This window comes from Oncorhynchus mykiss, chromosome 26 (assembly GCF_013265735.2).
Source record: "Oncorhynchus mykiss isolate Arlee chromosome 26, USDA_OmykA_1.1, whole genome shotgun sequence".
Classification (NCBI taxonomy): Eukaryota; Metazoa; Chordata; class Actinopteri; order Salmoniformes; family Salmonidae; genus Oncorhynchus; species Oncorhynchus mykiss.
Window position 1 is genome coordinate 34,741,099 of NC_048590.1, and position 110,642 is coordinate 34,851,740.

General features: G+C 44.0%; 3 protein-coding genes and 1 long non-coding RNA gene across 5 annotated transcripts; 3 read left to right on the forward strand and 1 right to left on the reverse strand.

Moving 5' to 3' along the window:
• The first annotated feature begins 7,143 nt into the window (after nt 1–7,143).
• On the forward strand, nt 7,144–11,084 carry cyp1a3 (cytochrome P450 1A3). The gene is given in 7 exon segments (NM_001124754.1): nt 7,144–7,255; nt 7,778–8,648; nt 8,740–8,866; nt 8,982–9,071; nt 9,267–9,390; nt 9,568–9,654; nt 9,801–11,084. Coding segments are annotated over 6 exon segments (1,569 nt in total). The 5' UTR covers nt 7,144–7,255; nt 7,778–7,808; the 3' UTR covers nt 10,102–11,084.
• Nucleotides 11,085–11,493: 409 nt separating this feature from the next.
• LOC110506702 (enhancer of mRNA-decapping protein 3) lies at nt 11,494–44,769 on the forward strand. The gene is made up of 7 exons (XM_021586516.2): nt 11,494–11,617; nt 12,064–12,238; nt 12,486–12,679; nt 21,009–21,365; nt 29,923–30,076; nt 39,975–40,192; nt 41,396–44,769. The coding sequence occupies exons 2-7, from the start codon at nt 12,075–12,077 to the stop codon at nt 41,728–41,730; spliced, it is 1,422 nt and encodes a 473-aa protein (XP_021442191.2). The 5' UTR covers nt 11,494–11,617; nt 12,064–12,074; the 3' UTR covers nt 41,731–44,769.
• LOC118944477 lies at nt 37,616–45,315 on the reverse strand. The gene is made up of 3 exons (XR_005039815.1): nt 45,227–45,315; nt 38,149–38,254; nt 37,616–37,944 (listed from the first exon to the last, which is right to left on the reverse strand). It is a non-coding gene; the product is annotated as an uncharacterized LOC118944477 (long non-coding RNA).
• Nucleotides 45,286–88,449, forward strand: LOC110506704 (tyrosine-protein kinase CSK). 2 transcript variants are annotated; one of them, XM_021586521.2, is made up of 13 exons: nt 45,286–45,493; nt 76,242–76,318; nt 78,496–78,609; nt 79,302–79,414; nt 81,886–82,105; nt 84,049–84,142; nt 84,372–84,437; nt 84,541–84,640; nt 85,245–85,335; nt 85,470–85,543; nt 85,768–85,963; nt 86,094–86,180; nt 86,418–87,648. In XM_021586521.2, exons 2-13 carry the CDS (start codon nt 76,304–76,306, stop codon nt 86,598–86,600), a joined length of 1,353 nt encoding a protein of 450 aa, XP_021442196.1. In that variant the 5' UTR covers nt 45,286–45,493; nt 76,242–76,303; the 3' UTR covers nt 86,601–87,648. The 2 variants fall into 2 exon arrangements, with proteins under 2 accessions (XP_021442196.1, XP_021442197.1); XM_021586522.2 differs by lacking the exon at nt 45,286–45,493 and adding an exon at nt 45,520–45,892 and having other exon boundaries at nt 86,418–88,449.
• Nucleotides 88,450–110,642: the final 22,193 nt, after the last annotated feature.

The window sequence follows — 110,642 nt, forward strand, 5'->3', positions numbered from 1 at the left end:
ATTAACACCTAAAGTGTAGGCCTAATACTACAAATATTAGGCATATTGAGCATTTGTGCTTCTAACATTAGTTAATCTATTTGCTTAGAAATATCCCTTTTTATTGACTATTTATACAATAAACACAATTGAAGAATGTAGGGAGATCTTTCTGTAGGCCTATTTCAATATCTTACGATATTGAATATTTAATGTCCGTTTCTTTTATGGCCAAACACTGATTGAAATATGCATTATAATGCACTGGTTTCTGTAGAGGAAATCCACATTTGAGTCTGGCCAATCTCTGCAAACTGTTCTATTTACACAACAGTAGCGTGCTTCCCAAAAAACGGTCGGTGACTGTTTTGATAAAAGGGGTGACCCGCGAGGTTGGCTGATGCCTCCCCTGCTCTCTCTGTACACAACCTCGCGACCCTTGGCACAGCCAGAGAAAACACAGTCTGCACGCAATGCTGGGTCTGTGGCACAATGATTAACCCGTAAATGTGCTGTCAATCCGCTTCGTAGCCTGCAAAACCCGCTGAGAGTTGGAGGGGGGCAGACGAGGTTAATTTGTTTCATGGCTCGTGTTGCGTGCCAAGCATATATATTTTCTTTCACTGTGTTGTTGTATGTCTGTCTTTGTACACGCGTTTCATATTTCCTTTCTTTATGATATGTCCTCTTTATTTTTTTCCCTCCCACAGTTTGAGTCAGCGTAAAAAAAAGCGCATGGCAGCTTCGTGCGTGACAGAAAGATGGATGACCGAGAGATTTCCGCACGCAACTATTGTTTTTCCCGGTGAGTATTTTGAACTTTGGCTTGCATAAGGACAGAGAGAGACCAGGACTGTTAGCTCAGTTACTAATGTGGTATTCACTCCAATCCGTGAGGGGAAGGCGATACAATATGGGGACCGGCCTCCTCCTCTCCCTGTTCCGAACCCCAGCATGCCTGTTTGTGCACTTCGAGCCGGCCGCGGGCGCGAGCGAGGCAGAATGTTGCTCAATTACAGCTTGTGTATAGTGTAAGTGATTGCGTGTTGATTTACTCAAGCCAGAGGGGGTTTGTATGAGGTCACAGTCACACATTCATGAGTAGTATCATGGCCTACATTCGTAGAAAAAAAGGTTCCAAATGGGTTCTTTGTAGATGGATAGGGTTCTACCAAGAACCTTTTACATCTGAATGAACCCTTTTTGGAAGACAAGGGTTCTTTGATGATTCTTTGGAAGGCAAGAAGTGTTCTACATAGAAATCTTCTGAATCTGTATCAGCTATTTTATTGTATTTTTTCATTATTTTAAATTGTGCCTGAACAATAATGTTTGGAGTAATGTAAACCAGTTTTTAATCTTCAACATCAGGAGTTTGAGTAATCAGCTAAGTTTTAAAAGAGAGCTGTGAGAATCATTTTAACTGTATATGGGAAGATTTATGCATGTACTGTATCTGGTATTCACTTAATCATTTTACATATACAGTACTGACATAGTTGATATCTTTGCCATGATTTCTGTTCAAATTAGTATTTTCTGTGAATTTATTGAGCAGAAAGTAGGAGAATAGAAGGGAGTATGTATAGTAGGGTACACAGAAAGTTGGCCAGTTTTACCTAGTGTTGATTTTTCAGTGTAAAATGTCTAGTGTTGATTCAGGAGTTACATTCAACACTCAGTAGTGTAAAATAACCCTGTGTTGGTATTAATAAACAGAGTTGAGTGTGATTGTCATTTTTATCTGTGTGGAGTAAAACATTCAAACACACCCATCATTATCATATTTCCCAGCATGCTCTATTGCAAGTTGATTTTCAGAATTGTTTGTTTCAATGTCTGCATTTTGGCATGCATATTGATTGGTTGATTAATCTTACGCTACACAAAGATAAATAACATACATTTTATAAACTAATCCAATCTGTTAGTATTTGTACTTACTGCACCTGTTACTGCGATGGTTGTCCTTGTTTATCCAGAGTGACTTACAGTAGTGAGTTTGTATAATTTTTTTGTACTTGTTTTTTATTTTTGGTGTTGGTCCCCATGGGAATCGAACCCACAAGTGCTCTACCAACTCAGCCACACAGCTGATTTCCCACTGATCGATGCATCGCTCCCCGCACTTAAAAATAACTACACTTTCTTCCTTCTTTGAGTTTGTGCCGTCTTGGAGGCAAACCCTCTCAGATGATCATCCCTAAAACCTAAAACATCTGCATAGTAGGAGGTGTCATTAGCTTTTTCAGGGTAACAAGTACTGCCCTAAGGGTTTACGTTACTCCATAGAATTGGTAATAACAAAAGTGGTAATACAGTAATAACATGGTAATAAAACACAGTAATAACATAGTATAAAAAGTAATAACATGTTAATAAATAAGTGTTGTGTGCTTTGGCATTGCGTGTATGAACAATGGTGATATTGTCTCTCTCTCCCCTCCTGTCTCTGTTCATGCATGTTTTATTTTGCTGAGAGTTCAAAGAAGACACTTCCAAACCTCTGGTAGCACAGACTGTTCTGTCTAGTGTTTACAGACTAGAATAAAAGACTGAGAGATGAGTGCACCAATCTGACCTGTCACCTGAGTGGTTAATTGCTCTAACTACCAGTCTGTGTACAGGGGTTAGTTGACCTCCTCCATAACATTCACAAACAACAACATGCCCTCACACACATGCAAACCCACTCACTAAAAATTCCCTCACACTCACACACACATACCTGGTTTGAAGGTGTGTGACAGGTGTTTGGTTGTTGCGTGCCAAAGAACTGAAGACTTCAGCTGCCTTTACAGTCATTACTCAGAAAGGGAGATTCTTCAAGGGAATTTCAATTTGCTGTGGGCTAAACAGTGTTTTGGTTATGATGTGAGCTCTGTAAATGGACATCATGGATGTATGTGTGTGACCCTAACTTGACTAAACAGTCTACTCTAACATTTCTTATTGATATTTGTCACGTTATTGTCCTCAATGGCTGCCCTATATACATAGACTTGGAATCACTGGCCACTTTAATAATAGAACACTAGTCACTTTAATAATGTTTACATACTGCTTTACTCATACATGTACAGGATATACTGTATTATGTTCTACTGGATTTTAGTCAATGCCACTCCGACATTGCTTGATCTAATATTTTATATATTTCTTAATTCCATTATTTTACTTTTAGATGTGTGTATTGTTGTGAATTGTTAGATACTACTGCACTGATGGAGCAAGGAACACAAGCATTTCGCTACAACCGCAATAACATAAATATGTGTATGTGACCAATACAATTTTAATTGAATTCCATGTATTTGCAACGGTGATTGTTAGATAACCGAACCTGCGTTGCAATAAGAAGTCATGCAAATTGTTGGAGGTCATTGAGCAAGTCCCTAATGATGAGCAGAGAGTGGCGTGTAAGCCATAGCCATATATGAACAGAGAAGCCTATTTCAAACGGGTGTGATCCTGATGATGTTTACGTTGAATGCTGGACTTGTATGGAATAATGTCCGTCCCATGGCCTCTCACGCTATCGTCTCCCTCTCCCATCACAAAGCTGTACGTAATGCTTAGTGTGATTATATACTTCATGTGTATGCTTAAGAAATCAGACTTTGACTGTGTCATGAGCTCCCCTTTCTCACGCGAACTGCAAGTGCAGGGACGCTGCGCTGAGGTGCACGGGCGGTGAGTGGGCGAAAGCCCAGCGACTGGCATTATCCATCATAATGAGTTTGGCAATTATACCTATCTCGGATAAAAAAATAAGCGATTTAGAGCGTCTCTCAATGTTCATATGCCTCACAGTGGAAAATGTAGTCTATTTTTTTTCAGAATTTAAATTACACGTTGGCGTCTTATCTTGTTGGAGTTACACTACACTTTCCTCAAAAGCCTGCACATTTTGGGTTGCCTACTAGTTGTAATCCAGGATTCCAGGAATGATCATCCAAATGTTTAACTAATTAGGAAACTAATGATGAGGCTCTCTAATAGCCACACATTCATACACTGAAATCTGCACTTAAATGTCTTGAGACGTCTTCAAGTTGAATTATGCTAATTATTTAAATTTAACAATAAAGTTAACCCATTGTGAATGACACAGTTAACCCCAAACCGAATGTATAACTGTCATGGCTGTTGAAAGGAGCGGACCAAGGTGCAGCGTGGTAAGCGTACATGTTCTTTAATTAAGAAAAGACGCAGAACAAAACACTACACTACACTACACTACACTACACTACACTACATTACACTACATTACATTACACTACATTACACAACAAAACAAAACAAAACAGTGAGGTTTAAGACTAAGTGCCATAAAGAAAGTCAACTTCCCACAAAGATAGGCGGGAAAAAGGCTACGTAAGAATGGTTCCCAATCAGAGACAACAATAGACAGCTGTCCCTGATTGAGAACCATACCCGGCCAAAACATAGAAATAGAAAATCATAGAAACACAAAACATAGAATTCCCACCCCAACTCACGCCTTGACAATAACACATTAGGTCTTGGAAGTTGAAATACAGGCAAGACAAAAAAATAGAGGCATATTGTCAAGTAGACAAAAGCCAATTAATATAAATCAATTTACATGATGAAAATTATGATATAGAAAACAACTTAAATAAAACAACAAAGAGATAAGCGAATGCTTAAAATATAGCCTAATTAACCATATCTGTCTTCAATAAAAACTCAAAACTCAAACTCAATAAAAACATCCATGCCTTGTCTATGGCCTATGCCTACAAACCAATAGTAAACCATTTCAGCGTGTTTATTTGTATATGGACAGGCCATTGTGTCCCGAATGATAGAGATATGCGTACATAAAAACGGTTTGGTTAAATGTCTAATTATGCATGTGGATATTAAATTAGGAATTTTGTCGAGTGAGATTTCTCAGCAACAAGTTATGTTTATCAATCAAAGCATATAGGCTAACAGCCAGGCTAATATGATGCTGGTTAACAGGAAAGTCGTATATGCATCCAAAATACGTTGTTGAAATAATATCATTTCATTCTGAGTCGATAGGCTCATTACCGCTGTTTCAGTTCATGGTCCAACTATGTTGGAAATCCCTCGTATTGCTGTGCAGAGTCGATATATATTCACTGTCAGTAGGCTATCTGGAATAGGATGTACATTTCCTATAAAAAGAGAGACTATAAGGGTAATGATGAACTCATTCACCCTTTCACCCCTGCAGTGCTGACAGAATACTCCCCCACCCCCACACCCCAGCATCCTTAACCAAGGGCTGGGGGAGGCGAGGGCTTGGCCAAAACGCTCCCACGCAACTTGGCCAATCTTTAACTTGACTGCTAACAGGTACACGCACGCGATGGCATTTGACAGTTTTTATCACGACTTGTTTCAAAACAGACCCCGCTCAGAATGGTGTGTTGTAGATGCTGAGGTCTAGAAGACTCTATTCTGGGTCTTAATACATATAACTTACATTTGAGTAAGTTCCAATTGGGATATTGATTAACACAACAGGGATCCGAAGTCAAACACCTTGGATAGCTTACACAAGCAGACAAGACAATATAGTCTCTTATCTCAATCGAATGTTTTATCCTCCATGACACACTTGATAGGTTGGCTACATTTGTTTCCTATAAGTTAATAAGACGCACACGTCTTCCCATTGTCCTTATATGCACCACCGTTATACTGTTGACAGGTTGGTTGAGTGAGATGTATCAAACTGTCAAAGATGAGTCTCTTGATTAAAAGTACTTCGGGGCTGTAAGTTGTCCCGCTTGGGATAGGCTACACCTTTGCACGCTATCGAAATCTGTTGCAATGAGTAGGCCTAAAGGAAAGATTGCCAAAGGGTTTATGACTTAATAACCAATGCGTAACAGTTTCCTGTTAATTAATTTATGGAACAAGTATTCAAAGAAGACATTTTGATGTTTGCTAATAATAACATATACAAATGAATACCACTGGAAACAGACTAGACACTGATGGTACATTTACTTTTGAAAATATTGTGGGCCCAAAGTGATTAAGCTTGTGTCCTTAAATTAGTTGTGGAAGAGTTCATGTTCAATAGATCATTGAGAATAAATATTTGGATCAGGCCCTAAAATACTGTCATCCTTATACAATGTGCTTTATATAACTGTTTTCATGAATATGTTCCATATACTTTTAAGATAAATAGTTAATAACATGATAAGGAGTGGATTAATTGCCTTTTTTCAATATGGCTTATTAGCCTACTGCCTACCATAGCTTGCAATATTAAGCCCAATACCATAACATTCATGGTAATAAATTAATAATAAAACACATATAAATATTTAGGCCTAAACAAATAAATAAAACAAAAAATACAAATATAATTACCACATCTATAACATTATAAGTAAAATGTGTAGTATGATGAATAGGTATGATAGTGATTATAGGTCTACATCTACATGGTTGTGCTTATGATTATGATGATATATTATGATTAAAAGTTAGTCTGATTGTATTATTGTATTGTTATTACACAATGACACATTTAACATGCTCTACTTCAATTGCAAATATAATCGGTGATCATTCCACAAATCAATGTATTCCTCTTACCTAACTGGCTTCTTCTGTATAGTCTGTTTTATAACTCCCTCCAACAGGCTAATGAATATCTGAAAAGAGACTCATCCAATCATTCTGATATGAACCTAAAATGCACGCATATCTAAAAATGTTTAAAATTCTAAATGTAAAAAAATAACGTCGAATAGCCTACTGAGAATGACTTGTACGAAAATTAAATATGCAGTCTATTATATTTCTCTACGGTTAGACATTCTAAAATATTTTTATAACAAACTATATGAAATTGTATGTATATATTTTTTCAATAGGGCCCATCAATGATATATCAGTGAAAGCATGCACTCTTAGAAAAAAAAATCTTACTCCTTAGACGTTTCTTTTTATAATAAAGGCAAGCTTATATTGTATATACAGTACTCATTGATGTTTCCGCTTGATATTTTATTACACCTCTCCTTCAGAGGCAGCCGCTGCTGCTGGCATGCCAAGAGAGAGCGAGAGAGGTTACGTCACTCAGACATCAGCCAATGGAGCTGAGAAGCGCTCTATAAAAGAAGTTCCCATTCTTACTTTTAAGTACAGAGAAACGGAGTTATCTTATAGCAAGAGAAAAAGCTTTGTATAAATATAACATCACCTGCAAACTTCTTCGATCTCCCTGCAAGTCGGCTCATTTGGCTCATAACGGAAGGTAATAAAAATGACTAATTCTGCATGTAATATATTTACATTTAATAAGGAACAAGGAAACATATGTTGGAATAGCAGGTGTCTTTTTGTTGTGAATGAAGTGTCGAAATAACATTTATTAATTCGTTTGCACATAATATTAGTACAGTTTTTTTCCCTTTTTTTCTCTTATATAGCAAGCTCCAACACGCATTATATACTGTTATCTTGTACCGTTTATTCTTGAGTCTTCTTTTTCGTATAATCTATTCGGAAAAAAAAATGTACGTACGTGTAGGCAATATAACAGTTTAAGGTCTTCATTATTTTTTTTTTTTTACACTATACAGCCTTTAATGTAGCCTATGTTTAATGGTACGAGACTGGTAGAGTAAGGAGGTTTGCAAAAGCGTGAAAGGTGTGAGTGCACCATGCGTAAAATTCATGCAATTTTCGAACAATGTTTTCCAGCAATGTTTATTACTCAGCTGGAGTATCTTTCTCGCTCACTATTAATCACTAAAACATCTACCTCTCTTTACAGATTGTGCAGAAGCCACAAATAAAACATACAAATGGTTCTCATGATACTACCCATTATCGGCTCAGTCTCTGCGTCTGAGGGGCTGGTGGCCATGGTAACACTATGCCTGGTGTACATGATCATGAAGTACATGCACACAGAGATCCCTGAGGGACTGAAACGGCTCCCAGGACCAAAGCCCCTTCCCATCATCGGGAATGTGCTGGAGGTGCACAATAACCCTCACCTCAGCCTGACTGCCATGAGCGAGCGCTACGGCTCAGTCTTCCAGATCCAAATAGGGATGCGGCCTGTGGTTGTTCTGAGTGGCAGTGAGACAGTCCGCCAGGCTCTTATCAAGCAAGGGGAAGACTTCGCCGGGAGGCCCGATCTATACAGCTTCAAATTCATCAACGACGGCAAGAGCTTGGCCTTCAGCACCGACAAGGCTGGGGTGTGGCGCGCCCGCCGCAAGCTAGCTATGAGCGCCCTCCGCTCTTTCGCCACCCTGGAGGGATCGACCCCAGAGTACTCCTGTGCCCTGGAGGAGCACGTCTGCAAGGAGGGAGAGTACCTGGTAAAACAGCTGACTTCCGTCATGGATGTCAGTGGCAGCTTTGACCCCTTCCGCCATATTGTTGTATCGGTGGCCAACGTCATCTGTGGAATGTGCTTCGGCCGGCGCTACAGCCATGATGACCAGGAGCTGTTGGGCTTGGTGAACATGAGTGATGAGTTTGGGCAGGTGGTGGGCAGCGGCAACCCTGCAGACTTCATTCCCATCCTTCGTTACCTGCCCAACCGCACCATGAAGAGGTTTATGGATATCAATGACCGTTTCAACACCTTTGTGCAGAAGATTGTCAGTGAGCACTATGACAGCTATGACAAGGTAAATAATACATTGCATCATGTTTCAAAAAATGTTTGATCTATTGCTGTTTGTTGTCTGTGATACTGATTGTCCATTGTTCTGTTTTCAGGACAACATCCGTGACATCACTGACTCCCTCATTGACCACTGTGAGGACAGGAAACTAGATGAGAACGCCAACGTCCAGGTGTCTGATGAGAAGATTGTGGGCATTGTCAATGATCTGTTTGGGGCAGGTGAGTTGAGTTAAAATAACGCAACAGTTATGCTGAGTCACTCCATATCATTTGAACAAATGTACATTTGTAAGATGTTTTAATTATGCAATGCGGCTTCTGTCTCCCTCTCAAGGTTTTGACACCATCAGCACAGCTTTGTCATGGGCTGTTGTGTACCTTGTAGCTTACCCAGAGATCCAGGAAAGACTGCATCAGGAACTGAGTAAGTTGAAACTTGCTAGTTTTAACAGATAGTTCTGTTCCTTAAATGAAATGAGTCATTCACAGAGAGATCCTATAAATCAGTTCTATATGTAATTATATGGAGTCATGATTCAAAATATTGTGGCTTACTGACCTGTCACTACGCATCCCATTCTTTTTTGATAACCAATGTTCTCTATTGTCCTCCCAACAGAGGAAAAGGTGGGAATGATTCGCACTCCCCGTCTCTCAGACAAAATCAACTTACCTCTGCTGGAAGCCTTCATCCTGGAGATCTTCCGGCACTCTTCCTTCCTGCCGTTCACCATCCCACACTGGTGAGTTGCACTTGCACCTGCTAAAAACACAAATGTACAATATCAGCTAAACAGACATTTACAATATCAGCCAAACACACATTTGCAATGTTAGCCAAACAGACATTTACAATATCAGTTACACATTATAGACACATATGGCATGGTCTAACTCTGGTATTGTCAATATTTTTTCAGCACAGTCAAGGATACATCGCTCAATGGCTACTTCATTCCCAAGGACACCTGTGTCTTCATCAACCAGTGGCAGGTCAACCATGACCCGTGAGTAGGATTTTCAAACTAAAACTTCTCAACTCCATTACTATGCAACTACTGTGCAACAACAGTGTTGTTACTGCAGTAATTACAGTGTTACTACACAGGTATAACATGAACCTAATGTAAAATGTTACCTTTGTGGTCTTCAGGGAGCTGTGGAAGGAGCCTTCTTCATTCAACCCTGACCGTTTCCTGAGTGCTGATGGCACAGAACTCAACAAATTGGAGGGGGAGAAGGTGCTCGTATTTGGCATGGGCAAGCGCCGCTGCATAGGTGAGGCCATCGGACGCAATGAGGTCTACCTCTTCTTGGCTATCCTGCTCCAAAGGCTGTGCTTCCAGGAGAAACCTGGGCACCCGCTGGACATGACCCCAGAGTACGGCCTCACCATGAAGCACAAGCGCTGTCAGCTGAAGGCTAGCCTGCGGCCATGGGGGCAGGAAGAGTGAGGGCCATGGTCACATTTATGATTCTCAACATCACTATAACTGATTTATAGTTAGCCCTACATACTTGATGGCATGAGGGCACATTTTCTCTCTAGGAAAGACTGGGCTTGACACCTCTCTTGATTCATAGGAGTATTAACAGTGAGGGAAAACTGAGTCAAATTGTAGACAATTTGAAATCGAAAAATTATAAAAAAAATTATAATAATAAAATTATAATCTGAAACACGGTTTGTAGATGGATTCCAAACAAGTGTTGAATTGGATAAAAGACCTTCACAAACTCATAGAGGTGATTGGTTTCTATGACCAGCATACTACAGGCCCTACTACAGTTTGTCAGGTGTTTCTTCAGGAGATATCAGGAGAGACTATAGCTGTTTAGCTGCCTTTTTGTCTACATAATTGTGTTTTACTTCTCCTCTTGTTTTGATCACAGCTCATATACTGTATCAGATCGCTTTAAAGAGGATGAATCTATAAAACATACACATAAACCCATGGTGGGGTGTTAAAGAGCATTGTTTTTAGTTCCATGTTTGTGTAGAATATTTTGCTACATTGCCTGTTCTCGTACTTTTGAGTTATTGTTCAGGTGGTCATAGATCACAGGTAGTTGAATGGATGTATCCTCCCATTTCTAAGCTAGATATTTTTTATTCCACTGAATAAATCAGTAAAATGTGGACACAACACACTGAAGCTATGTTTGTATGCCACCAACATGTGATCCTTTTTTGAAATGTGCCTAAAATGTGTATATATTGTGGTGACTTATTATGGTGGCTTTGTATGACTTTATCAGGATACTAAAATATGTATGTATTACTGACTGTGTTATAAATGTCAACATTTTATAATGTAACGAAGGACTCTTGTAAACTAAAGCCCAAACTGTACACACTATGCACTGTGTTGTTGATAGCTATCTAGGTAGCTACTGAAATAAAAGCTGAAAATGAAAGAAAATCAATTAACTTGTGCTCTTTTTTCTTGAGTGTGTTGACCTATCTCATTGGCAACCCATGCAACAATTCACAAGCTAATATACACAGGCCAACTATTAGGAGAGGACGTCGGTATTTGGCTGACCAAAGAGTAAATCTGTGACACTACTAGATAAGATAGGGTTGGATATCATCACTTACCCGTGTACAAGACTTGGACTTCTACTATAAAAACAATCAGCACACAAACTGAGCACGTTTTATGAGTAAATAAGCTATACACTTGCCATTGGTGCAATGATTTAAAACAACCTTTGTTGGTATTATAAATAATGCCTTAATTGTTTATAATAATTGCATTTACCTTAATACACCTTTGCAGCAACATGTGCCCTCATTGGTGCCCTCATTGGTGCCCCCCTCCCGCAAAACAATCAATGAACGCTGGTGGGGAAAGCTAAGGAAGTGACGTTGTGAACAGGAAACAACACTGATTCTTCGAGTTCAGAAAGTTTTGTTAGCAAACTAGCAAATTCATCACAAAAAAACTCATCATACACAAAAACAAGGTATACTCTTTTCAATTTTAGTAGCTACCTATTTAGTTAGTTAGCGTTAGCTAGCCATCTTCTCGAATGGAACAGCTAGCCAATTACGTTATTTGGTTAGTTAGCTAGATACCGATTTAACACAGTGATAGCTAACTAGGGTATTTGACAGCTACATTGCCAGTTTGTTTCCTACCTAGCTAGCTAGCTAACGATGTAATTGCCAGAGTAAGTAAGTGATGAGTGAGTAGCCAGTTTACGTTAGATAGCTAACGTTAGTAGTAATCTACAAAAGTCGGTGGTTACCCCCTGCTGTTAGCCCATTGTATAGCTAATGTAACTGGTATGGAACTCATATTTTAGACCTGTAACCATGTCCTTAGACTGTGTTCCACCATTAATGTCTCATTGGTCAGAAAGCTATAATGTATTTGTGAAGTTGTTGTCTGTCTTCCATATATGCCTAGATCCAGAGAGAATGGCTGCAGACTGGCTGGGAAGTCTGGTGTCAATAAACTGTGGACCAACCTTGGGCATGTACCAGGGAGAAGTGTCATCTGTGGACCAGACTAGTCAGACCATCTCTCTCAGACAACCTTTCCACAATGGGGTCAGGTGCCCTGTCCCTGAGGTCACCTTCAGGTAAGGCTTTCACATGGTGAAGTACAGAAAGATTAGCCTGCGTCACAGATTTCAGGAAATAATTTGCGGTGACAATGACATAGGAGTTGGCATTTGGCAAGACGGCACAAACAGATCTGAGACTCAGGCTACAGACATACTAGTTACATTCTGTGCATTGATCTAGTTATTTCACAAAGACATAGGGGCCTACTTATTTGTTTTAAGCAATCTGCTGTTAACATGTCAATGTTTACATTCTGTGCAGTGCTATGGACATCAGAGAGCTCAAGTTCCTGGATATCCAAACACAAAGTGGTGTCAGCAGAGCCAGTGCTGGACAGGGGATCTTGTCTGATTCAGGCGTCATATCTTCAGGGCAGAGTGGTCAGAATAGCAGAGGTGGTTACCCTGCCAACAACACCCATTGCACCACCGCTCCTATTACCATTTTACGCAAAGGTGAGATGAGAGGACTAGTTTGGGAGTTGTATTTTTCAAACTGGTTGCAAGGCCCTGACGCAACATCCCCTCAGCTAACAACAATTGGGCTGGGGGACTTTTTATACACTGGTAGTGGAACACCACCTTCTATCAGCAGTTCTCCAGAAGCCACAAAGAGTGCTGTCTGACTGAGTGCATTTGAATAGGCCACATGCTTCAGACCCCTTGACTTTTTCCACATTTTGTTACGTTACAGCATTATAAAATGGATATAAAAAACATCTACACACAATACCACATACTGGAAAAGCAATAACAGGTTTTTAGAAATGTTTGCAAATGTATTAAATATCAGAAATACCTTATTTAAGTATTCAGACCCTTTGCTATGAGACTCAATTGAGCTTTGGTGCATCCTGTTTCCATAGGACCCCCCCCCCCCAGTCTAAACTGAGCAATCGGGGGAGAAGGGCCTTGGCAGGGAGGTAACCAAGAACCCAATGGTGACTCTGATAGAGCTCCAGAGTTCCTCTGTGAGGAAGGACACCCCATCAATCAGCACTCCACCAATCAGGCCTTTATGGTAGAGTGGCCAGACGGAAGCCACTCCTCAGTAAAAGGCACATGACAGCCCGCTTGGAGTTTGCCAAAAGGCACCTAAAGGATTCTCAGACCATAAGAAACAAGACTCTCTGGCCTGAAGAAACCAAGACTGAACTCTGGCCCGAATGCCAAGCGTCACGTCTAGAGGAAACCTGGCACCATCTCACGGTGAAGCATGGTGGTGGCAGCATCATGCTGTGGGGATGTTTTTCAGCGGCAGGGACTGGGAGGCAAAGATGAACAGAGTAAAGTACAGAGAGATCCTTGAAGAAAACCTGCTCCAGAGCACTCAGGACCTCAGACTGGGGTGAAGGTTCACCTTCCAACAGGACAATGACCCTAAGCACACAGCCAAGACAACGCTGGAGTGGCTTTGGGACAAGTCTCTGAATGTCCTTGAGTGGCCCAGCCAGAGCCTGGACTCTGAACCCTATTAAACATCTCTGGAGAAACCTTAAAATAGCTGTGTAGCAAAACTCCCCATCCAACCTGACAGCTTGAGAGGATCTGAAGAGAAGAATGGAAGAAACTCCCCAAATACAGGTGTGCCAAGCTTGCAGCGTCATACCTAAGAAGACTTGAGGCTGTAATCGCTGCCAAAGGTGCTTCAAAAAAGTACTGAGTAAAGGATCTGAATACTTCTGTAAATGGTATATTTCTGTATGAAATAAACGTTCACGTGATGGGAGAAGGGCACAACGGCCACTGGCTGCAAAGGCATGGATTTTTTAGGGTGCATTACAGCCACAAAGGGGATGCCGCTGTGAAATTTGGGGCGCTGTCAAGTGCTTGTCAAATTGTGAATGAGAGACAAATGAAGTGTACAGCCTGAGAAAAAACAAAGGAGAGCTCATGCCTGTCAAGCAACTTTTTTTCAAGTCATCATTAGTCGCATCGTGCAGCCTTACAATGTATTAAAAATCAAAACATATAGCCCAACGTTTGTAGAACAACTAAAGTTACATTAATAACTCTAAATTAAGCATATAGGAGTAGCTATTTCTTTGTTAACCGCTCAACACAGAATAGCCGCACGTGCGCACGCACTCAAATCATTTGGAGAAAATATTTATATTTTATTCAGCTATGTTCAATTGTATTCTTCATACTATAAAATAATGGCACAGAATTCTAAGCAAATCTTGTTGCTAAATTAACGAGTGTAGACTACAGCTATTTGGCATATCCAGATCAGGGCCTAACATAAGGACAACTCAGAGTATGCGTTTCTGTTCTTCTGAAATAGACAACTTTTTCTTCATATCATGTTTCTTTAGACCTGTTTAAAATAAATAATAGATTTATTGTGAAGGTGTAGGCTATATTACATGGATTTATGAGGCTTTTTAAAGTGTATATGTTCCAAAGGTCTGCAGCAGTGGCTTGTAGGCTCTGTGTGGAAGCCAGGAGATGCTAAATGTGTTTATGTTAATTAACGGTCAATTACCGTGAGACCGACCAGTTATTTGTTTGACAATCACCTGCTGATTAAATTTCGTGACCACCACGGTCCTAGTAATGTAACAAAATGTGGAAAAAGTCAAGGGGTCTGAATACTTTCTGAATGCACTATATATTGCACCAGACTCTTACACCATTTATTTAACCTTTTTATTTAACCATCACACTCAATGACTACATACATTTTTATCTCTGCCTCTGTTGCTTATGTGTGCTAGATGTAGGCTAATACATTTGACCTGCACTATATTTAGCCACTTCATGTGTTTACTCATTGAATTTGGTGCCAACTGTAACAGTTAATCCCATTTAGAAAGTACACTCAGCACATTATCACATTGGGAACGAGGCTATTTCTCAATTATGACATGTTTACATAAGACAGTTTAAGCACAGCCATGAACGTATTTCCCGCTATCTGACTGTGATTATAGAGCAGAAAGTTCTCATTGTTGATCTTTTTCCTTATTCAGTGACAGGAGGAAATGTGAAACTACAAGTATCAGTGTCACATGTAAATCCACTCCCTAATCTCTAGGATCTGCACAGCTTGTCAGCAGTCATTGAAGCCGAGCAAACACATTGCTTCACCTGGCATTTTTTTCTCTTTTTGATTATAGTAACATTTATGCACTTGTCTTTTCTGAGAGACACCTAGGCTCTGTGGGTAGGAAGGGAAAGGTTACACTGTTTTACCTGACCGGCACATTCATACATTTACAGCCTTGGTTTCTTTTGTTTGGTCCCTGCTCTGTTATTTCTGTTGATCAGACACAGAATTCCCTGCAGTGTATTGGGCACAGATGTTTTAGTAAATTATGAACCTCGATGTACTATGAGAATACTTTTCTGTCATTTCTGCCAGGAACAATAACCACAACCCATAATCAAATCAAATTTTATTAACAATATAACAGGTGTAGGTAGACCTTACAGTGAAATGATTACTTATGAGCCCTTAACCAACAATGCAGTTAAAAAATATACGGATAAGAAATAAAGTAACAAGTAATTAAAGAGAAGCAGTAAAATAACAATAGCGAGACCATATATAGGGGGGTACCGGTACAGAGTCAATGCGCGGGGGCACCGGTTAGTTGAGGTAATATGTACATGTAGGTAGAGTTATTAAAGTGACTATGCATACATGATAACAGAGAGTAACAATGGTGTGGGGGGGGGGGGGGGGGGGGGGGAAATGCGAATAATCTGGGTTGCCATTTGGTTAGATGTTCAGGAGTTTTATGGCTTGGGGGTAGAAGCTGTTGAGAAGCCTCTTAGACCTAGACTTGGCTCTCCGCTACCGCTTGCTGTGCGGTAGCAGAGAGAACAGTTTATGACTAGGGTGGCTGGAGTCTTTTTAGTGCCTTCCTTTGACACCGCCTGGTATAGAGGTCTTGGGTGGCAGGAAGCTTGGCCCCAGTGATGTACTAGGCCGTTCGCACTACCCTCTGTAGTACCTTGCGGTCGGATGCCGAGCAGTTGCCATACCAGGCAGTGATGCGACCCGTCAGGATGATCTCGAAGGTGCCTCTGTAGAATCTTTTGAGGATCTGAGGACCCATGCCAAATCTTTTTAGTCTCTTGAGGGGAATAGGTTTTGTCGTGCCCTCTTTACGACTGTCTTGGTGTGCTTGGACCATGTATGTTTGTTAGTGATGTGGACGCCAAGGAACTTGAAGCTCTCAACCTGCTCCACTGCAGCCCCGTCGATGAGAATGGGGGCGTGCTCGGTCCTCTTTTTCCTTTAGTCCACAATCATCTCCTTTGTCTTGATCACGTTGAGGGAGAGGGTGTTGTCCTGGCACCACACGGCCAGGTCTCTGACCTCCTCCCCATAGGCTGTCTCTTTGGTGTTGTGTCATCAGCAAACTTAAAGATGGTGATGGAGTCGTGCTTGGCCGTGCAGTCATGAGTGAACAGGGAGTGCAGGAGTGGTCTGAGCACGCACTCCTGAAGGGCCCCTGTGTTGAGGATCAGCATGGCGGATGTGTTGTTACCAACCCTTACCACCTGGGGGCGGCCCATCAGGAAGTCTAGGATCCAGTTGCGGAGGGAGGTGTTTAGTCCCAGGGTCCTTAGCTTATTGGTGAGCTTTGAGGGCACTATGGTATTGAACACTGAGCTGTAGTCAATGAATAGCATTCTCACATAATGTTCAATTTGTCCAGGTGGGAAAGGGCAGTGTGAAGTGCAATTGAGATTGCATCATCTGTGGATCTGTTGGGGAACTATGGAAATTGGAGTGGATCTAGCATAATGGTGTTGATATGAGGGGGTCGGTAGTCATTTAGGCAGGTTACCTTAGTGTTCCTGGGCACAGGCACTATCGTGGTCTGCTTAAAACATGTTGGTTTTACAGACTTGGACAGGGAGAGGTTGAAAATGTCATTGAAGACACTTGCCAGTTGGTCAGCACATGCTCACCGTACAAGTCCTGGTAATCCGTCTGGCCTTGCGGCTTTGTGAATGTTGACCTGTTTAGAGGTCTTACTCACATCAGCTGCGGAAGGCATGATCACACAGTCTTCCGGAACAGCTGGTTCTCGCATGCATGTTTCAGTGTTATTTGCTTGGAAGCGAGCATAGAGGTGGTTTAGCTTGTCTGGTAGGCTTGCGTCACTGGGCAGCTCTCGGCTGTGCTTCCCTTTTGTAGTCTGTAATGGTTTACAAGCCCTGCCACATCCGACGAGCGTCAGAGCCGGTGTGGTACGATTCAGTCTTAGTTCTGTAATGACGCTTTTCCTGTTTGATGGTTCGTCGGAGGGCATAGCGGGATTTCTTATAAGCTTTCGGGTTGGAGTCTGCTCCTTGAAAGCGGCAGATCTAGCCTTTAGCTCAGTGGGGATGTTCCATGGCTTCTGGTTGGGGTATGTACTACGGTCACTGAGGGGACGATGTCATAGACACACTTATTGATGAAGCCAATGACTGATGTGGTGTACTCCTCAATGCCATCGGAGGAATCCCAGAACATATTCCAGTCTGTGCTAGCAGAACAGTCCTGTAGCTTAGCATCTGCTTCATCTGACCACTTTCTTATTGATCTAGTCACTGGTGCTTCCTGTTTTAATTTTTTGCTTGTAAGCAGGAATCAGGAGGATAGAATTATGGTCAGAGTTGCCAAATGGAGGGCGAGGGAGAGCTTTGTGTTATTTCCTGTGTGTGGAGTAAAGGTGGTCTAGAGTTGTTTTTTTTGTTTTGTTTTTTTCCCCTCTGGTTGCACATTTAACATGCTGATAGAAATTTGGTAAAACGGATTTAAGTTTCCCTGCATTAAAGTCCCCGGCTACTAGGATCGCCGCCTCTGGGTGAGCGCTTTCTTGTTTGCTTATGGCGGAATACAGCTCCTTCAATGCTGTATTAATGCCAGCCTCAGTCTGTGGTGGTATGTAAACAGCTACGAAAAATACAGATGAAAACTCTAGGTAGATAGTGTAGTCTACAGATTATCATGAGATGCTCTACCTCAGGTGAGCAATAGCTCGAGACTTCCTTAGATATCGTGCACCAGCTGTTATTTACAAAAATACATAGTCCGCCGCTCCTTGTCTTACCAGATGCCACTGTTTTGTCCTGCCGGTAGAGTTTATAACCAGCCAGCTGTATGTTGAATGTATCGTCGTCGTTCAGCCACGACTCCGTTGAGCATAAGATATTACAGTTTTAAATGTCCCGTTGGTAGTTTAATCTTCCGCGTTGGTCATCGATTTTATTCTACAAAGATTGCATGTTTGCTAACAGAATGGAAGGAAGTGGGGGTTTATTTGATTGCCTACGAATTTTCAGGAGGCAGCCCGCCCTCTGGCCACTTTGTCTCAGCCACCTCTTCACACAAATCACGGGTATTTGGGCTTGTTCCCGAGAAAGCAGAAAATCATTCGCATCGGGCTCCCCAGACTCGTTAAAGGAAAAAAAGGATTCTGGTGAGTAATCGCAGTCCTGATGTCCAGAAATTATTTTCGGTCACAAGAGACGGTAGTGGCAACATTATGTACAAAATAAGTGAAAAAATAAGTTATAAACGAACAACAAACACAATTGGTTGGGGACACGTAAAACGTCAGCCTTCTTCTCCGGCTCCATTGTTACATAAAACAGCGACCATTTTAAAATAACTATTAAGTAGCTATCTGCTTAATCAGTCTAGTTTATTTCTGTCTGTCTGGTGAACCGGTGTCCTTTCCTCTAGTCTATGGTTTCACTAGGTTACTGTTAACAAGCCTGTGCGTGGAAGCATCCTGGCACTGTTTGCAATGCTGTGACTTCCCCAGATTCCCATAGCGTGCAAAAGGCTTGTACCAAAGTTCCTCTTTACAATACGTGTGTGACTAAGATCAATAAACATTCCCCCCTCGCTGTGTCTGCTCCTAAAGAGGTTATGCAAGGCCTGGCTTACGTGCCCTTCTGTTCTCAGTCTCCTCACCCTCCCTCTCTCCTGCTCAGCACAGGACCCCCCCCACAGGAAGCCATGTTGTTCCAGTGGCAGTGCGCTTGGAAGGGGCCAGGCCATATCAATTGTGGAAGCACTGTTTACCTTTTGGATTTTTTATTTTAATCTCCAGATTCTTGGGCCAACAGCCAAGGGAGCTAATGCACAAATTGCATGAGCCTGAAGTTCTGAGTGGCAGGGGCTGGGCTGACCCTTTCACATCAATGCCATGCCCCAAACCAGCCCCTTAGCAGGGGGCCATAGAAAGAAAGGGAGGTGGGGTTACGAACTACTTATTCAAGAACATGGGCTGTACAAATGACTTGTAATTATCTGACAGTATTTATGGGAGATTTAGGATGGGAATGTAGGAATTAAATGAATTATGCATAGTCCTCTGCAAATCGAGTGGATTATCTTGGATCCAAACAGACCTTGATAAATTAAGAGGGTAATTGGGGGGAAAAAATTGCTTTAAAAAAATAAAATCCATATATACATGTTATCAGTCCTTTGTTTTTTCCCGTGCCCCTGGTACATACCATTAAGTGTACAGTAAAGCTCTTCCTTCCTGTTCTTGATTGGACTGACACACACACACACACACACACACACACACACACACACACACACACACACACACACACACACACACAGAGGGAGTTGTTGCGGGTGACTGACATGGTTTTCCTTCTGTCAGTCTTACCTTGCATGTGAAGACATTTCTCTCCACACAACACAGCAACATGTTGACAAGCCTCACACGCTGTCACAGCACGCTGTCATTCACTTCAGTTTTGCGCCTGTGTGTTTATCTCACCGGTGTCATCGTGATTCATTTTTCTGTACGAGTATTGGCCAACATTTGCTTGTAACATGTGTAACTTTAGTATGTGTCATGTTTAATCATTGTTTGAAATGTAGTTCACCGTGTAGTTTCAGTCAATTCTTTTTCACATGGCTCAAGTTCATGTTTTGTTCAAATATCTCAGCTCTCCTTGAACCTAAGATTCTTACACCTCTCCACATTTTCACATCAATTCTATCAGACACTAGTACTAACTTGGTGTTCATTATTCTCTGCTTGACTTGGAGCATTGCCCAGTGCATTCAGGCATCTGATTCACTGAGATTTACAATAAACCTGTAGGTAATTATACTCTGTGTGGTCTCATTGTAAAATGTTTGACTATGTTGAAAAGCCAATGCACACATATGAACAGATTTTTTTTTTTAAGCAGTCCCTCACTCCCCTCCATTGTCGAAAATACATTGATATAGTAGCAGGTCTCAGATCAGTCGGTGTGATCGGGTGACAATGCCATTGTGACAACAGTAGTGTGTACGTGACTTGACTGAGAGTCTTGGTGTGTATCTTGCGTGAGAGCCTAAAGTACCTAGCTGTCAGTGTGACACTTGCGTGCGGCTGTGCCTCTCTCGCTCTAGGTTAGCGTGAGACCTCATCACAGTTAGGGTTGAACACCCGGTTTTTCCAGTTATTTTTTTTTCAGTTGGTTCTTTTTGATTTGTTAGTGCGCCATGCATGTATCTAAACATTGTGTGTTGAGGATTGTGTGTTGGTAGAAAACTACTAGCCTGTATTATTAATGTGCTATTGATGTTGCTTGTTATATAACTGTAGCTCCTGTTACAGCCATAGGATAAGATCAGTATTGAGGACACATTAGAGAGCAGACTGGAGTCCTGACAGAGATTAATGGACTCCAGTCTGAAATATTACCCTCTTAACTGGGATTAATGTGCACCATAATTTCTAGTCAGGCTATAGGCATATTGTAAAAATAATGTGTAGTTAATCATCCTCCTAATGTCTTGATTCATATTCTTCAGGTCCTCCAGCATCATCTAGTAACCGAGGGCCAAACCAGGCCACGCCGAAGAAGAACGGAGTGAAGAACGGTGGAGGGCAGATGAGGCTCAGGGACGACGAGTGTTTTGGTGCTGACATGGACGAGGGTCTGGACACAGACTTTGACTTTGAGGCAAACCTGGCACTGTTCGACAAGGCAGCCGTGTTCTCGCAGATTGATGGCACAGATTACAATGGGGCACGTTCCCGTGGTACGCCCGGTGGCGAACGCGGTACACCCACACGTTACCGTCACGACGAGAACATCCTGGAGGTCAAACCAGTCGTCTACCGGCAGATCACGGTCCCACAGCACGGGGGCAAAGAGTACTGCACTGGTAAGAGAGAGAGAACACAACACATTGGCTCCATTCACATTCACCATGGGAGAGAGAGAGAGAGAGCGCACCCTCCTCCATTCACATATATATCACACATCCACATCTAGAAACCTGCTGCCCTGAGGGTTAGACAGATAGAACACTCTCCATTCACATCTGTCATCACACATTCACTTCCAGAGGCCTGTCTGCCAGTGCCCTTAGGCCCTGAGTGTCTCTCACCCCAGCCGCTGGATCTATTGAGGCTACAGTAGACCCATGGGTTTGGCTAAGCGAGCCAGACTAGTGGAGAGACAGGACATTGTGTACAGTTCTAAAATAGGCCCTTAAACTAACATGCAAGAAGAAAAATGCCCCAGTAATTGGACGCAACCGTGAGGAATTACAACGGTGTCGGTATTCTCAGTGAAGCCCATCGGGCTGGAGATGTGATGGGGGAGAGATATAGGTTCCGGTCACAGCCCAGCCCATGTGCAGCGTGCGGTGAAGAGGCTGAGCCTCTCCCTCTCAGTAATCACTGCTGGCTTCTCCCTAAGGAGTGACACACCCACCGTGCACACACACCTAATGAGCTAGTCTTCTCTGTCCATACAGATACTATAATGTTTTTCGTGTAGCTCAGAGATGGGAAAACCACTGTAGATTGGTGACCCATTCAACCAAAGAATCGGGATTTACCATTAAAAATATATATATTGTGTCCCTCTGTAAAATTAAAAGAATTGATGACCGACACAAGTTCTACCCTCAGGATGTTTTCTGTTGCATGCGTGTCTTGCGGACCGGTGATGATGAGTGTCGTGTTTCCTTTGGAAACTAGTTGAATTCCCCCTCCATGTCAGTGACTTTAGACAGAAATAGTGTAAGTTCTCAGAGTGACCGTGTGGGTCTAATGTAGGCCTACCTCTTGTGCTTCTGTGATGCAACACTGAAACTCTTTGTTGGGTGTGGGTTTGACTGTCTCCTATAGGCCAGAAAGGGCCTCCCACTTCCGCAACGTGCTGGGCTGGCTGGGATCCTACTCTGGTTGCTCTTTTGATTGTGGCAGCAGGTGACTTTTGAGCTCACTGCCCCACCACACCATGCAGTCCCAGTCCATCTCTGGGAAGAGGAGCTGCTCTTCCACACCTCAACAACACTCTTTATAAGTGTGTTATATAATTGGTTTCATACAGGAGATAAGTGAATGGCACACTATGCTAGGCCCCTGGCCTGGATTCCAAGGTGTGACAAGAAGAGCAACACCTATCACTCTGGCTCTGCTGGACCAATCACTACGCTGTAAGGATAGGGGATCAGTACCAGTCAAATCTGGTTTCTGGTGTTGGCATAAAGTGGTATAGGTCTTAGTGGAACACACGCTCACACACACACTCACACACATGCTTGCGCTCTCCTTAGGGAAAAGAGGATAGCGATGCCAATACCATCGCTATTAGTCATATAATGCATTTTGTGCCCCCATGGAGATAGGAGTGTTTTGCTTCTATTACCAGCTGACTAAATACTCCCAGACGAAGATATTACACTGATACACCTCGCTGGATAGCTTAATCCACCACATGACTCACTACATGCATGTGAGCCCTGGCCTCAAATAGCCCGCTACACTACAGTACATACTGTGCCGACATACAGGTATGTGCAAAGTGCAGCAGTTCTTAGAAAGGGTTATGACGTTGGCACTTTTTTCTAAGAAGCCTAACATGGCCGCCAGCCAGCGTTATCATGGCGACAGCAGTGCGGTGACTATGAAGACAACAATGCGGGCCAGGTGGCCATTAAAAGCCTTGCCCCTGGTGCTGAGAACTGGGAGCTGAATGTGGACGCTTTTCTCTTTTTACCGAACTGGCTGGGCAGGTCTGCTACCTCTGCCTCTTTCTGCCTGAATGCTGTCATGCTAAGCCCCATCCTCTGTACCTTGTAATTATCAGACCGCTCTGAGCTTTACATAAACAGCACCTCTCATAGTCACACACAGGTTACCACTCAAATGGCACCCTATTCCCTATATAATGCTCTACTTTTGCTAAGGGCCCATAGGGAATAGGGTGCCATTTGGGATGCAACCACACTACATGTGGAACAAACCCTTACCCTACTCCAGGCTGCTTTCACCTGAATCCATTCCTATCCACTGTAAACATTTAAATCAACAACATGAGACAACAGAAAAGGGGTTAGGAAAACAAATGTTTGGCGTTGGGATAACATATTGTCTGTCTGCACATAGACATGTATGTGGTGCATCATTGGCCTTATTATTCAGTTTCGGTGGAAAAGGCATAGGTCTACTCTCCTTTGCTAATTCCTATGCGTGTTAAACCACTCCTCATCAACACGTTGGCACCTTAATTGGGGTGGACGGGTACATGGTAATGGCTGGAATGGAATAAATGGAAAGGTATCAACAACATCAAACACATTCAGTTTGCTCCGTTCCAACCATTATTATGAACCTTCCTCCCCTCAGCAGCCACCACTGCAACACATGTACTCAAATCTCTTCACTGTAAACACAGTAAAGCCACAGAACAAATCACTGCCCTGCAAACTACCTTTGAATTAGAGAGTGACAGGAGAGCGAGCTGAGGACGAGTATGTTATTCACAACTATTGATTCCCCTGGTCCGGTGGCATGAGAGCAAATGAAACTTTATATTTCAATTTTTGTACCTTTTTTCTCCCTAATTTCAATTTTGTCTCATCGCTACAGAGCGCGATGAGCCATGTAAAGCCCCCCGGCCAAACCCTCCCCTAACCCGGACGATGCTGGGCCAATTGTGTGCCGCCCTGTGGGACTCCCGGTTGTGACACAACCTGGAATGCAGTGCCTTAGACTGCTGCGCCACTCAGGAGGCCCTCAAATGGAACTTCCTAATCAATTGACCTGCATTAATCTTAGTTATGAGGGCCGAGGTTTTGGAGGGTCTGGAATGTTAGAGGCTCGCAGCCCCTTGGTACTGCAGCAGTAACAGGCTTGTAGTCTGGAGGAGCCTTGTGAAACCTCACTCCTTGTTCTCTCTCTCTCTTTCTCCCCCCCCCTCACCTTCCTCTCTCAGCACCAGCCCTAATCACCCATGGCCCGCTTCCACCCTGCGTGTGTGTATTGATTTCAGCTTCAATGTTCTCGTTGTCATGCTTGAAGAATTGCTTCCAGGTCAGTTTATTTTACTGCGGCTGTGCGCTCCTGGCTACCCGGTTTAGCATTGCGTGTAGTGGAGTGTGAGAGAGAGAGTACACCGGATCAGGGTGGGGTGCTCTAGCAGGGGAATTCCTTACAAACACATCTAGCTGGGGGGATGGTCAAAAGGCAATTAGATCATAGTGCAACTCCCACCTCTCTCTCTCCTTTTCCCTCTCCTCAGTGGCAGGTTGCATGACAAGGAGCAGTTAACTTTGCTGTGTGCTTTTCTCTCACATGATTGTCCGAGGAACGGTGCAGCAGAGTAGACTGGGTTTCTCCCACCCCACTGTAGTATATTACCTGTCTTTGGATTGGAACAGTGGGAGGGATGTGGAGATACGAACAGGAAAGAGATAAGGTTCATTTCACCCAGGCACGACATCCGTCTATCTGCTGTTTGCAGGTGTGTGTTTGCATGTCACACTGCGTGTGTTATGCCCTGAGTGATATGCCTGTGTGTTTCTGATAGCTGCATACGTGCCTGCATGCACACAATACATGAGGAGCGAGGCCACGCTGAGCACTCAATAGCCAGGCCAACGCTTACCTGCTTCACTATCAAAGGGATATTGAGCCGTGCAGCCCCTTTAGCCAGTCTTTGTTCCTCTCTAGACTAATGTGCCATGGGCTATAGGTAGAGATTAGCACAGGGCTCTTTAAAGGGCTCCTCCGTGAGCAGCTACCAGAATAATGACATGGTTGTGGCAGTACCTAAGAACCATGTTCCCTGGGCTGGTCTTTCCTAGATATCCTCTACTGTTGTTGAGACACAGACCTGACCAGAGTAGTAGAAATATAGATAGATATCTATATAAACACACACACACACACACCACACACACACACACAGTGTATTCGGAAAGTATTCAAACCCCTCGACTTTTTCCACATTTTGTTACATTACAGCCTTATTCTAAAATTGATTAAATATTGTTTTTCCTCAATCTACACACAATACACCACAATGACAAAGCAAAAACATGTTTTTAGAAATGTTTGCTAATTTACAAAAAAATTGAAATAATACATTTGCATAAGTATTCAGACCCTTTACGCAGTACTTTGTTGAAGCACCTTTGGCAGCGATTACAGCGTTGAGTCTTCTAGTCTTCTTGACTAGTCTCCTGCTGCTGAAAAACATCTGCACAGCATGATGCTGCCACCACCATGCTTCACTGTAGGGATGATGCCAGGTTTCCTCCAGACGTGACGCTTCGCATTCAGGCCAAAGAGTTGTTGGTCATCGGGTTGTTGGTCACCTCCCTGACCAAGGGCCTTCTCCCCCAATTGGTCAGTTTGGCCAGGTGGCCAGCTCTAGGAAGAGTCTTGGTTTTTCCAAACTTCTTCCATTTAAGAATGATGGAGGCCACTGTGTTCTTGGGGACCTTCAATGCCGGAGACATTTTTTGGTACCTTTCCCCAGATCTGTGCCTCGACACAATCCTGTCTCAGGGCTCTACAGACAATTCCTTTGACCTCATGACTTGGTTTTTGCTCTGACATGCACTGTCAACTGTGGGGCTTTATATAGACAGTGTGTGTGCCTTTCCGAATCATGTCCAATCAATTGAATTTTCCGTAGGTGGACTCCAATCAAGTTGTAGAAACATCTCAAGGATGATCAATGGAAACAGGATACACCTGTACCAATCAAAAGTTTACCTACTGATTCCAGGGTTTTTCTTTATTTTTACTATTTTCTACATTGTAGAATAATAGTGAAGACATAAACTATGAAATAACACACATGGAATAATGTAGTAACCAATAAAGTGTTAAACAAATCAAAATATATTTTATATTTAAGATTCTTCAAAGTAGCCACCTTTTACCTTGATGACAGCTTTGCACACTCTTGTCATTCTCTCAACCAGTTTCATGAGGTAGTCACCTGGAATGCATTTTTTATTTTTCAATTTAACCTTTATTTAACTAGGCAAGTCAGTTAAGAACAAATTCTTATTTACAATGATGGCTTACCCTGGCCAAACCCGGACGACGCTGGGCCAGTTGTGCACCGCTCTATGGGACTCCCAATCACGGCCGGATGTGATACAGCCTGGATTCGAACTAGGGTGTTTGTAGTGACGCCTCAAGCACTGAGATGCAGTGCCTAAGACAGTTGTGCCACTCGGGAACCCAATTAACAAGTGTGCCTTGTTAATTTGTGGAATTTCTTTCCTTCTTAATGCGTTTGAGCCAATCGGTTGTGTTGTGACAAGGTAGGGCTGTATACAGAAGATAGCCCTATTTGGTAAAAGACCAATTCCATATTATGGCAAGAACAGCTCAAATAAGCAAAGAGAAACGACAGTCCATCATTACTTTAAGACATGAAGGTCAGTCAATCTGGAACATTTCAAAAACTTTGATAGTTTCTTCAAGTGCAGTCGCAAAAACCATCAAGCGCTATGATGAAACTGGCTCTCATGAGGACCGCCACAAGAAAGGAAGACCCAGAGTTTCCTCTGCTGCAGAGGATAAGTTCATTAGAGATAACAGCCTCAGAAATTGCAGCCCAAATAAATGCTTCACAGAGTTCAAGTAACAGACACATCTTAACATCAACTGTTCAGAGGAGACCGAGTGAATCAGGCGATCATGGTCAAATTGCTGCGAAGAAACCACTACTAAAGGACACCAATAATAAGAAGACTTGCTTAGGCCAAGAAACAAGAGCAATGGACATTATACTGGTCGATATCTGTCCTTTTTGAGATTTTTGGTTCCAATTGCCGTGTCTTTGTGAGATGCAGAGTAGGTGAACGGATGATCTCCGCATGTGTGGTTCCCACCGGGAAGAAGAGTATTCAAGGAAAAGCAGCCAACAAGTACTCAGCCTACGTGGGAACTCCAAGACTGTTGGAAAATCATTCCAGTCGACTACCTCATGAAGCTGGTTGAGAGAATGCCAATTGTGTGCAAAGGTGTCATCAAGGCAAAGGGTGGCTACTTTGAAGAATCTAACATCCTAAAATATATTTTGATTTGTTTAACACTTTTTTTGTTTACTACATGCTTCCACTTGTGTTATTTCATAGTTTTGATACCTTCACTATTATTCTACAATGTAGAAAATAGTAAAAATTAGTGTGTGTGTGTGTACACACAGTTGAAGTCGGAAGTTTACATACACTTAGGTTGGAGTCATTAAAACTCGTTTTTCAACTACTCCACAAATTTCTTGTTAACAAACTATAGTTTTGGCAAGTCGGTTAGGACATCTACTTTGCATAACACAAGTCATTTTTCCAAAAATGGTTTACAGACAGATTATTTCACTTATAATTCACTGTATCACAATTCCAGTTGGCCAGAAGTTTACACACACAAAGTTGACTGTGCCTTTAAACAGCTTGGACGATTCCAGAAAATTATGTCATGGCTTTAGAAGCTTCTGATAGGCTAATTGACATCATTTGAGTCCATTGGAGGTGTACCTGTGGATGTATTTCAAGGCCTAACTTCAAACTCAGGGCCTCTTTGCTTGACATCATGGGAAAATCAAAAGAAATCAGCCAAGACCTCAAAAAAATTGTAGACCTCCACAAGTCTGTTTCATCCTTGGGAGCAATTTCCAAACACCTGAAGGTACCACGTTCTTCTGTACAAACAATAGTACGCAAGTATAAACACCATGGGACCACACCGCTCAAGAAGGAGACGCATTCTGTCTCCTAGAGATGAACGTACTTTGGTGCAAAAAGTGCAAATCAATCCCAGAACAACAGCAAAGGACCTTGTGAAGATGCTGGAGGAAACGGGTACAAAAGTATCTATATCCACAGTAAAAACAAGTCCTGTATCGACATAACATGAAAGGCCTCTCAGCAAGGAAGAAGCCAGTGCTCCAAAACCGACATAAAAATGCCAGACTACGGTTTGCAACTGCACATGGGGACAAAGATCATACCTTTTGGAGAAATGTCCTCTGGTCTGATGATACAAAAATAGAACTGTTTGGCAATAATGACCAACGTTATGTTTGGAGGAGAAAGGGGGTGGCTTGCAAGCCGAAGAAGATAGATGGCATCATGAGGGAAAATTATGTGGATATATTGAAGCAACATCTCAAGACATCAGTCAGGAAGTTAAAGCTTGGTCGCAAATGGGTCTTCCAAATGGACAATGACCCCCAAGCATACTTCCAAAGTTGTGGCAAAGTGGTTTAAGGACAACAAAGCCCTGACCTCAATCCTATAGAACATTTGTGGGCAGAAAAAGGCCTACAAACCTGACTCAGTTACACCAGCTCTGTCTGGAGGAATGGGCCAAAATTCACCCAACTTATTGTGGGAAGCTTGTGAAAGGCTACCCAAAACATTTGACCCAAGTTAAACTATTTATAGGCAATGCTACCAAATACTAATTGAGTGTATGTAAACTTCTAACCCACTGGGAATGTGATGAAAGAAATAAAAGCTGAAATAAGTCATTCTCTCTAGTATTATTCTGACATTTCAAATTCTTAAAATTAAGTGGTGATCCGAACTGACCTAAGATAGGGAATTTTTACTCTAAGGTGTATGTAAACTTCCGACTTCAACTGTGTGGGTACATATCATTTGTGTGTGTGTGTGTGTGTAGTCTTGGAACTGAGTTTTCACTCAAGTCAAACTCTCCCACACACGCTAGCCATCATCATTGCACACAGGTGTACCAACGAGTACACCTTAACCACCTGTTTTCAAGTTTCCCCTTTGTCATGGTACCTTTATGTTTTGGGTGAGTCCTCTGAGGTGTGGCGGTAATGTGTGTGGGCCTGGGGGGCTGCTGCTGGTGTCTTTCTCAGCCAAAAGCTCTGGTTATGGGGATGCTGAGGGATCTCAGCAGGGATGAGCTGGAGCGTGTGAACCCAGCCCCTCCAGAAGGCTGTGGTGGATAGCTAGGAGAGGCAGCTCAGTTTGCATCCTCATGTTTGTCATATTTTGAAAAAAGGCTGCCAATCTGTTTGTTGTTGTGTCGGACAACAGTGACAAATGAGGGGAAGAAAGGAATCCTTCCTCCCTCTGTGATGGGAAAGAGGTCAGGTCAAGGGAACTGGCTCCTCACGTGAGGGGATGTGCTGCTTTTACATAAACTCCTACTCCTTGAAGATGTCCTGTGTGTGTGTGTGTGTCCTCATCGTGAAAGTTCATGTTGTTGGTGAATTAGGCCTTGTAGTTCCTTTTGATAATGTCTAGTCACACTGATTATGAGGATTCTACAGTTCTATTTTTAGTACCATTTCCATATATTTTGGGGGAAAATCTGGAACTTTTTAAAAACTTCGTCTCTTCTCATAGCTACATATATTATAATCTGGCACAATAACAACTAATACATGTTTATTTTACCATCTTGTTTCTCTCGCTCCTCTGACTGTAGACTCTGGCCTGGTTGTCCCCAGTGTGTCCTATGATCTTCACAAGTGTCTTCTGGCCTCAGCGGAGCGGCATGGCCTGTCTCTGGACCGGAGGCTAGAGATGACTGGTGTGTGTGCCAGCCAGATGGCCCTCACTCTACTGGGGGGCCCCAACCGGTGAGTGGCTGGGTGGGCTCCCTCTACGGTGGTGACATCACATCACATGCAACAGGCTTCATTGATATCAGAGTTGTATTCAATAGGCACAAAACTAAAGAAAATGGTTTGAAATGGGGAGGTACTACAATATCTGAACTTGCCCAATAAGAAATGTTAGTTTTTGCTTTCAGTTCCAAGACATTTTGCTACGGTGTGCCCTAATGAACATGACCCAGGTTTATACAAACATGCCTTTGTCCTCCTATTTAAAAAAAAAAATATATATATATACAGTGCCTTGCGAAAGTATTCGGCCCCCTTGAACTTTGCGACCTTTTGCCACATTTCAGGCTTCAAACAAAGATATAAAACTGTATTTTTTTGTGAAGAATCAACAACAAGTGGGACAATCATGAAGTGGAACGACATTTATTGGATATTTCAAACTTTTTTAACAAATCAAAAACTGAAAAATTGGGCGTGCAAAATTATTCAGCCCCTTTACTTTCAGTGCAGCAAACTCTCTCCAGAAGTTCAGTGAGGATCTCTGAATGATCCAATGTTGACCTAAATGACTAATGATGATAAATACAATCCACCTGTGTGTAATCAAGACTCCGTATAAATGCACCTGCACTGTGATAGTCTCAGAGGTCCGTTAAAAGCGCAGAGAGCATCATGAAGAACAAGGAACACACCAGGCAGGTCCGAGATACTGTTGTGAAGAAGTTTAAAGCCGGATTTGGATACAAAAAGATTTCCCAAGCTTTAAACATCCCAAGGAGCACTGTGCAAGCGATAATATTGAAATGGAAGGACTATCAGACCACTGCAAATCTACCAAGACCTGGCCGTCCCTCTAAACTTTCAGCTCATACAAGGAGAAGACTGATCAGAGATGCAGCCAAGAGGCCCATGATCACTCTGGATGAACTGCAGAGATCTACAGCTGAGGTGGGAGACTCTGTCCATAGGACAACAATCAGTTGTATATTGCACAAATCTGGCCTTTATGGAAGAGTGGCAAGATGAAAGCCATTTCTTAAAGATATCCATAAAAAGTGTTGTTTAAAGTTTGCCACAAGCCACCTGGGAGACACACCAAACATGTGGAAGAAGGTGCTCTGGTCAGATGAAACCAAAATTGAACTTTTTGGCAACAATGCAAAACGTTATGTTTGGCGTAAAAGCAACACAGCTGAACACACCATCCCCACTGTCAAACATGGTGGTGGCAGCATCATGGTTTGGGCCTGCTTTTCTTCAGCAGGGACAGGGAAGATGGTTAAAATTGATGGGAAGATGGATGGAGCCATATACAGGACCATTCTGGAAGAAAACCTGATGGAGTCTGCAAAAGACCTGAGACTGGGACGGAGATGTGTCTTCCAACAAGACAATGATCCAAAACATAAAGCAAAATCTACATTGGAATGGTTCAAAAATAAACATATCCAGGTGTTAGAATGGCCAAGTCAAAGTCCAGACCTGAATCCAATCGAGAATCTGTGGAAAGAACTGAAAACTGCTGTTCACAAATGCTCTCCATCCAACCTCACTGAGCTCGAGCTGTTTTGCAAGGAGGAATGGGAAAAATGTCAGTCTCTCGATGTGCAAAACTGATAGAGACATACCCCAAGCGACTTACAGCTGTAATCGCAGCAAAAGGTGGCGCTACAAAGTATTAACTTAAGGGGACTGAATAATTTTGCACGCCCAATTTTTCAGTTTTTGATATGTTAAAAAAGTTTGAAATATCCAATAAATGTCGTTCCACTTCATGATTGTGTCCCACTTGTTGTTGATTCTTCACAAAAAAATACAGTTTTATATCTTTATGTTTGAAGCCTGAAATGTGGCAAAAGGTCGCAAAGTTCAAGGGGACCGAATACTTTCGCAAGGCACTGTATGTTTCTTGTATTGTTGCCGTGGTGATAAAATGTAGTGAGGTGTATTAAACAGGCAAATAACCTTGGGGTGCTCCCTGTAAAACACTGATCAATGAAACTCTGGATGTATTGGCCTATTAGAGGTTTTGAAGCCACCGGTCGGACATATTGGTAGTCCTCAGAAGAAGCAGTCCTCCATAGGAATGAATGGAATTATGTCTTTTGGGAACGGGCAGAAAGCCAAATAATGCTTAGATTTTTTTTTATGTTCAAAAGCTTGAATAAGTAGCTACTGGTTATCCAATGTGATGCAACCGTAACAATATTGCACCTTTAGCTTTAGCTGAGAACCCCTCTATTCGTTGATTTTAATTTTACTGTCTGGTTGGATTTTGTGCTGCTCTTAATGAGGGACTTGTTTCCGCCTGTGAGGAGGTGTTGCTACAGTTCAGGGATATTCTAACGGGTAGTGGTATGATGGCTAGCTAGCTGAGCCCTTGTCCACACTTGGCTAGCAGAGATACCTAGCTTACAGACCTGAGGGACAAACAACCTGACCCAGCAGCAGCTGCTACTCCATCTAAGCCAAAGAAACTGAGAACTTTGGAGAGCTGACAGGAGAAAAGGGAAAACGATAGAGCCCGGGCCAAAACTAGAGTAAACCTCGGATTTGCGTTCACACAGTGGAGAGAACAATGAGAGTTGAAGGGATTCAAAACTGACAGTTTCCATTTTTTCAACTGAAAAGGTAAGGCATTGTTAGGTAGATAATAATCTTTCTAGATATAAAGTGAAATGATGGTTTTGATATTTAGTTATAAATATGTATGCAAGTGTTTATTTTGGATTACTTATTTTGATTGTTGTTTTCAAGCCACGCATCCAATAGTTTGTAAACTCAGCAAAAAAAGAAACATCACTTTTTCAGGACCCTGTCTTTCAAAGATAATTCGTAAAAATCCAAATAACTTAACAGATTTTCATTGTATAGATCTCTAGGGGCGCTATTTCATTTTTGGATAAAAAACGTTCCCGTTTTAAGCGCGATATTTTGTCACGAAAAGATGCTCGACTATGCATATTCTTGACAGTTTTGGAAAGAAAACACTCTGAAGTTTCAGAATCTGCAAAGATTTTGTCTGTAAGTGCCCCAGAACTCATTCTACAGGCGAAACCAAGATGATGCATCACCCAGGAATTAGCAGAATTTCTGAAGCTCTGTTTTCCATTCTCTCCTTATATGGCTGTGATTGCGCAACGAATGAGCCTACACTTTCTGTCGTTCGCCCAAGGTCTTAGCAGCATTGTGACGTATTTGTAGGCATATCATTGGAAGATTGACCATAAGAGACTACATTTTCCAAGTGTCCGCCTGGTGTCCTGCGTCGAATTCGGTGCGCAATTGCCAGCTGCTTCTACTTTACCATTTGATTCAGGGGAGAAAGCATGTGTCCAAGAACGATGTATCAATGAAGAGATATGTGAAAAACACCTTGATGATTGATTCTAAACAACGTTTGCCATGTTTTCAGTCGATATTATGGAGTTAATTTGGAAAAAAGTTCGCGTTTTGAGGACTGAATTTTCGGGTTTTTTTTGGTAGCCAAATGTGATGTATAAAACGGAGCTATTTCTAATACACAAAGAATCTTTTTGGAAAAACTGAGCATCTGCTATCCAACTGAGAGTATCCTCATTGAAAACATCAGAAGTTCTTCAAAGGTAAATGATTTTATTTGAAGGCTTTTATGTTTTTGTTGAAATGTTGCGTGCTGGATGCTAACGCTAATGCTAACGCTAAATCCTTTGTTTGCTAGCTACTGTTACACAAATTATTGTTTTCCTATGGTTGAGAAGCATATTTTGAAAATCTGAGATGACAGTTTTGTTTACAAAAGGCTAAGCTTGCGAGATGGCATATTTATTTCATTTCATTTGCGATTTTCATGAATAGTTAACGTTGCGTTATGGTAATGAGCTTGAGGCTGTAGTCACGATACCGGATCCGGGTTTGGGAGATCAGAGAGGTTAAACACTGTTTCCCATGCTTGTTCAATGAACCATAAACAATTAATGAACATGCGTCTGCGGAACGGTCGTTAAGACACTAACAGACGGAAGGCAATTAAGGTCCTTAGGACACTAAAGAGCCTTTCTACTGAAAAACACCAAAAGAAAGATACCCAGGGTCCCCGCTCATCTGCGTGAACGTACTTTAGGCATGCTGCAAGGAGGCATAAGGACTGCAGATGTGGCCAGGGTAATAAATTGCAATGTCCATACTGTGAGACGCATAAGACAGCGCTACAGGGAGACAGGACGGACAGCTGATCGTCCTCGCAGTTGCAGACCACGTGTAACACCTGCACAGGATCGGTACATCCGAACATCGCACCTGCGGGACAGGTACAGAATGGCAACAAAAACCTGCCCGAGTTACACCAGGAATGCACAATTCCTCCATCAGTGCTCAGACTGTCCGCAATAGGTTGAGAGAGGCTGGACTGAGGGTTTGTAGGCCTGTTGTAAGGCAGGTCCTCACCAGATATCACCGGCAACAACGTCGCCTATGGGCACAAACCCCCCATCGCTGGACCATACAGGACTGGCAAAAAGTGCTCTTCACTGACGAGTCACGGTTTTGTCTCACCAGGGGTGATGGTCGGATTCACGTTTATCGTCAAAGGAATGAGCTTTACACCGAGGCCTGTACTCTGGAGCGGGATCGATTTGGAGGTGGAGGGTCCGTCATGGTCTGGGGTGGTGTGTCACAGCATCATTGTCATTGCAGGCAATGTCAATGCTGTGCATTACAGGGAAGACATCCTCCCCCCTCATGTGGTACCGTTCCTGCAGGCTCATCCTGACATGACCCTCCAGCATGACAATGCCACCAGCCATACTGCTTGTTCTGTGCATGATATCCTGCAAGACAGGAATGTCAGTATTCTGCCATGGCCAGTGAAGAGCCCGGATCTCAATCCCATTGAGCAAGTCTGGGACCTGTTGGATCGGAGGGTCAGGGCTAGGGCCATTCCCTCCAGAAATGTCCGGGAACTTGCAGGTGCCTTGGTGGAAGAGTGGGGTAACATCTCACAGCAAGATCTGGCAAATCTGGTGTAGTCTATGAAGAGGAGATATGCACTGCAGTACTTAATGCAGCTGGTGACCACACCAGATACTTACTTTTGATTTTGCCCCCCCTTTTTTGTTCAGGGACACATTATTTAATTTCTGTTAGTCACACGACTGTGGAACTTGTTCAGTTTATGTTTCAGTTGTTGAATCTTGTTATGTTCATACAAATATTTAGTTTGCTGAAGATAAGCGCAGTTGACAGTGAGATGACGTTACTTTGTTTATTAGCTTTTGCAGCTTATTAGCTGACTTTGACATTGTTATTTTTTTTCATTTGAATATAACATTTAGCTTCACTAGTTAGTCCTAACTAGCTACCTAATTTATGTGTGTAACGTTGCTTGACCTTGTTATATTTCTGTGGTCTGAAAGTCACGCTGTGATATTAGCTAGCTAGCTATTTCACACACTACTTTACTGGCACGGAGTAGCCATGATCATAATTTTAATTTCAGATACACAAAATGAGACACAATGCAATGGTTTGTTTGATCGGAAGGGTCTAGTTTTAGAACCTGTCATTTCATTGGCTGGATTTTCCAAGATTCATTGACGAAACGGTGTCAACTTCACGTCTCTTCTTCTTGATCTGAATGCCCTGTCTTTAGTCAGCTGTTGTACAACACCACATTCTAAAACTAGCTAGTTGTCTCCTGTTGGCTGTTGTATCTGAACTGGACTTCATTGCTTGACGTCAAAGCTCTTGAAAATATCTTTAAACCTGAAATATTATTTTTCAGTCATGAAAGGAATAAATTGCCATCAACACCAAGCAAGCCTGTTTCCAGCCCCATCATCGTTGAGTATTGAAGCAGAATCAGATCGGTAAGCACAGACTTGAGCTAAATATTTTTGACCATGTTGTCTGTTCCATCATGTTGTTTCCCCTAGCTAGCTAAGAACAATAAGTAGCATCTTTTAATGCTATGCAGCTATCTAGCTAAGCTGTTTAGGAAAATGAACTGCACAGGATTTACTTTCATTATTGATGACATTCTAGCCCAACCTTATCCTACTGCATAGAGATGTTACTATGTTCTTCCCCGTTGGAGCTGTCTGGCTGAGATGTAAACAGACAGCCCAAAACATATACATGCATTGAGTGTATGACTGTAACATGACATTACATGAAATGACTGGAAACATTAAGTCCTTATTCTGTCTAATAGCCTACTTCTCCCATGAATGTATTTACTCTGAATATCTAAGACCTGATGGTTATCAAAGGCAATTCTTTCATAGTTGTCAAATGGTAAAATTGTATTCCAAATTGGAATTGATGGGGAATGTTTTATTTGATGTCTGTCTAGGTCAGGGATGGGCAACTCCAGTCCTCTGGGGCTTGATTGGTGACACACTTTTGCCCCAATAGGTTACGGGACTCATCCGATGGCATTGAGGAGTTTACCACATCAGTCACCGGCTTCATTAAGTGCATTGATGATGTCGTCCCCACAGTGACTGTACGTACATATCCCAGCTAGAAGCCATGGATTACAGGCAACATCTGCATCCGTACTGAGCTAAAGGCTAGAGCTGCCGCTTTCCAGGAGTTGTACACTAACCCGGAAGTTTATAAGAAATCTCTCTACGCCCTCTGGCGAATCATCAAACAGGCAAATTGTCAATACAGGACTAAGATCGAATCCTGCTACACTGGCTCTGACGCTCCTTGGATGTGGCAGGGCTTGCAAAACAGATCTGCGTTCTTACAAACAAGAATGCATATATTTTAAGCAGGAAGCAGGAGAATGGAGTTATGGCCTGATTTGCCTAAGGGAGGCCATTGTATGCGGAGTAAAGGTGATCTAGAATTTTGTTGCACTCTACAGTTCTGCACTGATGGTAATGAAAATCTATAAGACAAAATACTCACCAAATATTATTCTCTTTCAGCTAAAGGAGATTACAATAAGTCTTGAAGGTTGAGTGTCTACGCATTGAAAACTGCACAGGACTACACCTACATCCTTGAACTTCAGGGAGCAGTGTTGAGAACACTAGGTTCTCAATTGTGGATACCAAGGGGAATGATACTGAGATCAAATGAGCCAAGACTCCCTGAAGTGCCACCACCAACAACGGATGACCTGCTACAACTTTGAGGAGACGTTTACCTGCAACACATGATGCAGTTAGCACAGCTTTGAGCGTGGAAGGACCTGAGCTATCCATTTAGTCAGACTTGTGTGAAAACCTACAGAGTACTCAGAAATGTTGTTCAAAGAGTTGGGACTACAACCAAACATATATAAATCATATAAATAAGGGATGTTAGTGTGGGCAACAATAAACTTGTGTGAGAAACAACATTTGTGCATTCTTTATCTTGCAAATTGGTGTCATTATTGTATTTTTGGGATGGTTTTAGAATTATTTCCTTAACTGTTCTGTTTTCCTGGATATCTATGCTCTTGTCGGTTTTCACTTCAAATTAGCAGACCCACAGGTGGGTAGATATCCAGAAAGATGGCTGGACCACAGTGGTGTAAATACAGTACAAAACAAGTTGGTCTGATTACACAGATCAGGTCAATTAAAGTTTAATTAGGGAAATGAACAAAAATACAAGGTAGTATCTTTAAACTTCTTGAAATAACAAAGACACTGTGTCATGAAAACCTTCTGATAAAGTACTGAACTGATGTCACCCAGACCAAGGACAAGATAAAAAATGACTTCTAAAAATGTCACCAAATTGAGTATTTTTCTTAATTGGCATCCAAATGAAGAATAAAGTACAGTGTTGTCATGTCATGGAAAGTGTTCAACTGTTATGTAAACATACTTGGTAATAAATAACTGAAATAGTGCAGTTGTTGAATGGCAGCAGTTTTGTTGTACGGTGCAGGAGTCTCCCTGCAATTCAGGCAGTTGCACCAGTGAGATTATCCGCGTTGTGGAATGTCTGGAGATCCTAGGATAGCTCTCCGGTACTCCATGATATCAAAAATATTTCCAGTTAGACTGGAAGCATGAACTTAATTACAGCGTGCAGCCAAATGTTGTGTGATATGTTGTGAAACAGGTGAACAGTACCACAGGTGAACGATTTTTACTAACCTTCATCTCAGCCAGCCTCTCCTTGCAGTCGGGCAGATCTTTTCAAATTCTTTCTGCAGCCCTGCCTGTGCCCTTGGACAGGCTACGGCTCTTCAAAACTGGAATCCTACAGAAAAGAAACATGTACACAACACTATTAGGATTGTATTGTAATGTTCACGACATTGTGCTTTTTTATGAATAACCAATATTGATTTTCATGCAGAAGGGTCGAGTATCACACTTCTGCAATCACTGCATCTTCATATGTAGCAATAGCTCTCGAGAATCAAGGGGCCATCCCAATAATGTTATTAGGTCGCTAGTATAGGAGTCCGAAGGGCAATGGAATTAATGCATACAAAGTCAAGATTATTTTACATGAATGCAGGTCTATGAAGTCAAAAACATTTTACAGTTATTTTTGTAAGTTAACTTGCTAGCTATCATCAGATTGCTATTTAACATTGTACCAGGCAGGGACATTCACGGTAACTATTCTCAACCTGCTAGCTACCTTGACATTGCTAACATTAGCTGCCTTTCTGGCTGAAACAACGAGAATATTTTTTATTCTAATATAAAAATGAGGATTATAGACGGCGTATAAAAAGCCCCCTAGGGGGCCCAGGAGAGAGTTTGGGAAACCCTGCACTAGATAACACAGGAGGTTGGTGGCACCTTAATTGGGGAGAACGGGCTCGTGGTAACGACTGGAGCAGAATCAGTGGAATGGTATCCAATACATCAATCACATGGTTTCCAGGTCTTTGATGCCAGTCCAGTTTCTCCTTTCCCAGTCATTATTATGAGCCGTTCTCTCCTCAGCAGCCTCCACTGCTTGATAACACCGCCACAGCGGATGTTGATGCCAAGTCATCCCATCTGTGACTACCGATGAGTACTGGGGTTTCTGGGAAATCGGGTTAAAATCTTGAAAGAATACAGCATTCTTGCCAGAAGGGTCTCCAAAAACATCTGTACACACAGTTGCACAGTAAAGATTTAAGTATATATTTTTTTGTAGTGGGGACAATAACATTATTACTTTGTAAAAATTCTACTTTACAGAAATGTTTATATATATTATTTTTTGTGTGGTTTTGTTTAGCTCACAAAATATAATAAAAAAATAATAGAATAAACATTGTAAAAACAAATGTAGCCATTAAGAAATGATTAACATTTTTTACAATGGTGGGGGAGCACCAAAATGGAAGCGTGGCTTCAAAACAGTGCCCCCCCCCCCCGTTCGTCATCTAGTGTATCTAAAAATTCATTCTCACTGTTAAGTCAAGAATGTCTGACAGGCTGTGAATCTTCCATTTCCCCACTGCTTTAGGCTTTTTTCTTTGTGCGTGTGAAGGAGTCAATGCAAACGCCATATTTATGATGAATAGACAGTAGCTTTAGCAATTAATCATGACAGCTAATACTTTGCATGGAAAGGTGTAGCAGCCTATTGAAAGCGTGAGGTGTTTATGGACACAATGCTCCACTGATCTTGATTACAATGACTGCAGATAAAGGCTTCCTCTGGTGTTTATGCTGTAGTTGAAGAGTTGTGTTTTTATAAGAAAAGGAAACCCTTGCACAACAACCAGTTTATTACCCATGCACGCCTGAGGTGATGATAATGCTCCTTTTGTTTGCAGTGTGTGGAAACTGCAGATCATGATGTTCAGATCAGTCATGATTGTATTCTGCACAATTAATTATCTCAATGAAGACAAAGTTTGTCTAATCCACCAGAAATCGCATCTCCCAGGCCTTGGCTTGTACTATTTGTATTGATAAGAAATCAAAATAAGACAACAAAATCACATTTGTCTCTTGGATGTCCCCAGGCTGACACCTAAGAATAATCACCAGTGTCCCACGGTGGCCCTGCTGTGTGGCCCCCATGTCCAGGGGGCCCAGGGCATCAGCTGTGGACGGCACCTGGCCAACCACGAGGTGGAGGTCATCCTCTTCCTTCCCAACTTTGTCAAGATGCAGGAGTCCATCACCAATGAGCTCTCTCTCTACAGCAAGACCAGCGGCAAGCAGGTGGCCAGCATCAAAGGTACCGACTTATCCTGACTAACAGATTTGTTCTCTGTTCACAGATATTATCAGCTTTTTAAATCATTAGATGTGATGAGACTGTAAATGGAAAGGTAAATGAACTGTAGATAGTGAAGATGGTAAATCCACTTCCTTGTGTTTTTTTTGTTCGCATGAGCTGAATAAAAAGTCCATTGTTTTCTAATCTAGAGTAGACACTTCCCTCTGTTATATACTGAACAAAAAATATAAACACAACATGCAATAATTTAATAGATTTTACTGTTTATATAAGTAAATAAGTTAATTGAAATAAATTCATTAGGCCCTAATCTATGGATTTCACATGACTGGTCCAGAGCATCCCAAACATGGGTGACCTGTCTGACTGTGCAGGCCATGAAAGAACTGGGACATTTTCAGATTCCAGGAAGTGTGTACAGATCCTTGGGACATGGAACATGCTGAAACATGGTGATGGAGGCGGATGAATAGCACAACAATGGGACTCGTCACGGTAACTCCAATTGCCATCGATAAAATGCTGTGTTTGTTGTCCGCAGCTTATACCTGCCCATATCATAACCCCACCGCCACCATGAGGCACTCTGTTCACGACGTTGACGTCAGCAAACCACTCGTCCACACACCAAATTCTCCCAAAAACATTTGAGGCAGTTTATGGTAGAGAGATTAACATTACATTCTCTGTTAACAGCTCTGGTGGACATTCCTGCAGTCAGCATGCCAATTGCACGTTCCCTCAACTTGACATCTGTGGCATTGTGTTGTGTGACAACACTGCACATTTTAGAGTGGCCTTTTGTCCCCAGCACAAGGTCTAGCTGAGTAATGATCATGCTGTTTAATCAGCTTCTTGAGATGCCACACCTGTCAGGTGGATGGATTTTCTTGGCAAAGGAGAAATGCTCACAAACAGGGATGTAAACAAATGTGTACCCAAAATGTGAGATAAATACGCTTTTGCGTAATGAACATTTCTGGGATCTTTTATTTCAGCTCATGAAACATGGGACCAACACTTTACATGTTGCATTTATATTTCCGTTCATTATAGTTAGACACAAGGCGAAATTAGCTAGACACTGTGAAATCTGTGTTGCTTGTCTGCTTTTAACAGCGGTACACTGAAACAATGTTGCCCTCTGCTGGAGAAGCTTTCAGTTCAAACCCTGATCTCTGTCCCTCTCTCTCCTCCCAGACCTGCCGGTCAGCCCGGTGGACCTGGTCATCAACTGTCTGGACTGCCATGAGAACGGCTTCCTAAGGGATCAGGCCTGGTACCTGGCGGCTGCGGACTGGGCCAACCAAAACAGGGCTCCAGTACTCAGCATTGACCCTCCAGTGAGTGGCCAGAAGCAGGCCGTGGAGGCCAAGTGGACCCTGTCTTTGGGCCTGCCCCTGCCTATAGATGGTGGGGAGGCTAGGGTCTACCTGTGTGACATCGGGGTGCCCAAGCAGGTGTTCCAGGAAGTGGGCATCAACTACCATTCGCCCTTCGGCTGCAAATTCGTTATTCCTTTACACTCTGCATAGCAGGACCTGCTACAACCTATCAGCCCTGGTTGTGAACAGGATTGTGTTGTCATTCTAGTGAAATACAGAAGGCCTTCTTAGAGGGTGATGTGTACAGTTACTGAATAAAGGTTATGGGGGAATTTCAGAATGTGCACTTAATTGTATTGCTGGTTGGTATATGTTTTTCCTTTGCTCCCGGGAGTATATCGTGGGCCACGGGAGAATGGTAAAGCTCCAAGAGGAGGGCTTCCTGATAAGGGCTATGTGTGTGTATTGCCCTCCTCTAATAGCCAGTCTGAGTATGTTATGTTTACAGAGAGCTGACTAACCACTAGGAGTCAGTCTCTATCTATAACCCCTGACCCTGACCATGTGACCAGCCCTGGGCCTGAGACATACTTCCTGTTTCCTACTGTAGATTGTGTGGACTGGAGACCACAGGACCTGGCTGACCCAGTGCCCCACAGCAGAGCTCAATCTCTCTCGCCTCTCTGGGAAAAGCACTATGATCTGAATTGGAGGTTTTGCTTGAAATGCCATATTCTCACTAAATTCAATTGGTGTGCTTTTCTTAAATGGCACTTTTTGGTCAACATCGATTGTAGCGATATTGAATTGAAATGTGTAATTTAGCTAGCACTAGTATCAACTCGAAACACACTAATTTGTTTGTCCGCTTTTCTCTATCTAAGAAAATGTTTTAAGAATTGGTCTGTTTTTGAATATATGGAAAAAGTTTTGGATTTGTTTGAGTGCATATATTTTCTAAGCTGAATCTGGGCTATATTTTTAACAACACTGCAATGAAAGATGTAAAGTGGTGCTCAACACTTTTGTTTCAGTGTATTTGTGTTATCAAACAAACAAATAGTTTCTCCATCTTTTACACTTCTCATATGAAATCATATCTGTTTGACACCTGTCAGATAAGGCCACATACAGTCTTATAATAGTTTACACAGGTATGCATATGTATCTGTTAAGTAGCTATACACAGTAGACAGGTACACAGGCTCTACCTCTGCTGCCGTGACTGTCTTCTTGCTTCAGGTTTTGTAAACATGTCATTTGCCAAGCAGTACCATTTAGTTTACACTGAGTATTACAGCATTTGTCAAGAAACAAAACATTTAAGTTACTTTTCCTAGTAGTAGCCATTGTACCATTTTTAATTCACGTTCAGATAGGCTTGGGTTTGGGTTTATTTCATTTGTGTTGGCAATAGGCCATTTCAATTCTGAACACAAGCGTTAGATGTGTAGCTAAACAGAGGGGCCACAGCGGATTTTACATTCGCTTGAGCCAGACTTGGATTTGTGTGAGACGTTCGGTGGTTGTGTAAACAGATCTGTGATTGCAGACCTGTTTGGTCACGTACTGGCCAGGATGTCTGAATTATGTTTGCAAACAATTAGCAATTTTTGCAAACACTCGGTGCATCTTAGTATGGAGTGCAGACCAACTGTTTTAGGGAGCTTTTGTGAATGGGTTAGATTTAGGTTTGGCTATGTTTCTCCATGGGCATTGAGGCTGACTGCTTTCTTAAACTGTATTATACACTTTTTTATTCTAAATACAATTATTGGTGTGTTTTCACATGTTTACTTTCATGAGTAGTGGATGAGGATTGTTCTGAATTGATCGGGTTACAACTTTGCAAACATTCATATGCAACCATTCATATGACTATGTCTTGCCTGTGTATCTGCTACATTTCCAAACGACTAAATCAGACTATTGTTAATAGTGCATACAATACATGTAATATAGTGAATCAATGGCATCTGTTGCCAATTGTGTTCTAGCTGGTAGGACTCTGAGTTTTCATTTGTTTTTGTTTGTCTCTGGTAATGTTGCTCAATAATGCTGTGTTGCTCAACAATGTTGCGCAATGAGCTTTCTCACTTATTACAAGTGTATGTAGCCTATTTTGTATGCCATCTCACTTGCAGTATCTGTAGTTGGCACCGCAGTATCGACATAACATGTTATGATGTGAGAATAGAACAAAAAAATATATATTTATAAAGCATCCAAATCACTTATTTTAGACTAGTTGTTGGGCTTCTTGAGGCTGCTGCTGTTGTCAGCTTTGAGAGGAATGCCATCAGATGGCCTGTTCCTGCATGCGATGCCAGAGAGTTATGGATGCTGAGGTGTGAAGTCTTACAGGAGATTTTGTGTCACCTAAAAGTGCTACTTTCAGAAATATTTCCCAGGGAAATGATGGTCTTGTATTGTGACACTCCAGCCCAGACAGATATATTTTCAAGTGATTTATGGTCATATTGTCACAAAAGATTTGCCAGAAAACAGGCCATGTTTTCACACGGCCAGTTAGTCATATTCTTAAGGACTCACAGTAATTGTTTTTGGGAAGTGTCCTCTTGGTAGCTAGCAATGGGATAGTGGCTGATCTCATGATGTCGGAACTAAACCATTTTTGTTTGATCAAGTCATTACAGATCTAATATTTTTTTTAAACATTTTGTTTAATTAAGTTTATTTTTTAAGGAATTGGTGTGTAAACTGGAATAATAAACGTTATCCTTTATCATAAAGGAATTTCAGCAAGGCAGATGAAGCATGTGACACAAGTATTTGTAACTGTGTATGCAGGTCTGGTCCAAGTTGACACTGTTCTGCATACTGAGATCAAGCTTGAGAATTCTTGACTGCACAGGAAATATTACATTTTTTAAAGGGCCTCAATTTTTCAAAACACTTCCATTTCAAATGCTGTTAACCTGTTTGTTGTAAAAAAAAATAAAAAAAGACCACTTCATCCATTTTTATATATAAAATACAGGGAGGTAGAATGTGCCACATGCACTACTTTTGTAGGAATTGAATCTTGAGAGCACATTTGATTTATTTAATTTGTGTTATAGCTAACCCACAGACCACAGCTACAATGTTGTTTTGGGTGGAAAAACGTTTGTTACAAGATCATGTGTGGGAGTGTGTATAGTCATTGTTAAGGTTCTCCAAGCCACACTTTTTATGAAGCTGCAGCAAATGTACAGTGTTTTTGTTTATTAAATAGACATGTGGTTACTCTTCATGTTTGTGTTCACATATTATTTGTATGGTGGGAGTACTGAGGATGTATTTTCACAGGTTGTCCACCAGATGGTTCTATGTAGCCACAACCTAAGGAAGCTACAAGGTAGCCTATGTGCTGTGCTGGGTGATTGAGCGATGCCAAAAGTTTGCCTCTGGGAAACCCAGCCATTTTTAATGATGCTTCGTGCTGGCAGCTTTGAGATGATAGCATGAATGCAATAGGTGGCAAAAGTCATTAGAATTGATACTGCCTTGGATAAGATCAAGCATTTCATTCAAATTGTAAAAAAAAAAAGAGAGTTACTGACATATCAGTAGTGGAGGATCATAGCATTAGGTATTCTTCTCTCTCGATATATTTTTCCTGCAAACTGCAACTTGGCCGCATTCTGTTGGATATATTATTTTTGCTTCCACATCACTGGTTTGACCACAAGGTTGTACTCACAGCTCACACGTCTTCAGTCAGCTGAAATTCCCGTGTGTGTTGCTGACAATAAATTAGCGCATGCGTACTGCTGCTGGTTGGAAGGAGGGGGAGGCCGTCCATTTCATTTACGAGGCCTGTGCGAACTCCGCATAGAGCGAGCGTCCAATTGGGATATTCTTCTTTTTACTTCAGACAAACTGGATGCTCGCAATAACATACAGCATCTTCATGGCCTGCCGCGTTAAGTTGTAAAGACATCTGGTCAACATAAAGCGATATCTTACGGTGAGTTGTTGTACACTCAAGCAGTGTCTCTAGCGCTGTGCTGCAATACCATCTCAGCCCGGAAAGCTTCCCAATAATTTGAAAGAACATTTCAAATTAGGCGGTTTTGTATTTTTGTAATTAGTTTCTTACAGCCGTTATAACTACATCTATTAGCTTAATATAATTCCAAGTGGTTTTTAACGGCTCCACCCATTTAACCGGTGCTATTAGCTAGCTACATTAGCGACCTCCGCGGTCCTTCGATCAGTCGCATTGACTGACTGGTGCCGGGACGAGAAGGGTCAGCCAATTAATTGATGGAACCAACGGGTTATTTGACGGGGAGTTTGTCTGAGTTTTCTGTGTTGTTGTGGCCGCTGATATCTCAGCAATAACGACAAGCAAGACAGGAAGTGGGTATGTTACTGTCCGCAAGGCAGTGTTACTGCATGCCTGAATTATACTGAGCTGTGCACGAACCCAGGTGATTAATCTAGTTACACTGTTGTGGGTGACTATGGTTCTGTGTTCCGTACTAATATCTGTCAATTTGAGATGTGTTAATTGTTGTCATTTAGGATGTTGTGGTAATCAATCCTCTATCTACACATGTTTTGTAACATTGTTGTCCCTAAATGTTGCAATGTAACCACATGTTATCGCGTGCTGTGGCATGTCTGTACGAAACTATGTAGCCTCAACTCATTGTTGTGCCACACTTCGCTACAACCTTGTCTAAGTCATTATGAGCCGTAGCGATAATCGGAATCTATAGGATTTGATTAGTTCCAGATGTTTTGATTATCTTCGTGCCATTAGATAGGCTTACATGCCATTGAAAGTATAATATTGTGACAGAGCACCATAATCTCGTTGTACTTGGCATGATGTGCTTTCAGTTACATTTTTAAAGAAACAGGCGTCAAAAGCCTATAATGAATGCAGTGTGAAGTATTTGGGTTACTTTTTAGGGGTCATGGGCGGTCACATGAACAATTTGGGCATCAGAGGAGTAATTAACAAAATCACTTCTCTGCCTAACAAATGTCCCATCTTCACTATCTGGTTATTAAGTGCGAAGTGTAATGTAGCAGATACTGTAGCTTTGGGTTTTCCATTAGAGAAAAATCAGTTATCAAGATGGTGGGAGGATATAATCCTGGCATTCATTATCCTCCAAGGTATTTGGAAACCAGACTGCAACATGTTTGGGAATCTGTATGTTGTCTGAGCTGGGCCTTCTGCTGCCTTGTTGGGGTGTCCACCTGGTGCATGGAGGCTGAGGGAGTGTTTGCATCCCAATTAAGTGTGCTCTTGTGCTCTCTGCTCCTCAAGGTAAGTGAACAAGTGTGCACTTAGGGCATAAGGATAGGCTGTAGAATTGGTATGCAGAGAGATGAGGACAGCTTTGTCTTCACTCAATCTGTAAAGGCAAGCAGGCCAACTACTGATACCCTGATGAAGGCAGTTGTCGAAAGGCACTATTTAAAAAGTTTGCTTGCAAACTTCCATTGTGCTACCCAGAGTTGCAGAATAGATAACGTCATGAAAATGACGTGCACGCTTCCATGAGGCAGAAGTCAGCGTGTTGTGATTATGGATGGCCAGATTGCTTGCTAGAATGACAAGAAATGACCATATGGGAATTGTAACTGGCTCATTTCATCTTATTGATCCCATGTCTTTGTTTTGTGGTGTTTTAACTGATTTTATGTTATGATGGCTGAAATTCTCTAGCTAGTTAACCAACAACTGCAGCAATGCATTTGAGACAACTGCTCATTGTGTCATTATTTTATAAACATTGGACACAAAATATACACATTGTCTACAATCTAAGCCAACCCTGTCGGTTTGGCTCCATAGTTGAGCTTGCCTCGGGTTTTGTTCCTAAACAACCAACCAGTCTTTGCTCCAGTGTTCATGCATGCACCTTAGTTTGATAGTGAGATAGGGACAGACCCCATCTACTGAGGCAGACCATGCAGGTACGGAATACATCGACCACACTAACCACCTTCCTCTGCTCTTTGTCAATAGCTCACTCTGCAGTATTGATTGACTGACGGTAGATTGCATTAGCCACTGCTGAAGAAGACTAGAGGTGTCAGCTGAAGCTAATTTCTGCTCTCCCTTGTCTCTATGAAGTATTTAGTGTCTCAGAGCTCAGCTTACACACAGCAGGAAGGGAGGTAATGGCTGCTGCTCTGTATTCTGTACACTCTCTCATTAGACATCTTTTTCTTTTTACCCCTTTTTCTCCCCAATTGTTAGTAGCTACTATCTTGTCTCATCGCTACAACTCCCGTACGGGCTCGGGAGAGACCACCATAAGTGTACTACAATGCACTTTAATTATTTTCACACTGCAATCAGTGTGCAGCTTTCAAAGAGCCTGGCCTTGTAGCCATTCAGCTTCATATTATTCTGTCATTAAAACAACCCTGGCACTGTGGTCTCTATGTAACATGGGTGAAGAGGTGGCAGAGAGCCATATTAGCCCTGCTCTCTTTTCTCCCTCTGGTGCTCCTATGTCTCCTTCTCTCTATTCAGCAGCTGTGGAAGGAAGGAGCAGTGTTGGGGTCCACAGGGAGGGCGAGACCCCTCCGGCCCTGCCTACCGCCCAGCAGAATGGGGGCATTGTGGTGGTGGTCTGAGGCACAAACACAGTGGGCTAGCATCTCCATCTGGGCAGCGGCTGGCAAGGCAGGCTGCTCCTTGAGAGGGGCATGGATCTCCTGCTACTGGGCCTGCTGGACAGCCACAGGGACCTTCACACTTCTAAGGAGAGCACAGCTGCTGGCCTGACACACACACACTGAGACCCAGTGAGACACTCACTCCCTGCTGAGAAACATTTTACACCAATCTGACCCAAAACCCAGATTAGAATAACTGCATAAGGTGTTATTTGTGTAATTGAGTGTTTGCGTTGGTGTGTAAAAGCACACATCTGCTTTACTTCTATAAAAGGTCCTACACAGATTTTGGTAGAATGTGGTTGTCGTTTTAAGACACTCACAAGTTTTACTGACTAAGAATAACATTCACACCACTACTTTCAGTAACTGTTGCCTTCCCAGGTCAACCGTAGTGTGTGTATGTCACCGAGAAAGGGTGACATGGTGAGGGTAGTTAACTTGACAAGCCGACAGCAGCGCTACCTGCCATATCTGAGACCTGCTGCAACCCAAACTTTTTTTTTTTATCTCAGTAATCTCTCAACAGGGAGTGATGATTTAAAGACAGCACTGAGAGACATTCCACAGCTCAATATAGTTGACAGATTTATAGGAGAGGTGATCCAAGTTTAGTCACTGAATGCCATCTATCCCTTGATGCCTTTCTCTCCTCTGTTTCCAACATGTTTTAAGACGCAAACCTGTTTTTAGAGAACCATTGCGACCTATTGTGTGAACTGTCAGGTGGCCACAGTTAATTATTCAAATGTTGGGCTTTGGAAGGCATCAGTAAGGGTTTTGTTTGTGGGAGCTGATTTGAATTAATGAGCAAAAGATAAATGTTGAGCCGATGGGAACGTAAGGTCACTTCCTCCTCCAGACGGAGCCATGCAGAAGGGCTCACATTAAGACACTGTTGTTATATACTGGGCTGGCTGTGGCTGACTAACCTGACTGACTGGCTATTGAACTGATGAGGATGATGGCTGACCCTTGTTTGGCATCATGGACTCTGATCGTGGCATTTGATCTGGGAGCGGGCATATCATAGAAATGTTATCAGTAGCTAGGCATAGCCTGTACCTCAGCCATATTGAGTGTTTTGTCAAATTGCTCTGGTCTGGGGGGGCTTTGCCTGTTTTAGACTTTCTATTTCTGTTGGGGATGTGGTATTAATAAGTGACCCTCATTGTCTTGTCCACACAGGGCTGAGGTTGTTCTGGCCCTGTGGTCACCAAGCTAGCAGGAAGTGTTGTGAAGTCACTGCAGGGAAGAGATGTATGCTGCTTGCCTGTCCTGTATTTTAGCCTGGGGTTTCCCCTGCTTTCCCCGCACTTCCCTAGGAGCAGCTCTATGGTAGATGTGTAACTTTGGATTTTAGGATCCCTCAATGAAAGGGAGAGAATATGATGTTGGTGGTTATGTAACTGATGGGTAGACTCATATAGCCTAACTATACTGTTGTTGTTGACAGACTGGCCTGTTTGTTTGGAACACGGGATAAGTCCTTGATGATACGTCTGTCTCAGTGGGGAAGCCACCTCTTACTTTCATCTGCTGTTTTATGGATTTCGGGCCAACTTGAATAAGCTAACTTCAAATAAAAACCAGCATCAAAAACAGTGGCATTCTCAACAATGGATCAGTAGACGCTTATAAAAGTCTACTTCACACCATCTTTGAGCTCTTTGATAATAATGCAGGTTACAGGCTAGGTTTACTTCCTGAAAGCAGATAGGCATATTTGTCCTGATGATTTCAATAAGGATTTTATCAGCTTACAAGTCACCTCTGAACTTGATGTAGCACATTTGACTCAACAGCAGTCCAATCATGCCAAAGGCAGCCCTCATCCAAGGGCTAGCTGGCCAATCAGGATGAACCAAGACAAGAGCTCAAACATGAGAGAACATTTTCTAGGAAAACAAGGAGAACTTTCATCAGCTATTGATTAATACAAAAGGAGGACCATTGCTCTGGTAGTCTGAGCATGCTTAGTGATGTGCTTGTCTGCAGTCTACCTTTCAGATGACTCTGCTATGGTGCCTTTACTAAGAAAAGCAGCACTAGTTTAATTCTCTCAAAGCTCTCTTCAGTCCTTGACTGGGGTACTGTGTGTCAACTAGCAGTGTCATTAACACTATAGTTACTATTTGCAGTAATTGTTACTACTTCAAACGCAATTCCTGGAACGTCTTCAATTTTGAGTATGCTAATTTGGTTTCCTGTGTCTAAGAAAAATAGCTTCAGGAAATGAGTCGACTGTCAGACACTGCTCTTGTAGTGGTTTACGTCTGGTATTAGACAGGCCACCTAGCTGGGGTGGAGAGCTGATGTCCAGTCTGAACAGTGCTGCTCTGATATTTACACACACACACACACACAGCATTCTGCTGACAGGCTGCCTAGCTGCTGCATCTCTCCAGGCTTTTGCGTTACTATATCAGGGTCAGCTTTGGGGAAAATAAACCCCTGCCGTCGCCTGTTTCTCCTCAAACAACTCCTCTGAGCCTCTGGGAAATGTTATAATGTGCCAGACAGTCATTCTGCGTGTTCTGACCCTGGTAGATGTTGATTGGTTTGTTTTACAGCATTAACCTCATTGGGGTGAGGCAGGGACTTAGGTAGAGTTAGGGTAAATGTTAAGCTCAGACACACCTGTAGGATTGTCAAACGTTTGCCTGCCGACAGTACTTAGCATCTCTCAACAGAGTGTCGGCGGTCAATCCCTTTTTTTGTGTTGTCGTGTCTTTGACTATGCCGGATTAAGTGATATGACATGCCATTCTATAAAATTATTTATCCGTAATTAATATTACCTGATTGAGCTAATCATGTAAATGTAATTAACTAAAGAGTCAGGCACCACAAAATAATATTTAGAGCTGTTATCTTTCGAATAAACTCTTAAAGACCTAGTAATATTTTACATCAATAGCAGTCAATATTAATCGTCATAATTCGGTCTCATCTGAAAGTTGTAAATTCTTGGTTATCTGCATGAACCCTGGCTAACAATTTGTATCAGCAATACAAAATTGGGTTTATTTATTTACTAAATGCCTAACTAATCACACAGAATTACACATAATTAAATCATAACTTGATTACGTCAAAGGAAAACGTCCCTAGCAGGCGGAACAGATATGACAGCTTGTTACACAAAAGAAAAGGGACTGGGTTTGAGTGAAAGAGCGGGAAGACTGAGGAACAAAGGGAAGAAGCTGTGCTGTTGTAAATATAGTATCTTATGCATTCTAAATTACTGCCCATTTGGAAAAGGAAAATGCAATATTTACTCTGAGCTGCACTTCGGTAGGTTGGTGGTAGATGGGAGACCGTGTTGCCCAACCGAGTCCTGTGTCCTTTGAAGAATGTCTCTGGTTGTCAATTGGTTACGTTGTAGTAACATTGTTGGGTGATTGACGGGATACTTTGTCTCTTCCTTCCTAACCCTCGTTTTCAGCGGCTGTTGCTAACTCAATGGCTAGGAGGTATCACTTCTGTCATGAATAAGAGTTCAAAGTTCATACCATTCGCAACCAAAGCTAACACTGATGTTGGCTTCGTTCTGTAGTTATTATCTGAACCATTCTGACATAGGACCGTCGTCCTCGGAACAGGAGGTTATATTGTTGTCAAGGGCTTATATAGGAAGGGAGAGGAGGGCGTGTTTTATAGCCCATGTCCCTTCACAGGGGCGGGCCACTGATGGGGCTCTGCTCAATCTTATGAAAACCCAAATCTCACATTTTAGAAGCTAAAATCATATTTCATCCCATCACAAATAATTTCATATTCAAACATTTAAATTGAACAAAAATTCCATGTGAATCCGATAACTCTGATGTGTAGACTTTCCACTGTAGAGTTTGTCATCTTATTGATGAGAATGTCTCCGATGACAACTGAACTGACATCATATTCATTAAGTACCACCGCATATGTTCAATTGGTCTGATTAACAGAATATAGTTCATTTCCCCCCCACCTTCTGATGTTCCCAGAATCTCTGTTAACCAAGGGTTTTGCAAATGTAACCTCCGTAGGGAAGAGTGAGGAAAAAGGGGGGAAGAGGTATTTGACTGTCATAAACCTACCCCCCCCCCCCCCCCCCCCCCAGGCCAACGTCATGACAGTGTTCACACAGCAAAGACCTTGGAATTCATCAGCCACTCGGCCTTAAAATATTCCAAACCAGAAGGTTGCAGTAGCATTGTTTGGCAATGAATATCTGTGCTTATGGTCTAGATTCCAAGCTCTGCGCTAATGCTGCTTTTTTTTTTGTAAAAATCCCTTGTTGATACTAGCCACATGGCCACAGCTAGATAACTACCTAGCAAGATGATGATGATGATGAAACAATTTCATTCACTCTCCATAATCCCATACTGCAGTGCCAGCCCATAGCCAAATGTTTTGCACAGCACATCAGTGCAGTGTCCTTAGCTAGTTAACACGGGCAGCTGTTTAATGGAAACGAGCTAATACATTGTGATTTAATTACATCAATACTAAACTCAACAAAAAAAGAAGCGACCCTGTCTTTCAAAGATAATTCGTAAAAATCCAAATAACAAATCTTCATTGTAAGGGGTTTAAACACTGTTTCTCATGCTTGTTCAATGAACCATAAACAATTAATGAACATGCATCCATGGAATGGTCGTTAAGACACTAACAGTTTACAGACGGTAGGAAATTAAGGTCACAGTTAGGCATTTTTAGTGTCCTAAATTTTCATTTCTACTGACTCTGAAAAGCACCAAAAGAGATGCCCAGGGTCCCTGCTCATCTGTGTGAATGTGCCTTAGGCATGCTGCAAGGAGGCATGGGGACTGCAGATGTGGCCAGGGCAATAAATTGCAATGTCTGTACTGTGAGACGCCTGAGACAGGACGGACAGCTGATTGTCCTCGCAGTGGCAGACCACGTGTAACAACACCTGCACAGGATCGGTATATCCGAACATCACACCTGGGGGACAGGTACAGGATGGCAACAACAACTGCCCGAGTTACACCAGGAACGCACAATCCCTTCATCAGTGCTCAGACTGTCCGCAATAGGCTGAGAGGCTGGATTGAGGGCTTGTAGGCCTGTTGTAAGGCAGGTCCTCACCAGACATCACCGGCAACAGGGTTGCCTATGGGCACAAACCCACCATCACTGGACCAGACAGGACTGGCAAAAAGTGCTCTTCACTGACGAGTCGCGGTTTTGTCTCACCAGGGGTGATGGTCGGATTTGCGTTTATCGTGGAAGGAATGAGCGTTACACCGAGGGCTGTACTCTGGCACTGGATCAATTTGGAGGTGTAGCGTCCGTTATGGTCTGGGGCGGTGTGTCACAGCATCATCGGACTGAGCTTGTTGTCATTGCAGGCAATCTCAATGCTGTGTGTTGCAGGGAAGACATCCTCCTCTCTCATGTGGTACCCTTCCTGAAGGCTTATCCCGACATGACACTCCAGCGTGACCCTGATTTCCTGCAAGACAGGAATGTCAGTGTTCTGTCATGGCCAGCGACGAGCCCGGATCTCAATCCCATTGAGCACGTCTGGGACATCCGGAAACTAGCAGGTACCTTGGTGGAAGAGGGGGGTAACATCTCACAGCAAGAACTGGCTGATATGGTGTTAAGTTTGCTGAAAATAAACGCAGAGGACGTTACTTTTTTTGCTGAGGTTAGCTGAAGTGGTTAGCTAGCTTGGAGGAAGTTGGTAGTGTTTTGTTCATTGCGTCTGTGGACTTAGCTAGCTACCATCCTATGGCCTACATTGTATATGAAGTGTGACTGTCTCATCTGTAGACGTATGGAAAAATATATTTTTAAGTTGGATTTTTACCCTAGACCCACTTCAATTTGCTTACTTCCCCAATAGGTCCACACACAATGCAATCGCCATCACACTGCCCTATCCCATCTGGATGAGGAATACCTATGTAAGAATGCTGTTCATTGACTACAGCTCAGCATTCAACACCATAGTACCCTCCAAACTCGTCATTAAGCTTGAGATCCTGGGTCTTGACCCCGCCCTGTGCAACTGGATCCTGGACTTCCTAACGGGCCGTCCCAAGGTGGTGAAGGTAAGAAACAACATCTCCGCTCCGCTGATCTTCCACACTGGGGCCCTACAAAAGCGTGCCTTCTCAGCCCCCTCCTGTACTCCCTGTTTACCCACGACTGCATGGCCATGCACGCCTCCAACTCAATCACCAAGGTTGCAGATGACACTGCAGTGGTAGTCTTAATTACCAACAACGACAAGACAACCTAGTGAGGGGTTGAGGTGAGGGCTCGCAGTGTGGTGTCAGCAAAACAAAAGAGATCATGGACTTCAGGAAACTGCAAAGGGAGCATCCCCTATACACATTGGCGGGACAGTAGTGGAAAAGGTGGAACGTTTTTTAAGTTCCCTCGGTGTACACGTTACTGACAAACTGAAATGGTCCACCCACACAGACCCGTGTGGTGAAGGCACAACGGCGCCTCTTCAGCCCCCTGAGGTTTAACAAATTTGGCTTGTCATCGAAAACCCTCACTAACTTTTACAGGTGCACAATCGAGAGCATCCTGTCGGGCTGTATCACCGCCTGGTACGGCAACTGCACCGCCCACAACCGCAGGGCTCTCCAGAGGGTGGTGAGGTCTGCACAATGCATCACCGGGGGCAAACTACTTGCCCTCCAGGATAGCTACAACGCCCAATGTCACAGGAAAGCAAGAAAGATCATCAAGGACAATAACCACCCGAGCCACTGCCTATGCACCCTGCTATCATCCAGAAGGCGAGGTCAGTACAGGTGTATCAAAGCTGGGACAGAGAGAAGCTCTTTTTCAATCTATCTCAAGGCCACCAGATTGTTCAACAGCCATCTCTAGTACAGAGAGGCGGCTGCCTACTTTCAGACTTGATATCATTGGCCACTTTTTAATAAATGGAACACTAGTCACTTTAACACCACTTTTAAGAATGTTTAAATATCTCACATCTCGTATGTGTATACTGCATCTTACACTATCAATTGCATCATAGCCGCACTCACTACCTCATCCATATATTTATATATTCTTATCCCATTCCTTTACTAGATTGTGTGTATTAGGTTTTGTTGTGGAATTGTTGATATTACATGTTAGTTACTGCTGCACTGTCGGATCTAGAAGCATAAGCATTTCGCTACACTCACAGTAACATCTAAGAATTTGTTCTTAACTCACTTGCATAGATAAAGGTTAAATTAAAAAATCTGCCAACCATGTGTATGTGATTTGTATTTCATTTAACTGCAGTGCAATGCTTTGTCTTGAGCTGTCATGCATTGCAAAGCACATAGCTAACAGTCTAGCTATGGTTCCATTGTAGACATGGAAATGCCAATGGCCTGTAATTATGTTAAGTCTGGACCAGTGTTTGTGCATGAGGTTATCTTCACCCACAGTATGTGAGACTATTGTACAGTCATAAACAACCTGTTGTCCTTGTCTCTATGCTCTCTGTTCCACAGGGCTGCCTGCAACTGCTGCCTCTGCAAACATTTGCAGGTTACTTTGCAGAAATCCTCTCTAAGCATCTCTCACGAGGCTTATGATCTCAGATTTTCACACACACCTTCTCTGATGGCCTCTTTTTATGCAGGTCAGACAAAAACAGGCCTCTCAGTGAAGCACACACTCCATTTCTCAGCCTGGGGAATCTCATGTAGCCTATCCCTCTTCTCCTAATGGGATCAATTCTGCCTGCCACTCAAGTCACTTTAATACAGTCAGTGGGTGTAGGATAAGATGGCTTTCATTTTACCACCTTTGGGCATGTTTTAAGTTTTCTCCAACCCTACCTGTCTTCATCCCCTTGAGCATTGAGACATCTGCTTGCTTTTTCCCCCTAATATTGTTAAATGTGTTAATTTTGGTTGCTTGACATTCAAATGAAGACTTGTCCACACATTGCTTGGTGTCTTGGCACATCTGTGTGAGGAGACTGCATGCAGCCCCGTGTGGTATTATGTTATTGAGAAAAGGATTCTTTATATCAGTAATGATGAATGGTTTGCTTCTGAGATGAGCTCTTCACAGCTCTGCTCATACAAAGTCGGTATTAAGAAAATAACTGAATACCAACGCATATGATGCTCGCGTGCCTGTTCTGGTATATCTTTGTGTGCATCTTTCTGGCTGTGTGACAGTATGTTGCGTGTGATCTGACTTGATGTGGGCTGGGTGAATCTAGGCCATATGTAGAGACTAGAGGAGATATAACACACTTCAGCACACTGTCCTGACCTGGAGCTCAAGGACTTGCAGTCTTGCACTCACTAAACCCTAATGTCTGCACCATATGACCACTTTCATTTCCCTATCAAGAATGCATTGCCTTAATTACAATGAAGCATGTTTGTTTATTCTGATTTTAATTTGTTGAATATCTTTATTGACATTCTTTGTCTCACAAAGATTTATATTAGATGTATTGTAGCCTACCACAATTTCCTTTTATCTGATCAAGAGCCTAGTCTGTCTTTTTAAAGAAGATATATGAGGAAGATAATTTAATTCCACTCAGTGTGAGCGTGCATGTGGGTCTCTGTCGAGGGAGCTAATGGAAGTCTGTTTAGGGATTCATTATTCGCAGTGCTGGCTGGTGTACAGTAGGGTCCGATGGCCGCGTGGTGTGGCTCCATTGTTCATGTTTAGTGTCTGAGTGAAACAACTCTCACGGGACCAGTACAGAAAATGTATGCACTCTCTACTAGAGGTTGACTGATTATGATTTTTCAACGCCGATACCGATTTATTGGAGGACCATTTAAAAGCCGATATCGATTATTATTTATTTATTTATTTTTATTTTTTTGTAATAATGACAATTACAACAATACTGAATGAACACTTATTTTAACTTAATATAATACATCAATACATTCAATTTAGCCTCAAATAAATAATGAAACATGTTCAATTTGGTTTAAATAATACAAAAACAACGTGTTGGAGAAGAAAGTAAAAGTGCAATATGTGCTATGTAAGAAAGCAAACGTTTCAGTTCCTTGCTCAGAACTTGAGAACATATGAAAGCTGGTGGTTCCTTTTAACATGAGTCTTCAATATTCCCAGGTAAGAAGTTTTAGGTTGTAGTTATTATAGGACTATTTCCCTCTATACCATTTTGTATTTCATTAACCTTGGATGTTCTTATAGGCGCTTTAGTATTGCCAGTGTAACAGTTTCCGTTCATCTCCTCGCTCCTCCCTGGGCTCGAACCAGGAACACAACACAGTCTGTCAGTTGGAGATGAGTGATTTATGTTGTTGTACCAGGACCCTGCTCTGCTAAACCCTCTCATTGCTGTGTGTGATGAGGCTCTTTGTCACCTATTACGCTGGCTTCTCCTGTAGACGGAGTGGGGAGCTGTGCAGTGCAATGAGGCACATTGACTGAGGCAGGCAGACTGCTGCAGTGTCTTAAACACGCAGAGAAGCAGTCTATTTGGCTGCTAGTGCCGATACCCTGCTGTCCGGACCGAGCGCAGTAATTTCTATCTCACTCGCTTTCACACTGTCTCAGCCTCCCAAATCCCCTTTCATGGCTCAAGCTCCTTCTGCCTCGATTTGTCTATGTTCAAGGAACTCCGTCACCCACTCCTCTCCTTAGCGTGCATTCCTCCCCTCCCCTCGGCCTCCATGCTGCTTGACAACTAGGGGTTCCAGCCCCCACCCCCTCCAACTGTGTGCCCACCTTCCCCAGAATAATTTCCTTTGTAGCATCTCTGACAGTCTGTGGGTGGAGAGAATCCCCTCATGTACGCGCACACACCTAATGTATGAAATTATGAAAAGGAATGCAGTCTCACTTTGCCTGGATATGCAGAGGCTATAAATAGAATGAGATTAGCAAATTGCCTGCATGTGCTGAGATTGAGACAACAGCTAAGAGAGCTGCTCTGGCTCTGCGGCTGCTCTGCAACTGCTCTGGCTCTGCGGCTGCTCTGGCTCTGCGGCTGCTCTGCGACTGCTCTGGCTCTGCGGCTGCTCTGGCTGCTAACACAATAGACGGTCGCACTCTCTCTCTCTCTCTCTCTCGTCTGCAGCTTCTGAAGGGAAGGGGTTTCTTGCTGCCTTCACCTTTATGACGTGCTGTCAAAATAGGCTACACATTCACTCAGATCAACCCCCTCCATTTCTTCTGCATGACATACTGTACTGAACTCAAGTGCATACTGCTGCCTACCTATCATTCCTGTGAGACTTTCTGACACTCTCACTCCACACCATGTTTTTCTACAAATGGAATAGAGGATGGGGAATTTATTAGTGATGGGGGGGATGGGGGGGGGGGGGGGTTGATATACAGCTGCTTATCACAATATTATTTTGGATGATATTTTGATACTTTGATGCCGTGTGTGTAGCCTAGGCTAAATAAATAATGCAAAAAAAATATTTTATTTGCAAGGTAGAGCTAGTCGGCTGTACCTCAGCCAAAACTCCGGTATGTTGAATCCTATGGCTTGTTCTCCATAATATTTTAAAATGGGGAATCAACATGTTTTCAGCACTTGTATTTCCATGACCGATCAAAACCTTGTCTCATGCAGTCTCTTGTTTCTCTGCAGCAGTGAGCAATATGTTTGGAACATCATATCGCACTATTGAATTGCAATACATATAGAATCGTAATACATATCACATCAGCACCTAAGTATCATGATAATATTGTGAGTTCCATGGCAATTCCCAGCCTTAGAATTTATGGTGTTATATTGGTGGTACTAAATGCCCAGTGCAGTCATAAACATGCTTTTGCTGTATTATATAGTTGGAAGTTTACATAAACTGAGTTTAAAATGTATTTGGCTAAAGTGTTTCACAATTCAGGACATTTAATCCTAGTTCCTTGTCTTAGGTCAGTTAGGATCACCACTTTATTTTGAGAACGTGAAATGTCAGAATAATAGTAGAGAATGTTTTATTTTTTTCAGCACATTCCCAGTGGGTCAGAAGTTTACACGCACTCAATTAGTATTTGGTAGCATTGCCTTTAAATTGTTTAACTTCGGTCAAATGTTTCGGGTTACCTTCCATAAGTTGGGTGAGTTTTGACTATTCCTCCTGATGGTTCCTTCAGCTGGTGTAACTGAGTCAGGTTTGTAGGCCTCCTTGCTCGCACACACTTTCAGGTCTGCCCACAAATTCTCTATAGGATTGAGGTCAGGGCTTTGTGATGGCCACTCCAATACCTTGACTTTGTCGTCCTCAAGACATTTTGCCACAACTTTGGAAGTATGCTTGGGGTCATTGTCCATTTGGAAGACCAACTTGCGACCAAGCTTTAACTTGATGTCTTGAGATGTTGCTTCAATACATCCGCATAATTTTCCCTCATGATGCCATCTATTTTGTGAAGTGCACCAGTCCCTCCTGCAACAAAGCACCACCGCCAGGCTGACAGTGCTCTTCGGCTTGCAAGCCTCCCTCTCTTTCCTCCGAACATAATGATGGTCATTATGGCCAATCGGTTCAATGTTTGTTTCATCAGACATTTCTCAAAAGTACGATCTTTATCCTTACGTGCAGTTGCAGACCGTGGTCTGGCTTTTTTATGGCGGTTTTGGAGCAGTGGCTTCTTCCTTGCTGAGTGGCCTTTCAGGTTATGTGGATATAGATACTTTTGTACCTGTTTCCTCCATCTTCATAAGGTCCTTTGCTGTTCTGGGATTGATTTTTGCACCAAAGTACGTTAATCTCTAGGAGACAGAACGTGTCTCCTTCCTGAGCGGTATGACGGCTGCGTGGTCCGATGGGGTTTATACTTGCGTACTATTGTTTGTACAGATGAAATTGCTCCCAAGAATGAACCAGACTTGTGAAGGTCTACTATTATTATTATTATTATTATTATTATTATTTTTTTTTTTTTTTTTTTTTTTTAATTCTGAAGTCTTGGCTGATTTTCTTTTGATTTTCCCATGATGTCAAGCAAAGAGGCACTGAGTTTGAAGGTAGGTCTTGAAATACATCCACAGGTACACCTCCAACAGACTAATTGACATCATTTGAGTCAATCAGAAGCTTCTATAGTATGACATTTTCTGGATTTTTTCAAGCTGTTTAAAGGCCCAGTCAACTTAGTGTATGTAAACTTCTGACCCACTGGAATTGTGACAATGAATTATAAGTGAAATAATCTGTCTGTAAACAATTGTTGGAAAAATGACTTGTCATGCACAAAGTAGATGTCCGAACCAACTTGCCAAAACTACAGTTTAACAAGAAATGTTTGGAGTGGTTGAAAAACAAGTTTTAATGACTCCAACCTAAGTGTATGTAAACTTCCGAATTCAACTGTATCTACTGTATTTCCACACTGAGGTTGGAGTAATACTAAAATGGTGAATGTCCTTTTTAGTGTAAGAGCTGTTTGGAAATACCGCCTACATGTCTGTCGGTTTTGATGGGATGGAGTTTTGGCCTGCCTGGTGACATCACCAGGTGACATCACCAGGCAGGCCAAAACTCCATCCCATCAAAACCGACAGACATGTAGGCGGTATATCCAAACAGCTCTTACACTAAGTTAATAGAGCAGTAAGAAAGCATTCCAAACCTCTCTGCCAGTAACAGCTAGTTTTGTTTTTCCCTCCCCACTCAGAATACTCCCGACAGTTCTAGCAAAATCTTGCTTGAGAAATTGTTTGTTTTCAAACACAATGGTCAAAAATAATCACAGTAAGGTATTTAATTGTTACCCAGAAATGATTTTGATATGGAGATAAAAATGGCTGCTCTGGGCCTTTTAATACAACTACAGTGCCTTAGGCCTTTAATACAACTACAGTACCTTAGGCCTAGGCTATATGCTGAGTAGGTCTCACGCTCAGATGGCCACAAGAAAAGCATCAGCCCTCTTGTACTGTCTCAACCTTCAATCTGTTGGGTAATAGTAGTATGGTGTAGGTCTAGTGGTGAGTATCTGTATGGGTTTGGAATACATGGCCCATCAGTACTCTAGGCTTCGACGAGGTCAGGCCAGGCTGACAGTTGAGCTGAAGACTGAAGTGGTCCGGTCAGGACCTTGGCAGTTTGAACACAAGTTCTCTCTCCTGCCTCTCTACCTCTCCTCTCACATGTAGTCAGCCTGTTGTTCATCTGTCTATCCCCCTGAAACTAAGAGTAGGAGAACAAGATAAACAACATATGGGTCCAGCCGTTTCAGTGGGACTGTGAAGAACGGACCATGTCTAAAAACAGAGAATTGAGTGATGGAAAGGTGGCGTGCAGCAGATGGCAGAGCCAAACGTGCTCTGTTTAATGAGGTGGAGGGGAGCACTACGAAGGGATGCCCACATACCTCCCTCTGTCTTTCTATTTTGTCTCTTTTCCTGAAGGTCCCTCGCTCGCTCTCTACCATATTTTCCTCTGTATTTTCCTTTCTCTCCCTCAGATGGATTTCTCCTCCCATAGCTGCTCCACATGACTCTAGAACAGAGGAATTCAGATCTAGGCTGATCATTTCATTCTCTTCTCGTTGTTGCGCTTGTTCCACTTTTAGCTTTCTGTATTCCCCACAATCAAAGGCTTGTGTATTCTATGTGTATACTAAAACTAACCCAGTTGTAAGTATAGTGTGTCCCTTGTGGTGCCTTTATGTAGACGTTGGCAAACACCTACCCTGAGGAAGCTTGCCAGCATTTAAAACAGTATTTTGCTAGAGAAATTGCCATGTGAGATATTTGGAGTCACCTGTGTCTGTCTTCTATGTGCTAGGGGTGCTGACCTGGTCCTGTCGTGGAAGTCAAATAAAATTTTATTTATCACATACACATGGTTAGCAGATGTTAATGCGAGTGTAGCGAAACGCTTGTGCCATGTTACTCATGAGCTCACGTTGTGCCATTTGTCTGTTCTCTCTATGCTACTTGGGCAGTGGGACACAGGGTTAGGGCAGACACAGATGAAAAGAACAGAAGGGCTTATTAGACTCTGGGAGCGAGGCTGCTTTATCTCAGGGCACATCGTGTTTCACTGCGCTAACACTAATTGTAGCCCACTTCCTGGTTCCTGCTACTAGGGACACTAGGAGGGAGGCAGCAGACAACACCGTGACAGCCAGGCCTGTGCTTTGTCTGACTGGAGCAGTTTAGCACCCTGATACTGTCTGTCAGTGCCCTGCTTTAGAACCGCCAACACTCATAACAGAGCACAATGCCTCAAACTTTCACTGTGCACTCTGCTCTGCAAGGGAGGGTCCATGTTCAGTTCTCCTCACTCAGTTAGGCTGAGGCTAGTAGAAAGTAGATGCTGTGAGGACACTAGTCACAACACTGGACTCACTGTGCTTCTCACCATAGGATTGTTTACACTATGCTTCTGTGCAGAGACTAATGACATCTCACTTGTGATATCCATACTCTGTGCAATGACAATGTTTTTTAGTTGACCTATATTGTGATTTTGGTGTGGTTAGGCTAATCAATAGTGTAAAGAATTTTTCACATTCAAAACTTAACTATTGAGTGATCTGTTGTGGACAGTTATGCACTTGTTGTCTCGTCAACATCGGACCACTCCACTGAACTGTGAATGTGTGTACTGTAGAGTGAGCTGTTGCTCTGTATTTGCATAGTCAGGAGGTCACATTTCCATATTTCTCCCCATATCTTTCTTTGCTGCCAGTAAACTCTACCCTTTTACCTTTTTTTTTCTCCGCGTTTTGTCCAGTGATCCGAATGCTTAAGGCGCATGCACTAATAAGTCCAGATGAAAAGTTTGAATTTTTTAAGTACAATAAAAGTTATAGAAACATGCCAAACGATGTTTAAAATCAATCCTCTGGTTGTTTATGTCATAAATAATCTATTTCAACTGGACAAAAGCTTTGTCAATAGGAAAGGAGAAACAAAGGCGTGTTCCCGATCAGGCGCATGGCTGATGAATGGAAATTTCCACTGGCCACTGATTGAAAGTGCTGTATCTCCCTCCATTTTTCAGAGTAAAAGCCTGAAACAATGCCTGAAACAATGCCTGAAGACTGGCCACATGTAGAGAAAGCCACAGAGCTTGTGAACTGGGTCCTAAGTCTTTGTATGGTGGATAGGCTTTCAATAGAAAATCAGCCTTTCAAAATAATAGTACTTCCGGGTTGGCTTTTCCTCGGGTTTTCACCTGCCATATCAGTTCGTTATAATCACAGACATTATTTTAACAGTTTTGGAAACTTTAGTGTTTTCTATCCAAATCCACTACTTATATACATATCCTATCTTCTGGGCCTGAGTAGCAGGCAGTTTAATTTGGGCCTGCTTTTCATCCAAAATTCTGAATGCTGCCCCCTACCCTAGTCAAGTTAACATCTTGTCCATCCAATCAAAGTATGAGGTTATGAATCTAGTACAGCTATAGCTTATGCTTGCAATCTAGCACTGTAGTGTATCAATTCTGGTGAGTAGTTGACTCAAAGATGATAGTTGAACAGTTTTGAACAAATTAATTTCTTCAAATTAAGGAGAAGAGGCAGGGAGAGGGAGTGCTAGCTATATATTTCTTAGTTTACCTTTGATTTACCAACTATTGCAGTTTAATTAAATCAAGTCAAAAACCTGATTCTGAGAGGAATGCTATTTATGTTTGCTAGATGGCCAAGGCTATCCAACACGGCAACTCTTCCAAGTGAAGCCAAGGTGAGCTTTTGGTTTTATTGCCACCGGGGCCTGCCGGTGTAACTGCTTGTTGTACATTGTACTGTGTGATTGTCCACTTGGATTTGACTGTGGGATTACTAACAGTTAAGTTCTATTTGGTTGACTATAACGTTAATATGTTTACAACTAGGGCTGGGATGATACAAGTATTTAGATATCATTAGTATTGTGGCAAGGAAACTAAGTGGATTTAAATTATTTTGGAAAACATTGTCATCCAGAGTCATTTTCCAACTATCGCACACAATTTAACATACAGCAGGTTTTTAAAGGACCAAAAGGTTAGGGGTGTATTCATTCTGCCAATTCTGTTGCAAACATTTCTTAAATAGAAGCAAACTGAATGAAACTGGGAGGGACCTACCTGAATTTGTCCAATGGAAAGTGATTTTGTTTTCATTTCAACTGTTTTGACTGAGCGTTCAAGGCGGTATTGAACGTGTCACTGTCTCACCTTGATTACTACAATTTTGTCTCTTGACCTGTGCACCTATGTTATAAACTTTCATTTGTAGGCTATGTTGTAGCAACCTCGTGATGGGTAAAAGGTACATTTTAGAGTATCATTTAGTAGCCTAAACCTATCGACGTTATGTTGATATGGAATACGAAGGACAGTCGGCCAATATGCTTTAATATAAATAAGGCCATGCTCAGTAAAAACAAATGTTCCTCCCTAATCTTGAACGGCACCGACCGCCACTGCCAGACACTCAGGTCATGTAAAGTAGTTGAGTTCTGAAATGTGAACTCTGTACACCATCCATTTCTACCTGGAGCAACCTGTCATGTATATGCTGTTGAGAAACATTAGCTTACTACACAGAATAGAGTTTTCACAATTTTATTTTTTTAATTTTTTTTTATTTCACCTTTATTTAACCAGGTAGGTTAGTTGAGAACAAGTTCTCATTTGCAACTGCGACCTGGCCAAGATAAGGCATAGCAGTGTGAACAGACAACACAGAGTTACACATGGAGTAAACAATTAACAAGTCAATAACACAGTAGAAAAAAGGGGAGTCTATATACATTGTGTGCAAAAGGCATGAGAAGGTAGGCGAATAATTACAATTATGCAGATTAACACTGGAGTGATAAATTATCAGATGGTTATGTACAGGTAGAGATATTGGTGTGCAAAAGAGCAGAAAAATAAATAAATAAAAACAGTATGTGGATGAGGTAGGTGAAAATGGGTGGGCTATTTACCAATAAACTATGTACAGCTGCAGTGATCGGTTAGCTGCTCAGATAGCAGATGTTTGAAGTTGGTGAGGGAGATAAAAGTCTCCAACTTCAGCGATTTTTGCAATTCGTTCCAGTCACAGGCAGCAGAGAACTGGAACGAAAGGCGGCCAAATGAGGTGTTGGCTTTAGGGATGATCAGTGAGATACACCTGCTGGAGCGCGTGCTACGGATGGGTGTTGCCATCGTAACCAGTGAACTGAGATAAGGCGGAGCTTTACCTAGCATGGACTTGTAGATGACCTGGAGCCAGTGGGTCTGGCGACGAATATGTAGCGAGGGCCAGCCGACTAGAGCATACAAGTCGCAGTGGTGGGTGGTATAAGGTGCTTTAGTGACAAAACGGATGGCACTGTGATAAACTGCATCCAGTTTGCTGAGTAGAGTGTTGGAAGCAATTTTGTAGATGACATCGCCGAAGTCGAGGATCGGTAGGATAGTCAGTTTTACTAGGGTAAGTTTGGCGGCGTGAGTGAAGGAGGCTTTGTTGCGGAATAGAAAGCCGACTCTTGATTTGATTTTCGATTGGAGATGTTTGATATGGGTCTGGAAGGAGAGTTTAGAGTCTAGCCAGACTCCTAGGTACTTATAGATGTCCACATATTCAAGGTCGGAACCATCCAGGGTGGTGATGCTGGTCAGGCGTGCGGGTGCAGGCAGCGAACGGTTGAAAAGCATGCATTTGGTTTTACTAGCGTTTAAGAGCAGTTGGAGGCCACGGAAGGAGTGCTGTATGGCATTGAAGCTCGTTTTGGAGGTTAGATAGCACAGTGTCCAAGGACGGGCCGGAAGTATATAGAATGGTGTCGTCTGCGTAGAGGTGGATCAGGGAATCGCCCGCAGCATGAGAAACATCATTGATATATACAGAGAAAAGAGTCGGCCCGAGAATTGAACCCTGTGGCACCCCCATAGAGACTGCCAGAGGACCGGACAGCATGCCCTCCGATTTGACACACTGAACTCTGTCTGCAAAGTAGTTGGTGAACCAGGCAAGGCAGTCATCCGAGAAACCGAGGCTACTGAGTCTGCCGATAAGAATACGGTGATTGACAGAGTCGAAAGCCTTGGCAAGGTCTATGAAGACGGCTGCACAGTACTGTCTTTTATCGATGGCGGTTATGATATCGTTTAGTACCTTGAGCGTGGCTGAGGTACACCCGTGACTGGCTCGGAAACCAGATTGCACAGCGGAGAAGGTACGGTGGGATTGGAGATGGTCAGTGTTTGTTGACTTGGCTTTCGAAGACCTTAGATAGGCAGGGCAGGATGGATATAGGTCTGTAGCAGTTTGGGTCCAGGGTGTCACCCCCTTTGAAGAGGGGGATGACTGCGGCAGCTTTCCAATCCTTGGGGATCTCAGACGATATGAAAGAGAGGTTGAACAGGCTGGTAATAGGGGTTGCGACAATGGCGGCTGATAGTTTCAGGAATAGAGGGTCCAGATTGTCAAGCCCAGCTGATTTGTACGGGTCCAGGTTTTGCAGCTCTTTCAGAACATCTGCTATCTGGATTTGGGTAAAGGAGAACCTGGAGAGGCTTGGGCGAGTAGCTGCGGGGGGGGGGGGGGGGGGGGGGGGGGGGGGGGGGGGGGCTGTTGGCCGAGGTTGGAGTAGCCAGGCGGAAGGCATGGCCAGCCGTTGAGAAATGCTTGTTGAAGTTTTCGATAATCATGGATTTATCGGTGGTGACCGTGTTACCTAGCCTCAGTGCAGTGGGCAGCTGGGAGGAGGTGCTCTTGTTCTCCATGGACTTCACAGTGTCCCAGAACTTTTTGGAGTTGGAGCTACAGGATGCAAACTTCTGCCTGAAGAAGTTGGCTTTGGCTTTCCTGACTGACTGTGTGTATTGGTTCCTGACTTCCCTGAACAGTTGCATATCGCGGGGACTATTCGATGTTATTGCAGTCCGCCACAGGATGTTTTTGTGCTGGTCGAGGGCAGTCAGGTCTGGAGTGAACCAGGGGCTATATCTGTTCTTAGTTCTGCATTTTTTGAACGGAGCATGCTTATCTAAAATGGTGAGGAAGTTACTTTTAAAGAAAGACCAGGCATCCTCAACTGACGGGATGAGGTCAATGTCCTTCCAGGATACCCGGGCCAGGTTGATTAGAAAGGCCTGCTCACAGAAGTGTTTTAGGGAGCGTTTGACAGTGATGAGGGGTGGTCGTTTGACTGCGGCTCCGTAGCGGATACAGGCAATGAGGCAGTGATCGCTGAGATCCTGGTTGAAGACAGCGGAGGTGTATTTGGAGGGCCAGTTGGTCAGGATGACGTCTATGAGGGTGCCCTTGTTTACAGAGTTAGGGTTGTACCTGGTGGGTTCCTTGATGATTTGAGTGAGATTGAGGGCATCTAGCTTAGATTGTAGGACTGTCGGGGTGTTAAGCATATCCCAGTTTAGGTCACCTAACAGAACAAACTCTGAAGATAGATGGGGGGCGATCAATTCACAAATGGTGTCCAGGGCACAGCTGGGAGCTGAGGGGGGTCGGTAGCAGGCGGCAACAGTGAGAGACTTATTTCTGGAGAGAGTAATTTTCAAAATTAGTAGTTCGAACTGTTTGGGTATGGACCTGGAAAGTATGACATTACTTTGCAGGCTATCTCTGCAGTAGACTGCAACTCCTCCCCCTTTGGCAGTTCTATCTTGACGGAAGATGTTATAGTTGGGTATGGAAATCTCAGAATTGTTGGTGGCCTTCCTGAGCCAGGATTCAGACACGGCAAGGACATCAGGGTTAGCAGAGTGTGCTAGAGCAGTGAGTAAGACAAACTTAGGGAGGAGGCTTATGATGTTGACATGCATGAAACCAAGGCTTTTTCGATCACAGAAGTCAACAAATGAGGGTGCCTGGGGACATGCAGGGCCTGGGTTTACCTCCACATCACCCGCGGAACAGAGAAGGAGTAGTATGAGGGTGCGGCTGAAGGCTATCAAAACTGGTCGCCTAGGGCGTTGGGGACAGAGAATAAGAGGAGCAGGTTTCTGGGCATGGTAGAATATATTCAGGGCATAATGCGCAAACAGGGGTATGGTGGGGTGCGGGTACAGCGGAGGTAAGCCCAGGCACTGGGTGATGATGAGAGAGGTTGTATCTCTGGACATGCTGGTTGTAATGGGTGAGGTCACCGCATGTGTGGGGGGTGGGACAAAGGAGGTATCAGGGGTATAAAGAGTGGAGCTAGGGGCTCCATTGTAAACTAAAACAATGATAACTAACCTGCACAACAGTATACAAGGCATATTGACATTTGAGAGACATACAGCGAGGCATACAGTAATCACAGGTGTTGAATTGGGAGAGCTAGCTAAAACAGTAGGTGAGACAACAGCTAATCAGCTAGCACAACAACAGCAGGTAGAATGGCAATTGACTAGGCAGAGGGGGGCTCGGATTAACTACACACAGAGCCTGAGTGCGGCTGGGGCCGACAGATAAAACATAAACAAGCAGAATGGATTACCGTGATTAATGGACAGTCCAGCATGCATCAGCTATGTAGCCAAGTGATCAGTGTCCAAGGGGCAGCGGTGGATGGGGCAGGGAAGCTGGACTGGCGAGTGTTATCCAGGTTAGAAAACTAACAATGACTAAATAGCTTGTAGCCAGTTAGCTGGTTAGCTTCTGGAGGTTCTTGAGTGTGTTCTAAAAATTAAAAATAATAGCGGTTCCATATCACATTGGGTGAGGCAGGTTACCGGAAGGTATAAACAAATTAAAAATCGAAAAGGGATAGAAAGTAAATATGGGTTCAGTGAGTGTTTGGGACGCGGCGATTCAGACGGTTAGCAGGCCTGTGCTAACAAGCTAACAGTTAGTAGGTGCTAAACACGGTAGCAGTTAGCGGACCGGGCTAAACAAGCTAGCAGTTAGCAGGCCGAATTTGCAAGCAAAGAGATAGCCTTTGGGGGACGTCGCGATGGGGTGAGTCTGTTTATTCCTCTTCATGCGGTGACATCGATGGACCGGTCGTGGGTCCGGATATTGTAGTCCAGGAGCACAAAATGTTCCGTTTGCGGTGGGAATCCGGGGATGATAAATAAAAATAGGTCCGTTATGCTCTGGTTAGAGTCGCGTTGTTCGAACTGGCGAGAGCTTACCGAGCTAAAGGTTGGCTGATGACCGGTTAGCTGAAGACCGCTAGCAATGTTTTGCTGACTGAATAGCTGGTAGTTAGTTGGCTAGCTTCAGTTGAGGGGTTCCAGATCCGAAGTAAATATAAATACTTTAGGAAAAATAGCTACGTTGGGTGAGGCGGGTTGCAGGAGAGTATTTAGAAGAAGTTGAGGTTCAGCAAAATGTTTTAAAAGATATGCAAAGAAAAAAAACGAAAACAAACAATATATACACAAGGGACACGACACGACAACACATCCTACTGCTACGCCATCTTGGAACCACAATGTGGTACATACGCAACACTCTGTCTCTCACTGGCATAGTTGTTACATACTGTAGGCCTAATCATGATTGTGTGGTTGTTTTTGAAAGTGAATTACTGTCCACTTCCGCCCAGCTGCAGCCATGGAGAGTTCAGCCAGCACAGGAAAACAATCTGTAGCACGCTGACTGCACAAGCAGAATGATCTCTCTCCACCTGAAGACTTCACATGAAGCTGATGCAATGCTATCCATCTGTGGAGGCTTTTCTGGCAAACATATATACCGTACCTACTTGCTTAGTGCTTGTTGACTACACAAGCATGACATGGTAGAAATAATAGATTTGCTGTGGATACTATGTCCGTGTTCATTCAACACTAGATGACTAGAGAGGAGTACTGAGAGGTTTTGGATGGATGGTTTTCCTTTCAGATAAGTGTTTTTTACACTAACTGGAGAGTGGCGTAAAGTTTTTCCAACTAGATACCTCAGCAGAGCGCTGTGCTTGTAAAATGGAGTTTGTTTATGGTTGTCTGTAGTACGCTGTCTCTTTCTCAGCAGTATTTCTTGGCTCTGTGAATGAATTGATGTAGACCTAGTGTGAATGTAGCCTAAATGGAGCACCTAATGACTGTCATTGAACTCAGCAGAGAAAGGAGAATTCTACTATATGAAGAGGTAGTTATCATGGTTTTATAGTGTGTTACATCACTCGGTGGATTTCCATGGTAGCGATATCAGCAGGGAGCCTGCGAGAGCTGAAAAGAATAGAGTGGATGAGTGAGAAAGGAGGAGATTACGCTCCGAGGTATAGAGCATTACTCACATGGCTGTGTGTGTGTGTATGCACCTTCAGTGAACTTGATTTGCTGAGTGGGCTCTAAGCAGCTCTGTCTTTGACCTCAGTACGTCAGCACTGCTGCTGGAGTTGAGCTCATTTCTCAGACGTAATCCCCCTTCCTACCTTGGTTCAGAAACCTTGCCTGGATTTCCTCACCGGCTCTGTGTAGAATCATCTCCTTTCACCAGCACTATAGGAGCCATGGATGATGGCATATGGCTGTTTCACACACATACGCTGACTGACACTGAAGTGAGGAGGATATTCAGTCCCTCTTAGAGGACGATGGAAGTAGGCTAGATTAGAGATGCGTATTTATTATTAAAAACAACAGGTTTTTGTTGTGATGCTTTCCCTTTGCACTGACTGACACTAAGAATGGCAAATAGAAAAGTGGGTGGCCACTGGGTATACCAGAGCTGCTATATTTGGCTCTGTCAGTTTGCATACAGGTCTGCAGCAGTCTGCAATTAACCAACTTCCTGCTTTAGAACAGGATGTAGAACTAGCAGTGCTGTGCTGTGAGGCCATTGATATGCTAGTGGTTGTATGGATGAGGCCAGCCAGCCCACCCAGGCCTTCTGGACATGCGTCATTTAATAGCACTAGAATTCTACAGTACATTTATGGAGTTCCGAAAGCACTGTGTTACAATCAGTATCTGGCTGGAGGGGGCTGCTGTCCACAACATTGACAGACTGGACACTACCACCACACTACCCACCATTGCGACCTGTAGGCTCTTGTTGGTTGGCCCTCGCTTCATACTTGTCGCCAAACCCACTGGCTACAGGTTATCTACAAGTCTCTGCTAGGTAAAGCCCCGCCTTATCTCAGCTCACTGGTCACCATAGCAGCACCCACTCGTGCGGGTAGCAGCACCCCCAAAGCCAATTCCTCCTTTGGTCGTCTTTCCTTCCAGTTCTCTGCTGCCCATGACTGGAACGAATTGCAAAAATCTCTGAAGCTGGAGACTCACATCTCCCTCACTAGCTTTAAGCACCAGCTGTCAGAGCATTTTACAGATCACTGCACCTGTACTTAGCCTATCTGTAAACAGCCCATCTATCTACCTACCTCATCCCCATACTGGTATTTATTTATTTATTTATTTATTTATTTATTTATTTATTTATTTATTTATTTTGCTCCTTTGCACCCCAGTATCTCTACCTGCACATTCATCTTCTGCCGATCTACCATTCCAGTGTTTAATTGCTATATTACAATACAACTCCAAGATCGCATAGCAGTTCAGACGTCTTTTGTCCTCGTCTTGTCGTGTCCTGTGTGTGTGTGTATATGTGTGTATATGTGTGTGTGTGTATATATATATATAATATACATATACATACATGCATACATGCATGCATACATACATACATACATACATACATACACACACACACACACACACACAACTTTTTTTCACATACATTTTATTTTTATTTTCCATCAACTCATCTTCAAAACACTCTCCTGCAACCCGCCTCACCAATTTATATTTATAAAAAAGTATTATTTACCTCAGATCTGTAATCCTCCAAGAAGCTAGCCAGAAACTCCAAGAAGCTAGCCAGAAACTCCAAGAAGCTAGCCAGAAACTAGCCAGGAGCTAATCCAGAAGCTAATCAGAAGCTAGTTAGCTTCTTTACTGGCAAATCGTTAGTATTCAGCTAACCACGGTTTGTGGTCATCAGCTATCCTTTAGCTCGAAAATCTATCAAATCTATTGAACACGGGCACCCTCATAGATATCATCCTAACCAACTTCCCCTCTAAATACACCTCTGCTGTCTTCAACCAAGATCTCAGCGATCACTGCCTCATTGCCTGCATCCGTAATGGGTCAGCGGTCAAACGACCTCCTCTCATCACTGTAAAACGCTCCCTGAAACACTTCAGCGAGCAGGCCTTTGTAATCGACCTGGCCGGGGTATCCTGGAAGGATATTGACCTCATCCCGTCAGTAGAGGATGCCTGGATATTTTTTTAAAATGCCTTCCTAACCATCTTAAATAAACATGCCCCATTCAAGAAATTTAGAACCAGGAACAGATATAGCCCTTGGTTCTCCCCAGACCTGACTGCCCTTAACCAACACAAAAACATCCTATGGCGTTCTGCATTAGCATCGAACAGCCCCCGTGATATGCAGCTGTTCAGGGAAGCTAGAAACCATTATACACAGGCAGTTAGAAAAGCCAAGGCTAGCTTTTTCAAGCAGAAATTTGCTTCTTGCAACACAAACTCAAAAAAGTTCTGGGACACTGTAAAGTCCATGGAGAATAAGAACACCTCCTCCCAGCTGCCCACTGCACTGAAGATAGGAAACACTGTCACCACTGATAAATCCACCATAATCGAGAATTTCAATAAGCATTTTTCTACGGCTGGCCATGCTTTCCACCTGGCTACTCCTACCCCTGTCAACAGCACTGCACCCACAACAGCAACTCGCCCAAGCCTTCCCCATTTCTCCTTCTCCCAAATCCATTCAGCTGATGTTCTGAAAGAGCTGCAAAATCTGGACCCCTACAAATCAGCCGGGCTAGACAATCTGGACCCTTTCTTTCTAAAATTATCTGCCGAAATTGTTGCCACCCCTATTACTAGCCTGTTCAACCTCTCTTTCATGTCGTCTGAGATTCCCAAAGATTGGAAAGCAGCTGCGGTCATCCCCCTCTTCAAAGGGGGGGACACTCTTGACCCAAACTACAGACCTATATCTATCCTACCATGCCTTTCTAAGGTCTTCGAAAGCCAAGTCAACAAACAGATTACCGACCATTTCGAATCTCACCATACCTTCTCTGCTATGCAATCTGGTTTCAGAGCTGGTCATGGATGCACCTCAGCCACGCTCAAGGTCCTAAACGATATCTTAATCGCCATCGATAAGAAACATTACTGTGCAGCCGTATTCATTGATCTGGCCAAGGCTTTCGACTCTGTCAATCACCACATCCTCATCGGCAGACTCGACAGCCTTGGTTTCTCAAATGATTGCCTCGCCTGGTTCACCAACTACTTCTCTGATAGAGTTCAGTGTGTCAAATCGGAGGGTCTGTTGTCCGGACCTCTGGCAGTCTCTATGGGGGTGCCACAGGGTTCAATTCTTGGACCGACTCTCTTCTCTGTATACATCAATGAGGTCGCTCTTGCTGCTGGTGAGTCTCTGATCCACCTCTACGCAGACGACACCATTCTGTATACTTCCGGCCCTTCTTTGGACACTGTGTTAACAACCCTCCAGGCAAGCTTCAATGCCATACAACTCTCCTTCCGTGGCCTCCAATTGCTCTTAAATACAAGTAAAACTAAATGCATGCTCTTCAACCGATCGCTACCTGCTCCTACCCGCCTGTCCAACATCACTACTCTGGACGGCTCTGACTTAGAATACGTGGACAACTACAAATACTTAGGTGTCTGGTTAGACTGTAAACTCTCCTTCCAGACCCATATCAAACATCTCCAATCCAAAGTTAAATCTAGAATTGGCTTCCTATTTCGCAACAAAGCATCCTTCACTCATGCTGCCAAACATACCCTTGTAAAACTGACCATCCTACCAATCCTCGACTTTGGCGATGTCATTTACAAAATAGCCTCCAATACCCTACTCAACAAATTGGATGCAGTCTATCACAGTGCAATCCCTCGCTTCATACTCGTCGCCAAACCCACTGGCTCCATGTCATCTACAAGACCGTGCTAGGTAAAGTCCCCCCTTATCTCAGCTCGCTGGTCACCACAGCATCTCCCACCTGTAGCACACGCTCCAGCAGGTATATCTCTCTAGTCACCCCCAAAACCAATTCTTTCTTTGGCCGCCTCTCTTTCCAGTTCTCTGCTGTTAATGACTGGAACGAACTACAAAAATCTCTGAAACTGGAAACACTTATCTCCCTCACTAGCTTTAAGCACCAACTGTCAGAGCAGCTCACAGATTACTGCACCTGTACATAGCCCACCTATAATTTAGCCCAAACAACTACCTCTTTCCCAACTGTATTTAATTAATTTATTTATTTTGCTCCTTTGCACCCCATTATTTTTATTTCTACTTTGCACATTCTTCCATTGCAAAACTACCATTCCAGTGTTTTACTTGCTATATTGTATTTACCTTGCCACCATGGCCTTTTTTGCCTTTACCTCCCTTCTCACCTCATTTGCATATAGACTTGTTTATACTGTATTATTGACTGTATGTTTGTTTTACTCCATGTGTAACTCTGTCGTTGTATCTGTCGAACTGCTTTGCTTTATCTTGGCCAGGTCGCAATTGTAAATGAGAACTTGTTCTCAACTAGCCTACCTGGTTAAATAAAGGTGTTCTCAACTAGCCTACCTGGTTAAATAAAGGTGTTCTCAACTTGCCTACCTGGTTAAATAAAGGTGTTCTCAACTAGCCTACCTGGTTAAATAAAGGTGTTCTCAACTAGCCTACCTGGTTAAATAAAGGTGTTCTCAACTAGCCTACCTGGTTAAATAAAGGTGTTCTCAACTAGCCTACCTGGTTAAATAAAGGTGTTCTCAACTAGCCTACCTGGTTAAATAAAGGTGTTCTCAACTAGCCTACCTGGTTAAATAAAGGTGTTCTCAACTAGCCTACCTGGTTAAATAAAGGTGTTCTCAACTAGCCTACCTGGTTAAATAAAGGTGTTCTCAACTAGCCTACCTGGTTAAATAAAGGTGTTCTCAACTTGCCTACCTGGTTAAATAAAGGTGAAACAAATAAAAAAAAACAGCAAAACAGCAGCACTATTAAAACAGGTTGACTGTAAATAGAGTCCCGGGTAACATTTTCTCTGTCTGTAGTGAAGTAGGAGGCACTGATTGCCCCCCCACCACACCAAGCCATCGGGGAAAATAGAAGTCAGCCACTTCCACTTCTCACTTCCCCCTCACTTCCTGTTCTCGGGCGGTCTGAAGTGAGAGGCGCGTTAGATGAGGTTGTGAGAGGCGCGGTAGATGAGGTTGTGAGCTACTGTACTGGCCCTAATGTGAGGAATTTACCATGCTGTGTGTGCCTTTGTCTGATGCAGCATGAACCGTATGGCCTTGTTGTGTGCCTCCAGTATTTTCTCTGCCCCCTCTTTCTCATCCTCAGGGACAGACCACCGAGACACCCTTCAGGCCAGGCATCTGCTGTGTTCTGCCTGCATACTGTAGCCTAGATCTAGCCAATACAGGTCATACTGCTCACTACTGTAGCCTAGATCCAGCCAATACAGGTCATACTGCTCATTACTGTAGCCTAGATCTAGCCAGAACAGATCATACTGCTCACTACTGTAGATCATTCAGCTCTCGCAGCACAGAGGCCTACCTGACACAGATGAGCTGAGATAGTGGTGGGTTTAGCTTTAGACATCAGAGCAGTGGGCAACATTTCCTTTGGGATGATCAACTCTCCTGCATTCGCCTTGCTCTGAAGGTCACTGTGGAGAGGCACAATTATTGGTGCTTAAATGCTTATCTGCATAGAGGAGTCATATTTTTTTTGTCCTATATTTCACTCATTCTAGTACGTAGGCTATTATTGCAGTCTATAACAGCACATTTAAGTGTGTTTTTGCAACATTTTGTGTCGTTTCAGTGTTCATGCACCTTGGTCGAAAAACAAGGTAGTGACAGTAGGCTATTTTTCCTCTACATGTGAATCTTATTCACAGCGACTGAGTTGAATTGACAAAGTAAACTGCAGATTGAAGCTGTTTAACATGACTAAGTAGAGTAACATTTTCAATCTGGGTCTCTTTTGCTTAGTGACCAGACCACATGTGGTTGTCTACCAGGCTGAGCATACATCCTGTTCCAGTGTGGTGTTAGTCTGTCAGAGGGAACCACAATACGTGGTGATTGGCTGACTATCTTCTCTTCTGTTGTCCTGCAGCTCTGATGGTACCAGCTGACCAGTGACACCTGCTGAGGACACCTCCCCCACCCCCCTTTACCATGTCTGGGATCCAGGTGAGAGGAACACATCTACACACGCGAGCTAGTAGTGGACAAGTCAACTGTTTGTTCACCCCTGCTTGCAATTGCTAATAACCCATCCGCAACCATCGGACTATATGTGAAAATCTGAGGCCCAATAGCATTTTGCACATGTTCTTGATGACTGTTAATCTCACTGGTTTGAGACCACACAATCAACTGAAATCGTGCTGCTAATAGCTCTATATTGCAAATGATGTGGTTGAAGAAAAGCAAATCTGCGATTTAAATGTATACGTTTGTCTTCATTTCTACACACTTTCTACCTGTCCATTTTCGTTTAGACTGGAGTATTTCTTCATAAATTATAACACGTACGAACCACTCATAACCACCCACCAGTTGAGAACCGCTGCCCTAGAAGACTAAATAAATCCTTGCTCACCATAATGTCTTAAATCGATAGAATGAATGCTTCAATCTAGTTGACATCGGTCAAGTTCTGTCATCCCTGCTTCTTTTGCGGAGAAAATACATTTAGGGACCAGGTTAGGGGGGGAAATTAAATAAATTGAGATGGATCTCGCTATCTATATCTAAAAAAAACTGGGAAGATTGTCTGTGCAAAGTTTCCAAATGACATCAGTTTGACTGGTTGTAAGGAAATAGAAAGCTATGAATACGACCCATTGTGTTTCTGATCAGATTTAGTTCTGCTTGGTGCATAATTTGTGGTTGACATACTATCTGCTTTTATGATTGCAATAAATATACCCCCTGTAGAGATGTGATCTAACTGCACATTCGCTGAAAGAAAATCCGATCTCTCCACTCCTGTTCCTGAGTAAAAATGTACAGTAGGCTACAGTTCCCTTGACGTACCATAGGCCTATTTGATGTCCCCATCTTGTGACTGTCGAATTTGTACAGATCCATCGCACAACACTGCTATCATCCTTATACCACTTCACCAAATCTTTCCCAAACATTACCTTTCTGGCCTTCGCTTCTCTTTATTTTCTACTCCATTTCACAGCTTTTTTCTTATTGAATTAAACTCAAAGTTTCTCTGCCCGTTCTCAAAAGTATTTTGTGATTGGCGTGTAGGCTATTTGACACGTGTACATCTGGGCCCTAAAGCTCAGGCTGACATGCTAATGCCATATAGCCTAAAATAATGAAAGAACATCAATGTAGCCTATTGATATAAATTGCACATAAATTGCATACCTTTAAAAAAATGTAAAAAATAAAGTAAAGGTATTTTCTCTTTATTCAACCCGCCACCCTTCAGCCACACAATGTCATGACCCTAAACGCGCCTGCCCTGCAGATATAACATATAGCTGCAGTTTGAGTCAACCCATGCATCACTAAAGAACGCATGCATTCTACTTACACACACACACACATTGTAATGTGCCATGCCTCTTTCAGAAGTGTCATATTTCCTGACTGACATTAGTGCTTCTGCTTTTCATCTGCCAGCAGCAGCAGCAGCATAGCATGACTGACATCCCCCGTCTTCACATTTGCTTATCAACCCAAATGATTTTAATCTTTGGCACACAACAGTACATAACTCTTACATCGCTCCCCCTGTGACACTCGTCTCTCTTTGACTCCTATCGGGAAATGATCGAGGGATGTGTGTCCTGATAACGATATCAGACACACACAGCTGTGTGTAGTGCATTGCTTCAGGAATACACCAGGTCATATGAGGATAGTGGCTGCGTCTCACCCTATTCCCTATATAGTGCACTACTTATGATCAGAGCCTCGAGGGAATAGGGTGCCATTTTGGATGCACCTTGACTCACACACTCACACACACCTGCTTTGTACTGTCATTGCCTCTAACTGATAACGTCTTCACAGGGGTCATGGTTGTATGTTATTTACAACACTGATGCCACAACACCACCGGTTAGACGTGGGAGCCTGTTAATGCCTATAGAATAGGCCCACATGCTATATGGACAAACCAGCATAGCTACCTTTTTGAATAGTAGACCTTTTTATATGCTTGTAATAATGTGTTATTTGATTGTAATGTGTTACTGTAACCTGATGGCAATTTAATTTCTCCCTGGAGTGTCAATGGCGTAAATGCAATTAACTTGTCCAAGCTATGACGATCTGTAACCTTTCACTGTAGTCAATCTCAGTGTTTATAACAGCGCCTCTCCTCTTCACTCGTGACCTAGGTGCCATGGTTGCCTGGCACAGAGTGTGTAGCCAAGTACAACTTCCAGTCGACGAATGAACAGGACCTGCCTTTCTGTAAAGGAGATGTGTTGACCATAATCGGAGTCACCAGGGTAAACACGGCTCCCCTGTCTATACTGTGTGAAACCGTTATTGTGCTGGACTTGTGTAGTTCTACAGCTGTGTTAACCTTAAGGATTGGACCTTTTTTTTTCTTCTAATTTTCACCTAAAATGACAGATTTGGTTAACTGCCTGTAGCTCAGGACCTGAAGCAAAGATGCATATTCTTGATACCATTTCTGAAAGAAAACACTTTGAAGTTTGTGGAAATGTGAAATAAATGGAGGTGAATATAACACTTTAGATCTGGTATAAAAGGTTAACACAGAAAAATATGCATGTTTTTTTTTGTTCCATCTTTGAAATGCAAGAGAGGCCATAATGTATTATTACAGCCCAGGCACAATTTAGATATTGGCCACTAGATGGCAGCAGTGTGTGTGCAACGTTTTAGACTGATCCAAGGAACCATTGCATATCTGTTCAAAATGTGCATAATTGGTTTATTAATACATTTTCATGTTCATAATTGTGCACTCTCCTCAAACAATAGCATGGTGTTCTTTTACTGTAAATTGGACAGTTAGATGAACAAGAATTTATGCTTTCTGCCCGTATCAGATATGTCTATGTCCTGAGGAAATGTTTTTACTTACAGCCTCAATGCTAATCACATTAGCCTACGTTAACTGTCCCGTTGGGGGGGGGCACCGTTTTAAAGGGTTATTCTGCTGCTGTTTCAGGATCCCAACTGGTACAAAGCGAAGAACACAGTGGGCAGAGAGGGAACCATCCCAGCTAACTACGTCCAGAAAAGGGAAGGGGTCAAGTCGGGGGGGAAACTCAGTCTTATGCCGTAAGTACACGAGTACCTTGCTGATCTGTCACATAGGATATGCCCTTACCTGTGACGTTCCCATGTTTCACTGTATAATAAAGGTATGAATATGGGGCTTAGTTCATTAGAGTTCGAGTGTTACAAAGGCCTGATAGGAGACGTTGGTAATTGATTTATTTTTTTGTCGCTTCTCTGTCCCCTCTGCTCTCTGGGTGGCTGCCTGCCACTGCGGGTGGGGCTAACTGGCGCTGCGATTTGAATCGGGCTCTTTGAAGGGACAGCTATTTCAAGAGGGATACATTTTTTTTTAGACTTAATGCAAATGGAATAAAACTGGAGGCCAGGAGGAAATCAGAGTTCTCACACACACACACACACACACAGGACAAGGCTGAGGTTGCTGCACTCAAACGTGTTGGACCAAAACACACTGATGGGGATGTGTGTGTGTCTCTCTCTCTGTCTCACACACACACACACACACTGAAGACTCTCCTCCACCATCCCCATCTTCTGAGCTTAACCGCCCAGCTGAGCAGAGGAAAGCTCAAGCAGTTTGGGGAAGGGTGACCAGTCAAGTGTTACAAGGAAGGACAAAGGCAAGGCTACTCCACTGGACAGGGAACTGGCTAGAGGGAGTCGGTGGGTTTACTGTCCTTATGAAGTAGAGGTCACCAGTTCAGGGACTGAGTGGTGTCCACTGCACTCATACTCTCCTTCAGCTGTAAGAGAGTCAACTCTATGTAAATACAGCTATTGATGCATCAGCCCTGTGGATCCCCTCAGAGAGCGGTGGTTAGTGGCGAGAGTCCGAGGGGGGTTATTATGTTTTTACGAATTGGTAACAGATGTCTTGGGAAAAACGCTCCCTGTTTGCTTATATAACCAACAGTGTCAGCTGTGTTCTTGGTTATGTTGGTCTACACACCCTGAGAGATGCTGCTCTTTGACCTCATAGCTCACTGCTGCCACCTGCTGGTAATCTTCTACTCTGTTGGTAATGAGGGAAATACGGCACCACCCTAAAGAAGACTGGCAAAAGACCTCAGTTCCCCCCTCACTGCAGTCTCTCCTACCTCCTTCCGCACTGTCCTTCCTTTCTCTATTTTCCCCTTACTTCTAGCAGCCTGTTTTCCCTTTCTCCCATCGAATGACTAATGAATAGCACAAACTGCAACATAAATGACATATTACATGCCCTGCTTCCTCATTAAATGGTCTGATTGCTTCTGTGTGCTCCTCCTGTGTTTGACTGGTTGGTCATATGTTTGGCTGGTAGATCCTGTGTGCTCCTCCTGTGTTTGACTGGTTGGTCATATGTTTGGCTGGTAGCTCCTGTGTGCTCCTCCTGTGTTTTGGCTGTTGGTTACTCAGTGTCTGGCTGACTGCTGGCTTACTGGCGCCTGCTCTCAGATTAATGGGAGTTAAGGAGGCTGCTGTCCATGGAGAAGCAGCTCCGCTGATCTAATCAACTCAATCCTCTCTCCGCATTTAAGCCGCTTTGCACAGGCCCTGCTCTGTCTCTGTCTCGGTGCTGGGCAACAGAGGGAGGGAAGTGTGTAAATCAATTACACACTTTGATTACCCTTAACTCACCAGCCCCCAGAGAGACCCCTGTGGACCTCCTGCTGCTCCTGTTTCCATACTGCTGGGGGATTCTGTGTTAGTCTACTACAGATAAGAGATTAATGATCCTAAGGTAAAAGCCAAGAAAGGGCTTTTAGAAGCCAGTAGAAGCCTGTAGATCTTCTACGTGAGGTGAGATGGAGGCTGTGTTTAATAGCTTGAGCTAAAACAAAGAAGGGAACCGTGTGTGTTTTCCCTAAGAGAGCTTTTTAAGTCCTGTGCCCTGCAGCTTGCCTTGTGGTCAGCCGGGGGCAGGTTTCATAGACTGTGTTCTGAGGGGATGAGACTCTATGCTGCTCTCTCTAAAAGCCTCCTCCTCAGTGAGGTCTCACCTCTCTGTGATAGAGGGGTTTGGTAGGCCCTGCTCTGTGTCTTGCCTGCCCTGTGCTGCTTTGCATTTTCCTGTTATTGCAGAGCCTGTGTCAGTTTCAGACTCTACCTGCCTGTGTGTTTTTGTCGCCGTTTCCTGTTTACATCAAGGCACTTTCTCACTGGCTCCTTGAGACACAGACAGGGTCACTCCACTGCTCTAAGTACAACTGCCTAGAAATGCCACTGCCTTACATTATGCTGATCTACTGCTGTTGTCCCCTTTACCTTGTCTATGACTGACTGTTTATCAACTCTTTTAATACAGGGCTTTGTATGTGTGTTACATGGCCAACATTGCATGCTTGCAATAATAATAATAATAATAATAATAATAATAATAATAATAATAATAATGAGTAGATCTCCCATTTACTTATAAATTGTCTTTTTGCCCTTTTAATGACCTTGGTATGGTAATTTTCTGTAGTCCACTAAGGCCCTATCTCTGTGTCCTGTCCCTCCCCCTCTCTCCTCCTCGTGTCCATCTCCAGGTGGTTCCATGGTAAGATAACGCGGGAGCAGGCAGAGCTCCTCCTCTACCCCCCAGAGACTGGTCTGTTCCTGGCGAGGGAGAGCACCAACTACCCTGGGGACTACACCTTGTGTGTCAGCTGTGACGGTAAGGTGGAGCACTACCGCATCATCTACCACAACGGCAAGCTCAGCATCGATGAGGAGGAGTTCTTCCAGAACCTCATGCAGCTGGTGGAGGTAAGGCGGTGTCAGCCTGTCAGTCCCAAACGCTCCCTATTTCTTACTGTTTAGGCTACTCCCTCAGCTCTCACACTGCCTATCCTGTATGGTGGTCAGGTACTTGTCAAGGATGCTTAGTCACATAGTTAGAGAAGGCAAAGGGGGTGGAGGTTATTGATGGGAGAGCGATCAATATTATTTTGAGAAATGTATTATATTGATACTTTGACTCAAAGTATGGATTTAAGTTAACGTTAGCAAGCGCTAGTCGGCTGTACCTGGTATTTTTTTCATCCTATAGCTTGTTCTGTCTTTTTAAATAGGGAGCCAACATGTTTTCAGCACTTATTTCCATGACTGATCAAAACTCATTTTCTTGTGCTCTCTCGTCTCTCTGCAGCAGATCTATAGTGAGCAATATGTTTGGAACATCAAATGGCAATACAAATATAATCGGCACCTAAGTACCATAATATCGTTCGGTCCCTGTAATTTCCCAGTCCTAGTGGAGGGAGACCTCCGTCTACTGCGTGGTCTATTAGACAGCTTCTACTACAGCAGTAGGGCTGAGTTAGTGTGTTAAGGGAGGAAGGGGGCCATGGTGGGAAAGGTCTCTCTTCCCCAGAGATAAGACGCTCCATCAGGCTTCTAGCTAGATTGTTTGCAATCGCACTTTAATTAACGCTCATCTCTTTCCCAGAGGCGCTGCTGGGATTTAGACAGGAATCTGCACACTGGCATCGAGGACCATCTGTCTAACTGGCACACTCCATCTTATTATCACTCCACCACAATCCTCCGCTTATTCCATCTGCTCTTTCTCGCTCTCGTCTCCCCGCTCTCTCTCGCCTTACCCCCCCCCCCCCCCCCCCCCCCCCCCCCCCCCGCTCTCACATTCTTGTGATTTTTAGCTCATTCTTTTCCCCCTTACTCTCACTGGCCTGTCACAACAGGCTCCACATTGGTACACACAAGTTGTCCTTCCCTGTCAAAAGACCCACATTTGTGGTGTTAACCACATAATGGAAATCAAACACTGTTGTGTTTAAGGGATTAGTCAATCACATGTTAAGTACTTGGGTTGTTATGGATGGTGGGTACTTGTGTGGAGATTCAAGTGTGTATTCAGGCACATTGAGTATTTTTGTATTGTCCAAATATCAGTTATATAACCTTGGTTTCATAACTGCAAATATTCAGAAATGTGTTGATTTGATGCGTCTTTAAAGCTCAAATGCAGTGTTGACATTAATATATTTGTTTAGTAGCTTGTACAGAGGCAATAGTTCCTATACCATGCTGCCATCTGGTGGTTGTGAATGTTACTCACAGGTAAAACAGACAGTGGCAGTCAGATTACACTCTATGACTGGGTGCTTCTCCATTGATTAACAAACTAATCACAGGTAAAACACAGTGGCAGTCAGATTACACTATGACTGGGTGCTTCTCCATTGATTTAACAAACTAATCACAGGTAAAACAGACAGTGGCAGTCAGATTACACTATGACTGGGTGCTTCTCCATTGATTAACAAACTAATCACAGGTAAAACACAGTGGCAGTCAGATTACACTCTATGACTGGGTGCTTCTCCATTGATTTAACAAACTAATCACAGGTCAAAAGGATGGCCGGTGTGTTTGACTGGTTAACCTGATCACATGTAGACCAGTTGGTGTCGACAGGATTATGTGAAGGTGTGGTTAGTGACCTCTCGCCACCAAACACACAATTTCCATGCTTCTTCTGTTAACTAGCAGAGTCCCCACTAGCCCTACAATCCCAGCATCCTTTTCACCCCAGACTGCCGAGAGCCTTCTTGACTCCCGCTCTTTGTTGTCTGGTCTTTGACATACGGTTGACAATGCAGTTCTACCTCCTCAGTGTGACTATGCAGCTACTGTTAATACACACATTATCCAACTCGCCATGTTCTCTCTCGCTGATCTCCATTCAGCACTACACTAAAGATGCCGACGGCCTCTGTACTAGACTCATCAAGCCAAAGCTGATGGAGGGAACGGTGGCCGCCCAGGATGAATTCTCCAGGAGTAAGAACACTTTACTAACCTTGTGTTTCCATTATCTGAGTCACTCTTGGTCTGTAAGAATACACAGTGACTCGGTCTGTCATCTTCTGTAGTACAGGAAATCTGGGCTTAATCACTTGAATTAGCAGTAAGTCTTTAACCTTGTGCTTTGCTCTGTCTGGGGAAGGATGATGTTTCATTAGATCTGCTGGAACCTGAGTCTGACTTTCTCTCTGTTGCTGCTCCACAGGTGGCTGGGCCTTAAACAGAAAGGAACTCAAGCTCATCCAGACCATTGGCAAAGGGGAGTTTGGAGGTAAAGACCCTAACTGAGACCAGCGCTGATAAAGATCTCTTTACATCCCCGTGTGAGATCTGTGTGTCGTTGTCCAATGTTACATCTCTATGTATCTGTTCAGATGTGATGGTGGGGGACTACAGAGGGACCAAGGTGGCAGTGAAGTGCATCAAACACGACGCCACGGCCCAGGCGTTCATCGCCGAGGCCTCCGTCATGACGTAAGTCTCAACCATTCTGTTTTGCCTTCCGGGTGGCGCAGTGGTTAAGGGCGCTGTACTGCAGCGCCAGCTGTGCCACCAGAGACTCTGGGTTCGCGCCCAGGCTCTGTCATAACCAGCCGCGACCGGGATGGCCATGGGGCGACGCACAATTGGCATAGCGTCGTCCGGGTTAGGGAGGGATTGGCCGGTAGGGATATCTTGTCTCATCGCGCACCAGTGACTCCTGTGGCGGGCCGGGCGCAGTGCACGCTAACCAAGGTTGCCAGGTGCACAGTGTTTCCTCCAACACATTGGTGCGGCTGGCTTCCGGGTTGGATGCGCGCTGTGTTAAGAAGCAGTGCGACTTGGTTGGGTTGTGTATCGGAGGAAGCATGACTTTCAACCTTCGTCTCTCCTGAGCCCGTACGGGAGTTGTAGCGATGAGACAAGATAGTAGCTACTAACAATTGGATACAACGAAATTGGGGAGAAAAAGGGGGTAAAAAAAAAATCGCAAAAAAACCATTCTGTTTTATGGTCTTACCCACTTTCTCTAAAACCTTCTGACTGTGTCTGTACACCTTAGTGCGTAGCTATGTCACTAAAACCCTCTTCCCTGCAGGCAACTGAGGCACAACAACCTGGTTCAGCTGCTGGGGGTGATCGTAGAGGAGCGGGGCAGTCTCTACATCGTCACAGAGTACATGGCCAAGGTACTTCAGTCTAGTCTATTGCTTGTCCAGGGACTACTCTATCTAGGCCGTGAGCTGGAGTCCACTGTCTCTTTATGATAGGGTCTGTTCATACTGCCCAGCTTGACAGCCGTCCCCATCTCCCCCCATCACAGGGCAGTCTAGTGGACTACCTCCGTTCTCGAGGACGGACCGTGCTGGGAGGAGACTGTTTACTCAAATTCTCACTGTAAGTCATCCTCAGGAAGTTCTGCAGTATTGGATTTCTTTATTCAATTATAATGTGATTTCCCTGGAGAGGATGCCAGAAAACAAAGTATTTTAAATAGCTATTGGTATCACTTATCTACAGTGAAATTAGTTATTTGTCTTGGCTGAGTGATCCCATTGTTTCTCTCTCTGTGTCTCACATCTCCATTTGGTGACTCCTCCTCGTTCTCCCCTGCTGTGCAGGGACGTATGTGAAGCCATGGAGTACCTGGAGGCCAATAACTTTGTGCACAGAGACCTGGCAGCCCGGAACGTGCTGGTGTCTGACGACAACATCGCCAAGGTCAGCGACTTCGGTCTGACCAAGGAGGCCTCGTCCACGCAGGACACTGCCAAACTGCCTGTCAAATGGACCTCCCCCGAAGCCTTGCGAGAGAAGGTAAAGGTGGAAAAAGAGAGAGGATTGGATGGAGGGAGGGAGCATGTTTAAATGGTGTAGCCTAAGCTCTGTCTTTGTCTGTGGTGTCTTGTGTAGTTGACCTCAGCCTCTCTTTCTGCCCCCTCCACAGAGGTTCTCCACTAAGTCAGACGTGTGGAGTTATGGTATCCTGCTATGGGAGATCTACTCCTTTGGGCGTGTGCCTTACCCCAGAATTGTAAGTATGACATTGTAAGGTGACTCCAGCAAGGGGCAGCAACCTGATCTGTATTGCTTTCTCCAATGCAAGGCAAAAATGGATATATCTAGATGAGTGATGTATTTAGTATCATTTAATAGCTGTGAAGCTTGTGCACAGGCAGATAGGTGGATGCCACTGTTCAGACAGTGGATCTTAGAACGTACTAGTAGAGTATGTGGTTGGGTTGATAACGCCCTCCTCTCTGCTCCTCAGCCCCTGAAGGAGGTGGTGCCGCGGGTGGAGAAGGGTTACAAGATGGACGCCCCCGACGGCTGCCCGGTGGTGGTTTACGACGTCATGAAGCAGTGCTGGACCCTGGACGTGGGGCTGCGGCCCTCCTTCCGCATGCTGAGAGACAAGCTGTCACATATCAGAGCCAAGGAGCTCTACCTGTGAGGGGCAGAGAGGGAAGACACAGCAGACTAGAGCGGAGGGAGGGAGGGAGCTTCCGGGCTGGGGAAAACTAACTGACGCAGGACCGGAACTCATCTGCCTGCTTCACCTGTAGACCACACCCTACCTGATACCTGAGCTGTACCTGTTTTCCTCTGGGACTGTAGTAAACCCTCCCCTGTGTTACATTCCACCTCTACTCTTTTGAAAGAAAGGAACAGAAGTCCTGTATGTGTTGTATAGCTTTCTGTCAGCTGGTTGTTTTCCTCCTCTGTCCAGTCCATCAGCCTCCCTCTACCCCCTTCCTCCTACTGTTCTCCCAGTCTCTTTACTGTGACGACGTCACCTCCTCAAACTCTTATTTTCTTCTTCTCAAAAACGTGATAATGGGGAGGCTGGCCTTTTCCTCCACATGTTTGTCAGGTGCTCTCAATCTCTCTCGGTCTGTCTCTCTGTGCCTTGATCATTCCTGTATCTGTGTTGGTTGGTAGTGTGGCGCTGCATGCTGTCTGTCTCACTCTCCTATATGGGGCCTTACTTAGGGCCTTGGCTATGTGCCAAAGTGCTTTCAGTATACAGAGCTCCAGACCCCCTCAGCTTCCAGAACCTACTCCTCCACTCGGACTATTCAGTTTTTATTCCTTTTTTTAAGAAATCTTTTTACATCATTTTTCTGGGGGAGGTTGGTTGTGCAGTTCTCTCCCTCCGGCTCCAGAACAGGTTCTATGTCCGTTTAAAGAGAACATTTCAGAGGAATCGTTTTTCAGAGGCTCTTTATCTCCAACTCCACACAGGACAGGGGAGGGAGGGGCACTTCTCAACATAGTCGATTCATCATATGTGGGCTTGTTTTATATTAAAATATAATTGAAGGATAAAGAACCAAAAGAAGCCAAGGAAAGACAGACTGAAGGATATAAGAACGTTTTAGTATAGCCAATGCTGGGGTTGGGTGTGTGCATGCTGTGCCAGAGGCCTTGGGTTTAACTGTCAGTGCTTTCAATGTTTATTATGCTACCATGATTATGAATAAATCATTCCGTCTGAACAAGAACGTCAACAGTCCACACTGACCTCACAGGGAGAGGGGGCTCCCCTCTGAAAGCACCTGGGTACTATTCAGTCATGTGAATGTCCTGGATGATAGAGGTAACAGCAGGGCAGTGGGCCACTGGGGATGCCCTGGGTGTTTGTTCCATATGAAGTGAACCTTTAGTCATTATGCTATTACACACATTCCCACACGGTAAATATTCATTTACAGAGGTAATACAGCCATTCCACACACTTTACATACCCCCTGGGTTCATACATACACTTGGGCCAATGAATCTTATTTGACTGAACTGTGAATAAGGTATTCTAACTATGGCTTGTTCCTGTGGTCTTCAAATCACATTTTATTGGTCACATACACATGGTTAGCAGATGTTATTGCAAGTGTAGCGAAATGCTTGTCAGAACCTGTGACTTCACAGATTGAGCCTAAAATAATTCTCTCACACAGCTCTGTTTTAGAATGTAGAAGTGTTTGAGAGTGTGAAAACAGATATAGCTGACGTGCCAAAAGAGTCTTCAAGCTGTGAAGCTGCAGTGTTCTGTCAGCTGATCTGTTTCCATTTCCAATGGTCAGTCAAACAGACTAAAGCTCCTCTCATCATGTCATTCTCGTCTCCATTCTTTCCCCTGGGGTGGCTGTTCCTCCACTCGTCTCCAGTGATATTCTGCTGCAAACAGGGCACACACACAGAATGACTCTGAGCCTGAACTGAACAGAGCTCAAATGGAACAGCTTTAAGGGCCTTGTCTGTGTGACCGTGTATTTTTTTGTTTTGTAAAGAAAGAAACATGATTCAATATCTTCAGCTTTTGTCTCTTTCTTTGTGGCTCAAAGCCTTCCTTCTTCGCACATGTGTTTTTCTGTTTCCATCCCTCATCCTGTCTCGCCAGCCCTGTTGCTTGGACAATTGTCCGTGGTCCGGGCTGGTTGGCTCGTTTAGATTCCTATGAATTTTAATGGCGCTGACAGTCCAGAGTGGTAACAATGGGCTGGTTACACAACACAGGGCGCTCTCAGCCAAGGCTGTGTGCCTCTGCTTAGCTGTCAGAACCCATCATTACACTGGGCCGTCACTCCATCTCACATTTACAGTGCTTCTGAAAACACAGGAGGAGCATTGCTGGAGCGGGACCTCAGATTTAGATGCATGTTTTGATGCGTAATGTGTCTATGGCTTAGGCTACTACAAGAGTGCAGCAATTAATCTTACTCACCCAGTCATGTGATGGTTGTACCACTACCATGGATCACCACCAGATGGCACTGTGTAGTCTACTCCAGGAGACTCATGGATGTATGGGGATAAATGTTACATCAGGCCTTCATTGTAAATAAGAATTTCGTTTTTAATCAATCTGCCTGGTAAAATACATTGATTAAAAAGCCTGTATGTGATATACTACTAGTGTTATAGTGGTAACACCATAGTTGGTCACCCCTCTTGTGTGTTCAAATGTAGCCGCATTAGGCTACTTGTTAGTTTTATAGAGATGTCATCCTACCTTGGAAGGGTCATAGTTCATTCCAGGACTTTTGTGTATGATTCTCATTTCACTGTCACACAAATTCACAATTAAATGCCCCAATCCTGTCAACTACACACACACACAGTTCAGTGCCTGTTCTTCACTATCACAGATGAGTGGAAGAGGGTGCATCCTGTTTTATTCAGCTTTTGTTACGTTGTCAGCTGAGATCCATAACTTATCTCCTAAGCCTGATATTTCTTCACAGCAGCAAATTAAAACCCACCATGAATTCATCTGATTACACCAACAATTGTTGTTAAATCCAGGAGGATTCTGATGTTTGCAGGCTAGAGGCTAGTGTGGATTGTAGTGCCTGAGCCTCTGGGACATTTGAAGTACCACCGGCTAAATCTGACTTTAAAATGCCTGTTCACTCTGTTCCATATGACTGTGCAATCCACTGTTTTATCAGCCCAGCCAGGTCATTTATAAACTTGATCTCCACTATGAAAAACATCTAGACATTTTCTCCCATTTCTTTTAGACTAACATTTCGTTTTCAACAGCGGAGATTTGTATCAACCTTGCTGTCTGTCTCTCTGACATTTGCAGCATTGTTCCAATATTCGATTTCCAACTGTCGCATAATAATGAACGTGTCGGGATGAGACGGACACAGGCAGGCAGGCAGCTTTTCTCAGCCATTCGAAATCATGAATCAGTATCTTTTTTTATGGATACATCAATAGAAAACAAGTCAAACGAAACGAAGTGCAGCTATTTTGCGGTCTTTCCAGCCTGCAACAACAGCTCTGTTGTTGGCTAGCTCCTGAACAACAGTGTCCTGACATAGAGAGCACATGTTCTATGCTAGGTGAAGTCGTGCCTCATTAGCTCATTGTTATGGATGTATCCAAATAAATGTCACTAGAGAATAGTTTATGCAAATGCAGCTACTTTGTTGTTATTCTGGCTGCACCGTTTGACGTGGTTGTAAATTAGCCGTAGTTGGCTAGCTAGCAAGGGATAAGAACGTTGCCAGCCAGTATGGCATTCAGAACGAACGACTGGGGAGCGTCCATAGATTCAGAATGAATAAATTCATCAAAATAACACACCCGTGGTATACTTAAGTGATAATGCCCGAGAAGCCGTTATTTGGATTATATATTGGCACGGTTTGTCGGCACTCTACTTTGTATTGGGCCTGACAACACTCGTGCCAGTATATCCTCCAAACACCGGCTTCTCGGGCATTATCACTTAAGTATACCACGGCATGACAAAAAAAGACTAATTACATTGGTAACCAGTTTATAAATTGAATAAGGCAGCTCAGGGGGTTGTGGTATATGACCAATAAACCACGGCTAAGGGCTGTATCCAGACACTCCGCGGCTAAGAGTTTTGTCCAGTTAATCTGCGTTGCATCGTGCAAAAGAACAGCTCTTAGCCGTGGTATATTCGCCGTATACCACACCTCTGTCTTTAATGCGTAATTATTTCACCTGATATGGTTGCCATAACTCTCAAGACCGGAGACACTGAACATGTTCTAGAACATATAAATAGAAGCCTTAGATAAGATATATAATAATGCTATGCTTTATACAGCACAGAGGTTATTTTACTGGGAGAAATATGCAGAGAACAAAGACACTGATGCCAAAATGGGTTAATTTGTACTGGCACAGCAGCAGGACATGTGGGGGAGTTTTCCGATTCCAGCCCAATTCGGTGACAACAGGAACTTAGTGAGGTGATTGGTGCTGAAGGGAGTAGTCAGGCCGATGTCAGGCTGATGTGGCTGCGATGTGTGGCTGTCTCAGCTGTCCACATGGGCCCACTGTGCTCCCTGACAAATCCCCTTCCACAAAGCTCCATCAATTCCCTTCCTTCCCCTTCGTCTGGTCTGGGATCAGATCTCTCGCTCCACTGAACAGACCCTAAAAATAATCTGTTGCTTCAGCTGATGTCTCAGCAGCAATTAGCTTCTATTTGTGGCCATGCGTGCAGACATCTCAGATAGCTACGGGTGTCACTGTGGTCCTGACTGTCTGGCCGGGGCATTGTTTTGTGTCTGCGGACTGGGAGGTTTATGCCCAGTGGTCTATTGGCTTGGCAGCTTTTGGCTTTGTTATAGAAAGGCTTAATAATGCAGTTCTTGGTGTCTTTTGGCAGCCTTGGTTATTATTAGTTGGCCGTGGTAGTAGTGCGACAGCCTTGTGCCACATTAGTGAGTGCAGAATAATTTTTCTGGAATCACATTTTGAGGTGGTTAGACTAATGGGCTGAGTAATATTCTATAATGCTATTCAGTTGTTTTGTTATTGTTGTAATTGTGCTTTTTATGTATGGGAATTTGTTCTTAACTGACTTGCCTAGTTAAATAAAAAAAGTTAGATTCTTAGTTCAAATCAAATTGTATTTGTCACATGCGAATACAACAGGTGTAGATCATACAGTGAAATGCTTACTTACAAGCCCTTAACCAACAATAGTTTCAAGAAAAATACCTAAAGAAAAATAAGAAACGATGAAGGAGCAGCTGTAAAATAACAATAGCGGGGGTACCGGTACAGAGTCATGGGGGGGGGGGGAGGGGGAATGCAAATAGTCTCGGTAGCCATTTGATTAGATGTTCAGTAGTCTTATGGCTTGGGGGTAGAAGCTGTTTAGAAGCCTCTTGGACCTAGACTTGGCGCTCCAGTACCGCTTGCCGTGCGGTAGCAGAGAGAACAGTGAATGACTAGGGTGGCTGGAGTCTTTGACAATTTTTAGGGCCTTCCTCTGACACCGCCTGGTATAGAGGTCCTGGATGGCAGGAAGCTTGGCCCCAGTGATGTACTGGGCCGTACGCACTACCCTCTGTAGTGCTTTGTGGTTGGAGGCCGAGCAGTTGCCATACCAGTCAGGATGCTCTCGATGGTGCAGCTGTAGAACCTTTTGAGGATCTGAGGACCCATGCCAAATGTTTTCAGTTTCCTGAGGGGGAATAGGTTTTGTTGTGCCCTCTTCACGACTGTCTTGGTGTGCTTGTGTAACAGTATCATTTTAGACCGTCCCCTCGCCCATACCCGGGCGCGAACTAGGGACCTTCTGCACACATCAACAGTCACCCTCGAAGCATCGTAACCCATCGCTCCACAAAAGCCGCGGCCCTTGCAGAGCAAGGGGAACTACTACTTCAAGGTCTCAGAGCAAGTGACGTCACTGATTGAAACGCTATTTAGCGCCCACGCTAACTAAGCTAGCCGTTTCACATCCGTTACACTCACCCCCCTTTTGACCTTCCTCCTTTTTCCGCAGCAACTAGTAATCCGGGTCAACAGCATCAATGTAACAGTATAATTTTTAAACCGTCCCCTCGCCCATACCCGGGCGCGAACCAGGGACCTTCTGCACACATCAACAACTGACGCCTACGAAGCGTCGTTACCCATCGCTCCACAAAAGCCGCGGCCCTTGCAGAGCAAGGGGAACTACTACTTCAAGGTCTCAGAGCAAGTGACGTCACTGATTGAAACGCTATTTAGCGCCCACCCCATATAAGCTAGCCGTTTCACATCCGTTACACTTGGACCAGTTGTGCCGACAACTGTGTTCCATATATTTTTCAGGTCTCACTGCAGAAGGCATGACCTTGCCGTCACAGCTAATCATAGACCCACTAGACCTGGCAGGCGGGCAGAACCATTTCTCAGTATCCCTGACTCCCCAGGCAGTACATGACAGAGAGGACTGAGAGCCATGTCTCGGCCCCTGTGACCGTGTGACGTCACTGAGCTGGGCTGGCCCTGGCCAGGTCGATCATCAGTGGACATCATGTACTGAGAGAAAAACCCATGAGCTATGAATCAAATACACATGGCAGAGCAAGGCTCACCGTTCGTTCATATGTGGAACCACAAATCATGGATCACATGGACATCTGAACAAAATAGCTTACTGACTCGTGACATTGCAGATCATGGATAGGAAGGAATCATCTTAACTAGGTTGAACCAAACAGCATGTTATGATGCTCAATATGCTGGATCTGATCTGAGCATACAGTATCGGAGATGACTAACAGGAGTCAGTGTGTAGTTGTTTTATCTCTACCACAACGAGACACCAGATGGCCGACTTACAGCTAACCCTAACCCATGTGTGTAAAGCTCCTCCTGGGAGACAGGTGTGTAGAGAGGGAGGGAGGTGGAGCTCTGAGCTGGAGAAGACGGATAACGGCCACAAAGGGCTGTGATGATGTAACGCTAGCTGGGCAGTTTTTTGGGGACGCTTTTAAAAATAACCCAATTGGAGCCCGGGGCACCGCATGGCTGATATGTTCGTTCGGCTTTGTGAAATAGCAAGGTTCCAAGAGTCAGAGAGAACATGTTTTCTGCACCAGTTGTCAGGCTGGATTTGCATTCTGTCTGTGACATTTCACCCTTCTGCCCCAAGCCCCGCGCCCACTGCCTGCCGGAGGGGCGTGCGGTGCCAACACACATCTCTCTCAGAGCAGGGTGAAGGGCCCCTGGAACCACCATAGACCCCCTCCTCCTCTACCCAACCCCCTCTCCTGGATCACTTTATCCTCCATCATCGCCTAGTTAGCCACCTGAAACACCAGTACATTAGATTCCATGGCAAGACAGGCATAAAGAAGACGAGCTAGATTTAATACATGAATACAAGGTGTAGCAGAGGCTGTGCAGATGAACTGATGCTTTAGTGAATCTAGATGGGTCAGTGGTTGACTCAACACTGAGGACTAGATCATGTTGCCCATGCAGCCCGCTGTCATCGACTAGTGGGTCCATGCTATCAGCCTGCTGACAGTCTCCCTGAACAAGCAGCTTCTGTAAGGCAAGCTTTTCTCACATTCCATGTTGTGCTGCCACACATCTACAGACCACTTCAACTCCATAGCTTACAGACACACAGCGTACAGACACACAGGGTACACACACACACAGGGTACACACACACACACACACAGGGTACACACACACACAGGGTACACACACACACAGGGTACACACACACACAGGGTACACACACAGCGCTCGACTTGGGCAGGAGCTCAAAATGTTCTGCTGCTTGAGCTCACGTTCCTCTTAAAGAATATTAGCTCAAAGTATAGTGGAGCTCCTGCACATAAGTATAAACAGTACCGACATCATGAATAATGTCAGTGGTTAATTTTATGCTTTGTAAGTCATTTAAAGTAACCACAGGTGGTAGACAACCATCCAAACACTGTGTACTGTATAAACATATGTCAAAAGGGGAGGAGACAGGTTAAATAATGATTTTTAAGCCATGAGACAATTGAATCATGGATTGGGTATGTGTGCCATTCAGAGGGTGAATGGGCAAGACAATACTTAAGTGCCTTTGAATGGGGTATGGTAGTATGTGCCAGGCGCAACAATTTGAGTGTGTCAAGAACTGCAATGCTGCTGGGTTTTTCACGCTCAACAGTTTCTCATGTGTATCAAGAATGATCCACCACCCAAAGGACCTGAATGTCTCTCTAGTTCCACACACACGGACTCTGCCTGATGATCCCCTCCCTCAACCTGGTTCTTCTGTCCTCCATCCCCTACTGTCCCTTTACTGTCCTGGTGGACAACACAAGGCTGAGCTGTCTGTGTCCTGGGTGGCAGGGCAGGCAGGGGGAGAGAGCAGTCCAGACCCTGGACCCTGCTGACAGAGATGAGGAGTGAAAGCCAGGCAGACTGGGATCAGACCCTCTCCGACACATTGTGGCTGATGGAATGCACCCAGGAGTGAGTGGCTGTGGACTGCATGGTCCAGTCTAGAGAGGAGTCTACACATACACACAAACGCACAATGCATAAACACAGCTCCTGTGTGTATCTCAGGCTGGGCCGTATATGAGTAACAACCTCTTTACCGTCCATGGGCAGTAATGACTCGTGGCTCCTCCAGTACATTCACATTGATGAAGATAATGTGTTGTGGCAACTCACATGCGAAGAGACATGTAATCACATAGCCTTAGAACAACAAGCTGTTGAGGAACAGAGCAGACAGGTTCTGCATGAACACCATGAGAACAGGAGAGGAGTTCAAGTCGCGGTGCGTTATGTGTCAGTATGACATGTCCATTCATTATTATCCACATAATAATGAACATTTCCTGTTGCTGCAGAATTATTTTCCTGCTGTGAGGATCTGGTCAAATGAAGATCTAGCATCTGTAGCAGACCCTATCCCTGGGTTTGCCAGGGATCCTCCTCACCCTCTTCTCCTATTTGAGTTAAGCAACTCAATGGCTTGTAATGGTCAGGGTCTTTGTGAAATGGTTTGGTGCCATTATCTGTCTTTTTCTGTCATGTTGGGTCTGAGTCTATGGAGAGATGGTTTCCCCTTCTTAACCATAATTAGATTATTACAGCAAATGGAAGTGAGATCATGTGAATGATCATCACTGTGTTCCTCCACATGTAACGCTGACAATAAAAGTTGTGTTTGTGATTGGAGATGCTGTGTATGATGAGGGATGTGGAAGTGTTGTGTTTTTACCAGGGCTTGCTCTGCCTGTTTGTCTGACCTCTCTGGGTCAGCTGGCAGTAATGACCTCACTGCAAGACGAGGCAGGGACCCTGGGCCAGATTACTCACCACCTTACTGGACCCAAGGCAGACACGGGCAGCCGCTGACGTGCTTGACTCACGTGGCTCACTCTCTCTCTCACTCTCTCTCTCACTCTCTCTCTCTCTCACTCTCTCTCTCGCTCCCCAGATAATGTTTGCTTTAACCCTTAATACTCAAGCCTGTACCCAGACAGGAGAGCATACAAGCAAGCAGCCAAGCGCTGATGTTTATTTACAAAGAAATGTCCCGGTGAAGGACATTGGTTGATAAAGTAAGCCTTGCCTCAGGGTTGTTGATGGAAGAAAGCCAGTGATGGATCCATCCCTTGATGTGATGCATGTTGTGTGTGTGGGTGGGCTGGGTGTTGTGACTGAATGGAGCATTGGTTTCCTACCCTGGGGAGACTGAAAGCTGAGACCTGTGGCATTCGTAATAAACTACAGCAGAGAGAGGTGGTGTCATCTTCACCGACCTGTGATGAGATTGGTTCTGAAGGCCATCAATCAATTCCGCCCTGATAGTTCCACGGCCGTGTGTGTGTGTGTGTGTGTTTATATGTTGGAGCGGGAACAGCAGGAATGACCGGGATGCTGACAATTCTGGGGGAATTCCTGGATCTCTTAGAGGAGAGTGTTTCACAATAAGTAAAAAAGGAGGCCATGGCCCGTTGGGGGGGTGCTACACCGGACGCCTGGTGACGGGGTCTCTCTCGACCCTAGCCGTGTGATGGTGGACTGGGTAGTGTGACGTTGTGTATGTGACTGTGTGTGTGTACGTGCGCATGTGACGGTCTTTGGTCCCGTGTAAGAAGGCCCATCACTCCGCTTGGGACCGGAGGCCCAGCGATGCTACCGTCTCCAGGCAGCCTGTCACATAAATCTGAGGTCCCTGTCCAGCAGTCCTGGGAGTTTGATGGCTCCTGGCTGCAGTTGACCTCCTCAGCCATCAGCAGCCTAGTTTGGGCCTCACCTATCCTTCACCTCAGCCTGGCCATGACGAACAACACAGCCTCTTTCATTGGGCCAGTAGTAATATGTGGAGAGGGATAGGGGGAAGGGGAGAGGGTGAGAAAAGAGAGGAGAGGGTAGACAGGAGAGAGTGGAGAGAATGACGAGTGTGCCCAGGGGATAGGCCTGATTTTTCAAATCCAGTTGGCAACAAGCATCTGAGTTGCCTTCAGTCATCCTCTACTGAATTCATCTCATGTTCACTGGCTTCAACAGACTGACTGAGGCAGGGAGGGAGGGTTTGTGTAGTCAGGACAGCAGCCAGACAGGAGTCTGTGTGTGTTGTTCTGTTGTTGTGTGGTCTGAATGTTGTAGGCCTACATGAACCTTTAGAAGTGTTTGAAGGCCTATCACTGGGCAGTTAGTTAGTCAGCTTTGCAAATGTGTGTGTTTGTTAGTGTGTGTGTGTTGCAGTGGAGGCTGGTGGGAGGAACTAAAGGAGGACAGGCTCATTGTAATGTCTGGAAAGGAAAAATGGAACAGAGTCAAATGTGGTTTCCATATGTTTAATACTGTTCCATTGATTCCATTCCAGGAATTACAATGAGCCCATCCTCCTATAGCTCTGCCACCAGCCTCCTCTGGTGTGTTGTTGTGAAGTCTGATTGTTGTAGGATAGCTTACACACATCTAGAAGTGTGTCTAGACATTGGGCTTTGGGCAACGGGCCAGGAACCCGAGGAGGCAGAGAAAGGCTGGATGTGGTGACAGGATAGGAATGAGAGGCTTCGAGGCTAAGATCAACACAGTTGCTCATCCTTCCTCCTGTCACAGGAAGTCAATACAACACAGAGCTCAGGACAGGAACCCCTCAGTTTTCATCAAGGATCTCTCTGTACTTTGATCCGTTCATCTTTCCCTTGATCCTGACAAGTCTCCCACCATGCTTCACCTTACTGATGGTGCCAGGTTTCCTCCAGGTGTGATGCTTGGCATTCAGGCCAAACAGTTCAGTATTGGTTTCATCAGACCAGAGAATCTTGTTTCTCATGGTTTGAGAGTCCTTTAGGTGCCTTTTGGCAAACTCCAAGTGGTCATGTGCCTGTTACTGAGGAGTGGCTTCCGTCTGGCCACTCTACCCTAAAGGCCTGATTTGGTGGAATGCTGCAGAGATTCTGGAAGGTTCTCCCATCTCCACAGAGAAACTCTGGAGCTCTATCAGAGTGACCATCAGGTTCTTGGTCACCTCCCTGACCAAGGCCCTTCTCCCCCGATTGCTCAGTTTGACCAGGCAGCCAGCTCTAGTAAGAGTCTTGGTGGTTCCAAATGTCTTCCATTTAAGAATGATGGAGCCCTTGTGGACCTTCAATGCTTCAGATTGTTTTTGGCACCCTTCAACACAATCTTGTCTCGGAGCTATAGAAATCAAGTTGTAGAAACATCAATGGAAAGATGATCAATGGAAACAGGATGCACCTGAGCTTAATTTCAAGTTTCATAGCGAAGGTTCTGAATACTTAAGCAAATAAGGTATTTTATTTTTATTTTTGAAATTTGCAAAAATATCTCAACTTTTTTCGCTTTGTCATTATGGTGTATTGTGTGTAAATTGATGAAGATTTGTATTTTATTTGATTCATTTTAGAATAAGGCTGTAACGTAACAAAATGTGGAAAAGGGGAAGGGGTTTGAATACTTTCTAAATGCACTGTATAGTGAGTGATAAGGTATCTGAGGACAACTTTATTCTGTGAGGTTTATGAGGACTACTATGATGTGTATACAGTGTGGGGAAAGAAAGTCAGATCAGGTCATCAAGGATGAAATGCTACTGTACCATGGCTATCCTCATAGCCACAGCTGTACTTTGAGTCAGCTGTACAGAAGTCAAATCACATTTACTTGGTCACATACACATATTTAGCAGATGTTATTGCGGGTGTAGGGAAATGCTTGTGAAATACTGCAAAGTTGCTTAGGAGCCTGGAACAGGGCATCCATGTCTTGGTGCCATCTTGTCATAGTGTGTGTATGTGTATAAGTGCATTCATTTGTGTGTTTAGGAGGAGGTTGACCTGTGTGTGTTTGGTAATGTTCCCTGACAGTGTTTCAAACACTCTCCTGGTGAATGTCTGTGGGCGTGACTACCTCTGCACTGTCCATATTACTGTCTCACTCCTCACTTCGTTATATGGCAGACTCCACAGGACTCCATATTTACACTTGTTCTATTTCACTACACTGTGTTTCAATGTGTCCACTAGTATTGGGTAAGCATGAGGGCCCACTCAGAGCTCTCTCTCTCTCTCTCTCGCTCTCGCTCTCTATGAGTGACTTAAACAGTGAATGGGGAGATAATCCTTCAGCGGACCATTGTGCAGACAAACAAACACACACACATTAATAAAAACACAACCACACATACCATTTAATATTAGGCTGGACCCAGGGCTTGGGGCAAGCTGCTTGGGTCAGTGTGGCAGAGCAGAGTGGAGCCTCATGATGAGAACAGAATGGAGACGGAGACGGACCACTCCCCCCAGATGGACAACGCCCAACCTCTTACATAATCCTAGTTCTCCCAAGCCTGGGAACTGAACGTTTTCCAAGGCAAAGACTCTCTCTCACCCTCCTTTGGATTCCTAGCTTTGTTTTCTTTTAATCCTAGAAATTCCTATTGAACTCAGTGGGCCAGTCAGTGTAGTGTAGTGGAGGGGCCCTAACACGGGCATGCAAGGACACTTTAGCTGGGAGGAAGTCAGTTCACATCATATAAACAGGCAGGGACACTGTTTATTTGAATATGGAGAGAAGTGCACACGGCTCTGCCATGACTCAAACATACGTCACTTCATACAGGGATCTTTGTCAAGGTCTTCGTGACAGTCTTAATCTGGCCTGCCTGCGTGTGTATGAGGGGCGGGGGTAGTATGAGGATAGGGCTATATATTGGCTACCGCTTACGTAAGACAGAAGGGGATGTTGGCATGGGGAGGTAAGGAGGAGGGATGAGTGGCGGAGGGAAGGGGTGATGAGGGAAGGGGTGAGGAGGGAAGGGTTGGGTAGAGGAGGGAAGGGTTGGGTAGGGGAGGGAATGGGTGGGTGAGGAGTAACTCTGCAACTCCACACAGGAAACAGGAGTGTCTAGCCTGCAGCACTACCTTATTGTTTATAACATTTTTTACATGTCCTAAGTGCCCAAAGGATGTCACTATATTTCTAGTTAGAATTGCAGCATAGTGAATGACCTCTCTTGAAGATTGTGTGTTCCACCACCATGCATAGTCTACATGCAGAACCACCACTTTACCCCATACATACATTACCATCACCATTCATCACTCCTGCTCCTGCCCCCCAGTCACCTCTGACCTTTCCCTTATCCTCTAACCCTATTTCTTACACTTCTTCTCCTCCCCATCCTCATTTCACCACTCCTCCCTTCTCCCTCTCTCACCATTCCTCTCTCTTTTCACCTTCTCATTGACGATTGCTTACAGCAATTCAGATGAAAGAGAATCTTCCGGCTATTGCATCCCATTTCACCACAGCCAGCATTACCTTATTGTGCTCTGCTATCCCTCTCAGGCAACTGGACTACATCAGGAAAATACAGAATGGAGGGAGGGAGAGATATGGAGGGGGAGAGAATTCAAGAGGTGGGAATGTGAGGTAATGGGAGAGAAGGGGACAGAGAGAGGTTGAGGGTGAAAGGTATAAGGTTTAAGTGAATGGGAAACTGGTATGGACCAGTCTTTGTTGCATGATATAACTTACCTCATGCTCATATTCAGGATATACAGTGTATTCTAAGAAAAAAATGTATGACCTAGTTTTTCTTTCTGCTTGCATTATGTGTTTATATTGATGTGTGTATTTTCTGTACTTTATGTCATTCAGGGCTCATCTGTAAATGAGACATTGGTCTCAGTATGACTCTTTGATAAAATAAAGGTTAAGTAAATCAAATAAAGATTAATATCCAATCTACATTATGATTCCCATGGTTTTCTATTCATGTTAAAGCCTCCTGACCTCCACTACCACTTAAAATGTCTTCATACTCATGCCAAGCCCCAACATAATGTGTTGCTTATATGGTAGACAGTGATGTAAGTGGAAGGCCCAGTTTTAGCATTGTGACCCAGAATGTAGTTTAGCACCTACAAAACAAACCTAAGGCGTGTCAAACATGCTGTCCATGGGCTGTGTGCAGCCTGCCATGATGTAACACTAACACCAAGCAACCTCTTGGATTATTTAAGATTTAATGTTGGAGAAACAACACTCCACACAATGGAATTAGGTCATTCCTAGCATCAGATTGTTTTGTTCAAGCACCGCGGGTGAAAAGTGAGTGACCCTCTGGACAACTGCCTTCATAGAAATGGTCCCTTAGGCAAAGTAAGTGACAGCCCTGCACTAGCTGATGACTGCATATACTCATTTATGTAGAGCTCCAAGCAAGCAAAGCTCCCTGAACCATTCTATTGTGTGCTGCTGCAGTCAGTAGTTACATGAGGATTTTAAGCCCTTGTCTGAGGAAACAAAGGTGTGACATCTGTTGAGGATCAGAAGGGATGGCTGACATACAGGAGTCTCTATCCCATCGTTTGGTAATCCTAAACACCACCACCACCTGACTAACCCAGAGAGATGGATAGCATGGTGCTCTCTGTCATGTTCACTCACACTAATCACTGGAAATGCTCAAGTCACATTTAGTGAGCAACACGTTTGCAGGTGATTTCCTACCTGGAGGATAAGGATACTCTGTGTGTGTATTTTCACTGAACTAAACCGTACCAGTTAATCAGAATATGGGAAGTCAGAGGGGAGATGGTTTCTTGGGTACGACATCTACCCCCCTTCACACTGAACTGGGGTTATGTCTCAGAGGTCACAGCAATCAAGCCCCTCAGCTACAGCTCCATACGCTACACTGTGACACACAAACACAGAAATAGGCTGATCCAGGCAGGCTGAGGCAGGGCCAGCTGTGCCCTCACCCAGACAGGCCCACGCAGTTCTGTTGGGGTTTGTGTATAAAGTGCTTGTCCATGCGTGCTCATTATATAAGGGTTTGTGTGAGACATTTTCATTAACGCACTCATGCGTCTATGCTTTGCATATAGCTCCATTGGTCATTTTCACAGAACATTCAATCTAATGGAAACACTTGAGTAAATGAGGGATACAAAGTATATTGAAAGCAGATGTGGTTCCTGAGTTAATTAAGCAATTAACATCCCATCATGCTTAGAGTCATGTATAAAAATGCTGGGCAGGCCATTATTTTGGGTACCATGGCTATGCCCCCATAGGATGAGAATCCCTCCATCCACATGGCACGAGTGGTCACTGAATGGTTTGATGAGCATGAAAATGATTCAAACCATACGCCATGGCCTTCTCAGTCACCAGATCTAAACCAAATTGAACACATATGGGAGATTCTGGAGCGGTGCCTGAGACAACGTTTTTCACCACCATCAACAAAACACCCAACGATGGAATTTCTTGTGGAAGTATGGTGTCACATCCCTCCAATAGAGTTCCAGACACATGTATAATCTATGTGAGTATATAGAATGTAGAAAAGCTGAAGCACCATGCTGTATCAATATCAGTATCCTCCTCCACGCACGCTCAAGTGACATGGCCTGCAGTAGAATGGATGCCCCTGGAGACCCTCAAACACCCTGGTCCCACTGGTATCTGCAGTCTATATACTGTGAGTCTGTATAATTGACATAATGTATATTAATATGGGTCTGTATTGAACCTCCTTATCCACGGCTGAATGGTGACTCATGACGAGCAGTGTGTGAGACAAGACGAGACCTGAGCTGTGAACAGAGAGCAGGTCCTAGGAGAACACTTGTGCTTAAATAAGAAACATCTCTTCACGGTGTCAATTCTTCTTACATTTTACACAGATTACAATTCGATAATACTTATTTGGAAAGTTATAATTCAATTTACTTTATGTAGAGGAGGCTTTGAAGTTTGGCAGCCAGGGGATTTGAAACTACCCAGGTGGGTCTGTTAAGCCAGTGACAGAGTGCATTGAGACATGATCGGTCTCTCCTAATCCACTGGAAAGTAGGGCATGCTTCTTGGTGTCAGGCGTGCTGCGCACATTATGATGCAAAAGTTGTTGATTGAAGATGCACCTCATACTGTATCTATGGAGAGTATACATTTCACATTTTGGGGATTTAAGACAATGAGAGGGTGGAGAACAGACAGAGAGAGGGAGGGAGAGAAGTGTCACGGTCGTCATAAAGAGGAGACCAAGGCGCAGCGTGCTAAGCGAACATAACTCTTTAAAGAGAGAGCACTGAACAGAACTAAACAAAACAACAAATGAACCGTGAAGCAATATGGCTAGTGCAGAACAGGCAACTAAACATAGAATAACAACCCACAAAATAATCAAGGTATATGGCTACCTAAATATGGTTCCCAATCAGAGACAACAATAAACAGCTGCCTCTGATTGAGAACCAATCTAAGCAACCATAGACATATAAACCCCTAGACTAGAAAAAACCCCATAAACATAGAAAAACCCCTAGACAATGCAAAAACGGCAGACGCTCTGGTCTGGGTACTGTCACCGGACACTCTGGACTGGGTACTGTTGCCAGACGCTCTGGACTGGGTAATGTCGCCGGACGCTCTGGACTGGTTACTGTCGCAGGAGGCTCTGGACTGGGTACTGTCGCCGGACGCTCTGGACTGGGTAATGTCGCCAGACGCTCTGGACTGGTTACTGTCGCCGGACGCTCTGGACTGGGTACTGTCGCCGGATGCTCTGGACTGGGTAATGTCGCAGGACGCTCTGGACTGGGTACTGTCGCCGGACGCTCTGGACTGGGTAATGTCGCCGGACGCTCTGGACTGGTTACTGTCGCCGGACGCTCTGGACTGGGTAATGTCGCCAGACGCTCTGGACTGGTTACTGTCGCCGGACGCTCTGGACTGGGTACTGTCGCCGGACGCTCTGGACTGGGTAATGTCGCAGGACGCTCTGGACTGGGTACTGTCGCCGGACGCTCTGGACTGGGTAATGTCGCCGGACGCTCTGGACTGGTTACTGTCGCCGGACGCTCTGGACTGGGTAATGTCGCCGGACGCTCTGGACTGGTTACTGTCGCCGGATGCTCTGGACTGGGTACTGTCGCCGGACGCTCTGGACTGGGTAATGTCGCAGGACGCTCTGGACTGGTTACTGTCGCCGGATGCTCTGGACTGGGTAATGTCGCTGGATGCTCTGGACTGGGTAATGTCGCCGGATGCTCTGGACTGGGTAATGTCGGCGGATGCTCTGGACTGGGTAATGTCGCCGGACGCTCTGGACTGGGTAATGTCGCCGGATGCTCTGGACTGGGTAATGTCGCCGGACGCTCTGGACTGGGTAATGTCGCCGGACGCTCTGGACTGGGTACTGTCGCCGGACGCTCTGGACTGCCGAGGCGCACTGGAGGCTTGGTGCGTGGTGCCGGAACTGGTGGTACCGGGCTGGAGACACACACCTAAGGGCGAGTGCAGGGAGGATGAACAGGGCGTACTGGACCCTGGAGGCGCACTGGAAGCCAGGTGCGTGGTGTCAGCACTGGTGGTACTGGGCTGGTGACACACACCTCAGGGCGAGTGCGGGGAGGAGGAGCAGGACGTACTGGACTGTGGAGGCGTACTGGAGGTCTGGCGTGTAGAGCTATTACAACCCGTCCTGGCTGGATACTTATTTTTGCCCTGCAAATGCAGGGCGCTGGCTCAGGACGTACTGGGCTGTGTAGACTCACCGGAGACACAGTACACAAAGCCGGCGCAGGATATCCTGGTCCAAGGAGGTACACTGGAGACCAGGAGCCGGCACACTCCTTCCTGGCTGGATGCCCATTCTAGCCCGGCCAGTGCGAGGAGCTGGAATAGAGTGCACCGGCCTAGAATAGCGCACTGGAGACACCGTGCGCTCCAACGCATAACACTGTGCCTGACCAGTAACACGCTCCCCACAGTAAGCACGAGGAGTTGGCTCAGGTCTCCGACCTGACTCATGCAATCTCCTCGTGTACCCCCCCCCCCCCCCAAAAAACAATTATTGGGGCTGCCTCTCAGGCTTCAGTGCTAGCCGTGTACCCTCATATCGTCGCCGTTCCTCTCGTACTATCTCCACCTGCCTCCATGGTAGGTGATCCTCTCCTGCCAGTATTTCCTCCCACGTCCAGGATCCTTTACCGTCCAGTATTTCGTCCCATGTCCGTGCTGTCTGCTCCATCAAACTTTTCATGCTGCTTTGTCCTTTTATGGTGGGTTGTTCTGTCACGGTCGTCATAAAGAGGAGACCAAGGCGCAGCGTGGTAAGCGAACATAACTCTTTAATTAAAGAGAGAACACTGAACAGAACTGAACAGAACTGAACAGAACTAAACAAAACAACAAAACGAACCGTGAAGCAATATGGCTAGTGCAGAACAGGCAACTAAACATAGAATAACAACCCACAAAATAACCAAGGAATATGGCTACCAATCAGAGACCACGATAAACAGCTGCCTCTGATTGAGAACCAATCTAGGCAACCATACATATAAACCCCTAGACTAGAAAAACCCCATAAACATACAAAACCCCTAGACAATACAAAAACTACACAAACCACCCTTGTCACTCCCTGACTTAACCAAATAATAAAGAAAACAAAGATAACTAAGGTCAGGGCGTGACAAGAAGAGAGAGAACGAGAAAGACAGGATCTGTAACCAAATATTTAAATAATATTGTCTTAATGACGACGCCTACAGTAGAGGCCTACAAACACACTTAGGCCTAGAAAAAGGACCCATTCTGATCTCTAATTGGTCTCATGAATTTGTAACACCATTCTCTTTTTCTGTACTGTGGTGTATGGAGATAGGTTAATGACCTGGCGGGGGGCATGGACAACTGTTTATTGAGGTTTGTGCAAATTCCTTTCAAATGCAATTACACACCAGTATGCCTGCAGGAGCTGATCTCTCTCTCTCTCGCTCTCTTTCTCTCTCTTTTGCTCTCTCTTTCCCTGAGCAGCAGACAACTGCCCACCCCCACTGCATATCAAATCAAATCACATTTTAGGTGTAGACCTTACAGTGGTGAAGACCTTACAGTGAAATGCTTACTTACAAGCCCCTAACCAACAATGCAGTTTAAAAAAAATTGTGGATAAGAATAAGAGATAAAAGTTACAAGTAATTAAAGAGCAGCAGTAAAATAACAATAGCGAGGCTATATACAGGGGGTTACGGTACAGAGTCGGGGGGCAGGGGCCAATGCAAATAGTCTGTGTAGCCATTTGATTAGATGTTCAGTAGTCTTATGGCTTGGGGGTAGAAGCTGTTTAGAAGCCTCTTGGACCTAGACGTTGCGCTCCAGTACCGCTTGCCGTGCGGTAGCAATGAGAACAGTCTATGATGAGGGTAGGTAACAACATCTCCACCCCACTGATCCTCAACACTGGCGCCCCACAAGGGTGCGTTCTGAGCCCTCTCCTGTACTCCCTGTTTACCCACGACTGCGTGGCCACGCACGCCTCCAACTCAATCATCAAGTTTGCGGACGACACAACAGTGGTAGGCTTGATTACCAACAACGACGAGACGGCCTACAGGGAGGAGGAGAGGGCCCTCGGAGTGTGGTGTCAGGAAAATAACCTCACACTCAACGTCAACAAAACTAAGGAGATGATTGTGGACTTCAGGAAACAGCAGAGGGAGCACCCCCCTATCCACATCGATGGGACAGTAGTGGAGAGGGTAGTAAGTTTTAAGTTCCTCGGCGTACACATCACAAACTGAATTGGTTCACCCACACAGACAGCGTTGTGAAGAAGGCGCAGCAGCGCCTCTTCAACCTCAGGAGGCTGAAGAAATTTGGCTTGTGACCAAAAGCACTCACAAACTTCTACAGATGCACAATCGAGAGCATCCTGTCGGGCTGTATCACCGCCTGGTACGGCAACTGCTCCGCCCACAACCGTAAGGCTCTCCAGAGGGTAGTGAGGTCTGCACAACGCATCACCGGGGGCAAACTACCTGCCCTCCAGGACACCTACACCACCCGATGTCACAGGAAGGCCATAAAGATCATCAAGGACAACAACCACCCGAGCCACTGCCTGTTCACCCTGCTATCATCCAGAAGGCGAGGTCAGTACAGGTGCATCAAAGCTGGGACCGAGAGACTGAAAAACAGCTTCTATCTCAAGGCCATCAGACTGTTAAACAGCCACCACTAACATTGAGTGGCTGCTGCCAACACATTGACTCAACTCCAGCCACTTTAATAATGGGAATTGATGGGAATTGATGTAAAATATATCACTAGCCACTTTAAACAATGCTACTTAATATAATGTTTACATACCCTACATTATTTATCTCATATGTATACGTATATACTGTACTCTATATCATCTACTGCATCTTTATGTAATACATGTATCACTAGCCACTTTAAACTATGCCACTTTGTTTACATACTCATCTCATATGTATATACTGTACTCGATACCATCTACTGCATCTTGCCTATGCCGCTCTGTACTATCACTCATTCATATATCTTTATGTACAGTGCCTTGCGAAAGTATTCGGCCCCCTTGAACTTTGCGACCTTTTGCCACATTTCAGGCTTCAAACATAAAGATATAAAACTGTATTTTTTTGTGAAGAATCGACAACAAGTGGGACGCAATCATGAAGTGGAACAACATTTATTGGATATTTCAAACTTTTTTAACAAATCAAAAACTGAAAAATTGGGTGTGCAAAATTATTCAGCCCCTTTACTTTCAGTGCAGCAAACTCTCTCCAGAAGTTCAGTGAGGATCTCTGAATGATCCAATGTTGACCTAAATGACTAATGATGATAAATACAATCCACCTGTGTGTAATCAAGTCTCCGTATAAATGCACCTGCACTGTGATATTCTCAGAGGTCCGTTAAAAGCGCAGAGAGCATCATGAAGAACAAGGAACACACCAGGCAGGTCCGAGATACTGTTGTGAAGAAGTTTAAAGCCGGATTTGGATACAAAAAGATTTCCCAAGCTTTAAACATCCCAAGGAGCACTGTGCAAGCGATAATATTGAAATGGAAGGAGTATCAGACCACTGCAAATCTACCAAGACCTGGCCGTCCCTCTAAACTTTCAGCTCATACAAGGAGAAGACTGATCAGAGATGCAGCCAAGAGGCCCATGATCACTCTGGATGAACTGCAGAGATCTACAGCTGAGGTGGGAGACTCTGTCCATAGGACAACAATCAGTTGTATATTGCACAAATCTGGCCTTTATGGAAGAGTGGCAAGAAGAAAGCCATTTCTTAAAGATATCCATAAAAAGTGTTATTTAAAGTTTGCCACAATCCACCTGGGAGACACACCAAACATGTGGAAGAAGGTGCTCTGGTCAGATGAAACCAAAATGGAACTTTTTGGCAACGTTATGTTTGGCGTAAAAGCAACACAGCTGAACACACCATCCCCACTGTCAAACATGGTGGTGGCAGCATCATGGTTTGGGCCTGCTTTTCTTCAGCAGGGACAGGGAAGATGGTTAAAATTGATGGGAAGATGGATGGAGCCAAATACAGGACCATTCTGGAAGAAAACCTGATGGAGTCTGCAAAAGACCTGAGACTGGGACGGAGATTTGTCTTCCAACAAGACAATGATCCAAAACATAAAGCAAAATCTACAATGGAATGGTTCAAAAATAAACATATCCAGGTGTTAGAATGGCCAAGTCAAAGTCCAGACCTGAATCCAATCGAGAATCTGTGGAAAGAACTGAAAACTGCTGTTCACAAATGCTCTCCATCCAACCTCACTGAGCTCGAGCTGTTTTGCAAGGAGGAATGGGAAAAAATGTCAGTCTCTCGATGTGCAAAACTGATAGAGACATACCCCAAGCGACTTACAGCTGTAATCGCAGCAAAAGGTGGCGCTACAAAGTATTTACTTAAGGGGGCTGAATAATTTTGCACGCACAATTTTTCAGTTTTTGATTTGTTAAAAAAGTTTGAAATATCCAATAAATGTCGTTCCACTTTATGATTGTGTCCCACTTGTTGTTTATTCTTCACAAAAAAATACAGTTTTATATCTTTATGCTTGAAGCCTGAAATGTGGCAAAAGGTCGCAAAGTTCAAGGGGGCCGAATACTTTCGCAAGGCACTGTACATATTCTTCATTCCTTTACACTTTTGTGTATAAGGTAGTAGTTTTGGAATTGTTAGTTAGATTACTCGTTGGTTATTACTGCATTGTCGGAACTAGAAGCACAAGCATTTCGCAACACTCGCATTAACATCTGCTAACCATGTGTATGTGACAAATAAAATTGGATTTGATTTGATTTGATGACTAGGGTGGCTGGAATCTTTGACCATTTTTAGGGCCTTCCTCTGACACCTCCTTGTATAGAGGTCCTGGATAGCAGGAAGCTTGGCCCCAGTGATGTACTGGGCCGTTCGCACCACCCTCTGTAGTGCCTGTAGTTTCCATACCAGTCAGGATGCTCTGTATGGTGCAGCTGTAGAACCTTTTGAGGATCTGAGGACCCATGCCAAATCTTTTCAGCCTCCTGAGCGGGAATAGATTTTGTCGTGCCCTCTTCATATGAGACACATGTTTATGTGCACTCAGTGGAAAACAGATAATATTCCTTCATCCACATAAATATTTTAATAAAAATAGTATTAGACTATACTACACAGGACAAATGACGCAAAATAAATCATAAGTGATGTATAACTCGAAATAGGATCGTCCTTTTTTTTTCAGGACCCTGTCTTTCAAAGATAATTTGTAAAAATCCAAATAACTTCACAGATCTTCATTGTAAAGGATTTAAACACTGTTTCCCATGCTTGTTCAATGAACCATAAACAATTAATGAACATGCACCCATGGAATGGTTGTTAAGACACTAACAGCTTACAGATGGTAGGCAAATAAGGTCACGGTTATGAAAACTCAGGACACTAAAGTGGCCTTTCTACTGACTCTGAAAAACACCAAAAGAAAGATGCCCAGGGTCCCTCCTCATCTGCGTGAACGTGCCTTAGGCATGCTGCAAGGAGGCATGAGGACTGCAGATGTGGCCAGGGCAATAAATTGCAATGTCTGTACTGTGAGACGCATAAGACAGAGCTACAGGGAGACATGATGGACAGCTGATTCGTCCTCGCAGTGGCAGACCACGTGTAACGGTTGTCATCTGGAGATAGAGAGGAGGACCAAGGTGCAGCATGGTAAGTGTCCATATTTTAAATATTTTAATGAACACTGAAAACAAAACAATAAACATCCAACGAACAGTCCTGTAAGGTGCAACACAACACTAAACAGAAAATAACCACCCACAAAACACAATGGAAAACAGGCTACCTAAATATGGTTCTCAATCAGGGACAACGATTGACAGCTGCCTCTAATTGAGAACCATACCAGGCCAAACACAGAAATAGAAAATCATAGACAAACTAACATAGACAACCCACCCAACTCACGCCCTGACTATACTAAAATAAAAGACAAAACAAAGGAACTAAGGTCAGAACGTGACAGTACCCACAACTGTCCGAGTTGCCACAAACCCACCGTCGCTGGACCAGACAGGACTGGAAAAAAGTGCTCTTCACTGACGAGTCGCGGTTTTGTCTCACCAGGGGTGATGGTCGGATTCGTGTTTATCGCCGAAGGAATGAGCCTTACACCGAGGCCTGTACTCTGGAGGGGGATAGATTTGGAGGTGGAGGGTCCGTCATGGTCTGGGGCTGTGTGTCACAGCATCATCGGACTGAGCTTGTTGTCATTGCAGGCAATCTCAATGCTGTGCATTACAGTGAAGACATCCTCCTCCCTCATGTGGTACCCTTCCTGCAGGCTCATCCTGACATGACCC

Coding starts and splice junctions, on each gene's coding strand:
- LOC110506704 (XM_021586521.2), top strand. Junction 78,610..79,301: donor CCATAATCGGAGTCACCAGG/GTAAACACGGCT, acceptor CTGCTGTTTCAG/GATCCCAACTGGTACAAAGC. Junction 85,964..86,093: donor CCGAAGCCTTGCGAGAGAAG/GTAAAGGTGGAA, acceptor CCCCCTCCACAG/AGGTTCTCCACTAAGTCAGA.
- LOC110506702 (XM_021586516.2), top strand. CDS start 12,075: ATGGCTGCAGACTGGCTGGGAAGTCTGGTGTCAATAAACTGTGGACCA. Junction 30,077..39,974: donor CTACTGGGGGGCCCCAACCG/GTGAGTGGCTGG, acceptor GGATGTCCCCAG/GCTGACACCTAAGAATAATC. Junction 40,193..41,395: donor GCAGGTGGCCAGCATCAAAG/GTACCGACTTAT, acceptor CTCTCCTCCCAG/ACCTGCCGGTCAGCCCGGTG.